The following is a 144179-nucleotide window of genomic DNA, read 5'->3' on the forward strand; positions in this document are numbered from 1 at the left end:
TAAAATTAGGTATGGGTTCTGCCAAACCGGTGCAAACCAGCTGAATCCCACCCTTGACTCTTACGCTTGTACTAGACTCTGTGCTAGGTACAGGAAGGGGAGTTGTTCAAAGACAAAACTGAAGTAGTGCCTTCCCTAAAGGAGTTTATATTTTCTTGCAGAAGATAGACAGGTAAGTGAATAAGTTCTTTCAAGAGAAAGAGATCGCCAAAAATTGGGGGGAATTAAAAAAGGTTTTATGTTGGAGTTCTGTAATTCGTTTGATCTTTGTGACTTAAAAGAAGCTAGGGACTCCAAGAAGCAAAGGTGAAGAAGCAGTTCCTTCCATTCATAGAGGGCCTCTGCAAAGTCGTGGAGGTGGGAAACAAAATATTATCTATAGGGAAACCCAGTAGAGCTGTTGGACAGTAATGATGAGTATGTGAAGGAGAGCAGTATGAAATGGAATGGAATAAGCATTTATTAAGCTACTAGTTTGTTGGGAAAGATAGATGGGCACCATGTTGTGATGGGCTTTAAATGCCAGAGTCAGAGTTTTGTATTTTATCCTAAAGGTAAAAGGAATGCCACAATCAGAGCTGTGTCTTAGGTTTATCAATTTGTATGAATAATCTTTTCATTTAATAGCAAAGTGCTAAAGTCTTTCCTTTAGCAACTTTGTATGAAGACTTCTCCTTAGGTAGGTATCTTATGACTGAGTGATGGGGCACAGCAATCCCCAAGTAAAGGGTCACCCAATGGCAGACTGACATTTAAAGGTTTCTACAATATAGCTTCAACTGCTTTGCCACTCCTATGTCATACACTTATTTTCTCCTTGAACACTGTGTTCCAGTAACAACAGACAACAAACAGCTTGATATTCATTAAATAAGTGTTTCATTCCACAAAGTATTTATTAATCTTAACTGTTCAACTGAAATTAAGTTTGGTGAGCACAAACCAGCTAGCCGTCTCTATCCCAGACCCCCCTGGGTATTTGTTTCTTTAAAATCCCCTATGCCTACACAGGATCAGACTTAAGCAAAATTTTGCAGTAAGTGAATTTTCATCTTAGGGTCCTCCCATCCCCTCAGTCCCTTAGCTTGTATGGCTTAAGTGCCCTTGCTCTCTTTAACACCCTTCTGTTAAAATTTGCAGTCGGGGGGCGGAGCCAAGATGGCAGCTGGTAAGCACGGACTAGAGTGAGCTCCGTACCCGAGTCCCTCCAAAAACATATAAAAATGGCTCTGAACCAATTCTAGAATGGCAGAACCCACAGAACAGCAGAGGGAAGCAGGGCTCCAGCCCAGGACAGCCTGGATGGTCTCTGGGTGAGCTCTATTCCACACGGAGCTGGGAGCTGGGAACGGAGTGGAGCAGAGCCCAGCCTGAGCGGCGTGGACGATCCAGACTAGAAGCCGGGTGCAGGGGGCCCTAGCGCCCTGAATATGTGAGCTGCGGCAGTTACCAGACCCCTCGACCCACAAACACCAAAGACTGCGGAGAAGGTTAGTGGGAAAAGCTGCGGGAGTGGAAGGAGCTCGCGGTTCTGCTTCTAGCCCCTGGGGCAGCGGAGGTGGGGCAGCTACAGCTGTTGTTACTTCCGGCTCCAGGCCCACCTGGTGGGAGGAATTAAGTGGCGGATCAGAGCAGGAGCGCAACAGCCTGCTGAAGATCTAAGCCCAGCCTAGACTGGGGGTCCTTGGGGAAGGAGGAGTGCGGCTCTGACAGAGCTGGCACCTCCTCCCCAAATGTAGAACATAGAACTCGTTAGTCTACAAGCAGTCATACCCCACTGAAAAACTCAACAGTCAAGTTAGTTGGTTGGGAATATGGCCAGGCAGCGAAAACGCGCCCAGATTCAGTCTCAGACTTTGGATTCTTTCTTTGGTGACAAAGAAGACCAAAACATACAGCCTAAAGAAGACAACAAAGTCATAGAGCCTACAACCAAAGCCTCCAAGAAAAACATGAACTGGCCCCAGGCCATAGAAGAACTCAAAAAGGATTTGGAAAAGCAAGTTAGAGAAGTAGAGGAAAAATTGGGAAGAGAAATGAGAAGGATGCGAGAAAACCATGAAAAACAAGTCAATGACTTGCTAAAGGAGACCCAAAAAAATACTGAAAAATACACTGAAGAAAACAACACCTTAAAAAACAGACTAACTCAAATGGCAAAAGAGCTCCAAAAAGCCAATGAGGAGAAGAATGCCTTGAAAGGCAGAATTAGCCAAATGGAAAAGGAGGTCCAAAAGTCCACTGAAGAAAATACTACTTTAAAAATGAGATTGGAGCAAGTGGAAGCTAGTGACTTTATGAGAAATCAGGATATTATAAAACAGAACCAGAGGAATGAAAAAATGGAAGACAATGTGAAATATCTCCTTGGAAAAACCACTGACCTGGAAAATAGATCCAGGAGAGATAATTTAAAAATTATTGGACTACCTGAAAGCCATGATCAAAAAAAGAGCCTAGATACCATCTTTCAGGAAATTATCAAGGAGAACTGCCCTGATATTCTAGAGCCACAGGGCAAAATAGAAATTGAAAGAATCCATCGATCGCCTCCGCAAATAGATCCCAAAAAGAAATCTCCTGGGAATATTGTTGCCAAATTCCAGAGCTCCCAGATGAAGGAGAAAATACTGCAAGCAGCCAGAAAGAAACAATTTGAGTATTGTGGAAACCCAATCAGAATAACCCAAGATCTGGCAGCGTCTACATTAAGAGATCGAAGGGCTTGGAATGCGATATTCCGGAGGTCAATGGAGCTAGGATTAAAACCTAGAATCACCTACCCAGCAAAACTGAGTATCATGTTCCAAGGCAAAATATGGAGTTTCAATAAAATAGAGGACTTTCAAGCTTTCTCAGTGAAAAGACCAGAACTGAATAGAAAATTTGACTTTCAAACACAAGAATCAAGAGAAGCATGAAAAGGTAATCAAGAAACGGAAATTGCAAGGGACTTACTAAAGTTGAACTGTTTTGTTTACATTCCTAAATGGAAAGATGATGAGTATGATTCATGAGACCTCAGTATTAGGGTAGTTGAAGGGAATATGCATGTATGTATATGTATATATATATATGTATATGTGTATGTATATATATGTTTATGTATATATATAAGTGAATGTGTTGTTATGTATATATCTATGTGTATATGTATGTATGTGTATATGTATATATACGTATATATGTGTTTTTATGTATGTATATATATATATGTGTATATATGTAAAAGAGAGAGAGCAGACACAGGGTGAGTTGAAGATGAAGGGAAGATATCTAAAAGAAATAAAATGAAATTAAGGGATGAGAGAGTAACATACTGAGAGAGGGAGATGGGAGAGATAGAATGGGGTGGATTATCTCGCATAAAGGTGGCAAGAGGAAGCAGTTCTATGGGAGGAGGGGAGAGGGCAGGTGAGGGGGGAATGAGTGAACCTTGCTCTCGTCAGATTTGGCCTGAGGGGGAATACCATACATACTCAGTTGGGTATCTTACCCCACAGGAAAGAAGAGGGAGGAAGATAAAAAAAAAAATAAAAGGCAGGGGGATGATGCAGGGGAGGGCAGATGGGGGTGGAGGTAATCAAAACAAACACTTTGGAAAGGGGACAGGGTCAAGGGAGAAAATTCAATAAAGCGGGATGGGTTGGGAAGGAGCAAAATGTAGTTAGCCTTTCACAACATGAGTATTGTGGAAGGGTTATACATAATAATACATGTGTGGCCTAGGTTGAATTGCTCAACTTCTTAGGGAGGGTGGGTGGGAAGGGAAGAGGGAAGAGAATTTGGAACTCAAAGTTTTAAAATCAGATGTTCAAAAACAAAAAAAGTTTTTGTATGCAACTAAAAATAAGATACACAGGCAATGGGGCGTAGAAATTTATCTTGCCCTACAAGAAAGGAAGGGAAAAGGGGATGAGAGGGGAGGGGGGTGATAGAGGGGAGGGCTGACTGGGGAACAGGGCAACCAGAATATAAGCCATCTTGGAGTGGGGGGGAGGGTAGAAATGGGGAGAAAATTTGTAATTCAAAGTGTTGTGAAAATCAATGCTGAAAACCAAATATGTTAAATAAATAAATTGCATTAAAAAAATTTTAAAAAAAATTAAAAAAAAAAATTTGCAGTCATCTAACTACCAGGTTACACATAATATATCAAACTTATTCACAATCATTATGTTAGTGTATACTAAGTTAATGTATTACCCCTTAAGAGGGTTACTCATTTTATCATGGGGCAGTGCCTAAGCAAAGAAATAGATCTGTAACAATGAAATTTCAGGCATCAACAATAGACCATGGAGGAGAGCTATCCTTGGGTAGGGGAGAGGCCTTCTCAGCACTCCCTGTAACCAAACCTCTTATTCTACTACTGGTCAGTTCTACCAGTAGGTAGAACCTGGGCCACTCAATATGTCTGGAAGTTTAATGGTTAATATTTATCCTGAGTCCAAAAAGAAGTAAGATAAGTTAAAAGTGATAGAGGAACTAACACAGAATGCTAATTTAAATAACAATTGTGTTTGAGATGCAGAATCCAATTATTGGAAGCTTTTTAAAGTTACTTATTAATTTTGAAAACTTCTAACCCAAAACAGAATTTGCCCTAATATGATTTCTTCAGAGCATCCTGTAAAGCAGCTGCTTTATTTTCTAGGGAATTAAATCAAAATGAGATAATTTGGAAGAGTGGATGAAGAGCTAGCCCTTGTGAGACTCCTCCAGACAGAGCCAGTGATTGTTATTGTAAGCGAATGGTAACATTGTGCAGTCATCTCCAGAGAGCAGCTAGGTCCCAAGAGCTTTGATTTTATCAAAAAGACCCTGGAAGGCTAGAAGGGAGCTTCAGGAAGGGAATGAGATCAATGCTTTATGGAACTAGAGCTGGAAAGGACTTCAGCAGCCATCTACTAGAACCCTCTCATTTTTACAGATAAGGAAACTGAGGTCCTGAGAAAGGGGATTTGCTTAAGATCATAAAATAGGAAGCATCAGAGTTAAGAATTGGACCCAGGCCTTCCAACTCTAGAACCAGTGCAAACTATAGTCTTGTTTTCGTGATTTCCCTGTCATCTGACTTGGTGGCTTCAGATCTCTATGCAGTTGACAAGGCTATTAAAACTTGAAACTGCACTAAGACTTTTGAGTCACTCTGTATATACAGCCAATATATCTCTCCTGTAAGATTCAGTCCTGCATTTCCAACTGCCAAAGTGAAACTCTAGTTGCCATGATGTCAAACTCTACATGTCAAAAATTTAACTCAGTTTTTCGCCCTTGAATCTTGACCACCCTCCACACTTCTGTGTTTCTATTAATGACAACACCATCTTTCCAGAAACCAGACTACAAATCTCAGGGTCATATTTTCCTCTTTCCTCTCCCTTATCTCTACATCCAGTCAGTTAACATGTCCTGTTGTTTCTCTCTCTGCAATATCTCTCATATTTATCCACTCCTTTCCACTTACATCATCACCCTGGCCCAGGCCCTCATCAACACTTAACCTGGATTGTTCTTATAGCTTACCAATTAATCCACCATTCAAATAGCTGGTAAAATGATTTTATTGAGATGCAGTAACCATGTCACGGACCTGATCAAAAATCTTCAGCAGCTTCCTATTGCCTCTAGAATAAAATACAAACTCTTTGGACTGCCAGCTAAAATTTTCCACAGTCTGTCTTCCACCTATTTTTCCTGCCAGCCAGCTTTTCCAGAGGTGTTTCAGTGTTAAAGGAGGACTAGCACCTCTGGTGTGAGGGCTTTCTGAGCCCAACATGGCTGTTTATCCACCTGTGGCTCCACGAAGCTGTATCATCTAGGCAGGTTGGGCTAAATCAGGTTGAGGGGAACTGACAGGCCACAAACCCATCAGTGAGTTAGGGAGATATCTATCCCACACACGTGAAGATTCCCCCCAGTGGAGTGGGCCAATGAGAAAAATTTGTTCCAATGGCTGTGGGGAGCCAGCCATATTCTGTTTAGGCCTCTTAGACCTCTACAAGGCAGGGTCCATTGAAAATGGGCCTATGCACAGCAAGGCCAGTTTTAGGATAAGAAGACTTGGCAAAGAAAACCTGCCTTTGTAGCTGATTACCCACATGGGAGATGACAGAAATGTTTCAGTCTGGTTATCTATATGCGAGAGAACATAAATGTTTCAATTTGGTTAGCCTTGAGTAAAAATAGTATCTCACTCCTAGGAACAAGGAGATAAAAAACTTAACCAATGCTTTATTGTACTCTTCTTTGAAGTCCAGATAACTCAGTAATTAACCTGTATAAAATACTGTCAGTAACTCCATTAAAATCAGTCTATAGCTTGACTATACGACTCACCTAGCCCCATGTCTTTGTCTTTTTGTGTCAATTACCTCATCACATATTCACGCCACTGCGGGCACAAACGGCCATGAAGGTGATGAAGCAAGCACTGTGGAATGATTAGAACTTGGTCAAACACAGAAGATGCCAAGGTCTTGCAAAGTCACTGCATCCCTAGCCATCACCAGTCATCCTGACTTTTGTCTTACTATTGGACCTGAATGACTCTGGAAGAGAGAGTGAGGCTGATGCCTTTGTGCAGCTCTGCCTCACTTAAATCTCTTTACAGATGAGTCAAGACATCACCTGGTGATATTATTGGTACTCTTCAAAAACAAAAGAAAAACAATAACGCCAGCCTTTTGTCACAGTATTTCTCTTCCTGAACTCTATGTTATAGTCAAACTTAACTTCTTTTTATCCGATCCTATACCCTCCTAATTCCATGCAATTGGCTGCACCAGACTGGTCCCCATGCCTAGAATGTTGTCTTTTCTTATCTCCAGCCTTAGAAAAAGAGCATAGTCTGGGGACAGGGGGTGGGGGAAGTACTAGATCTAGAACTGTACCCCATCTCTGATAATTACTAGCTGAGTCACCATGGACAAGTCATACAACCTCATTTGTAAAATGAAGATAATAGTAACGCCACACTATGACAATTGAAAGAGATAACAATGTATGTAAAAAGTATTTTGTAAACCTTAAAGTCCCATATTATGTTTTAAATATATTTTACTGCCTCCTCTTAAGTCTTCCCTCTTTCCCCTTCCTCTCTCATCCCTAGCTAAAAGTGATCATTCTCTCCTCCTACTTTCCTAGATCATTTCTCCAGGTCCCACATTGTCCTATGCTATCTCCTATCACTTATGTGCACTTGTCTACAGGGTTTGTCCCTTTGAAGAGACTGAACACTCCTTGAAAACAGGAAATGTGTCATTTTTCAACTTTGTATCCCCAGAACCTAGTCCAATACTTACTGAATAAGTATTTATTTAATTGAATTAACTTAACAGGAGTAGCTTGATTTTACAGGAGGTCGATTTTTTCCATTTCTATAGCATTCTGAACTTTTGAAAACAAATTTTGCATCTTCTGGCATTAGATCTTCATAGCGAGCCCAGAGAGTAGGTAAAACAAATATTATTGTCCATTTTAAAGATGTACACTCTAAAATCCAGTGAGGTAAGATGAGGAGTCTAGGGTGAGAGTACTGACCTATTCAACGCACCATAATCTACTTGCTTCAGGGGGCTATGGAGAGAATCAAATGAAACAAATAAACTGCATTGCCCTCCATAAATTTGTTATTGTTGCTATTCAGTCATTTTCAGTCATGTCTCACTCTTTGTGACCCCATTTGGAGTTTTCTTGGCAAAGATACTGGATGATTTGCCATTTCCTTCTCCAGCACATTTTACAGATGAGGAAACTGAGGCAAACAGGATTAAGTGACTTTCCCAGAGTCACACAGCTAATAAGTGTCTGAGGCCAGATTTGAACTCAGGAAGATGAGTCTTACTGACTTCAGGTCCAGCCCTCTATGTACTATGGCACCACCTAGCCACCTCAATAAATTTAGGGCATTATTATTGAGAGAAAGAGAATAAGCATTTATACAGTGCCCACTTTGTGCCAGGTATTGTGCTAAGAGCTTTTGACAAATATTATTTCATTTGATTCTAACAACAACCTTATAAGGTAGGAGCTATTATTTATCCCCATTTTACTATTGAGGAAACTGAGACCACCAGTGACTTGCCCAGGGTCACACAGTGCAGCGCCAATGCAATACCCACAGTGGCTACAGCTGCTATGAATATGCCGGCGTAGTTCTGAATTGCAAAATATAACAGACTTTCTTCATAGAAGACAAAACCAAAACATTTATTCAAACACCAGAAAACCAAATTCCAACACCAGAAAGTCAAATCCATCACAGCAACAAAGAAATCTATACACATTATCAATGCAGAGGGCACGGCCATCCTGCAGCCCTTAAGAAAAATCACTCCCTCTCTCACCCATGCTAGCTACTGCTGCCTACTCTCTCTCCCTCCCTCCCTCTCTCTCTCTCTCTCTTTCTCTCTCTCTCTCTCTCTACCCCTTCCTGCTCCACCCATTTGGCAATCTCCTCCCACCACAAGCTCCATGTGACTGAGACTCACGTGACTCAGGCTCATGTGATTCAGCCAGGTCACATGGACCTCTTAATGGATGGGAAAGATGTTCCCATTTTCATTAACATAACACACAGCTGGTGTCTAAAGCCAAATCTGAACTCAGGTCTTGCTGACTCTAGGCCCAGCTCTCTGTTCATTCTGCTACCAAGTTCCTCTGTTAAAATGTGCCTACTGCTAGAAAGGGGTCACGCGTTAAACAGTAGGAAAAGGAGGAGGGGGAAAGAGGAGAATGCAAGAAAGAAAGAGGAGGATGCTGAAAGGGGCATATTAGAAAACTAACGATAAAAACTTTACCTTCTTTCCCAGGTTGGCAATTTCTGGTCAGGCCCACCCCCACCCTGCCCCCCTGCCCTTCCCCCAATCTGACTGAGATGATATATAAGAAACCAAAGTCACTGAAACCATGTGTGGTAATGCAGAAAGAGCCCCAGCCTCAGAGTTGAGATAGAGCTGAAGACCAATTCCAGATCTAACATTCACTAGCTATGTTTACTACCTAGATGCATTGCATAGCTTCCCTGAGTTCCAGCAGACTCCTCTGTAGAATGAGTATCTTTATCCTATCTATCTCACAGTGGCATTATAAAGAATATACTTCGTAAGCCTCAAAGTGCTCTGTTAATGGCAACTATTATTATTATAATAGATGATTATATATTACAACATTGTTAACAGTTATCCCTTTCACATCCCAACTTCCCCCATCACAGTTTCAATATATAGCCAGTCGGCATAAGAAATTAAATGGCAATTCGGGGGGAGTTTTGCTGAAGGGGCAGATAACACTTGAAGGCCAGCAGACAACACAGAGCCTATGGCCAAATATTTAACCCAAATTTTACAATAAAGTATTGTAAACACCCCATAAAAGAAAGAAAAAATTCAGGTTTCTCTGGTACAAAGGAAGGGCCAAAAACTTTCACACAGATTTTCCAGATCAAGGGGGTGCAGAGCCCCTAACCCCTCCTCCCTCCAATGTGAAAGGGATAACTGTATATATTATTTCAAAGGAATATATAATATTATAATAAAATGATACATAAACATAAGTTGCTATTATGAGGATCCATCCCATGCCCCAGAATTACTGACTGGATTACATTGTAACCAGAAGATTCAGCCTACAAGAATATTTGCTGCAGGGTTCATTTAATTTGAGAACTACCTTAATGCATTTTCAGGAGACCCAGTTTCCAGTCCCCTGCTCTGTCACTCATTTGCTGCATGACCTTGGCCAAGTCACTCTCTAGGCTTCAGATTTCTCACTTGTAAAAGGAATCACCTCTCCAAGCTGCTCCAGACTTTCTATATAATACCCCAGAAACTCTTCATCCTTAAAGCACACCCCAGGTCCAGAATTCACACAGTGGAAGTACACTCTACTCCTGAGTCTTCTCCATATGATTGCACGGCTCCTCCCAGAACCCCCACTTAAAGAAAGTTGCCCAGGCCAGCCTAGTCTACACAACTGACTTTCTCTACAATACCTTTCCCCCATCCCCATCTTCAGCTCCCTTTATGTGTTGTCTTCTTCCAGTAGAATCTAAGCTTCTTGAAGGCAAAGACTAGCTTTCATTTGTATATTATTCCCAGAATTTAGCACAGTTTCTGGAGCATAGTTAGCACTTAATGAATGGTTTTTGGTGAATAGGTTGAGCTAAATTGTCCCTCTTCTAGACCCAAAATTCTTTGATTCTATGATTCTCTTAGGATAAAGTAGCCAATATAGTGTCAATTAAAGGACACCATAAATGATGGGGCTGATGGAGCAATGAGACCCCTAAAAACAGTCCTTGAACAGCAGCCTAGATCCCTGGCATTCCCCTGAGGAATCCACCCCATCTCAGTATAATCCCTTTAACTGCCCTTTTATTGTAGCCCTCATTGTCTGCACCTGGCTCAATGGCCCACCCCAGGCTACCTGCCACTCCTTAATCCCATCCACATCTTCCCACAGTCTTTTTGTATAAAATATCAATCTTATCCCCATTAAATTGCTCAAATTCTTAGAATCTGGCCAGCTGGTATTAGCCTCACAAATACAGCAGACTCACTAGGAATCTTGCCCACCCAACTGGCACCTTAATAAACTCTCTACTTGGACTGAAAGAAGACTTCAGTAGTCAAATTCTTTTGAGGCAGACCCCTGCTCTTTACCCTTGCATTTCCGGTTTCCTAGAACCCCTAGAACATGTCAATAAACACTATCCTTATGCCAAAATAACTCCACTCAGATTCTGGGCAGCCTAAAACTCCTTCATTAGTGACTTGTTCCTTTGGACTAAGGTTTGCCTTTTACAGGTATTTTCGTTTTTCAAAAATTCTGCCCACACCTCTGGAAAGATATTAGTACCTCAATATAAACTAGTTTCCTAAATGCTTTCCTCTCTTAAAAGAGCATGGTCAGAAATTAGCTGGGTATCAGAGAGAAAGCAAGAGAAAACCAAGGAAAAGGGCACAAGAAGGGGAAGGTAAGGATATAGAAAACAAACTCCAGCAGCTATTCAGTTTTGTGGAATGTCACCCCTGTGCTCCTGGGTGCCATCTTTGTAAGTTGGACAACTTTCAACCTTGCCAGGTAAATATGTTAGAAATTCTCTCTGTACTGTTGCACTGCAACAAACCATTATCTCTTATTGGTAATCTCTTAATTTTGCTATATGAATAGGCCACCTTTGATCTCTGCCTTTGTTTACAAAACCCCTCAGCAGAACCCTGATGTGATTTGTGCTATTCGCTAAAAGGGTAGCAAAGACCTGAATGCATAATAAGGAATGAATGAGCCCATCCTTTGTTCAATAATACAATATTTTTCTGAATAATGCATGAGTTGCTTTTCATTTAGGAAATGAGAGAGGATATAATCCCCACTGTGCATCGAGTGAGTATTTTTAAACATTTATAAGCAGGAACCAAAGACAGTGGTAAGAAGCTTAACGACAACAGAAATAAATGTACCTTGGGATCAGAACAGGTGATGGATGGATCTTCCATTGTGCTGATCTTTAAGTGGAGGTGGGAAGTTGGAGGTAGAAGTTGGATGCTATCCTAACATCCTTCAATAGACCTGTCTGGGTACTTGGACTACATCACACTTGTCATCTGTACTGAAGCTAAACTCATGGAATGGGTGATAATGTTATAAAATGTTAGAGTAGGAATAAACGTCAGAACCATCTGGTCCAAATGGGAGTCTTTGTTGGGAAATAGTTGGGAAATAAAGTTGTATAGGGAAGATATTTAGGGAAGGCTCAGATTTAATCTCCCAACCAAAATTTGGTATGGCTTTAAAGACTGTTCCCTGGGGTCATATTGGTGAAATTTTGAAACATTCAGAAACTCACTAAAAGTTCTTTCTAATGACAAAGGGAAAGTGAGAGTGGGTCCCTGGATTCTTGGTGCTTCCTCTAAGGCTTTAGATATTTTCTTATCAGGAAGGCAACATCTGGGTATGTTTTATGGAAATGTGTTGGCTTCTAGGATTTCCTCAAACTGTTTCTAGAAACTGATGGCCATGAAGGATTATTCCATTCTCTCATTTAAAAGCCTCTTCCTTCTGTCTAAGATTTTGTCTTTTCTAACAAACCATGGGATCTCATTACCACCTGTCTTCTAATTGCCATGCAAAATGCAGATTCTGATTTCCCTGGTAAGCAGCACTGCCATATCCTGTTCACTTACAACTCTTTCTAATATAAATAATAGAGAGTAGTTTGCATGAGGAGACTCCACCTCCAGAGCCCATGAATAGTTTGAATTGGCCCTGAATCAAGCAAATTGGTAAACTTGGGCATTCATAACATTTCTATTTTCACCCTTATAGTTTGCTTATTAAAGGAATCATGTTCACTGCTTCCTCAAGGGCCATTATTAAGACACTTTCATCATATTTGTTGAGTTAAAGAGAAAAATTATACTTGTGTTTACACTGGTTCATAAGGCTAATCATTGGGTTGCTTGTTTGTTTGTTTGTCTATTAAAATTCTCTGAGTGATCATTGAACATTTCAGCAGATTTGCAAATAGAAGAAATAATCTTTAAGACTTAGCCCTTTAATTGGAGACAAAGGAGGACCCACAATTGACCATAGCCTAGACTAATTGCTTTGTTTGTGAAAATGCAGTACTTCGATATAATTGCCAAAAGCTACTTTTTATTCAACACCTAAATGAAAAATGAAAACACAAATCCTGAGCCATTGGCCCAGCATACTAGTTGTCAGTACTAGACCTCTCTTTTTAAGCTGGCCAAGCCTAAGGGGACCAACCACTAGTGCCTGTTATTTCCGATTTTGTGTTCATTTTGTCTGCCTCATCCCTGCTGCCACTGGGCATCTTCTAAAATATATTTTAGCATTTTAATTAATGTTGTTTTATTGTACACACACCCTGCAGCAGGCTGTGGTTGTAGATATCCAAAAGACAAGTAGTGAAAAAAATAAAAAATCAACAGGAATGAATAATTTTCATTTTAAAGCCAAATCTCATTGCCTAGTCATACACTTCTGGCTTAGTTAACCTAAATGGAATACTGCAAGTGAAGAAAGAGCTCTCCTCCTCCCTTCCCAAAACAGAATGGCCTTTTCCAAGCTATTGTCCCAATGTCATCCTCCCTCTGTCTTTCTCTAAGAGAGCAACTTATAAATGCCACTTTCACAAGCTCTCCTGAGCTCACTGCTTTGGTGTATGGTTGCATAGTCTGGACAGCAGCTTTTGTATAGACACTACCTTTGGGAACTTTGTGTAAGGGAGTAAGGCTAACTCTGAATGAGCTTGTGAATTTGAGCAAACTTTTGTCCCTACCTCACTTCACTTCCTATGTTCTTCCCTCCCTTCACCTTCTGTTTAGCAGCTACTTTTGTCACTTTAGCGTCTAGCACCCTTCCTTATATGTACTCCTGTCTAGAGGAAAAAGGCATCTAATAACCTTATTTATTCTAAAATGTCAATTGAGTCCGTAGCCTGCTGGTGCCCTACCTCTCAAACATCCTTGAATTTAAGCATTTTATATTTATTTCTGTTTATTCTCTCCTTATTTGTTTTCCTTGTACTTATATATGTAAATTTTGTCCCCCATTAAAATATAAGCTCCTTGAGAGTAAATATAGTTGCATTCTTTCTATTTGTATCCCTAGTGCCTACTACAGTGCCTGGAACATTGTAGAAACTTAATAAATGCTTGTCCATTGACTGTTGGTTCAACGCATTTGTTGAGGGTTGAGGGAGATGAGGTCCAGGAACCACAATGCTGGAGTTCCCAGACGGGGTCATTGAAAGGGAGTGCCCCTCAAAGACCTGAGTACTGGAGAGGGTCAGGGCAGTCTGGAATGAATTCATGATCTCAAACATTCTTTAAATCAAGGTGGCAAAGATTTATTGTGCCTTCCAGCAGGCAAGAGTTCTTAGGGAACCTGCAACCTTACAGGGCTACAGGGAAAGTTTAAATACAAGATTTGGGGGTGAAACCTGTCAATTAGGTGTTTTGGGGTGGGACTTGGGAGTGATTAAGGGTGTCAGTTCTTTTCTCTATTTAGATTCTGAATCTCCGTAGCCATTTTGCCAATCTTATTCTTTAGGGACTTGATTTCATCAGTGGATTTTTTTTTCCATTTTTTCTTCTACTTCCCTAATTTGGTTTTTATAATCCTCCTTTAGCTCTTCCAGTAATGCTTTTTGGGCTAGAGACCAGTTCACATTACCTTTTGAGGTATCAGATGTGGCTATAGTGTCATTGCTATTCTCTTCCAACTTGGTATTTTGATCATGCCTGTCTCCATAAAAAGAATCAATGGTCCTCGATTTTTTTGTGTTCTTCTTCATGTTGGTTAGCCTTTTCCTGGCTTCACAATAAATTTCTGCTTTGGGGGCTCAGGGCTGTCTGTCCCAGCTTTCTTATTCTGGGGATTGCAAGTCTAGTTGTTGGCTTTGTGAATTATAGCCTTCAGTTTCCTGAGGTGTGGGGGAGGGGTCTGGCTTCCTGATATCTCTTTCCCTAGGGTTGCTCTCCAGCACTGTTGCTCTTCAGCAATGGTCTCAGCTCTTTGTTGTTTGAGCTGGTGTCTTGCACTTCCCCTGGGGGAGCAAGATTACATCTGGGCTCCTGGTGTTGACCCCTGCTGGCTCTGCCCCTCTGGGACTAATGAACTTCTACTATTTGACCACTGAAGCCCCACTTCTATCCCCTCTGTTCCAGCATTCTTTTTTTTCTGAGGAATTCTCTGAGTGAGGGGGGCAGGGATTAGAGCTGTTTACCTGGCCATTATGTCTCCTGGAAGTTCAAGAATCCAAGTTTCTGGGCTGCAAGCGTCAGGAGTTGGTTTTCCCTGGCTGGTGGTGCTGCGCTGCCTCTCCTCGCTTCCACAGACTGCCGTCCTGTGTTGGGAGGCCTGGGGATCTCCGATGGTTTTGGGCACCCAGCTTTCTCCCAGCCTGTCTCCCACGTGGGTTTCCTGGCCGGCTGCCAGGGTGGTCAGTTCTTAAAGGAACATGCACTTTTTGCATCTACTGTGCAGGTATCTTACCCAGAGTTCACTGGGAAATAGCCCAAGGAGGGGGGGGGCTACCTGGGGGTGTGGTTTTGACTGTGAAATGTCACTCGGTCAACCAAAGGTCAGGGCTGGCTGGAGATATCCAGGTTGCTTCCATCAAATGTCTTGTTAGACAAGATGAATGTAAGGGAGTATACATTTGACTATGTCTAGGATACATATCAGGAAGGTCAGTAAGTAGTAAATATTATGTTCCAGTGCACAGCCAATTAGCAATACACAGGGAGTCCAAACTAATAAATTCTATAGGTGCAGCTGGCTGCAGTATCAGGAAGAGAGATAAGTGTTTTGCCAAGGCATGCTGCTCTTGAACTGGAGAGAACTGCTAGGGCCAATGCTTTGAAGCTAGGAAAGAGATGTAATTTTACAACTGGGGTCCAGGCACAGACACCCAAGCAGAGGCTAAGGAGAAATGTGATGTTAGAATTAGGGTCCAAGCATAGGCACCCCATCACATTGATTCACATTTTTATCCTTCCCAATAGAATGAACTACTGTTTCTAATAGACAATGATGTTTTATTTCTTGGTGTGTTTTAATCCAAAGAACATGCTTCTTGCCTACCTTTTGATTTGTATAGTCAAGACAAGGAGAACCCTGACCAACCTCCTTATAACAACCAGAAAAAAATAGAGAGCCAAGAGCAAGAATACACAGGAAGATACATAGATTCACATTAATACACTCATAGTTGGCTCAACCTTTGAAAAAATAAGTGAATACTTGCATAGTTCAATTTAAGGGGTATTAAAAGTATCTAAATATCTCCCTCTCCTCTTCCCTAACCAGGATTATCATGATACCTGAAATTCCTACTATTAGTCACTGAAATTCTCACCATTGCTCACTACTAAAGTTAAGGAATTGTTTCTAAAAGGCATTGTTAAAATGTAAATGTTAATGTGGAAGGAAAATCGTTCTTCAAGGTAAGTAGGAAAAATCTTGACTGTTGCCTGTATTTTATCTGACTTTTTAAGAAAAGAACTGAAAAGGTAGCCTCGGAGGCCTATTGGCCTGGGGCAGCCTCACAAAAGAACAGTAATACCCTAAGGAAAAAGAAGCTTGACCAATAAACAAGCATTTTTTTAAAGTGTCTTTTTCACTCCAGCCTATTTGTTAGACCAGAAACAAATGATAGTACCAACATATGCCAGCAATGGGTTGGCAGAAAATCAGTAAATGGCAGCTTCTGAGGCACTAAGCAATATCAGGAGATATAGCTTCAACAGATGACAGATGTAGAGCTTAAGTGGAACAGATGGAGAAAGGGGAACTCTCTGTCCAGAGTAAGAGAATTGAGAGGTAGGGCCAAAAAGTAGGCCTACAAGGCACAGCCACTCTCCAGGGGATAGGGCCATGGAACCTGTTTGAACCACAATGCAAAACTAACTCACCTCAGAACATGTAATGTCCATGGAATGCTCCATTCTCAACTAGTATGGGAGACTGTGTTCTTTCATGGAGATTAGAGATTTGTTCTGTTGCTTAATTCTGTTATTTATTTCACTATTTTGTTCCAGTGAATGCTTTGCTATTGCAGTCAAAAAATACCCCTGAAGTGAGTAACAACTTCTCATCTTGATTTTTCACTTGAAGCATTGATCGGGCTAGCCTTGGGCAAAATTGTAAAGCAGCAAAATTGGTTTGCCATATCCTTCTACTTCCCTTTAAGTGCCCCCTATATATTTTAGGAGTGGTCCAAGAAACTTCCATTCAGGATCTCAAGTTCTCTGTCCCTTCTTGGCCCGTCAAAGCTTTTGTATTCTGTGATATATTCCCTTAGAAATCTCATTCCCTGATATGCCACTGGCCCATCTGAGAAAATAATTATGGGCAATGATGTCTTAATGTGTCATCCCTCCCAAGAACATATGTGCAGTTTAGCAGTATCTCTCAACTACCACAATAGAAAGGGGTGACTAATGGAGGAATTTGCTGGGGGGAGCAGAGATAGGGAGAAAGGGATACATCATTTTAGATTAAGGGAAGCTTTGGAGGGGGACCACAAATTATACCTCATATGTAAATACCTGGCACAGATACATACATACACATGCATGCATGTATTTTTACCAGGGTTAAAAGTTCAGGTGGTTTGTTGTTCTTCCGTTACCTCCTCTTTTCAGACCTGTTTCTCTTGCTGCTTCTCCAGGGAACTCAGTCCCTTGGGGGTAGATTCTCTTTAGACATCTTAGAAAACTATTGAACTAAATAAATAAAACTAAGAGCTGGTTTTATGAAAAACCCAATAAAATAGATAAACCTTTGGTTAATTTGATTAATATGCATTGTGTATACATGCATGTGCATATATCTATATACCTATAAACATCTGTAGATACAGATATTTCATATTTCACATGACTTCCTTCAGTCAAGTAATTGTTATTACTATGCTAGTATCTACTTACCACCTTCTCCCTGTGTATGTATATGTTTGTGTGTGTCTATAAATAAATAGATAGATAGATAGATAGACACATATACCAATGTGTGTGTATGTTTGTACAGGGTGTCCCAAAAGTTTTAATAGTTTCAAACTACACTAAGACTTTGGGGAGATACACATGCACACATGTATTTAAATCATAGACACACATATCCATATGTAGGTACATACATGTATTCATAGGTATATTGCATTTCTGTGTGTACATGCACATATACATATGTGTGTATCTCTACGTGTATATTTATATGTCCCAAAAGTCTTAGTGTAGTTTAATGCTATTAAAACTTTTGAATTACCTTTTATATTCACACACACATACACATACATATACACATACACATGCACACGTGCACACACACACACATGCACACACACATACACATAGATAGAGATGAGGAGAAAGGGTTAAGTAGACTGTAGCATAATAATAATGATTACTTGACCAAGAACAGTGATATGAAATATACCCTCAAGAGCAGGTATGATCTGGAAAGGAAGATGAGCTAGTCATGGAGCAAGAATGAGAGATAACCAACGACTAGCCTAAGCAGTCTACTGGGGCAATCGACATATTTAAAGAATCAAAGGAAAATCTCTCCTACTCTTTGCATTACAGTGTATTCTTTTCATAAAGTATTTATGGAAAAACGTGGGTGAGAAGCCATGAGTACTTTACCATATGATTGAGAATTTACAATCATTTATCATAAAATCAATTTTCAATCTGGAAGGGACCTTAAAGGTCATTTAGTCCAACCTCCTCATTTTACAGATGAGGAAATTGAGGCTCAGAAAGGTCCATTGACTCATACAAGGTCAAATAGGTCAGAAATAGAAGACTGAGGATCATATTCTTTCCACTGAACCAATTGCCTCATCGTGTTTAAATTCACCCATTTCACAGATGAGGAAACTGAGGTCCAGAGAGATGGTCACTGGCCTGAGTCCACAAAGCTAAGAAACAGCAGAGTCAGTGTCTCCTGTTTCCAAGTCTGGTGCTCTTTCCATTATATCTCAATGCAAAGATTATCATCTGCACCAATGCAGGAAGAACACACATGGATGAATTCATAGAGCTGGGGTGATTTCTACTGAAGCAGCTAATTGTGCGTGTGTGTGTGTGTCTGTGTGTCTGTGTGTGTATGTGTCTGTGTGTGTGTGTGTGTGTCTGTGTCTGTGCCTGTGTCCATGTCCATGTCTGTGTCTGTATGTATATGCCTGGTCACACCCCCTTCATGTGTTTAGAAATAGAACATAATATGATAGAGATTAGTGATAAAGATGTATGTTTTGTGAATTATTCCTTTTCCTGCATTAAAATCTAAAGGAGAAAATTGAATGCAAGTGTTCTGCAAAGCTCTCTGGCTTTGCTGTACAAACACACAACAGGGACCCCTGGTAGTTTGGCATTGTTCTCATAGATAGGATTTGTCTGCTGAGGGTTGGGGGGTGGGAAGCAGACTCGATGACTTATTAGTAACAATTGGCTGCAGTGCAGCCCAGCATTCCAGGAAGAGATTTTCAAACCTGAAGTCCAAACTGAGGCAATGCCTTCTTTGTATGAGACACTTGTACTTCAGGCATTAGCAGCAAGCTGATTTCTGTAGAGTTCAGGGTTTTGGTTTGTTTGGAATTTTTGGTGTTTTTTTTTTCTTTTTCCTTAACCTGCCCTCAGTTTTCTGCCCACAATTCTCAATGCCATTTGTCCTCGGATCAAGCTTAAAACTGCTTTTTTATTATTCCACTTATCGTTCCTAATTCTTCCTTCTGGTGCCAAGCAGAATATGAATGAATGAATGAATGAATGAAAAATCATTTTCTAAATGCTTCCTATAAACACTTAGGTTACAAACACAAAAACAAAATAGTCCCTGCCCTTAAGTACTTTTTATTCTAATAGAGGGAGATAACGCATATGGGGTGGGTGACAGGGAATGAGTTTGTTCCAGAAAGTTCCAAAGATCAAGAATAGCCACAATGAAGAGTTGCTACTTTTTCAGGAGCAATAGAAGTATTGATCTGATGGGGGCGGGGAGTGGGGAAGGGAGCAAGAGGACTGGAATAAAATATGAAGCATGACTGGGGCTAGCTAGTTATACAGTCACACACTCACCAGTTAGGGCAAAAGGGGTCCCTGGGCATGAATTCCAAAGCTGAATGCGCAGATTCAGTTCCTCATGGCATAGTCTCTGGAAGTTTGACAATCTAGAAGTTTTAGCAACAGGGTGGAGGACAAAAAGATGTCTGGGGTAGAATAGTCCTAATCTACCTGACAGTTCTTCAAATGTCTAAAGACATCTAACATCTCTTCCCTCATCTTCTCTTCTCTAAACTAGTCATCCCTACTTCCTTCACCTGGTCCTCCTGAGCTATGATCTTGGTCCTTCATTATCCTGTTTGCCCTCACCTGCTCCCAAATATATGAATTCCCTTCCAAATATACAACACACACAGAATTCCAGATGTGGTCTGACCCAGGTATAATATAGCAGGGCTATAATTTAGCTAATCCTGGATGGTTTAAGATGCCTTTTATCACTGTTCTGTCATACTGTTGGCTCATACTGAGCTTGCAATACATTAAAACCCTTAGATCTTTTTCAGAAGAATTTCACAGATCTTTGTACTAGCCAGTCCTTTGTTGGGAAGTTGCAGAAGAGTCAGGGTGAACTTTTCTCGGTCTGTGCATTTTCAAGTTGGTAAACTTGGACCTCTCAGTCTACAAACCATGCCTAGATGCACAGGGACACCCTATGTCAAAAGTGAAAGAGGCCAAGTGGACGTTCAGTGTTTAATATGCCGACCTTTAGGGTTATTTGCCTACTTTCTGGAACCCTGCCTACATATGTCTGTGATCTCATGCTGCCCCCAGGCTTTCTAAGGCCTCCTAGTCATTGAACCAAGAAGTATTTATAAAGTGTTTACTATGTGCCAGGAACTGGGTTAGGAGCCCCTCCAAGCTGGTCTTGCCTAAACAATGTTCCATGCATGTCCTGAAATTTTTTCTCCATTCTGCTGGAGCCAGCAAAATTTTCTCTTAACTAGAGATACAGTTGAAAATTATCTGATGCTCCATGTTAGAGAGGGAAGAGCATTGGGTAAGAAGCCAAAACATGTGGATTCTAACCTCTGTCACTTATTAATTGTGTGACTTGAGATAAGTCACAGTGGAAAATAAACTAGTTGTGGAGTCAGACGTCCTGGGTTTAGAGATTGCCTCTGATACTTCATATTCATGTGACCTTAAGCAAGTCACTTAACCTCTTTGGACCTCAGTTTCCCCATCTGTAAAATGAAGAGTTTGGACTGGCTGGCTTCTGAAGTCCCTTCCAGCTCTAAGTCTCTGATTCTATAATCTCTTGGTCTCAGTTTCCTTATCTGTAAAAGTTCATTCCACAGACATTTTATGAGTGCCTACAATGGACAAGGTCCTGTGCTAATACTAAGGGAAATAGAAAGATGAATAAGATATGAAGAGCTAGCAGTACATTGGGTGCTAAGACCATAGACAAATAATAATAAATAGAACTCAAAACAGAGTATTTTATAGGATTTTGGAGGAGGGAGGCAGGGATTAAAAAAGCTACACAAAAAGAAAGAATTTGAGTTGAACCTTGAGGGATGGGTGGGATTTCAACAGTTAGTCAACAAGCACTTGTAAAGCATATCAAGGGCCTGCTATTTGCCAGCCATCATGCTAAGTAGTTTTACAAATGTTATCTCATTTGTTCTTCTACATAACCCTGGGAAAGTGGAGGCTATTATTATATCTCATTTTGTAGCTGAAGAAACTGAGGTAGACAGAGAGTAAGTGACTTGCTCAAGGTCACAAAGCTAGTAAGTCTCTGAGGCTGGAATTGAATTCATATCTTGCTGACCTCAGGCCCAGTGCTTTATCCGCTGTACCACCTAGTGGTCAGAAGACTGGAAAGATACAAAGGAGCCAGATAGTGAAGAACATGAAATGCTAAACAGACAAATTTCTATTTGATCTTAGAGATAATAAGAAGCCAATATGTGCAGATGCTTAGAGGAGGCTGTTTCACACAGAGAGAATGGCATGAGCCTATTGTAGCAGTGGAAGGATATGTTCAAAAGATAGTGAGTATCGAGTTATTTTTTTAAGTAAATTTGATTGATATCTTTTGAAGTTGTTTTATTTTATAAGAATATAAGGTATATGAGGGGCAGAAATATGAACAAAGATTTTAAAAGTAGGTTAGAGCCAGATTACTTAGGACCTTGAATGGATCTATATTCCATGCTGCAAAATGCCAAGCTGGGAAATTTTGACTTCATTAGGTAGCAATAGGAACTCTTATTTTCAACTGAATTGAATTTGAGCAGGCAATAGTGCATTTAACCTAAAGGAATATATCTCTAAGGGCATTTTAGTTATCATTGACGGGCCAGCAGGGAAGATATTTGAGGCTAGAACCGGACGGCTCATAGTGTTTAGGCAGCTGCTGGCAGCACCCATTCTTTGAGACCAGCCTTCACAAAGCAGCCCTGGGAAGGTCCCATTCCTGGTTTGTAAATTTACCTACTTTGCCCTCGATGAACTTCTCTTTCAGACAAACATCACTGGCTTCAGCAGAAAGGATTCAGAATGTATGAGGACGGAGGCCTTGTCCTTAAGGGATCACCACCTCCTCTTATGCCTGAAGGATACAGACCATCAACTCCTGGTGGGGCAAACAATGAGGATATTTACATAATTCTGCAGTGTCCAGTATACAGTTATCCTTTCAACAGTATTACCCAGTATTTGTAAACAACCTTCTTTGTTTCAAAGCACTTTTGATTCATGGTTGAGGGGGAAGAGCACTGCCCTGGGACAGGAATAGACCTGGCCCTGCTACAAATTAGTTGTGCGATCTTGATCAAGTCAAATTAATAAGCCTTCATTAAGTGCCTACTATGTGCCAGGCACTGCGCCAAGAGTAAGGCAGTATAGTGTTAGACTTGGACTTAGGAAGACCTGTGTTTAAATACAGCCTCAGATACTTACTGGCTGTGTGACCTTGATTAAGTCACTTAACCTCGGTTTGCCTCAGTTTCTTCATCTGTCAAATGGAGATAATAATAGCACCTACCTTACAGGGTTTTTGTGAGTGTCAAATAAAACACCTAAAGTGCTTTTCAAATCTTAAAGTGCTTTATAAATGCTATTATTATTATTACAGAGTGAGGCACAGCACATGTACAAAAATATTTATAGCAGATCCTTTTGTGGTGGCAAAGAATTAGAAATTGAGAAGATGACCATCAGTTGGGGAATGGTTGAACAAGCTGCGGTATACGAATGTAATGGAATACTATTGTTTCATAAGAAATGATAAGCAGGTAGATTTCAGAAAAACCTGGAAAGACTTACATGAACTGATGCTGAGTAAAGCAAGCAGAACCAGGAGAACATGGTACACAGCGATGGCCAACCTTGATAGACTTAGCTCTTCTCAGCAATGCAATGATCTAAGACAACTCTAAAAGATTCATAGTAGAAAATAGTATCCATGTCCAGAGAAAGAACTATGGAGTCTGAATGCAGACTGAAGTGTACTATTTTCTCTTTTTTTGTTCTTTTCTTTCACGTGGTTTTCCCCTTTTGTTCTGATTCTGCTTTCACAACATGACTAATGTGGAAATATGTTTAATATGATTGTACATGACAGCCTATATCAGATAGGATGCCATGTTTGGGAGAGCGAAAATTTAGAATTCAAAATCTTACAAAAGTGAATGTTGAAAACTGAAACTAAATAAATATTTTTAGTCCCTACTTTTGAGGAGCTCACAATTCAGTGCTAGGAGACATCATGCAAATAACTATATACAAATAAGATATAAGCAGCGTAAACTGAAGATAATCTCAGATAGAAGGTACTAATATTAATGAACTCTGGGAAAGACTTCTTGCAGAAAGTTAGACTTTTGCTGAATCTTAAAAGGAAGCCAGGAGATAGAGACTGAGAGGGAGAACATTTGGGGCATGGGGTCAGCCAATGAAAATGATGCCACTTCTCTAAGCCTATGTCTTCATCTATAAAAGGGAGGGTTAGACTAGATCATTAGTCTCAAACTTAAGTTTAATTCTATTTGATTTTAGGATTGAGGTAAGAAAAAAAATCCTAACAATTAGAGCAGGGTAGAAATGAACTAGGCTGCCTCAGTGGTGGTGGATTCTATCTCATTAGAAATCTCCAAGCAAAGACTCAATGACCACCTGTCAGGGGTGTTGTAGGGGTGTGGATTCCTGATAGATCAGGCAGAGGTTGGTTTAGATGGCTTATTTGGTCCTGTCAATCAATCAGTAAACGATCAACCAATAAACATTTTATTAAGTGACTACTATGAGTCAGGCACTGTGCTAAATGCTGTGGATACAAAAGGAAGCAAAAACCAGTCCCTACTTTAAAGGAACTTACAGTCTAATGGAGGAGACAACATGCAAACAAATTCATACAAATCAAGTTATATACAGAACAAATAGGAAATAATTAACACAAGGAAGGCATTTCATCTATAAGAATCTGTGATTCTTGAGTGAGGGGAGCAGAACCAGGAGAATATCATACACGATTACACACACATGGTATCTGTGATGACTAACTTTTATAGACTTGGCTCTTCTCAGCAACACAAGGTTCAAAGACAGCTCCAAAACACTCATGATGGAAAAAGCTATCCATATCCAGAGAAAGAATTATGGAGTCTGAATTCAGATTAAGGCAAACTATTTGCTCTCTCATTTTTTCTTTGTTTTTTATTCTTTTTTGGTTTTGTTTCTTCTTTCTCATGGCTCATTCCATTGGTTGTAATTCTTCTTTACAACTTGACTATTGTGAAAATAAGTTTAATGTGAAGGTGTATGTAGAACTTATATTGGATTACATGCCATCCTGGGGGGAGAGAAAAAGGGAGAAAATTTGAGACTCAAAAACTTGTGGAACTGTTGTAAACTAAAAAATAAATAAATTTTAAAAATAAAATTAATTAATTAAAAAAAAAAGATTCTGTGTGATTCCCACAAGATCAGGAGACAGCTAGAGAAGGTAGTAGTACACTTGTTTTAAGATAAGAAATTGAGATGCCAGAAAAATGTGACTTTTCTAAGGTAAACACATGGTTGGGGTTGGAGAGCATGATTTCAATAGTGTTTCAACGCCTGGGGTTCTCTACTGAAAAGAAATCAATTGCGTGTAACAATCAATTAATTACATCACCCTTTAAAAAAATAAAACAAACTATGGTGCTTGGATGTAGATGGCAACCACAGATCTCCTTTAATACAGTCAGTGAACTGGGTAATTAAAATCGTGCCTCAATAATTTAGGACCTAATTGCAAAGAATGTTTAAGTATTGTGGCAATATGCAGAATGCTGTGTCATCACTTCTGGTTAGGAAACTGCTTTTTTTAAGAGTGTATAATAAATGCATCATGTGGGGGGAACAAAATAAATCTGCCAGGACCATGATGGGATGAAGACCCATGATGGGACCACTCCTGGGATGAAGTTCAAAGACTTAGAGCTAGAAAGGCCCTTAGTCATCATTGAGTCCCATTCCCTCATCATGCATTGCAAATAATAGGCCCAGAGAGGTGATATTGCCCAAGGTCACCCAAATAGTGGAAGAGCCAGAATTCAAATCAAGATCCGTTGACTACAGAACCAGGTATGGATTTTCAAATCACTGCAGTACGATTTAGATAATTTTCCACTTAAATAAAATACAACAACAAGACAGGGAAACACAAAAACATGTTTTATAGATGATCCTGTGTTTTGCTATAAGTTAAAAATTATAACCAAAGCATATTCAATAATGTAAACACTTCTAAGTTATAATAATCGCGATGACACACATCTAAATGGCATTTTTCCTACTATAAAATACTTGCACATATTTTATGTCACCCAGCCTCATCTCCTACCCAAATCAGGACACCCTTCTACAAAATCCCCAATGAAAGGTCAGGTCATCTCTGCCTTGACACTTCCAATGATGGGATATTCACTGTCTCACTAGGCAGCTTATTCCATTTTTGAAGTGACTTGGTAGAGTGGGGAAGGTACATTGATTTTAGAATGATTTTAAATCTGACTTTGCTACTTTACAGCTGTGCAACCACAGGCACCTTATTTAGCTTCTCTAAGTCTCAGTCTTCTAATCTGTAAAATGAGGGAAAGGTTTGCTAAAACTAACTACTTCAAAAGGTTGTTGCGAGGGCAAAGTGCTCTGTAAACTCTAAAGCTTTGAAATATGCATGGTTCATCATTGTATAGTTCAAATTGCATGAAAGTTGGTCCTTTATGGACAGCTAAGAGGATAGAGTACCAGGCTTGGAATCAGGAAGACTCTTCTTCTTGAGTTCAAATCTGGCCGAAGACACTTACTAGCTGTGTGACTCTGGGCAAGTCACTTAACCCTGTTTGCCTCAGTTTCATCATCTGTAAAATGAGCTGGAGGAGGAAATGGCAAATTACTCCAGCTTCTTTCCCAAGAGAACCCCAAATGGGATCATGAAGAGACTGAAACAACTGAACAACAGAAATGATTCTTTATATGGAACAGTTTTGTCACCTTGCAGTAAGTTCTATCCATGAGTTCCAGATTCTGTGGTCCAAAGATGTACAGAAATGCCTCTTCCATATGACACATCCTTAATTATTGGGCGTTGCCATCATGCCAGTCAAATAGACAATTATGAAGCACACACTATGTGCCTCCCAAGTAGATCTTGATTTTCAAGATACTTGAAAACTTTAGATTATGATCATCCATACAGATACAAATTGTGTACATAAGTTTGGAGGGCACTGGTGGCAAAAAAAGGAAGAAAGGTATTGGGACAGTGGACATAAGGAGAGTAATATTAGAACCAGGACCAAGAAATTGGTTTGGATGTCTTGGTCAATTATAAATGGAGGAAGCCTTAGGCGTCCTTGAAAAAGTTGCTTTCAATTATTTTCTCCACAGTTACTGAAGTCATAATTCTAGGAACTCTTCTCACCATTATCAAATAAGATGATCCCAGATTAGCCTAAGCCCTTTAATATTCCCTGGACACAACTGAGTGAACTAAACATACACAGGAAACCGTAACAGGATTTTTTCATTCAGAGCAGAATTTGTTTATGTTGAGCTCTGAAGTTTGCATTTCCTTTGAATTTATATTCAGAGCTTAAGCTACTCCTGAGGGCTGCATAGGATCATAGATCTAGAGAAAGAGGGGACCTCCCTTCTCACCTTACAATTGAGGAAAATTAGGTCCACAGAGGATGGGAAAACACCCGTTTGAAGTCAACCAGCCTGAATTCAAAACCTGACTTTGCTACTATACACTGTATACCTTTAAACTCATTACTTATCTTGTCTGGTCCTGAGATTCCTCATTTATAAAGGAAAGAGGTTGGATCAAATGACCTCAGTGAAAGAACAAGGCAAGTAGGGATCAGAAATATGAATTAATAAATGAATGAAAATTAAAAACAATCATTGTGTTAAATATATGTGAGGCACTATGCTTTCATGGCAGGGCAGATGGGAAGATGACCTGGGTAAATGATTCTACAAGATGTTAAGCATGGTCTCATACAAGTCTTGCTAGATACAGTGGGCTGGGTAAATTTACAATCATTCAGTCACCAATAAAGACAGTTAAGTCCCAGTTAAGGAGTTCAAAATTTCCAGTAGCAGGGAAAGAATGAACTGCTAAGTCCAAAAGTTTCTCTGGGAGGTTTCACATGGAGATCCATGCCCCTGGAGGTGAATCTTGTTTAAATAAAGGGTCAGTGGCAATGGGTCAGTGGTAATCCATAGAAAAAGCCCTGGCGTCCTGCAACCAAAGGATGAAAGAGAGGGACAATAGTGAGTGAATGGGTCGTAAAGACATTGTGCAATTGAGTTCATGATAATATAAGCTCCATAGCCCAGATGTGGTACAAAGGAGAGCGTCCTGGGTGTGTTACTGTGGGGCTGCTCTTGTCTCTCTGTGGCCTGGGAGAGAATTTAGGCAAAGCAGGATCCTAAAGAAAAGCAGTTATGAAAGAGATGAGTGCCCATAAGCCTAGGTAACTATTGTCTAACACTTTCTACCAAAATTGTTGCCCTCTCTCTACGGACATTTGGAATTGTTATTCAAGTGAACCCTAACTTGATCTAAAATGTCTTGTTGCCTTTTCTTTTGTTACCACATTTTAGTTTGCATCAAGAGCTGTAACTAAGATGATGTGGCTGGGGTTCTGCCCTAGGGTTCTGGAATTTAGAGAGGGCAGCACTTGTACCTCTTCATCCAGTAGAAATAGAAGAGATTAGTACCTAGTTAACAAGGATAATTAGTTTAAATATGTGATTAACAAATGGGTTTTCCACCATTCCTGTTCCTTATACTCTAAATGAATCCCAGACCAGCTCTTCCCTAGGCCTGCTTCACATGTACTTTCCTTCAGTGGTGGCCTCTGATTCACCTGACTATATCTTACTGTTTGTCTTGGGGAGTCATGTTTTGCTGTATTCTCTCTGATGCAAGAATTACTAGTTTCAATTGCAACTAAACCATCTTTTCTCCTTTCTTGATCAAGACTTCAAATTTTGTGTTGCTTTTTGTGTTGTTTTTGTTGTTGTTAAAAGTGATCTCATGCTAGTCATTCTCCTTCTCCCATCCTATGGCTATGAAGTTAAATGGCCTACCTAAGGATCACACAATGGATTCATCTTTCCTAAGCCTTGAAGCTGGAGGTCTAGGGCTCAGAGTTTAAGAAAGGGATGATGAGAGGGAGAAAGAAAAAAAAAGAAAGAAGGAAGGAAGGAAAGAAAGAAAGAAAGAAAGAAAGAAAGAAAGAAAGAAAGAAAGAAAGAAAGGGAAGGAGGGAGGAAGGAAGAAAGAAAGGGATAAAGAAAGGGAGAAAGAAGGAAGGAAGGAAAGAAAGAAAAGAAGAAAGAATTAGAAGCAGAGAGAGAGAAAAGGGCAGCTAGGTGGTTTAGTGGATAGAGCAATAGCCCTGCAGTCCTGGAGGCTCAGAAGGATCCGAGTTCAAATCTGGTCTCAGACATTACTAGCTGTATGACCCTAGGCAAGTCACTTAACCCTGACACTTAACCCTCTTAACTCTTAAAAAACAAACCAACTCTCATTAACCTATATCAGATTACATATGGTCTTGAGGGGGAGTGGGAGGGGAGTGGAGAGGGAGGAGGAGAAAATTTGGAACTCAAAAACTTGTGGAACTGAGTGTTGTAAACTAAAAAAAAAATTTAAAAAACTTCTTACCCCTTTAAGAAATAAAAGAAAGGGGGCAGAGCCAAGATGGCAGCTGGAAAGCAGGGACTTGCATGAGCTCACCACCAGGTCCCTCCAAAAACCTATAAAAAATGGCACTGAACAAATTCTAGAACTGCAGAACCCACAAAATAGCAGAGGGAAGCAGGGATCCAGTCCAGGACAGCCTGGATGGTCACTGGGTGAGGTCTATCGCGCACGGAGCAGAGAGGAACAGAGCTCAGAATGGGCGGTGGCAGGACCAACCAGACCAGGAGCCGGGCAGAACAGGCCCTAGTGCCCTGAGTCAGTGAACTGTGGCAGTTAGCAGACTTCTCAACCCACAAACACCAAAGACCACAGAGACAGTTAGTGGGAAAAACTGCGGGGGACAGAGTTTGTGGTTCAGTTACCGCCCCAGGGGTGGTGGGGGTGGTGCAGCTACAGAACTACAGCTGCAATTACTTCCAGTCCCAGGCCCAACTGGTGGGAGGAATTAAGTGGCAGATCAGAGCAGGAGTGCAGAGCCTGCTTAAGATTTGTGTCAGGTCAGGGTTGGCAGTTCTTGGGGAAGGAGGAGTGCTGGTGTGGCAGAGCTGGCTGTATAGAAATAGCTCTAAAATCAATGGCACATCCCCTCAAGCTTAGAACAAAGTACTCTTTGCTCTACAAGCAGTCATACCCCGACCAAAAACTCAAGGGTCAAGTAAGTTGGCTGGGAACATAGCCAGGCAGTGAAAACACACTCGGATTCAGTCTCAGACTTTGGAATCTTTCTTTGGTTACAAAGAAGACCAAAACACACAGCCACGATCGCAGAGCCTAGATATCATCTTTCAAGAAATTATCAAGGAGAATTTCCCTGATATTCTAGAGCCAGAGGGTAAAATAGAAATTGAAAGAATCCACAGATCGCCTCCTCAAAAAGATCCCAAAAAGAAAACTCCTAGGAATATTGTCACCAAATTCCAGAGCTATATGTGTGTATGCATACATATACATGTGTGTGTCTATGTATGTGTATATGTAGGTGTATGTGTGTGTATATATAGATAGATAGATATAGATATAGACAGAGGGCACAGGGTGAGTTGAATATGAAAGGATGATATCTAGAAAAATAAAATCAAATTAAGGGATAAGAGAGGAATATATTGAGAGAAGGAGAAAGGGAGAGATAGAATGGGGTAAATTATCTCGCATAAAAGTGGCAAGAAAAAGCTGTTCTCTAGGAGGGGAAGAGGGGGCAGGTGAGGAGGAATGAGTAAATCTTGCTCTCATCGGATTTGACCTGAGGAGGGAATACCATACACACTCAATTGGGTATCTTACCCCACAGGAAAGAAGGAGGAAGAAGATAAAAAAGGGGGGACGATAGAAAAGAGGGCAGACAGGGGGAGGAGGTAATCAAAAGCAAACACTTTTGAAAAGGGACAGGGTCAAGGGAGAAAATTCAATAAAGGGGGATAGGTTAGGAAAGAGCAAAACATAGTTAATCTTTCACAACATGAGTATTGTGGAAGGGTTTTACATAATGATGCGCGTGTGGCCTATGTTGAATTGCTTGCCTTCTTAGAGAGGGTGGGCAGCGAGGGAAGAAGGGAGAGAATTTGGAACTCAAAGTTTTAAAAACAGACATTCAGAAACAACAAAAAAGTTTTTGCATATAACTAGGAAATAAGATGGACAGGCAATGGGGCATAGAAACTTATCTTGCCCTACAAGAGCAGAAGGGAAAGGGGGATGGGAGGGGAGTGGGGTGACAGATGGGAGGGCTGACTGGGGAACGGGGCAACCAGAATATATGCCATCTTGTAGTGGGTGGGAGGGTAGAAATGGGGAGAAAATTTGTAATTCAAACTCTTGTGAAAATCAGTGCTGAAAATTAAATATATTAAATAAATTAAATATAAAAAAAGAAAAAAAAAGAAAAGAAAGGTCATCTTGACTATTTTTTTCTCCTCCAGCTCTCACCTTTGTTTGGTTTATGTGAAAGAAACTTATCATTAACCTTGATCTATTTTCACTTCCGGTAAATGCACCTCTTGTGTTAAGTTACTCCTGTTTTTCCCAGGTATTGGGTACAACGTTTCTGAGCCAAGATACAAGTCACCACAACAGTCAAAAAAACTGCCAGCTGTGGCTTGCTTTTGGGCTCTGTCTAAAAAACTTGTTAGTACCCTTTCCACCACAGTACAACATCCTGATATTCATATGAAACCATGGATGGATGGCTAGATAGTATAGTATATAACAAAGTGCTAAACTTGGTAGGATTAAGAATTACAGAACAAAGCAGGATACAATAAGGTGCATTACTGTTCAGTATAGACAAGCAGTTGAAAAGGAATTAAAAGACGAAGAAAAAAATAGAATGAGCTGCAGCCCTCCTGGAGAGCTTCTCAAATGGAGTTAAGAAACAGTCTCATTTTCTTTCTATTCCTGCCATCAGGCAGAAATCTCAGATGCATGTTTACCAACGTTGCTGCAGTTGAGGGAAATTGTACAAGGTCAAAATCATTGACTATCAGATTTGGAAAAGACCTTGAAAGCCGTCTAGCCTAACCTTTACATGAACAAGAAGGCCCTCTATCTATAATATCCCCAGGGTTAAATCTGAGTTGTATTTCAGTGGCAATTGGTTCCCATATTGGGCTGTATTACTGGGGGGCTGTATCCAGGAGTGTGGTAGAATAGCTGGAAAGCAGATTGTTAAACTTTCAGTGGAAGCATTTGCGCCTCAAAAATCAGCAATTGCTATAAAATCAGGCCTTGATTCATTGTTTTGCTTCTTGTCTAGATAAAGAAAGTGATAGAGAAAATGGTAATAATGAAGATTAAACTTAAAAGTGTGGTATACGTATTTTTTTTTTTGAGAACCAGCTATTAAGCACTTGCCAGCATGCCACTGGTTGTTATCTATAGATGAGCAAAAAGAGTGCAAAGGGGGATGGGATACACAGAAAATTAGAGGTAAAGGTAGATGCAGCTAGGTGTACCAGTGGATAGAATGTGCTGCTGGATCTGAAGTCAGGAAGATTTCAGTTCAAATTCGTCCTCAGCCACTGACTAGCTGTATGATCCAGGAAAAGTCACATAACTTCTGTCTACCTTACTCTCCTCCTCTGAAAAATTAGAGTAATAAAAACAGCTCCTTCCCAGGATTGTCAGGTGTAACAACGCTACTTGCAGCTACTGTGGGGGTGTAAGACCAATAACACCAGCGCACAGAAAGGCTGCTAGCACAGGTTCTTTGATCTGCTTTTCTTAAGGAAAGCAACTTCAAAGGGGTCAACAATCTTACTTTAATCAAACATATGTATGCATACATCATTCACTTAGTTAAGGGGAGAAGTCAGCACCCTGAACTTCAGAGAAAATACAAACAGAAATTACAAGGAGAAATTATATAAACAGAACAAATACAAACAGCAAAGACCAATAGACAGGGCTTCCAAGTGTCTGACCAAAAACAATATATACATAGTTACCAGAGAAAGAAGCACCAATATCTGCATTTTTCAAAGCTGGGAGGCTCCTTAACAGCTACCCAGAGTCCCCTCTGGCTAAATCACACAAACACTCTTTCAATGAGTGAATCCCAAAGCAAAATGCTGACCTCAGAGCATATATACCCTTCTTCAGGGCCAGAGGGTGACTCAGGCTTCCATATGACTCAGGTTCAAAGCAAGTCACATAGGACTATTAAGGGACAGGGAGGACCTTCAAATTGTATTAACATTACGTAGGGATAAAATGAGGTAATATTTGTAAAGCATTTTGCAAACCTCAAAGTGCTAGATAAAGTTAGCTTTTATTAATAATATTAAAACTTGTGCCACATTGGAGAAAACCAAGAAATCCCCATCGCATAAAGAAGATGAAGACGTAACTCAGAAGTAGAAATGTGGAGTGTCTCTGGTTTCTTTCCATGGCGCCATGGAAAGAGTATTGGATTGGGAATCAAGAACTGAATTTGAATCTCCGCTCTCTCTCTTACCAGCAGTGTGACCTTGGGCAGATCACTTCACTTCCCTTGGCCTCAGTTTCTGCATCATTTCATGGTAGGGTTAGTTGGACTAGATGGGAAGGGAAGAAATAAACATTGATTTAACACCTACTATGCATCACAAAGCACTGTGCTAAGCACTTTACAATCCTGCAAGATGGAGGCTGCTATTATCCGCATCATTTGACAGTTGAGGAAACTAAGGCACACAGAGGTTAAGTGGCTTGCCCAGGGTTACACCGTTAGTAAGTGTCAGGCCAGATTTGAACTGTGATCTTATTTACTCTAGATCCTGCACTCCATCCACTGTCCTCTTTCAGCTCTAAATCTATAGCCCGGTCCTCCCACACTATTTCCCTAGTCCCTTCATTGCACTGTGAGGCCTGTTTGTTTCAGCCCCTAGAGCAAAGATCCAGCCTACAGACTTAAGGGCCACATTGAGAGAGGCAATGTGTAGGGAAGAATGTTTAAAAGCAAAGTGCCAAACAGCAGGACTTTTTAGCATATAACCTATGTCTCTGAGCTTCTACCCTGGCTTATTCTCCCACTGTATCCAAGTATATTTGTGGAATCCCTGACTATAGTGATCTCTTCCACATCTCTGGGAGTTAGGGACATAGAGCTCCTGTGATCTGGAAAATCCACGTAAATTTTTTTGACCCTCGCTTTATACTGGAGAAGAAGTCTGATTTTTTTTTTCTTTTTTCCTTTATGGGGTGTTTACAGTAACTTATTGTGAAATTTTTGCTAAGTATTTCCTGGGCTCTGTATCATTGGCTGGCCTTCAGTTGTCATCTGCGGCTTCCACAAAACTTCCAAAAAATTCCCATTTAATTTCTTATGCCAACCCACAATATAATGAAACCACAATAGGGAAAGTCAGGATGTGGAAGGGATAACTGTAGTTTTGTTTCAGTAATGTGTCAGGAAGAAGCCTAGCAGAGTGAGAGAAGAGCTAATCTTGGAGTCAAAGGACCTGAGCTCAAATCCCAGACCTGACTCTTTTTATCTATGTGACTTTGAGAAAGTCGCTTAACCTCTCTGTGAACCTCTAATTCCTCATCTGTAAAATGAGAGGTTTGGATTGGATAGCCTCTGATGTCCCTTTGCTGGATCTACAATGCTATAATGCTTTCTAGCTCCAAATTTATGATTGATCATCCCACGGTTACTTAGGCTGAAAGCACCGATTAAAAACCTTAGTTTGCTACTGCCTGCCTGTAGAGCTAAGCTTAGATAAGCCTGCTCAGGGACACAGCCCCCGGGTTCTAAAGACTGGGCTCCAGAGATTAGGATACTAGATCATCTGCCTGTGCTCACAGAATCCATAGCCAGAGAAGCCATTTTAGCCCCATGGTATCCCTTTTTCCCCATGGAGAACTACAGTCAGAGCACTAGGGAAAAAGCTTTGGCTTTGGAGTTAGGGAATTTGGCTCCAAATGTTGACTTTGTCATTGCTGCCTTATGAGCCTTTGGGCAAGTACCAACAGACTACAGACCTGGGGACTCTAAAATGAGAAAGTAGAACTAGATGAGCAGTATGGTCTCTTCTTGTTCTATATCTATGATCCTCCGGACATCCAACAATCAAGCTAGGAAAGTGCCTGTCACCTAAACTGGCATCCAGATGTGGCAGTGACAGGCAGCTCAGAGGAAACAATTTTTCAAGGTCAATGCCTGGGAATAGAGGGAGGAGAAGAACTTGCATTTCATTAATGACATTTTATGAATGTAGCACCAGCCCAGAAGGGAATGGGCAGGCCTTGATATCAACTGCTATGGAAAATCTCATTGCTTTAAATCACCAAGTCAGCTACTGAATTGTCGTGGATAGACACACACACAACAATCTGAATTTGATGAAAAACCTAGAATAATATCTAAAGATTCCCAAAGCTCGCATTTTCCATCCTTGTAAGATTCAATTAGGAATCCCAAAATGTGTAAATCTTGGCATTCTTATTGCTCCATAAAAAAAAAACAAAGTATTAAACACTGACAGATCTCCCCAAATGATCTAGGCTGTGTTTCACTTGGCAATGGAGATGACACATATTTTACTATCAAACAACTGTTTAAAGTAATTTCAGTGGAGACTATTCTGTTGGGTGCAGCGCTATAGAACAAAGGTTGTACACGTGGTCCAAAGGTCCCATGACTATCTCCTGGAGACAGACAATTGAAAACAACTATAGTACTCTAGCTAACTTCCTCTCTTCTTGTTTTTTTCCCTATTCCTACCTATCCTACATAATGCTATATCAAATTATATATCCAAAGGAGGGTAGCCAGGACAATGAAGCAACTGAACATGATGTCCCATGAGGATCACTTTAAGACACTGGGGATGCTTAGCCCAGGGGATAAAAGACTTAGGGAGAACATGACAAATGTCTGTACAAAATGGAAGAGTCACCATGTGGAAAAGGAGTAGATTGGTTCTGTTTGGTCCCAGAAGACAATTGGAGAAGAGATAAAATCATTGAGGAATTACTTCTAGGAGTCAAGACAGCACAGTAAGCAGTAAAGTGCTGTAATTCTCCCACATTCACCTCCAAACAACTATAAAATATCACCTCAAAACAAATCCTAGAACAGCAGAACCAGCAAAAATATGGGGTGAAACAATCTTATAGCCCAAGAAACTTGGAAGATCAACCATCTCACTCGAGTAAAAAGGAAGTGCAGTCCAGGACAGGAAGCATCACAGCAAGCCTTGCTTCACCAAACCAGTGGGAGATTCTGAGCCCCAGTGTAGTGGAGCAGGCAAACCACAATGCCAAGACCCCCACAAACCTGAATATAGCCAAAACAGACTCCAGTACCAAGAACCTGCACTTGTTTTAGCATAGCCCTGGGCAAACAGGCATCCTCCAGCAGCCAGATTTTCACATGCTTCAGCACAGCCCCAGGCAAACAGGTAGACACCAACTCTACAGCTGTCTAAGCCAGTGATGGCCACTTCAGTGTAGCCCCAGGCAAACAGGCAACCTCCAGAGGCCAGACCTCCACGTGCTTCAGTGTAGCCCCAGGGAAGCATATAAATACCCAACCAACCTCAACACATGCCAAACACTACAACCAGGATCCCAGCTTAGCCAGGTAAGCTGCCAGACCCCTGTGGACTCCAGTGGTAGCAGCTACCACACACCCCTAGCCCCTCACCTCAGCACCAGACATGAGGGTCCCCCTTGGGCCTCAGAACAACATCACCATAGTACCAGGTAAACATTCAGGACCTACAGCCACTGGCACAAGAAGCCTGAGACAGTGCCCCTTCTGCCCTGGGAGCAGAGCTCAAATTTAAAGGAAAGAAAATATTTTTTTTAAATGAGCAAAAAACAACAAAAAAAATCTGACCTTATAAAGTTATTATGATGACAGAGAAGACCAAGACATTAAATCAGAGGAGGACAACGATGTCAAAACACCTATGGTAAAACCCCAAAGAAAAATGGGAAGTGGTCTCAAGTTCAGAAAGAACTCATGGAAAAGCTTGAAAAGGAGCTTGAAAATTATGTAGGAGAGGTAGAAGGAAAATTGGAGAAAGAAATGAGAGTGATATAAGAGAATTAAAAAAAAATTCAATAGCTTAGAAAAAGAAAATAGCTCCTTAAAAAGTAGAATCGGCCAAATGGAAAAGGAGATACAAAAATCCACTGGAAAAAAAAACTCCCTAAAAAGTACAATTGACCAAATGGAAAAGGAAGTACAAAAGCTAACTGGGGAAAACAAATCCTTAAAAGTTACAATTGGGCAAAGAGAAGCTAATGTCTCTATAAGACATCAAGAATCAATCCAACAAATTCAAAAGAATGAAAAAATAGAAGAAAATGTAAAATACTTCACTGGAAAAACAACTAACCTGGCAAATAGATCCAGGAGAGATAATCTCAGAATAATTGGATCACCTGAAAGCCATAATCAAAAGGAGGACTTGGATAACATCTCTGAAGAAATTATCAAGGAAAACTACCCTGATATCCTGGAATCAGAGAGTAAAATAGGTATTGAAAGAATCCACCAATCACCACAGGAAAATGATCCCAAAATAAAAACTCCAAGAAACATTATAGCCAAATTACAGAACTATCAGGTCAAGCTAAAAATACTGCAACTGACCAGAAAGAAACAATTCAAATATCAGGGAGTCACAATCAGGATTACACAGAACTTAGCAGCTGCAACATTAAAGGATCTCAGGTCGTGGAACATGATATTCTGAAAGGCAAAGAAGCCAGGTCTACAACCAAGAATCCCCTACCCAATGAAATTAAGCATAAAACTTGAAGGAAAACAATGAAATAGAAGGATTTCAAGTTTTCATGAAAAAAAGAATTGATCTCCAATATCAAGACCCAAGAGAAGCATAAAAAGGAAAAAGAAAACATAAGAGACTCAGTGGAGCTGAACTGTCTACACCTCTCCAGGGGAAGGTGGTACTTGTAATTCTTAAAGATTATACCACTAATTGTACAGCTAGATGGAATATACATAGATAGAGGGTATGAGTGTAAGGTGAATTTGAGGGAATGTCATAAAAAATAATTAAGGGATGAGAAAGAGGAGTACACTGGGTGCAGAAGGAAGGTATGATAGACACTGAAGTGATATCAATACTAAATGTACATGTACCAAGGAGAAGTTAAGTGAATTCCAGGTTCATGACCAAATAAGAGATAGAAAGCATTATGAAAGGTAAAATAGATAATTTTTATTAAAATAAATTTAAAAGCTTTCCCACAAACAATACCAATGCAACCAAGATTAGAAGGAAAGCAGAAAGCTAGGGAAACAATCTTTGGAGCAGGTGTCTCAGATGAAGGTCTTATTTCTCAAATATATGGAAAACTGAGTCAAATTTATAAGAATGCAAGCCATTCTCCAATTGATAAGTGGTGAAAGAATACGAACAGGGAGTTTTCAGATGAAGAAATCAAAGCTATCTATAGGCATATGAAGAAATGCTCCAAATCACTTTTGATTAGAGAAATACAAATTAAAAACAACTCTGAGGTGCCACCTAACACTTATTAGATTGGCTAATATGACAAAAAAGGAAAATAATAAAGGCTGGAGAAGATGTGGGAAAATTGGAACGCTAATGCACTATACGTGGAGTTATGAACTGATGATCCAACCATTCTGGAGAGCAATTCGGAACTATGCCCAAAGGGTAACCAAACTGTGCATAACCCCTTGATCCAGCAATACCACTACCAGGTCTGTATGCAAAAAAGAGGAGGACCTACATGTGAAAAAATACTAGTAGCAGCCCTTTTCATGGTGGCAAAATATCAGAAATTGACGGGATGCCCATCAATTGGGGAATGGCTGAACAAGCTGTGGTATATGAATGTAATGGAATACTATTGTGCTGTAAGAAAGGATGAGCAGGTAGATTTCAGAAAAACCTGGAAAGACCTGTACAGTTTGATGCAAAATGAAATGAGCAGAACCCGGAAAACATTGTACAGAGGATCAGCAACAATATATGATGATCAGCTATGAATGACTCAGATCCTCTCAGCAACACAATGGTCCAAGACAAGTACAAAAGACTTATGAAGGAAAATACTATCCATATCCAGAGAAGGAACTGATGGACTCTGAATGCAGATCAAAGAATACATTTTTCATTTACAGAATTCTTTTTTGTGCTTTTTTTTCCTTTTGATCTGTTTCTTCTTTCACAACTATGAAAAATATGGAAATATGTTTTACATGATAGCACACATATCAAATTGCCTGCCATTTTAGGAAGAGAGGAGGAGAGTGAGGGAGAAAAATTTGGAACTCAAAATCTTTTAAAAATGAATGCTAAAAATTATCTTGACATGATTTGAAAAAAATAAAATACTATTAAAATTTTTAAGAAAGAAAAAGAAGATAGAATCACTGAGGCTCTAAGTCACCAGGGAACTCAGAAGCTATTGAATCCAAAGCAAACCTGAAAGGAAAGAAATCCCCTCAACCACATCCCTCACAAGTGGTCACTCAGCCTCTACTTGAAGACCTCCTAAAACAGCACTTTTGGAGAGACTTAAATGTTTAAAAAAAGTTTTGCTTGCATCAAGCTGAGATCTGCTTTATTCAACCTCCACCTATTGTTCCTAGTTCTGCTCTTTAGAACCAAGCAGAGCACATCTAATCCTGTTTCCACAATGACAAAAATTTGAAGACAGTTATCATAGCCTTAGTTAAATCTTCTCTCCACTAGAATAAATATCCTGGATTCCTTCAAAAGATCCAATATGGCATGGTTCTCAGTCCTTTCATTCTACTGGTCACTCTTTGAGTACAGTGGTTTGGCAGTGCATTCTCCAAAACCTGGCATTCAGAATTGAACACAATAATGTAGATTTTGTTTCAGAGGGAATTATCATATCCTTTTTCTGGACACTGACTTTATTAATACAGGTAATAGCATTTCCACAGTGTTTTAGGGTTTGCAGAGTGTATTGCAAATATTATTTTATTTTATCATCACAACAACCCAGAGATGTAGATTCTATTACTGCTGCTATTTCACTGCTAAAGAAAACTCAGGCAGATAGAGATTAAGTCACTTGCCTAGAGTCACAAAGCTTTTAAGTGTCTGAGGCTGGATTTGAACTCAGAACTTCCTGACTACAGGTCTCTCACTCTATCCACTATACCATCTGGATGCTGACAGATACAAATGGAATCGAGACAGAGTGTCACAGTGGCTAAAGAGCTGGCTTTAAAATCAAACCTAGGTTCTAATCCCTCCTATAAAACATAGTAACTTTGTGACTATGGGTAAATAATGTCACTTTGCAGTGCCACAGACGATCCTTTAACAGTATGAGATAGAGACAATTTTTCCACCACCAGTGGAAGAAATTCTTTAATAAAAAGCAGTTTTAAAAAATTAAATCAGGATTTTGACTACTATAACAACATATTGACTTGCCCTGAGCTTGCAGCCAGCTAAAATTTTCAGACCTTTTTTTCACATAAGCTGCTGTCTCACTATATCTTCTTTGACCTATACTTACACAGTTGATTTTTTAAACCTAATTTGTAGGACTATGCGACAGCTATCTGGATGTAGTCAAGCCATCAACACGTCAGAGGTAAAATTCTAGAATTTTTTTTAAAAAAAGAAAGAATATTAATGAGGAAATATATGGTATGCAACTAAAAAGACTTATTCCTGAATTATTTAAACAAGGAATTGAAATTTAAAATGGGAAATAGACAACAGAAATAATATCAATACTCCTATAACAATTTCATCCAGAAATTTAACTAGCATAAATTAATTGCCACAATGAGAGAATTTAAAAAGCTCAGAAAATCTATTAGTGTGTATCTTACTTTTTTGCCAGAAAGAAATGACTGCCAAAAACAACATCAGATTAAAATACGAACTTTCCTGTAAAATCTTACAAAGAAAGATGATGGCAAATGATGAGAAGCATAATTTCATGAGAAGGGGGGGGGCAGGCACAGGGGGTGGGTGGGAAGAGAGGAAGATGAAACTAGTTTCAAGTAAGCTTGGCAAAATGTCCAAGTAAGCAAGATCATCCCAAGGCATTTGAGGATGAGAACGGAAATGCAAATATAAGAAAAAGATTTGCGAAAAACATTTGAACAAAATTTTCTCATGAAAGTGATGATGGACGATTATGAGTAACCGCATCTCCAAACAGAGAGAATCTATGGAGGGTTAAACCAGCTTGAAGAAAGCTTAGCAAGCTATCCAGATAAGTAGAGTTGTCCCAAGGGCATTCAAGAACACAAATGGAAAGAAGACTACAAACAGAAGCAAAATGGAAGTGATTTGTGAAAAGCATTAAGCAAAAGTCACTCCATCAAGACAGTGGAAGTATCTGGTTTGAATGCTAACATCACAGTCCCAGATGTGCATCTAAAGAAGGTAGATATGGCAGCAAAAAGAACAAAGACAGGAAAAAGAGCCTGAAATGGATTGAGAATATAGAGACATTGAGAGATCGAAATAATGGTAGAAATAGAAAGATACATGCAGATATATATGTATATGTATATATATATATATATAACAAATATATATATACATACTATGTATACATTAAGTATACAGATATATATCACGTGTGTGTATGCATGTAAAGAGAGAAAGAATAAGGAGGCAGAAAGACAAACTAACAGACAGACAGTGTAAGAGGTAGGTAGGGAGATCCATGCCAGAAGTGATATAATTGTGAACGTATTGAAGAACCAAAATTTCTGAATGAAGAAAATATATCAAAGGGGTGTGTGGCGGGGGGGGGGGGATCTTAGACTATGGTAATCAATCAATCAACAAGTATTTAATTGCTTATTGTATCTGGGGATACAAAGCAAAAGTAATATATTTTTAAAAATTTAAAAGACAGTCCCTGCCCTCCAGGGAGCTTGCATTCTAAATGGGGAAAAAACATAGAAAGTAGAACCAATAAGACAAATACATAGCAGATGGAAAGTAAACTTGCAAGGAATGGCACCAGTAGTTAGGGGGACAAGAAAAGGCATCCTGGATGAAGTGGCATTTGAGCTTAATCTTAAGGAAAGCCAAATATTTGAAGAGTCAGAAAATGGGAAAGAGAGCATTCCATGTATGGGGAACAGTCAGTGGAAAGACACATAAACAGGAGATGGAATGTCATGCTTATGGAGCAAAAAGGAAAATGGGTAGTGTAGTTCAATCTGCAAGTGTACTGTTAATGGGAATGGGAAGATCTTTCCCATCCATTAAAAGGCCCATGTGACCTGCTTCAAGCCTGGGTCACATGGAAGCCTAAGTCACACAAGCTTGAGTCACCTGGAGCCTGTGGTGGAGGAGCTTGCCAAACGGGTGCAGCAGGAAGGGTTGGAGCAGGAAGTGTGAGCTGGGAGAGAGAGAGGCCGACCCAGGCAGAGCAGGTAGCTTGAGTGAGAGGAGTGATTTTGCCTAAGGGAGTTTGTTTGTGGGGAGGACTGATGGAGGGAAGGCTTGGGGATGATGGTCCTCCCTATATTGGTAATGTGCATTAACTTCTTTGTCACTATGGTGGATTTGGCTTTTTGGTGTTTGAATAAATATCTTGGTTTCATTTTTGAGCAAGAGTCTGCTGTATTTTGCCACTCAAGCCTGGAAATACACCAGCATAGTCATAGCAGCTGCTGTGGGTATCACACTGGCGATATAGCAAGGAGCAGAGTAGAATGCAAGAAGATGGAAGAGATGGGAAGGGGGAAGATCGCTAAGAGCCAAAGAACTTTATGTTTGATCCTGGAGATAATAGAGAGCCATTAGAGTTTATTGAGCAGGGAAATAATATAACCAGACCTACGAGTTAAGGAAATCACTTTAGCAGCTAAGTGGAAGTTGGGTTGAAGTGGGGAGAGACTTTGACAAAGGAAGACCAATTAGAAGGCTAAACAATAGTCCAGCAAACAGGTGAGGAGGGACTGAAATTGGATGCTGGTTATGTGAATAGAGAGAAGAGGGCATATGTGAGAGATGTTCTATAAAAAGAAATTATAAGATTTAGTAACCGAGTATGTATGTGAAGTAAGCAAGAGAGGAATCAAGGATGATACCAAGGTTGCAAACCTGGATGACTGAAAGAACGGTATTCCCATCAATTGTAACAGAAAAGTTCAGAAGGGAGGAGGATTTATGGGGAAAGACAAATTCTGTTTTGAACATCCCTGTGGATCTGAGAAACCTATTGGGCAGTTCTTTGGACATAGTTCCAAATTGCTCTCCAGAATGGTGGGACCAATTCATAACTCCACCAACAGTTTAACCTTGTACCTATTTTTCCACATCCCCTCCAGCATTTGTCATTTTCCTTTTCTCAGTGTTTTTTCTTAATACTGGCTCTTCTTATCTCTATAAGTCTTAAAATTCAGAGGCTATTTATGGATACTTTGATCTGCTGCTTTCCAATCTGGGCTGGTTGATCCCTCCTTAGGCAACCTGAAGGCCCCCATTTCCAGGGTTCACCATATTAATGCTGTATTTAGTGAAGTACAGCATCTTAGCCCACTGCAGTTCACAGTTCCAGAGTTCTAGAGATCTGCAAGAGACATCTTCCCAGGCAGCAAGCATTACATGTGTATGCCACCACATTTCTGGCCATTTCTAGATTTAATTTCATATGGGTCTTCTTCTTACACTTTACTGACCTACTTGCTCTTCTTCAAACCTAACATTCAATTTCCCACTTCTATGCTTATACACAGTTTGTACCTTCCAACATTAAAGTACTTCCTTCTTACCTCTATCTCCTAAACTCCTTACCTTCCTTCAGTAAGCAACTCAGTTACCAGCTAATACAGGTGCCCCTAGATGTCAGTGTTCTTGCTCTTCTCAAATCTCTTTGCATATATTCCTTGTGTCCCTAAAATGTAAGCTTCAGGGGAGCAGAGATTATATTTCATTTGGTCTTTATGTCCTCGGGACCTAGTACAGTGCCTTGGATATAAACAGTACGTGATAAACATTTGTTTATTGAATGTGTGAATGGATTCCTCCCAGTTTTCTGACATCTGTAAATTTGATAAAACCAATAGTATATTGCTCAGTGGTTATCTTTGTTGTTTTCCCATGGTTAATCTTGCCCTCTTAACCAAGTATAGAAAGCTAGAGAATCATAACGATGCCCTATGATTCTGTAATATCCCACAATGCACCCAGAACAGTGCCAGGCACATAGGAAGCATTAAACAAATATTCAATGATTAGTTGAATACTGTCGTATGATTTTCCACAAGAGAGCTGAATTCTTGATGCTACTAAGACGATGTAAGATGTCTAATTAATCTCCATAGGTAAGGGGCCACCCTCTTCTGGCAAGCAATCAACATTCATTTCATATCCTGCCTGCAAAGCAAATTAGTCAACCAGTGCAGATAAGGTCAGTAAAGATTTACTCGAGGTGTTTATCAGCAGGAAATGATCATACAAACACAGCAAGTTCCTCTGCGTTCCCACTTGGCAGGTTTACATTTCCTGTAATGAGGGAGCCAACAAAGTAAAACATCCTGAATCCAGAAGCAACAAGGTAGGAAAAGAGGCACATTATTTGAATACTTCAGTGACTGTCCTCATCTGTGCCCTGATGACATCAGGAATATAGACAATAATAATGATGCTACACATTTCCACAGTACCTAGACCTTTCCTGAAGCATTTTCACATAGGTGCTTTCATTTTATTCAGTCATTCATCAAAATTTTAGGACATTCATTTATGAAGCACTATACTAGGTACAGTAGAGAATAATCTACAAGGCACCGTTCCTGCTCTCATGTTCCATATTATGGGAGTTAGAAGTGCGCACCCCTGCAACCTGGAAAATCTGTGTAAAATTTTTGGGCCTTCCCTTCATACCAGAGAAGTCTGAATTGTTATGGTATTCAAAGATAAGTTATGTTAATATTATACAATACTATACATGTATTTTATGCATTTCTGAGTTTCTAAACTTTTTCTGTGTCATCTGCTAACCTTCATGTGCTGTCTGTAGATTCTGCAAAACTCCCAAAAAAGAAGTTTATGATTTCCTCAGTCGGTGACGCCAAAGGTCAACGTACCATTCATAGGGGAAACTCGGGGCCTAGGACAGGAGTGGGGAACCTGCGGCCTCAAGGCCACATGTGGTCCTCTAGGTCCTCAAGTGCAGCCCTTTGACTTAATATGCTGGTATTCCTACCCCTACCCCTGCCCTAGGGAATTGATTCTTCTTCTGACTATTTTTCCTCATTCTATCAATGACTAGGAACTCTAATTCTGCCCTATGATGGATTTCTACCCCGTGTATTCATCAGCCTGGCAATCTACAACTCCACTTTCTCCACATTGTTTTCTCCACTCATAAAGCAGTACGGAAAAAATGAAGGACAGAGACCAGCATGAAGAAAGATTTCTCTGGCAGCCATTTGCCTTATCCTTGAACCACTACTCCTTCACTGTTCACCTAGCCTCATTCTATATCTTTTCCAAGGCATTTGGCACATTCATTTCCTAGGCAACCAAAGCTTGATTAGCCCACTGCCCTTCAACACCAGATAGTAGTGGTTAGATGGAACAGTGGATAGAGCATTAAGCCTGAAGTCAAGAAGATCTGAGTTCAAATTCAGCCTCGTGGGTGTGACCCTGGATAACAACCTTAACCTCTGTTTGCCTCATTTTCCTCATCTGTAAAATGAGGATAATAATGGCACCTTACTTGCCAGGATTGTTGCAAGGATCAAATGAGATATTTGTAAGACATTTAGCACAGCCTGGCACATGGTAAGCACCATACAAATGTTAGCTTTTATCATCATTATTTTATTATTATTAAGAGATTTAAAGAAAGAACAAGGCTAGGCTGTGCTGAGGGGTGTTCTTACCATATATATCTAACCTTATTTTCCACATAAAACATTTACCTAAACCAGAATGGTCTACTCACTGTCCCTGAAAACATACTTTGCGCATTCCCCATCCATACCTTTGTTCATACCATCATCTCCCTCTACCTTCACCTATAATATATTCTCCCCACTTATCTGAATCCTGCCTTTCCTCCAAAGTCCAGGTTAGACCCCCACCTCTTTTGTGAAGTTTTACCTGAATTATACACATACCCATACACACACACACACACACACACACACACACACACACACACACATCCTAGCCCACACAGATCTCTTCCTCCTTCCGGCTCATACTTCCTTGGGTTATCTTTCCCATATGTCGGTTTTGAGGGATGAGGAGGTTCTTTGATTTTGCTTTGTTTTGTTCTGGCAGGAAGATCCAGGAAGGCCCTTGAACCATTAAGTTAATTTCTATCCTCTCTGGAACCACACAGAACAAATTGATTCTCTTCCTCATGACAACCCTTCAAATATCTGAAAACAGTTATCATTTCCCCAAGTATCTACAAACATTTTTGATAGCAATTGAAGGATTGTTTATCTGTGATTCATCTACAATTCTACTGATAGGCAAGGTTTTGAAGTTCAATGTTATTGACTGTCTTTTTCTGGAGTTATTCCAAGGTCCTTGATCAAAGGACCATTCCAAGTTCCAAGGTCCTCAATCAAAATTAAATACTAGTGAGATCCAAGAGTTTCTTCCCCTTTTTGATTTCTTTGACATTTGGTCCAACACCATTCTAGCTCAGAACCATGCCACTCTTCATTGTTTCATCATGATTCAGACTAACTTGAATTCTGGAGTCAAGAGTTCTGAACACACAGGAAGAAAAGGAGAAAACTTCTCTCTGACCATCACCACCAAAATTATTTAGTACATACATGGAATTGCAGAACCAAAGAACCGTAGAAACTAAAAGCTAAAAAATAGGGATTTTAGAGATTTTATCCAACTGCCTCATTTTAAAAATTAGGAAACGAGTGTCTAAAGAGGTAATGTGACTTGCCCTAGGTTGCACCTTTTTTTGCTAGAGAAAAATAATTTTGATCCCTTTAAAATAATCAGGGAGTTGATTGAAATGTGATTATTTGGACATAAAACAATGTTGCAGCAAACCCAGTTTATAAGAAATTCCAGTTAGTTATTTATAGCTTGGTACTTTAATTTGTTCATCTTTATAAGGAAGGTTTTGGAATCTTTAGAAAAATGTGAAGCCATCAAGGCTATATACAAAAACAATTCCTTGATTAAAATCTGACAGTTTAATTAATTAGTACTTAATCACTCAACCTTAATTACAATCTACATGGTGATTTGATAATATTCCTAGATTTTCCACTTTGTTGTACACACATGTGTTTTATCAGCTGATTACAAAGAGATGAACTTGACCTCAATACAATATAAAATGCCAAGACATGAAAAACTTAATTAACACCCAATTTCTCCCCTGCTGGGTTTTTCTCATACTTAATAATTTTGTGACTTAAAAGTTCTTTGAGATCCTCAAGTGAAAAAGGCTATTCATCACCTCCCACCTCAGTGATTTTGGCAACTTTCTAAAGTGTTAAATTAATAGTCCTGTAATTTACTGGCTCATTAAAGAGCTCAAGCTTTGACTTGGTATTTTCAAGATTTCTTTTATTGGAATGTTAGGAGTGAGAGAAAAGGGAGAAGTTTCCAGAATTACATACATTATTACTAGATTCCAGGAATGACATTGAAGAACATGAGGAATAGGACTGAAGAACTCCAAAGGCAGAAAGGAAAGAGTCTTAGGATTCTAAGATTAGAAATGGACTCAATATCACTATGCTTATCTCTTTACCTTCAAGATGGGCCTTCCATCTAATCCTTGCAAAATAGACCAGAGGTTGACTTCAATACAATTCAATTCAACATTATTCATTAAATATCTCCTCTGTGCAAGGCACTGTGGTAGTCAAAAATTAAACAATGCTTGCCCTCAACGAGCTTATGTTCTACTGGGTGGTAGCATGGAATATAACATGTACACAAATAAGTAAATACAAATATTTACAAAATTATATTAAATAATTTCAAGAGAGGTGATCCTCACATCAAAACCCTGCTCAAAAACTTTCAAGGCTCCGTTTTGTGTAGAAATTCAAAACCAAATTGCTAAGCCAGATGTTCAAAGCCTTCAATCGGCTATGACCTATAACACATTGTTCTGAGCTGGGCCTGACTCAGGCTAGTCCTCTAGTATGTTAGGCTGAATATTAGAACAAAATGAGACAGTCTTATATCATTTATCAGTTAGCAAAACAAGATTTACTTAGCCATAATAGGAGAGGGATATTTAACAAGGATAGGCAATGAGAATCCCTTGAATTGATTTAACTCAGCAATGTTCCCATAGAGATTCACCAGCAAAACATCTGAGAGCCTCTAGGTCCTTGAGAGTGCTTTGTACTTAGGAGATGAAGAAGTGATGTCAACAGTCTAAACCCTTAGTCCCTTGAACCACTCACATCTTGAAGAATGTCTTTATATCTTCCAAGGAAAAATTAGCCTAACTTGTATGGTGAGGGGTGGGGTGAAGGGAGAAGAGTTTGAGATCCTACCATAACCTAACCTTACCTACTACATAAAACATCTACCTCAACATGGCTGATGCCTTTTCACAGTCCCTGAAACATACTTCACACCTCTTACTTCATGCTAAACCATGTGACAATTCTCTGAATAAAGAAGTGAAGAGACTACTGATGGTGTTAACTCTCCATTTAAGCATGATACTCTAATTGCCATTTTTATGCCTTTTCTTTGACTGTTCCCCAAGCCTGTGATGCTCTCCTCCTCACCTCTGCTTAATAGTTCCCCTGGATTCCTTCAAAACAAAATTCAAATACCTCCTTCTACAGGAGGTCTTTCCTGATCTCTTTAGCGGCTAATGTTTTCTATGTATATGTGTGTATATATATATATATATATATAGCACCTATATATATAGCACCTATATATACATATATAGCACATAGACCTGTATATATAGCACACACACGTGCACACACATATATATATAAACATACAGTCAACATATTATAGATAGATAGATAGATAGATAGATAGATAGATAGATAGATAGATAGACTGATTGACTAAGAGGCTGGATTCCATGATGATGCTACCCAGAAATTCCCTTCTTTATCCAGGATGCTGGGGCTCAAGAGAACTCCCACCACTCACATCACATGGTTCCACTCTGCATAGCTGCTGAATGGTTCAGAGTTTACACCACTGCTTCTCCAAGACTGGGGTCAAGAATTCCGGACCCAGAAACTCTCCTTTCCCCAATAAAGAATTCATGTGACTCACTCCCAAGGTAGCCATTAATGGCTCAGACTCAATGATTCTATATTACTTCAATTATAAGCACCCCTAAATGGCCTTTCAAAAGGTTCTATAATTTGAAAATGTCCCATTTAGTAAGCACTGGCCAAGATTTAGCCAAGTGACAGTCACCACTAAAATTTCATTTTTTATAAAACACAGTAATTGCCCTTCTCAAAGAGTTTATATTCATATCTTGTTGACATAATATACCAGGAATCCTCAAATGTCTTTATTGTAAACAGATAATTTAATTTAATTTATCTGCTGCTCACTGATATGCACTGTGGGCTGCTTCAGAGATTGTAGAAGACATTAATCTGAGAGGTAATAAGGACTATATGAAAGTCACTCTATAAAAGTGAACATTTTGTGTGAAGGAAAGAGTCATCAGTTTAGAACAGATGATGGAAAGAAAGGAAGGAAGGAAGGAAGGAAAGAAAGAAGGAAGGAAAGAAGGAAGGAAGAAGGAAGGAAGGAAGAAGGAAGGAAGGAAGGAAGGAAGGAAGGAAGGAAGGAAGGAAGGAAGGAAGGATGGAAGGAAGAAGGAAGGAAGAAGGAAGGAAGAAGGAAGGAAAGAAGGAAGGAAGGAAGGAAGGAAGGAAGGAAAAGAAGAAGGAAGGAAGGAAGAAGGAAGGGAGGGAGGAATGGAAGAAAGGAAGGAAGGAAAGAAGGAAGGAAGGAAGGAAAGAAGGAAGGAAGAAAGAAGGAAGGAAGGAAGGAAGAAGGAAGGAAGGAAGGAAAGAAGGAAGGAAGGAAGAAGGAAGGAAGGAAGGAAAGAAGGAAGGAAAGAAGGAAGGAAGGAAAGAGAAGGAAGGAAAGAAGGAAGGAAGGAAGGAAGGAAGAAGGAAGGAAGAAGGAAGGAAGAGGAAGGAAGAAGGAAGGAAGGAAGGAAGGAAGGAAGGAAGGAAGGAAAGAAGGAAGGAAGGAAGGAAGGAAGGAAGGAAGGAAGGAAGGAAGGAAGGAAGGAAGGAAGGAAGGAAAGAAGGAAGGAAGGAAGGAAGGAAGGAAGGAAGGAAGGAAGGAAGGAAGGAAGGAAGGAAGGAGGAAGGAAGGAAGGAAGGGGAGAGAGAGAGAATGATGATAGATTGACAGAATTTATTAAATACTTTCTATATGTTGGGCACTAGATGAAACACTGGAAACACAAAAGAAAAAAAAAACAGTCCCTATCTTCAAGGATCTTACATTCAAATGGTTGCTGCTGCTGAGGGGGGAGACTACACATAAGAGAGAACTGGAAAGACATTAATCTGAGTGGTAATAAGGACTATATGAAAGTCACTCTCTAAAAGTCAACATTTTGTGAAGGAAAGAGACATCAGTTTAGAACAGATGGTAGGAAGGAAGGAAGGGAGGAAGGAAGGGAAGGAGGAAGGGAGGGAGGGAGGGAGGAAGTTAGGAGTGATATAGTCTCCAAAAGTCTTGCTGCTTTTAAAATCAAAGCTTTTTGGAGAAACTAATGTCATCCATCCAATTCTCTGGTTCCACACTTTCCAAAGGAAGGAGCAGCTGGCAACAAAAGGAATTCCTAGATGAGGCAAAGTGCCTCATGACCAGTCCTCTTCCTTTCATTCCTCCACTTGACTCATATCCATAACCAACCATTTCAGGCTATGCCAACACATTGACAAAGCACTTAGAAAACAAGTACTCCAGCCAGTCCTCCAAATTTGGGGTCTCCTGGATATATTTCTAACTCACCAAATATTTGCTATCCTGCAGATGCAGTGTCTAGATAACTGACTGAGCTTTCACTTTGAATGTAAATACTTAGGTTCGCAATATGGGACTTCTGTCTCTGTCCTCTCAACCTCACTGGAACTTTTCCACTTTATCCAAGTCTATCAGGAAAAAAAAAACAGCATCTTATTCATATGAGTCCTGCTCAGGCTTCCCATTGAGCGTAAATACAGATCTTAGTACCAGAAGAATATTTCTTTCCAGATTCTAATTGGCACAAAAGACAGGTTGAGCCCTTACTGACCATTTATGAAATGAAAGAATTGAACCAGATCAGGCTTGCACAACCTGCGGCCCACAGGCCGCTTGCAGCACACCAAAGGATTTCAAGCGGCCAGCGAAAAAAGCATTTTTCATGGGCCACTTGAAATCCTTTAGCATGATGCAAGCAGCCCATGGGCCTGAACTAGGTGACATCTAAATTCCATTTTGGTTCTAAACATATTATCCCATAACCCTATAATTTAGCATTGCTAGCATCTGTGGTTAATTTGACCATTTTAAAACCTAGGCAAATCAAATCACCACCTAAGTAATCTATGTTCTCTTCCCTTCAATTCATGAAGAGAGTCTAGTCATGTCTTAAAGGCACGGTGTTCTGTGCCAAAGATATCAAATAGGTGAGCATGTGGACCGCGAGTGCAACCCAAACCAGATTAAAATGTAATTGGGAAATATGTGACAAAATAAATAAAACACAAAAAAGAGAGACAATGTTCACTCATGGTTTTCTAAGTCAATATGTTCCCCAGAAGGCTCTATAGATACTGTTTAGCAACCCCATTCCTATTTGACACCACTGTTCTATGCCTGCTATAGCAAGCAATCTGTAAATGCATATATTCCATATACATTCACATGGGCCTGGAGTCAGGAAGACCAGAGTTTGAATGTGACCTCAGACATTTAATAGCTGTGTGACCCTTCCTTGACAAGTCTGCCTCAGTTTTCTCAACTGTGAAGTGAGCATATTAACAGCACCCACCTCTCGATGTTGTGAAGATCACATGAGATAATGCACTGGTAAAACATTTAGTACAGTGCCTGGAACATAGTAGGCAGTTAATAAATATTTGTTTCCTTGTTTCCTTCCTTCTTTCTCTTCTTCCTTCCTTCCTTTCATATGGGTTTACCTGTACTTTTGCTTCACACTAAACCATGTGACTAAATTCCCTGAATAAAGAAGTAAATAGACTACTGATTGTGTTAACTCTCCATTTTACTATCAAAACCAAGTCATTTTAATTACCCAAATTATGGAAATCAGACAAATACAATGGACGCTTACAGTAGAAGGAATCTGAGCATTTCTTTACTGGGAAACTTCTTTCCAATATTATTTTCCATTAATTTTGCGATGTATCTTTACAGGATTTTCATTATTTTCCCAGCATGGATCTAATAGGAAGCAAGAAATATTTTTTTAAAACCCTATTAACATTATCTAATAGAAATTCTCCCAATATCACAATTGCTATAAGTTTTTATTCTAAAGTTAACCTTTGGGAGCATTTAGATACTCTTTGGGACATATCCAGAAGACTAAGGAAATCTTTCATTTCCACTTCATCAGAGAGCTTTACACACTTGACTGGACTTAGAACTGCTTATTCCTAATTTGTTTCTCTGCTTGGATATTGATTTGACTTTCATCATATATCACAAATGCACATTAATATCAAGCTGTGGAAACATGGGGAGAATTTAGTTTAATAGTTACTTTTTAGCTCCTGAAGTCCATATACTTTTTTCCTTTGGCCACCCAACTTGTTGCTGCTGTTCATATTTGAATTTTGTGATTCATACAGAAAGAAATTGCTAAACAATATGAACAGGGAGTTTTTTTTGTATATAATTTAGTATGCCATTTTCCCCAATTACATGTAAAAACAAATTTCAACATTTATTTTTAAAATTGAGTTCCAAATTCTCTTCCTCCTTCCCAACCCTCTCATTGAACAGATAATTTTCAGAAGAAAAAACACAGTTTGCTAGTAATAATCATTTGAAAAATGTGGTCAAGTTCACCAGTAATCAAAGACAAGCAAACTAAAATAATTTTTAGGTACCACCTTGTATTTGTCAGTTAGAAGAATTAAAATTAAATGCTGGCTATTCTGTGGAAAACAGATATACTTATTCATTGCTAATGGAATTACAAATTGATAGAAACTTTTGGGAAAATCATATGGAAATATTTAGCAAAAAGGACAAAGATAAGCATATCCTTTGAATAAAAAAAAATCCACACACTTATTTCACCCATTCTAGGATTCCCACAGGTTATAGGGGTCAGTGGAGGGACAATATATGGTTCAAGCCCCTACCTAGTCCCTATTCTATTAGTTGATCAGAAAGGTGCCATAGAACAAATACCAAGGTATTTCATTTAGACAGAATAGAAAAGTAAATAGAGAGGGGTGATCAAGCAGTAAAACCACTGTCCCCCTCTCCTCCAGAGAAAATTGACTGCAGACTTATGTGCCAGTAGGAAGGATATGTAACCTCTTTCCTGAGGAAATCCCTGGAAAAGCTCACATGTTAAGATGAAAGAGTTTAGACATCTCTGTCTACCATTAGAAGACTTCTGTCTGAGTCCCACTTGCTTATTGGTATGATCCAAGAAAACTTTCACTTCTCACCACATCCTCTCCCTTGGAGACTTGAAAGATTGCCACTCTCACCACATCCTCTCCCTTGGAGACTTGAAAGATTGCCATTCTGATGCCCCTCTCTTTAATTCTGTAGATACTATTTGGTTCCAGTAGAATATCCTGGTGCTTTCCTTCAAGGGTGCTGCAACCCTCTGCTTTTTTAGGAAATTATTTAGTATAAAACAAATACTTGGGTTAGTTTGATCACTTTTAAGGCTAAGATTTATCAACCTATGTAAGCAATATTCATTTCCCCTTAAATCGTGATGATGATTACATTTGAAAGAAATGAGGTTTGATCCAAACCCTTACAGAACTAGTTAACGGATTTTTACCTATGTTAACTAGTCTTACAACCACATGAGTTGACAAGCAAAAGAACTTCTTGGGCCACTGGAGGACTTCAATGTCTTACCCTTCTCAACAGAATTGTTACTCCTAGCTAAGTTAAGGCAAATGAATCTCATTTACTTCTTTCCTTCCACAGCATTATACAGTGTACCTCCCACATAGCCAGCACCTCCCACTCATCTTTTTTTGAGTCTGAGGAGACACACTCACACCTCCTTCCATTTGCTTTTCAAATTCCTATTATATCTCTCACCCCAAATTTGTTTACCCTGAAGCTTTGATAAGCCCCAAAAAGACAGGAAAAGAATTGATTCAGTGACAAAGCTAGTAGCTTCTGCCAGTGTTCCTGTCTTCAGGGCCAACCCCATGTGATATCTATTCAAAAATATTTATAGTAGCACTATTTCTAAGTGTCAAAAATGGACCAAACAACTAAAAAAAGACCCCTTAAAGTCTAAATCTAAATATCCAACACTAGGACAGTCAAATAAAGTTTGGTATATTAATTAATGGAGTAGTATACTACAATTAAGTTGAAAAGTACGATGAATATAAAGAAATCTGAAAAGACCTTTATGAAATAATGCAATAGAAAATTAAAAAGCAGAACCAGAAGATGTATGTATACTCTAATCATGAAAGTAAAAGAGAACGGGATTGAAGAGTCAAACAACAAATACTTGTGAAAATTCAGAAGGATTGACTAAAAGGTTAAGACCTGTAAGCCAATGATCTAAAAGCATATCATTGCAAAGAAAGTTTAATTGCTAATCTTGATATACAATTCTAAATTTACAATGAAACATTTTTAAATGAAAAATTGTTGAAAATAGAGATTCTGATCTAAGTCTTCAAATAAACCTCTAAAATTAAAATTCCTTCATCTGTTTTAGATGCAGGAAAGGCCAGAAATTGACATTATCCAAAAGTACAGAGGCCTGGAGGAAAAAAAAGCAGAGAAGAGTAGGAAAGTTGAGTAGGCTTAGGAAAAAACCGAAGGAACTATTCCTATATGGAAAGGAGATAGAAAATAATTTTGAGAAGTATGCATAACAGAGAAGATTCTGACTCTAGCCTCTCTTGTAGCTTAATAAATAGGAAGTCCAAGTCCCCTATGGTTGATTATAAATTATGTAAATCCAAAATGAACTAATTGTTTGGTTCACCAGCTAGAGGGAGGATATGGAAGAGAGAGGAAAAAAAGAAAAATAGAAGACCCAGGCCCAGCAAAGCTATGATGCCTTCTCCTAAGTTATGACTTCTGGAATATGATTTAGTATAGGATCATAGATATAGAACAATAGACATCATCTACTCTACCCCCTTGTCTTACTGATGAGAAAACTGAGATTCGTAGAGATTGTGTGACTTTTCCAATTGGGATTTGAACTATGAATTCAAGTTCAATACTTCTTTTCCAGTATACCACACTGCTTTCTTAAAGGCTCTGTAAAAGGCCCTGAGCTCATACCACTACCACCACCCCCCAAAAAATTATCTCCCACTACCACTCTCAAGTTTCCGCCTAAAATTCCTTTTAGAACTTCACCCCCTTCATCACTATGCAAAAGATAATTCCCCTAGAAAGTGTAATATTATCAGCCATTCCCAATGTGAATGACGGTCCTGAGATTAGATTTTATGTTCAGGGGTTAAGAGAATATCTAGCCAGGTAATGAGACAAGAAACACTGAAGTGGGAAAAGGGTTTAAGGCAATGATGCTGAGAAATTTCAAAATAAATTTCATCTACCACACAATTTTTCTGGAGGCAGGATTTATTTCTTTCCTCTCTTTCTCCCTCCTCTCCACTTTCTTTCCCATTCTTTCCTCCTTAGCATTCCTTAGCTAACCAAGATCATCCAGATCTACCTTTCTCCTGGGATTACCTTGTTCCCCAACCTCCCCCAGGTCCCATAAAAACTAACCTGAGCTAAGGCTCATTCATACAGGACAGTACTGGGCAAGAAAAAAATACAATATATTAATTCAAGAAAACCTATTAATGACTAATGATGTTTTTGGTGACTTGTATCTCCTAAATTTATACATATATTAACAGAAAACTACTAAAAATACGATGAAATAATCTAAAAGATTGAAGACTAGGGAATCTCTCTTTCTTTCTTAATCCCTCCACTACTTTTTTTTGGATTGTTGTGAGAATAAAATGAGACAATATTTGTAAAAAAAAAAGTGCTTAGCACAATGCCTAGCATATAGTAGGAGCTATATGAATGTATATCCCTTTCCTTTGCCCTTCTCTTCTCTACTCCTCTCCTCTCCTGTAGCTACCGTCCTACTTTTTAGGCCATTACCTCTCCACCTGGATTTTTGCAATAGCAATCTAAGCAGCCTTCCAATTGGAGGCCCTCCCTAACCAACCAATCTTAAACACTGTTGCTCCAAACACATAGCTCTAATCCTTCTGCTCCCCATTTGACTAAAGAATGAATTCCAAATTCTTTAGTCTGGTGTTCTAAGTCTTCCACAATCTGCTTCAGTTTATTATTTTCTGCCTTATCTCACACTACTCCTCTTCACACTCCCTAAATTCCAAGCAGGCTGGATTATGTTCACTATTCCCACAGAACACTCAGCAGCTTCCTTTACCCACAATATTCCCCCCAGACCCTTTATTTCTGTCTCAGGAAAACCCATACTCACAAGGAATTCCCTCTACCACTCCAGATCCTTACCTTCTCTGCTAAGCAAGTTTTCATTTTAGAGAGTTACCTAGGATGCTCTTGAGTGGTTAAGTGACTTCCCAGGGTCCCACAGCCACTAGGTATCAGAGGTAGGGCTCATCCGAAAATCCTTACACTGATTAAATAGGCCTTGTTTACCAAAAAAAATGAATAATACACTCACACACATATACATAATTATATACTTATGCATATATGTATGTGTATACACAATGGTATATACATTATGTATGGAGAGAAAGAGACAGAGAGAGACAAAGACAAAGAGAGACAGAGAGAGACAGCGAGACAGCGAGACAGCGAGACAGAGACAGAGAGACAGAGAGAGAGAGAGAGAGAGTCAGAAACCAAAGACTGATGGGAGACTAATTTGGAAGTAAGGTGTGGTTCCTCCACCATACCCCTTAAATCACAGTTATAGGTATGAGACCACCCCACATATACAATTTGAATTCAGGAGCAGCTGAGTGGGTGTTTTTTTTTTTCATTTTTGTGAATAACTTGATTAAATGGTGAACCCTGAGCTGAACTCATGAGACATCCAGCATTCAGTTACCTTACCAAGCTTGGACTTGTTAAAGCATCTTTTAGTTAATATTATGGAGAATGAAGCTATATACTCTGCCAGGAAATTATCAGTCCTGGAAGAATGTAGAAGAATGTTAAGTCTCATAAAAGGAGGAAACAGTATTGAAAACAAAGCAAAATGTGGGAATAAGCAAAGCTGGAGTTGCTGAAAGAGAGATTCACGGAAGATAAACAAAGCATATTTGATAAAATGGAAAATGAAATTGCAGGAGCCTGGTGGAGTGGTACCAATAATAGGTAAATAGACTCTCCCTCAAAGGCTGCTAAATTGCTTGGCAGAGTTTCAAGAACCTCTGAATGTGCATTTTCCATTGTATTCAGTTACTCTATATACAAATAATTGGGTAGGTAAGGGAGTTAAATCTTCTCATTGGAAATGTGGCATTTTCTTTAAAATAAATCTCTAAAACCCTAGCCTTTCACACTCTAGCTAAAAAAAAAAGACTTCTTAGAGGTGCTGAGATTGCTCTTTAGCCAGGAACCCGACTTCGGGCTTGGGAGTGGGTGGGAAGGGAGATGGGCTGGACCAACATCTATAGGACATAGATTTAGTGCATTATCCCCTGTAGTGGCAGATAGGGCTGCCCTCACGTGCATCCTCAGCCGCCTGCATTTTCAGGTTGCTATGCATTTACAACCATGAGAAATGAGCAAGATAACTAAGGGCTATCTAAGATGAGAATTCTTAACCTTTTTAATATCATGAGCCATTTTGGCCGTCTTCTCAGAATAATATGCTTAAATTATTGAAGGAAATATTAAAATTTGGGTTAAGAGGTTAGTGAAAATAAAGATGCAACTTTTCCACATCCAAATTAATGGAACTCCTAAAATCTATCCATGAATCCCAAGTTAAGAACCACTGATACAATGAAATACCTTAATTTACAAATGAAGATACTGAGAGACTGAGTCAAGTATCTCATGGAAAGTCTCACTTATTAGTGTCAGAGACAGGATTTGAACGCAGTTCTTTATGCCACACTCAATAGGACAGTGCCACTTTGCTTTGGTAATCTACTCAGTCAATTCAATAAGCAGATAGACAGTTAGACATGGGCACTGCCCTCAAAGAACTGAAAGTCTCTTAGGCAAGGTAAGATGTATGAGTACCCACATAATTCTAATGCGAAGTAGAAGATGAATGTACAAAATAAAAGAACTTACAAGAACTCAAAATTGGGTCCTAATCCCCTGTGGATGGCAGGATCAAGGAAGTCTACAAGAAGGTGTCACATGAGCTCCATCTCAAAGGATGGTTATAGTTTCAAATGGCAGAGATAGAACAAAGTGTATTATGCATAGGGTAAAATAGGAATTAAGACAAGGAGGTAGGAAAACACTGTGTATATTGGGGGATGACCAGTATTCCAATTTGAATGAAGCCTAAGGTACATGTGACCTATGTTGTCTCTCTGTCGCTATTGGCTCTCTTTAAGAAATCAGTGCCAGAGGTCCGGTATCTCCAGGGGAGTTCATGTGAGGCACTTAGAAAGCAGCAAGTACTTCAGAGCAGAGAGCAGGTCAAGCAAGCAGGTTTATTCTGCACACACAATCAAAAGCAGCTTGCATGGAGAAAGGTACCCCACTGGAATGGATCTCCCTAAAGGGGAAAGTGCCACCAGAGACTGGGCCATATAGAGGACTTAAATAGGAGATAGAACAGGGTCTAAATGCTTGCCTCTAACTCTTTTTTTAATTTTGTCATTTTTATTTAATATTTTAGTTTTCAACATTGATTTCCACAAGATTTTGAGTTACAAAGTTTCTCCCCATTTCTACCCTCCCCCCCATTTCAAGATGGCATGTATTCAGACTGCCTCGTTCCCAGTCAGCCCTCCATTCTGTCACCCCACTCCCCCCCATCCTCTTTCCTCTTACTTTCTTGCAGGGCAGAATAGATTTCTATGCCCCATTACCTATACACCCTGTTTCCCAGCTGCATGCAAAAACAACTTTTTTTGAAAATCTGCCTTTAAAATTTGGGGTCCAAATTCTCTCCCCCCATTCCCTTCCCACCACCCTCCCTAGGAAGGCAAGCGATTCAACATAGGTTGCACCTGCATCATTATGTAAAACACTTCCACAATGCTCATGTTGTGAAAGGCTAACTATATTTCCTTCCATTCTATCCTGTCCCCCTTTATTCAATTCTCTTCCTTTACCCTGTCCCTTTTCAAAAGTGTTTGTTTTTCATTACCTCCTCCTCCTATCTGCCCTCCCTTCTATCATCCGCCCTTTTTTATCCCCTTCCCCTTACTTTCCTGTGGAGAAAGATACCCAATTGAGTGTGTATGTTATTCCCTCCTCAAGTCAAATCTGATGAGAGCAAGATTCCCCCTCATCTGTCCCCTCTTACCTTCCAATGAACTGCTTTTTCTTGTGAGATAATTTACCCCATTCTATCTCTCCCTTTCTCCCTCTCTCAATATATTCCTCTCTCATTCCTTAATTGGATTTTATTTTTTTAGATATCATCCCTTCATATTCAACTCACCTTGTGCCCTCTGTCTATTATCTTTCCATGTAGGAATGTAAACAAAACAGTTAAACTTTAGTAAGTCCCTTATGATTGCTCTTTCTTGTTTACCTTTTCATGCTTCTCTTGATTCTTAGGTTTGAAAGTCAAATTTTCTATCCAGCTGTGGTCTTTTCACTGAGAAAGCTTGAAAGTCTTCTATTTGATTGAAAATCCATATTTTGCCTTGGAGCATGATACTCAGTTTTGCTGGGTAGGTGATTCTTGGTTTTAATCCTAGCTCCTTTGACCCCCAGAATATCATAATCCAAGACCTTCAATCACTTAATGTAGAAGCTGCTAGATCTTGTGTTGTCCTGATTATGTTTCCACAATACTCAAATTGTTAATTTCTGGCTGCTTGAAGTATTTTCTTCTTGATCTGGGAGCTCTGGAATTTGACAACAATATTCCTAGGAGTTTTCTTTTTGGGATCTTTTTCAGGAGGCAATCAGTGGATTCTTTCAACTTCTATTTTACCCTCTGGTTCTAGAATATGAGGGCAGGTCTCCTTGATAATGTCTTGAAAGATGATATCCAAGCTCTATTTTTACCATGGCTTTCAGGAAGTCCAATAATTTTTAAATTATCTCTCCTGGATCTATTTTCCAGGTCAGTGGCTTTTTCAGTGAGATATTTCACATTGTCTTCCATTTTTTCATTCCTTTGGTTCTGTTTTATAATATCTTGATTTCTCATAAAGTCACTAGCTTCCATTTGCTCCAGTCTAATTTTTAAGGTAGTATTTTCTTCAGTGGTCTTTTGGACCTCCTTTTCCATTTGGCTAATTCTGCCTTTCAAGGCATTCTTCTCCTCATTGGTTTTTTTGGAGATCTTTCTACATTTGGGTTAGTCTGTTCTTTAAGGTGTTATTTTCTTCAGTATTTTTTGGGTCTCCTTTAGCAAGTCATTGACTTGTTTTTCATAGTTTTCTCGCATCACTCTCATTTCTCTTCCCAATTTTTCCCCTACTACTCTTACCTGCTTTTCCAAATCCTTTTTGAGATCTGCCATGGCTTGAGACCAATTCATAATTTTCTTGGAGGCTTTTGATGCAGGCTCTTTGACTTTGTTGACTTCTTCTGGCCGTATGTTTTGGTCTTCTTTGTCACCAAAAAAAAAAAAGATTCCAAAGTCTGAGTCTGAATCTGAGACTGTTTTCATTGCCTGTTCATATTCCCAGCCAACTACTTGAGCTTTTTGTTGGGGTGCAACTGCTTGTAGAGAGTACTTTGTCCAAGTTTGAGGGGCTGTGCTGCTGTTTTCAGAGCTACTTCTATACAGCAAGCTCTGCCACACCAGCGCTCCTTCTCCCCCAAGAACTGCCAACCAAGATTGTGGTCTGGATCCAGGCATGGCAAAGCAGGCTTTGCACTCTTGCTCTAATCTGCTGCTTAATTGTTCCCACCAGGTGGGCCTGGGGCCAGAATCCACTACAGCTGTAGCTCTGGAATCATCCTCAGGGCTGCACCACCTCTGCCACCCCTGGGGTGGTGGCCAACCATGCACTCTTTCACTCTGTCCCAGAAGCTTTTCCCACTAACCTTCTCTGTTGTCTTTGATGCTTGTGGGTTGAGAAGTCTAGTAACTGCCACAGCTCAATGATTCAGGGCCCTATGGCCTGTCTTGCCCAGCTCCCAGTCTGGTTGGTCCTGGGGCAGCCCACGCTGGGCTCTGCTCTGCTCCCGGCTCTGTGCGATAGACCCTTCCCAGTGACCATCCAGGCTGTCCTAGGCCGGAGCCCTGCTTCCCTCTGTTATTTTGTGGGTTCTGCAGCTCTAGAATTTGTTCATAAGCATTTTTATATGTGTTTGGAGGGACCTGGGGGAGAGCTTAAGCAAGTCCCTGCTTTCTAGCTGCCATCTTGGCTCCCTAGGTGGTATTTTCTTCAGTGGCCTTTTGGACCTCCTTTTTCATTTTTGCTAATTCTGCCTTTCAAGGCATTCTTCTCCTCATTGGTTTTTTGGAGATCTTTCTACATTTGGGTTAGTCTGTTCTTTAAGGTGTTATTTTCTTCAGTATTTTTTGGGTCTCCTTTAGCAAGTTGTTGACTTGTTTTTCATGTTTTTCTCGCATCATTCTCATTTCTCTTCCCAATTTTTCCTCTACTTCTCTTACTTGCTTTTCCAAATCCTTTTTGAGCTCTTCCATGTCTTGAGACCAATTCATGTTTTTCTTGGAGGCTTTTGATGTAAGCTCTTTGACTTTGTTGACTTCTCCTGGGTGTGTATTGATGTTCTTTGTCACCAAAAAAGGAATGTAGTGTTTGAGTCTGAGTCTAAGTCTGAGACCGTTTTCACTGCCTGTTCATGTTCCCAGCCAACTACTTGACCCTGGAGCTTTTTGTCAGTGTATGACTGCTTGTAGAGAGTACTTTGTCCCAAACTTTAGGGTCCAAGCACTGCTGTTTTCGGAGCTACTTCTACTCACCCATCACCCCAGGCTCTGTCACAGCAGCACTCCTCCTCTTCCAAGCTCTGCCAACCAGGACTGCTGTCCAGATCCAAACAGGGCACAGCAAGAGAACCTGCCTTTGTGCCCACAAAGTAATCCTTGCACTCCTACTCTGATCTGCTGCTTGATTCCTCCCACCATGTGACCAAGGAACTCAAAAGTAGCTGCCACTGGAGCTCTGGAAGCAGCCTCAGGAGCTTCCTGCTGCTGCCACTGCCACTGCCTCACCACCTCCGCCACCCCTAGGGCTGGTGGCCAGACCTGTCTCAACTCCATCCCACAGTTTCCCGCTAACCTGCTCTTTGGCGTTTGTAGGTTGAGAAGTCTGGTAACTGCCACAGCTCAATGATTCATGGCCCTACAGCTTGTTCTTCTGACTGACTCCTGGTCTAGTCTGTCCTGGTGCAGCCCCCAATGGGCTGCACTCCACTCCCAGCACCATGCGATAGATCCTTCGTGGCGACCATCCAGGCTCTTCTGGGCTGGAGACTTGTTTCCTTCTGCTATTTTGTGGGTTCTGCAGCTCTAGAATTTGTTCAGAGGCATTTTCTACAGGTGTTCGAAGGGATTTGGGGGAAAGCCTAAGCAAGTCCCTCCTTTCTAGCTGCCATCATGGCTCTGCCCTCTTTCCCCAACTCTTAATCAAAGGGGTTAGACATGGCCAAAGTCTAATGCCAAATTAGCCCCACAGAGCAAAGGCAGCCCCACAGACATATGTAGGAACAAGTTCTAAGAGCTTGTGTTTAAACTTCAGAAATTAACAAATGCTACAAATTGGGCTTTGATGTATTGTTTTAGTGATTGTCTAAACTTAAGAAAGTAATGAAGAAAATGTTAATAATACAAATTAAACTTAAAAGTTTGTTGCAGGTATATTTTTTCCAGAGAGCTCATTGATAAATATTTACCATAATACCAGTGAAAGGATAGTTTATGAGCCTAGGGTTCTGATATGCTAACTAGGCAACCCTAAGGTAGCCAAGAGAGATCCAATTAGTAACAGAGATGGACCCTGATGACTACCCTTACAAATTTGGATGCAGGGAGCCCTAGAGTAGATGCACCAAAGGTTTCTACATATAAGACCATGACAAAGACTATGTCTTCTCAATTTGACTTGCCTTCAAAACCCTGTATTTTGTCACTGAGCCTAGCTCAGCATTCAGAGAAGTTCAGCAATTCTTTTCATTTGAAATGACCACTACTGAAGGTTTTGAACTTTTGAAGGTCTTGATGAGATAGAGAACAGGAAGGAGGGATGTAGCTACTGACCTCCCACACTGATGAATAACACCCAAAGGAGAAACTAAGAATTCTAGTGGTTAGGATAAACTTAGGGAAAGTGGTGGTGCAGAAAACAGTCCTATCACCAAACACCCTTTCCTCCTCCTTTTTCCCTGCCCCAGGGAAGGTTGACAGGGATGGTATACAAAGGAAAGTCCTTTCTAATCTTGCAGACTCATCAAACAAAACCAAGGAGAAATTGGTGATGGCAGGGTAGGGGTAGGGGAAAGAAGATAATTGCAAAAGACAAATGTAGAAAACAATTTGCTCCAGTGGGAGTGGGCAGTTCCCTGGGCAGGTCAACCCCCAGGAGGAGAATGAAACTTGAAAGGAATAGATAGTAATTTAATAAAAGAGAGATAAGACTCTCCTGGAATAATCACTAGACAAAAAGTGATAGAAGATGGGTAGATCCTTGTATTGTATTTGTGATTGACATTTTCCCCATAATCCTTAGGGGAGGGGAAGGGTGTGGATGAGAGATACAGCCCCATAGGGAGCTACTGAGATGAGATAAGAGGAAGGAAGGTGAGAAGTAGGGATGGAAAGGTACAGAGGACTGTCCTTTCTAGTCTACTACAGTAACATTGGGAAACACTGGGAGAAGGTGGAAATGAAGATGATGGAAGCAGAGGTCTGTGACCTCAAAAGAAAGTTGAGATACAACCTCCTGATACAACTGGCCAACTCCAGGATGAGAGAGAAAGGAAAGAAAAAAGGGGAGGGGTGATGAAGAAGTGATCCACAGAAAACATTAGACATCCCCTATAGGAGATGGCGGGAAGGGTATGAAAATAGAGTATGAGAGGAACGGGTCCCTCAGCAGTAGAAGAATAGGTACAGGAGAGGGGTGAAAATTTCCTCCTGCTTCCTAATTCAAGGTCAGCAAAGGATCAAACTCAATGAGTTGGGGGTGGAGGATGAGGGAGTCTGGAATGTAGGAGCAAAGCTCCAGTTGCCCAGTCCTAGTTGTAGGCCTGATACCTTCCATGTGCCAGCTGAATAAATCATAAGTTGGTCCTAAAAGGTATTTGTTTTACTCAGGCAAGTTTTATATTGGCTCTAGTCCTGTTACTGCATTTCAGACTTTCTCAGCTCTCATTTGTACCTCATTCCCAGGAGACCTTCTCTCTGTCTGTTTCTCTCTCTCCCCTCCTGTCTCTCTTTCTCTCCCTTTCTCCTCCTTCCCTCCCTCCCTACTTCCATAAGATTGTAAATTATAGAGAGCTGCCTATCTGTATCTACTGAAGAAGTTTCCACACCAGAATTTCTCCATACAGATGAAATCACAAGTCCAGACCAAATAAATTTTACTACGATAGCTCACTTTGATATGGAGGTGACCCTGAACTCTTAAAGGCATTCTTATAGGTTGAAAAGGCAATAGCTGTTTTGTAAGGAACAACTAATCACTAGTTGACTAACCACCAGGTGAGAAATTCTTTGGCCATGTCCTAGCTATTAATCAAAGCAAAATTCAAAATAACTATTATTTCTGCACAGACCTCTCCTGATTTCATGGTGACAGTGTTAAAGTGGTGACAAAGGAAACAAAGAGTGCTAAAAAAAAGTTTTTAAACTGTCTATAAACATTAACAGTTATGTTAAATGTAAGATTTTTGTCCTTTAACTAACAAATCAGCATACTACTAAAGGAACTGAACTCTACCAATTGTAACATTCTCACTTGAAATTAAACCAGAAAATATAAGAGGAGAAATCACCATGGAGAGGGAGCCTACCTTCCTCATCACCACCAGCAATTGTTGACCAACGCCCAATGGCCAATGGACGCAAGAACCTTGAAAGTAGTACCACCTCCCACATCCTCAGTTCTGTTTCACAGCCATCATCCGTGGCAACTCCTGTGGAGAAGGGAACAGCTATCCCCATCAAGTACCAATCAACTGCTATACAAAGGGAAGGTGAGCCAATCTACCTGAAACAGCAAGGTACCTTGGGAGAGAGACAGGAGGCAGCAACCGTGACTAGTCAAATCAAACCACAACCACTACCTTAACCACCATCTCCCCTCATATCTCAATGAAAACAGCCCAGGACCGTGAATTCCCAGGCCTTAGCAATAGCAACATTTCTAAAGCTTTCATCCTAGAAACAACTCTTATGGAGATGCAATCTGGAAACTGCTCCTCCAGGGGCTAGTCAGGTATTGCAGGCGCAGAAAGGAAACCTCTTGCTGCAGAAGTCTTTGGCATTGCCAACTGGTTCAACCTCAGAAGAGGATTTGATTGTATTAGTGGAAATGATATTGAATAAGAAGCCTTAACAGTTGCGTTGTTGTTTCGCCTTGAGGACCATAGGGCCTTTCCAGCTGACTTGCAGCTGAAACCTTCCATATGTGTTATTTTCCTAATTAGAATGTAAGCTCCCTGAGAAAAAGAACAGCCTTACTTTTTCTACCTATAACCTCCAGCATTCAGCATAGTACTTTGCATAAAATAAGAGCTGAATGAATGCATTATTCATTCATTCATTCATAAGGAAATTGTGGTTAATGAAAAGATAGCACACAGCTTCTCTTACAAGACACAAATAAAGAAATTGGCAGAGGTGGTTTGATCTTGGGCCCAAAGGCAACCAGAATTATGGCAAATGTAAACAAAAAAACCTCCATGAAGATAATTTAAGACTAGGTATAAAATTATATTGTAGCAATTGAGGAAGTAGAGAATTTCTGCAAAGACCTCAATAAAAACCCTTCAAACTCACTTAGTATATTCCTTAATACTCAGTGACTTTAATGAAAAGATGGGTATGGGAAAGGACTGCTGAAATGTCAGAAAATATGGTTCATAACGAAGAAGCAAAAGATTATCACCTAATAAGAAAAGTTAGCACCTAATAAGAAAAGTGGTGGAGGAAAAAAAAAAGTATGTTTTCAGAAAGCTTAACATGAAACACAATTAAACCAGATCATCCCAAAATCATTTGAAGGTGAAAATAGAAAGACAACAGAGAGGAAAATAGAACAGACTTGTCAACATTCCTATAACAAAATAACACCTTGAGAAAATCACTTACCCTCCCTGGCCCTCAGTTTCTTTCTCTGTAAAATGAAGCTGTTGACTAGATGGTCTCCAAGGTCTCTTCCAACTTTAGATCTGTGATTCCATGATCTTCAGTGATGACCTTGAGACTACAATGTTCTGGACTGATGCCTTAGTCACCAATGTGCTAAATGAGGAAGGGGAAATGGCACTGAAGGTTGAGAAAATAGCTGGATCAGAACAGGCATACACGGAGGAGATTTCATCCATGCTAGTGGGATCATAGATTTGGGGGCTTTGAGGGTTTGGGTCCCAAGACATCTTAAAGAGCAGAGGAGAGCAGATGATTAGGGGGAAAACCATTCCAGATGTTATTACTGCTTGGAAAAGCAAATGCAATTGAGAATACCTCAAATAACTATCAACACACATGCCTGGTTTCTAATCTCTACAAAGTCTTTATGAGAATGATCTATATTTGTGTACATATCTATACATATACATCTATGTGTGTGTATATGTGCATCTCAAGAGTATCCCTGTTTAAAAAAAATGGGATAATGAAACAGGCAGTTTGGTTTTGTTGGGGGTTTTAATGGTTTTCTAAAGCAGAACACATCTTTACACTTAGTTAAATGGTCGACTAAAAGGTACTGAAAATTCAAGGTCCCAGTTTGTTAATTGTTGATTATAATAAAGCATTTAATTCTGTAAAACAAAATGCAGCCTTAAAGGCTTTCAGCCCCCATTCTGCCTTGTTATCTATGTTAAGTTCATATAAGATTTCTTAGAAGATACAGTAAGACAAGGGATCAGGTTAGGGACTGGAACTAGGATTTCATTGGTCTCAGGAACTGCTACTTGAGCTTATATTTTAATTGGGAAAATAACACATATGGAAGGTTTCAGCTGCAAGTCAGATGGAAAGGCCCTATGGTTTAAGGAACTGCTAATTGACCAGTGGAGGTCAATACCTTCTCCAGAAATTAGTCTCAGAGAATTGCCTAGAATACTGAGAGGTTAAATAACTGCTCGAGGTCACACAATCAGTATGTGAACTTGAACCAGAAAGAACTTGAACCCAATTCTTTCTGACCCTGAATCCACCTTTCTACCCACTATCCCATTCTGCTTCTCAGTATAATAATAATAATATATCCTAATTATAATGTATAGAAATTATATAACATTTTATGCCTATTAACTTATTTGATAAATAGAGATAATGTTTTACTATCTTTTGATAATAATGACTTTTAAGCAAGACATGCAATAAAGAGATGTTTATGGCTGCAACATGTTTTCTATTATCATGAAGGAGACACCACAGATTCTACATGAAAGAGGGATTCCCTATTAGAGGTGAGATTATTTTGTGGGTGACATTATGCCAATTGCTTCAAGGTGGAGAATTCTATAGAGTCTCCTAAGTGACATCTATAGTCATTCAAATGAGTTCAGCCTAATAACACAGAGAAGGGGAAAAAAATGGTTTTACCAAGCTTTTCTCATTCTCATTCTAAGGCTTCTGTAGAAGATGGGTCTATTGTTTGTTTTTCCATAAAAGTATCGTTTTCCAGAGTTTATGAAATGGAGAACTATCCAATAATTGGCATCCAAGCTTTATAGAAGGTCAGAGCCCTTTGACTCAGTAGTCCAATAAACATAAGTCCACATTATGTCAGTTTGGGCTGTACTCATCTGCTCAGTTCCTAGTGCTTTTGAAACACTATGCCTGCTGTGTTTCTGTATCTTTCGTTTCTCTTTTCCTTTGTGTTGGCTGCCCCTTAAGCATGGCATGGTCTTCTTCATCTCTGCTTCTTGGAATCACTAAATTCCTTCAAGTCTCAGTTTAAATGCTTCCCTCTAGATGATTTTTTCCTCCTCTCTCCAGCTAGTAGTATCTTCCTCCCAAAGTGACCTTATATCTATTTTGTATGTAGTTTTATGTAATCACGTGCCTCATTTGAATTTCAACAGTTTCTAGGCTGTAAGAGCAAAGAATTGAGACAAAGAAACATAAGGATAAGATGTTTCACATATTATTGAATCATTCTATATCCTATAGGAGATCTGAGGCAACTGGTAGTAGATTTCCATATGAAAAAAGCCAGCAAGGCAATGCCTCCATATCATTTCCCCAACCACTCATTTTTATTAACTAACAAAAGAACATTAGAGCTTTAAGAAACAGAGGGACTCTTAATTCCAGACATGTTTAACCATAATTGGACAGATGGCCTAGCTTGCAGAGATGAAAATTTGGATAAGGTACTTTGTGATTATGGTAAATTAGAATCAGGTCTGTCACTGTCTGTCTGTCTCTAAACCAGGAAGGAGAACTATACCTTGCTTCTACTATTACTTTCCTTGAGGGTGACAGACTTGAGAGTCAAGGTCCTGAGAAAGAACAATCAGAGAAATGGAGAGGCATTGGCTGAACCCAGGGAAAGGAGCTCCACTCTTTCTGAAAGAGTACAACAGTACCCCAGCTAAGGGTTACAGATAAGCCTGAAGCTTGAAGCGGTGAAGATTATAGCTGCCGACCAAGGAGCAGGCTTCGGGAGTAAAATGAATCAAAACATCCACCAAAAATGCCAATCCAGCTTTGACCCAGCAATACCACTTCTAGGGCTGTATCCCAAAGAGAGCATAAAAATGGGAAAAGGACCCACATGTACAAAAATATTATAGCAGCTTTTTTTGTGGTGGCCAAGAACTGGAAATTGAGGGGTTGCCCATCAATCGGGGAATGGCTAAACAAGTTGTAGTATATGAATGTAATGGAATACTATTGTGCTATAAGAAATGATGAGCAGGCAGACATCACAAAAACCTGGAAAGACTTATATGAACTGCTGCTGAGTGAAGTGAGCAGAACCAGGAGAGCATTGTACACAGCAACAGCCACATTGTGCAATCACTGACTTTGATAGACTTAGCTCTTCTCCGCAATGCAACTAAACTCCAAAAGACTCACAATGGAAAATTCCATCCACATCCAGCGAAAGAAATATGGAATCTGAATGCATATCAAAGCATACTATATTTGTTCCCTTTTTTGTTTTGTTTTTTCTTTCTCATGGTTCCTCCCATTCATTCTAATTCTTCTATACAACATGGCTAATGTGAAAATATGTTTAATAAGAATGTATATGTAGAGCCTATATCAGGTTGCATGCCATGTTGTGGAGGGGGGAATGGAGGAAGGTGGAGAAAATTTAAAATTTAATGGAAGTAAATGTTGAAAACTAAAAATAAACTAACTTTAAAAAGAAAGAAATGCCAATCTAGCACAGAAAGAACCCCAGCCACATGTTCCTGAGCCATGTATCTTACTACCATTGTACTTTAAATTTGTTCTCGTTCTCACCTCTCCACCCCCCCCCACTACATCCTTCCAACAGACTGTTATTGTTGTCACTGTTTGTCCTTCATTTTCTAAAAGGACCAATGACATCAAGGAGTGACGTCTTGACTTGCTCATGAATTGGATTTAAGTGAGGCAGAGCTGCACAAAGTCATCAGTTTCACCGTCTCTTCCAGAGTCGTCAAAGTCCAGTGGGAAGACAAAAGTCAGGGTGACTGGCAAATAGACTGTGTGTATTTGTAGGAGAAGGTGTCCCAGGTTTTTGGAGTAAATGTTTTCTACTGACTATTCTTGTTTTAGTAACTGCCTCTGATAAGTGATAATTGAGTCTACAGGTCGATCGTTAATGGGGAATACTTTGCTGGTAAAGTAATTTGCTGGGAGCTCTTGCTGGTAAAGCAAGAGCTACGATAGTAGGAGCAGTCACCCATAACCCTGAAAGTAATAGTCAGATATCATTTAGGAAATTGAACTCTTAGTAAAGAACCTGGGAGGAGGGGAAGAGATATACACATGCATGCCCATTTTGTCTTCTCTGGTGAGTTTGTAAACTCCTTGAGGGCAAGTGCCATTTCCCTTTGGCCTTTTCATTACTAGGTCCTAGAACAGTGCCTAAAAATAGCAAGTGCTTATCAATTGCTTCGTTCCTTAAGTCTGCACATTTCTAAAAAGATGGCAATTCCTACTCCTGGAAACAGGAATTGAATCACGAGAGGGAATTTTATTCATCAATCTGCCATAGAATACTCACAGAGGACAGAAGTAGGGATTTTTTTTTCAGGTTAGCTTGCTAAAATCATCTATTTTTGTCTTGGGATGTATTTTATAGCTTTTCAGATATTATGACAGATATAAGAGCTAAAAGTAAGGCAGACTGTGGTCAGTGCCTAGAGAACTGTATTCGCAGTCAGAAGACTTGAGTTCTAATTCTACCTTGGAAGTGTTTTCACTGGGTGGCCCTGGACTAGTTACTTCCCCTCTCAGTCTAAGTTTCTACATTTGTAAAATGAAGAAAATATGCTCGTATCATCTATCATATGGAGTTGTTAAAGGGAAAATACTTTGCAATCTTTAAAGTACTATATAAATATGTAATCATTATCCATAATTTACAACCCTGTTTTATATACTGTTACCAACATTTCACCAATTTTCCATTTTTTTCTTTAAACATACACATTTAAAAGATTTTTGCTACATTTACAAATGTTTTATGTTAATATTTTTTAGAGAAAAATATATCCAATTATTAAATGAAAGGCATTGGTTGGTGGGGGGAGAAATTTATGTACCAAAATTTACAGGCAACTTTTCGATAATGTGCTTCTCCTCTGAAGTAACATAAATCTGTATTTCATGGTCCAGGACTTCACATTCAAGAAGACCATGCATTTGAGGGCACAGAAAATGCTCCATTAGATGGTACATCTTTCCATGAAGAAGTTGCCAAATAAATGTGTATTTTTACTTTGTGTGATACTTGAACAGTGACAGGATATGAGATTTTATTCCCAATGATGGCAGCATTCAGAACAAACTCTCCAATTGAATCAAGACTGGGGGAGAAGAAAGAGAAGGAGACAGTAACACTTTTCCAATTGAGAAGTTTCTCTACAAAAGCAGAAAGGACAATGACCTAAGCACAAAATATACATGGCTTTGCATATAATACTTTCTAGAATGGAAGCAATTGGCAAAGAATTGGAAACTGAGGGGATACCTAGCAATTGAAGAATGTTGCATAAGTTATAGTATACGATATATAGTATACAATTTGATGTAATGCTATTGCTCTCTAAAAAATTATGAAGTAGATGGTTTTGGAAAAAACCTGGGAAGACTTAGATGAACTGATACAAAATGAAGTGAACAGAACCAGTGGAACAATGTACACAGTAATAACAGTATTGTAAAGCTAATCAATTGTAAAAGGTTTAGCAACTCTATCAATACAATGTTTCAACATGACCTCTAAGGGCTCATGATAAAAAAATGCTATCCACCTCCAGATAGAGAACTGATGAATTCTGAGTGCAGATTGAAGCAGAATTTTTTCTCTTTATTTTTCTTGCTTCTTTTTTTCACAACATGGTTAATATGGAAACGTCTGGAGTGACTTCACATTTTATAATGGGTAATGTATTTCTTGCCTTCCCAATGAGTGGGGGAGGGAGTTGGTAAAAGGCGAGCACTTGGAATTAAAATAAAAATTAAAAAGAAAATGTTAAATGAATGAATGAAAGAGTAAAAATAAACTGGTACCAGTGACTTTAAACAACAAAGAGTTAAGACCAAAAAGATTTGCTGGTTCAAGGAAGGAAGGCACAAACGAGACTCTTATTTGCTCTTCTACTCTTACCTGTAATCATACTTGTTTGAATTGAGGTCTCCTAAGTTTATTATAGTCATTAGTGCTTGTTAATAAGAGGTACTTATTATATTTCACAAGTAGGTGTGAATGAAAGTATGAATAATGAGGGTCCTATTTACACTCATCGCCTGTAATCACAGCTAATATTTCTAGCAGGGGGCAGACTCCGTCAATATTTTCCCCAAAATTACATTACTAAGTAAAGTCCTGGGCTTAATAGAAGCTAAGAAATGGCTATAATACCTGATAGAAGAAGTATTAATGGGATTTCATGATGAGGATTAAGTTAAGTAATTATTTCTGTGGTATTATTTGAGGAGTGTTAGAAAGACAACTTGTCCCAAAATATCTGCCCCCTCCCATGGTGCCTGAAATTGTATTCAACATATAAAGTTGCTATTCCTAACCCAAGATCTGGGGATGAATTTCAGAGAGTCCATGAACATGGCTGGCAAAAAAAAAAAACATGTCTTTATCCTCACTAATCTCTAACTGAAATTTAGCATTTCTTTCAATTATTTAAAAACATTATTCTGAGAAGGGATCTGTGGGTTTCATCAAACTCCAAAAGGGATCTGTGACACCAGAAAATTAAGAATTCCTAGTATAAAGGTTATGCCTAGGAGTATCCTGGTAAGGCTCTTCTGAATATCTCTTGTATGGCCTAAACCCAGTCAGTGTGAGATTCCCTCATCAAAGTTAACTCCTCAGTAACATGCATGAATTAGGCCTTTGTTCTGTCTTTGAAAGCTCCTTGACAAGGTATGAATTCTGGGAATTATTGAAATAATAACACCTTGATAATTAATTTCATGGCCTGTTAATACCGCACTGCTTATGAATTTCATACTTGAGCTATATCCTTAGACCTGACCTTTAAAAAAGAAAGAGCTAGAGAGCTGGAAATAGTCAATGAGAACGAGAGTTGCAAATGGAAACAGGAAAACCTATCAGATGCGTATAGATTCTGGCTCCTCGGAGAGAAGTCTACACAACCACATAGCCCTTTGGCCACCATGGAATAATATACATCAGTGTTTTTGGTACCCCAGAATATGGTCCCAGAGAGGCTAATGCATGTAACCAACAGTTGAATAATGAGGAATTCATTGACTACCCTGGAAACTACAGAAATACAAAGTAGAAAAAATGGAATCCCAATGTCAGAGTGACAAAGAAGATCCTGGTTAAGCAGATGAATTCCTGAACTAAGTCTCCTAGTTAGGAAATAGTTCCTAAAACATTTCCATGTTCCTGGACCAAGTGGAATCAATTATAGGATTTTAGTTTTAGAAATAGAGGTGACCTCAGAGGTCATCCAGTCCAATTCCCTGATTGTACAGATGAGGAAAGTGAGGCCACAGGAGGGTAAGTGAATTGCCCAAGGTCATAGAGATAATAGGCATCAGAGGTATGATTTGAACCCAGGCCCTCTGACTCCAGAGACAATGCTCTTTCTACTGTACCATTCTGCCAAGCAGGAGCAATAAAGAACAGAGTACAGTGTAGACAAGCAAATTCAAACCTTGCCTTTCACTGGTGCTGGGAGTGGTATGGATCATTCTGGTCCTGGGAAATGAGGTGTGCGTTATCGCCAACCTGGGTGTCTTACCTTTGTTGGGGGTAGATGAGGCTCAATTCTAAGGTAATTCCATAAGTATCAATGACTAAATGGGTATCAGGAAGAAGTAGGGTTCACTAGAAGAGTGAGCTTCTTGACTCTAGCAACTAGGAGCATCTTCTGCTTGTGGAGAAGCATGGATTGGGTGATGGAGTAGAAAGAGAGCAACCAGACTTCCAGCTAAAATGCCCAACCAAACAGAGGCAGACAGCATAGCTCCCACATACTCTGTCTAGCAAAAACCTGAAATTCAGACAATAATAAGGATCCAGAAATCCAATAAAAAAACTACAGCAAGTGACCTCTTCCACGCAAGAACTGCACAGAAAGTCAGTCAGAAGACTCTGGGGAACAGGAAAAGAGAGCAACTAGAAGGGCTGGTGCCAGTACAGGCAACCAAGCCTTCAACCTCTCACCAGAGGTGTCTCAAAGGTTTAACGACTCAAGTTATATTTTATACAAGGTTTTGTGACTGGAAACAGCAAGGTGTAATATGGGCTTCTGCCAAGCTGGGTCAGAAAGCCCCAGGGGTGGTCAGAAAGCCTCAGGATGGGAAACTTGGAAGTCCCAGAAGAGATAATTATGAATGCAATATAACAATGCTCAGACCAGGATATCCCAGTTCCCAGAGCTCTGTCCTGAGATGTTAAAAAGGGCCCAGAAGATATGGTACTCCGAACCTCAAAGATACAGAGAAAGTAACTCCGGGAGAGAGAAGTTAGTAAATGAACCCAGGTGAGCAACGCCAAACAGGGCCTACCATCCCACCCAAAAATTACAGCAGAAAGAGCAACACAAAGACCCAATTCAGAAACAAAAGTAAAGAAATAAGGAAATTGAAGACATTAACCAGTATAACAAATTGTTGCAGACCTAGAGATTCCCAAAATAAGGAGAGAAGCCTCTGAAATGATTGTAAGCAAAGGCTCAAAGTGGAAAAATTATTTTTCCTTAAGGATTACATGAACGCCTACAAGAAGTAAAGCAAGAGGTTTAAAAAAATTAAAAGCTATGACAAAAGGAATTAGGAGAATAAATAAGAGGACAGAAAATGATGAAACTTACCCAAGAAAAACAAACTCCCTGAAAACAAGAATATCCCCAGAAGAAACCATTTACTCCATGAAATCACCAAAAATGGAAAAAAACTAAAATAAAAAATAGAAGAAAATATTAAATATCTGATATATAAAACAACTGACTTAGAAAACATCTCAAGGAGAGATAATTTAAGAATCACCAAACTCACTAAAAAAGATGATTTAAAAGATAAGCCCAGATACTATATTTTAAGAAATCATAAAAGAAAAACTGCCAAGGTATACTAGAATCAGAGAGTAAAATGAAGATAGAAAAAATCTACTATCTTCTGAAAGAAACACCAAAAGGAAAAATTCCAGGGATGTCATAGCCTAAATTCTGAGCTCCCATAGCTCGAGGAAAATAACTCCCAGCCTCTAGAAAGAAGTAGTTCAAGTACCAAGTAAACACATTATGATTTCCCAAGTCGTAACAGCTTCTACTATAGAAGAGATCTTTGAATGCGATATTCCAAAAGATAAAAGACATAGGCTTCATATTAAGAATAGCTTTTTTTTTTAAAGTTAAGTATAATCTGGAGGGGGGAGATTAACCTTTAATAGAATGAAGGATTTTCAAACATTTTTAGCTAAAAAAAGTGAGTAGGAACTTTGAAATGCAAATACAAGTAAGGAGAAACCTGGAAAGATAAATTTATTTGAGCAACTGAAAGGAGCTGTATGGTGAAGTAGTGCTAACATTCAAACAGAAGGAGAAAAATAATTATCAGTATAAAACAGCTTAGAACCTTTTCCTAGAACCTTTTCTGTCCTGGACCCCCTTCAGCAGTCTGTTGAAACCTATGGATCCCTTCTTAGAATGGTGTTTTAAACACATAAAATTAAATACATAGAATTGCAAAGGAAACCAGTTACACTGACATACAACTATTGAATATTTTTAAGTTTATGGACCCACATTAAGACCATATGCTTTAGAAACCTAATGTCATCCAAGGATATTAAAGGAGTTAAATCATAAAAACAGAGGTTCTGAGGTTGGATTGGTTCAGTTCTAAAGGTGTGTAGAGGGGGAACGGAAGGGAGGATAAAAAGAATATGCCCATATAGAAAGTGGGAAATACAGGTTTAGCTATTTTTCTTAATTGAGATGTGTGAGAAGAGTCTACCAACATTGAAGAAAGGATGGGAGAAATGGACATCAGATGAAACACACTCATATGAAAAGAACCAAAAGAACATATACCACCATCAAAATCAACAGGCCCCTCAAGAAGAGGAAAGAAGAGGAAAGGAAAGGGAAGGGAAGGGAAGGGAAGGGAAGGGAAGGGAAGGGAAGGGAAGGGAAGGGAAGGGAAGGGAAGGGAAGGGAAGGGAAGGGAAGGGAAGGGAAGGGAAGGGAAGGGAAGGGAAGGGAAGGGAAGGGAAGGGAAGGGAAGGGAAGGGAAGGGAAGGGAAAGGAAGGGAAGGGAAGGGAAGGGAAGGGAAGGAAAGGAAAGGAAAGGAAAGGAAAGGAAAGGAAAGGAAAGGAAAGGAAAGGAAGGAAAGGAAAGGAAAGGAAAGGAAAGGAAAGGAAAGGAAAGGAACATATTGGGGGCAGCTAGGTGGTGCAGTAAGTAGAACACCAGCCCTGGAGTCAGGAGGACCTGAGTTCAAATCCAACCTCAGATACTTGACACACTTACTAGCTGTGTGACCTTGGGCAAGTCACTTAACCTAATTGCCCTGCTTTACCCTCCTCAAAAAAATCAACAGGAAAACAATCAGGGATTGGTTGGGGTGGGAGACAGAGGATATTAAGATGGAGGACAATATGAAGGAGTGAATAGTCACATACAAAACAAACTTTTTGATGCTCAAGAGGAGATTAAAAGGAGGAAGGAGAAGAAAAGAACTAGAATCTAAGTGGGGTTCTCATCAGCTAGGGAATGTCCAAACAAATTGTGCTGCATGCATGTAATGGAGTTTTATTGTGCCAAAAGAAATGGTAAAACAGATCATTTCAGATAACTCTGGAAAGCATAAAATGATGTAGAGTGTAGTGGGTAGAACCAGAAGAACAGTTTGTGCAAGGACAATGCTGTAAAGAAAAATAACTCTGACTGATCAGTTCAATGGCCAACCATGTATATAAGGGACTTATGATGAAATACATTACCTACCTCGTGACAGAGAAGTGATAGACTCAAAGCACAGAAAGACAAACACGTTTTGGATGTGGATACTATATGGATTCTTAGTTTAAAATAGTGATTAAAAAAGAAAGTCAAGAGCAACCAAACTGTGCATACCCTTTGATCCAGCAATACCACTACTAGGTCTGTATCCCAACAAGATCATTAAAAAGGGGAAAGGACCTGCATATATATAAATATTTTAGCAGCTCTTTTCACAGTGGCAAAACATTGGAAATAGAGGGGATGACCATCAATTGGGGAATAGCTGAAGAAGTTGTGGTGTATGAATGCAATAGATTATTATTGTGCAAAAAGAAATGATAAGCAGGTAGATTTCAGAAAAACTTGGATGAATTGATGCAAAGTGAAAGGAGCAGAACCAGGAAATACTGACACAGTATCAGCAATTGCAGGATGATCAACTATGAATGACTTAGCTTTTCTCAGCAACACAATAATCCAAGACATGGACAAAGAACCCATGATGGAAAATGCTATCCACATCCAGATAAAGAACTGATGGATTCTGAATGCAGATCAAAGCATACTTTTTTCACTTAATTTTTTGTCTTTTTTTCCCTTTTGATCTGTTTCTTCTTTCACAAGGGTGACTAATATGGAAATATCTTTTACATAATTGTACATATATAACCTATATCAAATTGCCTACCATTTTAGGAAGAGGGGAGGGGAGGGAGGGAGAAAAATCTGGAACTCAAAATCTTGTAAAATATGAATGCTAAAAATTGTCTTAAGATGCAATTGGGAAAAAATAAAATACTATTTAAAAAGCAGAAAAAAGAGAGAGACATTGGGAGGGGGAAACTAAACACACAGAAAAGAACAGAAGGAAAGTCAGAAGGAAGCACAGATAAGCAGGGTAGTTGTGAAAGTAATATACTGGGGGAGGGGGGACTCTATGAGAGAAGCAAAGGTACGTAGGGAGTGCATTGCTCAGAGCCAAGCTGCCTGTCATGCCTTGGACATCTTCAAGCAGAGCTCTGGATTCAGTAACCCCTGCTTATTCAGTTTGCCTAGGATGTAGGTATTATCATTACCTCCATTTTGTAGATGGGGTACAGGGTCCCTGGTTACAGTTCCAAGGTGGAGAAGAACGCTTGTCGTCACTCATAGACCAGAGCACAGGTGAGGAGGGTTGTGACCACCCTTCTCCTTGGATCATGCCACTTTAGAAGAACTGAGAGCTTGCAGATTCCAAGAACTACCTCTGAAAAAGGCACCTGGTGGGAATAAAAGTCTCTCTTGGAGAAGTAAGGGGGTAGAAGAGACTAGAGGTGTCTGTTCTGCCTTCCTTGCAACCACACACAACTATAGCCCCTCTTGCCACATGTGGTCCCTCTCTCCACCTGGGGTGCCATAATGCTGAGAAAATTACTTCCTCTCTCTGGGCCTCAATTTCCTCATCTGTAAGTTAAAATAATTGGATTAGATGAACTTTAAGATCCTTTCTAGTTTGGATCTATGAACAATTCCCATGACAGTTTCATAAGTCTGGAAGATTGTATATATCCGTGGGAAAGATGGAACTTTTTACAGGGCTGGGTTCAGTGTCTCTTAGACTGAACTTCTAAGGTCACTTCTAACTCTAAAACTCTGCACTAAGTGCTTTCCCCCTGCCAGGATGGGGATGGACCAATCCCATAGGAATGCTCTACATCTTGAGGACTTTATGAGTCCCTGTCAAAGGGGGGAGAAAAATTGTATAGAGAAAGCAAGTCATCTTAATTATTTTTGTGAGACATTTTCTTTTTTTGCCAGGTCATTCAATCTGTCTGTCATCAAGCCTTTGTTAAGTGCCAATTATGTGTATGGCACTAAGGATGCAAAGAAAAGTAAAAAATAAACAGTGTCTCAAGGAGTTCACGGTCTAATGGAGGAAACAACATAAAGCACATCCTACATTCAATGAACTGTTAGTGTAAGTACCTGTATGGAACCTGAAGATTCTTTTTCCTAGGTTGTGTCCCCTAGGATGTGTAAAGATAAGCCAACTCTAATGCTTTCAGGGGAAACTGAGCGGAGCCTTAACAAACCAAATTCTGGCATTTCCTAAAGGAAATGCTGAGGGAATGAATCAAAGAGTATGATTAGAGAAAGACACCCCTCCCCAACACTGAACCCAATTTGAGCAAAACCCGAGCTTCAGTTTCTGGACATAAGTTAAGATTTTTGACTGTTTATTTTGGGTTAAGCATTCCAACTCCACTTTCTACTTTTTTAAAATATAAATCCTAAAGAAAGAGTAATACATTAGTAATACTAGTTCTTATTTGACTGGCATGGAAATTTAGAGTTTTCAAAACATTTTCACTTATACATTTTCATTTGATCATCAAAATAGCAGCATAAGGGAGACAGGTCAGATAATATGTGAACTTAACAAATGAAACTGAAAATCAGAGAAGTTAAGTGACCTATTCAAGGTCAAATAGCTAAAAATTGAAAAGGGTGGAGGAGGGGGTAGGTTTGATTTCAAGTGTTTTTTCCACTACTGAGTCACAAATGCCTTAGTGTGAATTAGCACCTAGTTCGGCTGTTATATATGTAATAGCTAGCATTCAAGATACAGTTATTTGACCATTTCTCTCTATGAGAAAATACAGGGTGAGGGGGAACTGGAGAAGACATGAAAGAGTGAGGAAATGGAATGAGGCAGGAGTAAAGAAAGTGCAGAAAAGAGAAAGCAAGCCAAAGATAAACTTTCCATGCATGAAGATTTTGAGAAGGGACAATCTTTCAGGAAGCTATAATCAATGACTACAAAGTTCCCATGACCTCTGACCCAAGCACAGCTAAGAAAGAAGGGAAAGGTTTAGAATATATTAGAAAGGATAAAGCTGTGATCTTGTGGTCCAGAGCCATGACTGCCCAGCCCTCTGATACCTAAAATGTTCTGCCTTCTCCTACCATTGATTCCAGTGGCTTCCTGTAGGTCCCAACTAAAATTTTGCCTCCTACACAAAGCCTTCTCCAACCACTCACAATTGCAATGCCTTCCTTCTGTTAATCATTTCCTATTTATCCTGTATATAGTTTGCTTGGTATATATTTGTCTGCATCTTGTCTCCCCCATTAGATTATAAGCTCCTTGAGGTCAGAGACTGTCTTTTGCCTCTTTTTCAATTTCTACCAATTAGCACAGTGCCTGGCATATAGTAGGCACTTAATAAATGTTTATTGAATTTATGTAGCCTATGCCTAAAATTTCAAGCAGCTTATCGTACAGCCTAGTGCACAAGGGACACACACAACAGAAAATACAATATACAACAGGGAAGCCATCTCGTTTAACAAGACTCCTCAGATCCATACCGTTCTAAGATACTCTCATCTGATTCTCTTGCTTTCCCTCCTATCAACGAACTCAGTTCTATAATCACAGTATGATGTCAGTTTTGGAAACACCAGCCTCGAGTCATGGGCTATCTCTGCTCATAGTGAACTTTTAAGTGAGAGAGAGACTGATGCTCTTATTAAGGCTATTGGCAGCAGATGTTACCTTCCTGCTCTCATAACTCAATAGAAATGCCTTTCGGCTTGTGGCAAGATGGTCCTACTGACTAATGAATTTGCCAATAACTGTTCCAAAATTCCCAAGTTTTTTAACTGTGACAGATATATGGTTGATCTTTACATATTGGTGCAGCATAGGACACACATACACAGCTCATTTTTCTCTTCCTTAGGGCCCCTTCTCTGCCTTACTTCTGGCCCTAAGAAAATTGTAGATCGTCTTTTTCTGCTCCAATGGCCCTATAACTTTAGGGTATAGAACTGCCTTGAACTAGTCAGGTTATTGAATCGAGGGAATTTAGACTTAAGAAAGCCTCTCTGATCACCATCCTCTTTCCCAAGTTCCCAGACCAAAGACAAACTCCCTTATTTTAGTAAAAGCAAAAGCAGCCACACAGCAGGAATTGATTTACTGTGTGATATTAATAACATCATGTAGCAGCTCTTCTTTTGCAGTGTTTAGCATATGGATTATCTGTAGGCTCCCTCCTACCAACTATTAATTCTTACATGTTTTCTTTCAGTTACATAATGAAAAAGTTCATTTTTGCAAGTGATTGCATTACTAAGGCCAAACAAAAACAACTTTGGCATTTTCATTTAATTTCACATCTGTCAGTTAAGGCAAAATTTACAAAGGGCAAAAGAGGTGAGAGAATTACCATAGCTAGGAAAATGCTCATCCAAATAAGCATAATCCTGAATTAGCAGGATTTTTAAAACTACAGTCCGCTGTTTGGATTGGAAAATGTCAACGAAACAAGCTCACAAGAGTGATTAGGATGGATGGATGGATGCACGGAGAGGTAGAAGGGTGGCATTATGGGAATTTCCCTAGGGTAGATGCCAATTAAGCCCAACCTCCTACACTTTCTATATCTCTATCCATAGACTGGAAAAATAAGAATGGATGTCACAAATATTGATATACAGACCTTAAAATATTGTTAATCAAACTTTTTTAATAGATGGAATTACATTCACCATATATACTTACTAAATTAAGAATGGAAGCACTTTCATGGTAGAAAAACTTTCAACATCATATAAGCACCAAATTTTAAAGTTGGAAGTGACTTCAGTGGCCATCTGGCCCAAAACATTCAAAAAGAAGAATCCCAATTACAAAATGTGTGATAAGTGGTCATCCATCCTCTGATAAGAAGGAAACCACTTAAGGAAGTAAGGGAAATAGCTTCTGAGAGCTAGGGCTCCTTAGTGGCTCCTCCTCTGAGGAACTTCAGAACGTCAATGATTCAGCCAAGAACAAGAAAACACCTTCAAAAACATCCCAGAGAGGTACTGATTCAGCTTTTGCTTGAAGTCCTCGAGTGAGAAGGAACCAACAGTCAGACTGTAATGAGTATGTGTTTGAATATTGCAGAATTCCTTTAGTATGAATTCTAAAATGATACCAGCTAGCATTTAATGCAAGCAAAAATTCAATTAATGTGACACGTGGGAGCTAGCCAATGTAACTAAATGCCACTAAATCATTAGTCTGTCCTTGTCTGTCATTGAGTGTAGATGTGATGTGCCATTGCCTACCATATTATCAATAGTTTTGTTAATTTTTCAAAAAAGAACCCTTAATAGAATGGACAAAAGGAAGAATACTTCAGATGGCAACACTGCCAACAAAACAAAAGAAGAAGAGACTTGTTAAGAAGGAAACCCCTCTTTCCTGGGATAGCCCAGTTCACATTTCTCTTAGGATAGTTCTAACTATTAGAAAGCTTTTCTTGACTTCAAGCCAAAATTTGCCTATTTGTAATTCCCACCCGTTACTCCTAGTTTTTGCCTTTGGAGGCCAAGCAGAAGACTCAAATCCCAAATGCACATGACAGGCCTTGAAAGACTCAAAGATAGTTACCATGTTCTTTTTGCATTTCCCTTTTTCAGACTAAACAATAATAAAGGTTGGATGAAAAAACACCAGTCCTCAAATACCCAAGAAATTCCATAAATCAGAACCTTTCATTTCTCAGTCATGCTAGTTAGCTCATATTTATATAATACTTAAAAATACATTCATTTATTCATTGCTTCTTTCAACAAACAATAAGTGCCCACCATGTGCAGATCACTATGCTGGGGGAGATGCGAAATTTAGATAAAACATGACCCCTGCCTTTATGGAGCATGCAGTCTATTAGGGAAATAGGAATCAGATACTAGCAGTATATAACATTATGTGATAAACATAGTAGCAAGTTACACAACAAAAAACTTTATGAGATCCAAGATAATTTCTTAAAGCACAGATCTGATGTCAGCACCATGCTCAATAAATTCTAGGGCTCCCTGTTACCTCTAGGATAAAATGTAAAGCTCATCTGTTTTACATTCAGAGCTTTTAAAAACCTGTTATCTTTCTACATCTCTAGGTTTTTTTACACTTTATTCTTGTCTTTGTATTCTATGGCCCAGCTACCCTGACCTGCATACATGATACTCTGCCTCCCTCTTTGTGCTTTTGCATTGGTTCTGTCTCATGCCTAAAACATTTTTCTCTCTCATCTCTGCCTCTTAGAATCCTGGGCTTCCCTTGAAATCTAAGCTCAACCAGAGCTTTCCTGGGGTTCAGGCCCACCTAGTAGTGCCCTCCCCTTGGACTTTACCTTGTATGTACTCTATCTGTACCTATGTAATATATATATATATATGTATATACATATATATACACACACACACCTATCTTTACCCATGTGTTTTATATATATATACATATATATGTATATATACACATATATGTATATATGTATGTATATATATGTGTGTGTGTGTGTATGTATGTATATGTGTGTGTGTATTCCCCATTAGAATGCAAACTACTTGAAGGCAAAAATGGGGGGTGTTTTTGCATTTTATTTATATCCCCAGTGTACTGCCATAGTACCTGGCTCACAGTAAGTGCTTAATAAATGTTTGCTGATTGAATGATTCAGTCTACCCTCTACCAGAGCTTCTGCTACTACCCATTTCTCTTTTTTTGTTTGGTTTTTCTTTTACAATGAACAAAAATGTTTTATTGGAACATATACACACGGTGAAGGAAAGAGGTATCTGCGTCATCAAATATGGGATGTTTAAGAAATGGGTAAAATAAATAAAGACTCCAATGTTTGTGAGCTCCAGTGGTCCCTCCCCTATACTCCCTGGGGCTCCTCCCCAACCCAGAGCAGCCAATATTCTGGAATACAAAGAGTGGCAACAGTGCTCTCTGCAAACAGGTATGCGTTCAAATGGTTTATTCCCCACTCTCATCACTTATTTCTGTAATAATATCTTTTAAGCTTTGAAGTCCAAAAATGTAGCCTGTGTCCTGGCCTTCATGCACAATGCTGTTCTCTCCATAGTGCCTGCAGGTAGTATGGGCAAAGTCTATCATGTGGATATCCATCGTGCTGATGACTGGTTTGTAGGCATAGGCTCCTGCCGATTCATCTGATGATTCCTCAGACAGATCCTCCAGGATCTCAGTGTCCGAGTCCACAGTCACCTCTGGCAGCTCCTTGCCATCACAGATGATAATCAGTGAGCTGGAGTAGAATCGGTAGGATTCCTGGATTTCTAATACTGATTTCAGCACCGTCGGTTTCTTTATGACAGGCTCAAAGAGTTCGCAGCGTAGGTACCTGCCATTATGAAAACACTGGTAGAGGGCTTCCTTGAACCCCTGGACAGAGAGCTTTCTCCCGTGGTATTTGTTCATGAACATGAGCTGGCCACTCGCTGTCTGGTAGACCTGCATCCCACATTCGCAGACCTCGATGACTGTAGACATGCTCTGCTGGCATTTCCAGATCTGGTTAGCTTTCTTCTCCTCTGATGCATCATTTCAGTGTTGCCGGGTTCTCATCTTCGGGTCCAGGACACAGGGTACTTGGTAGCGAGAGGTTAAATTTTCCAGTAAGATAAATTTGTGTTGATTCCCCGATGTTAGGCATTTTCTTTCATGCTCTGTAGCTGGTGCTGGTGACATTTCATACTCCAAGGGTTATGGTGTTTCATCTGTGAGCTCACATTCCCCTTTTTCTCTAAACTATAGTATAAGACTTCTGAGCTTTTTAACCACTCAAATTCTTCTTCTAACTTATGACTTTTAATTTTTTCCTCTTTTCTGTGCCGTGGGACCGACTCCTTGGTGATCTCTGTTTCTAGTAAATGAGTCTTTTTGTTAACCCACCTTAAGAGCTTATTTTGGGGTTCGCAGTCTGAGTTATCTATAATACTGTCTAAATTACCATGGTCCCCTTTTAATGGATATGCTATTAAACATAAGTTTCCATCCTTATTCTCTTCAAAGCTTACTGATACAACACCTTTATACTGGGGAGTAAATCTACGCATCTCTGTCGGGAGGGTTTCATAGAATTGGTGTTCCCTCTGGACGAGGAGCTTACAGATGGTTAATTCATTAAACCAGAGGACACAGGAATGACCTCCCACCTGGTGAACAAAAGGTGCCAGCAAAACTCCCTTGGCATAGTGCTCCACTTCCATAGCTCAGAGTGCTGGGCTCATCCTTGTAACACATTAGACAGAACAATGCGGCAGTGTGAAGGCAGCTCAAAGGCAGACGGATCCCCAGTTCTGTGCGTCCAATGCTACTGATTGCAGTCAAGAAGTTATGCAGCTCAGGCCCATGCGGTCCCGGCTCTGGCACATGAGGGCCTGGCTCTATTGTTTCTCGGGCGCCAAGATGGCGGCCACCGCTGCCGAGGGCTCCCCACACCGCCTACTACCCATCTCTATTCTCTACCATTTTCTTCTTCCCACACTTGTTTTATTTTTTTTTTAACCTTCTTCTGCCTTGTTGCCTCTCTAGGCTTCTCAACTCATGCGCCAAATGGCTCTGTGGACATCCGCAGCCAATCGGAGCATTCCTTTCCTACTGCTTGATGAACCAGTCCATCACAGAGCATCTTGTCTGTTCTTTAGGTGTTCTGTTCTCCTCAGTGTTTTTGCAGTGACTAAGGACCTAGAGACTATAAATTCACTCTTAAAGACTTTTCTTCCTCTCCCCCGCCCCATACCTTCTCCCCACTTTTAGGTTTGAGACTGTTCTAGACAGAAGGAAACCAAACTAGGTTCCAGATAATTGGGTTTTACTGATGTTTTTATACAAAAATTCAAAGGACAAAGGAAATGTGCTGTGAGAAGTTTCTCTGACTTGATGGAGGCTGATAAAGTCAAAATATTTGACAGCCAAGTTAGCTTTTTAATTAGGATGCAGGTAAGAAAGCTCAAAAGTCAATCAGCCAGCCCTGAAGAAAGTGAGCCTGTCTTCCAATCAGTGGCTGCTCAAACCTCTTTGATTAAAGGCTGAATCTGTCATTTTCTATTGTCTGAAGTTAATGAGTCAATTCGACTTAGGCCCTCCATAGACGCTTTTGACTTTCTGGGAAGGAAGGCTGTAGGGAGTTTAAACAATAGATCATCTTCCTCGCAGATAGGGTCTTTAAATGTGCTTCCCCAGTGTAGCATTTATAAAGCCCTACATTAACTCCCCACACACACACTACCCTCTGGTAGTAGAGCCCTGTGTCTTTTTTCTCTTTCAAACAATCAATATTTACTTAGCATCATAACCAAGGCAAAGCACTGGTCTTATTTGGAGAGAAGGGGCAGGGAAAGAAAATACAAAGATGCATAAGACAGTTACAGAGCTCTCTCAGAGCTTCCCGTATGGTTGGGAGACAAGATATCCATTAAAAGTTAACCAACAATAAATACAATTTGTTATGTAAATAACTCCTCTCTCCCCCTACTCCCCTCCCCCCATCAAAACCAAAAATGATAGAAGTTGTAAGGACTGGATGAGTTCTCTAGATGGGAATAATTTCATTTCTGACCTCGTCAGGGAGGGCTTCTCAGAACAAGCCATCAAGGGAAATGGAGGTCCTGAGCTGTGAAATGACTTGACTGTGACTAAATTGTTTATGTTTGTGTGCTTGGCTAATGTGGCAGGATAGGTACAAAATGACTCATAAACCTCTAAGCTCCTTTGCTAAGGGAAGCTAGGAAATCCTTGTAGCTTGGTGCTCATGACATACTTAACAGGACTTTATTAGACTGGGTTCAGTAGCCTGATCTTAGAATGATCTCTGAGAGTAATTCTGTTGCTACAAATACTCCAAATGAATAATTCCTCCTTGACAAGTTTAGGGGGTTAGAGCCTCAGGTTAGGGAAGCCAAGGATAGATGTTCAATTCCCAGAATGAGCTAGTTAGCCTCTGTTTCTTCCATGTGTAACTGTTTTTTTCAATGATTCTTTTGTAAAATTAAAGGCCTAGTTATGCTTTCTAATTTTTCTAATTCATTGCCTTCTCCTAGATAACATGGTAATTTATTATCTGAGGTCATGAAATATGTTGTCACTAACTCTCCTTGTAGGCATACAGTTCACAAGGCTCAAAGAATTGATGTTTACCTAACAGATTTGTTACTTACTGTGTATTATCTTAGGTAATTTGGAAAAGGAGCACATAGAGTTGCTTCTCCACAATCACATTCCCCTTCAATGTACTCTCAGGCTGTCTCTCATGCCTGAATTGCACACTCCCCCCTCACTCCGGCCCCTCAAAACCCTGAGCTTCCTTCAAGGCTCAGCTAAAGAGCTATCTCCTAAGTGAAGCCCTTCTTGGCCTCCTCAATTGTTAGTGTTCCCAACTGCTCCCTAAATAAAAAGAAAAAACCTTTACCTAAGATACTCTCCCTTTATTATATGAATGTTTTATTTACTGAGAAAGGCACAAAAAAAGAACATTGTGTGTGAAACGAAAGCAGCTTAAAGAGAAACAAACAGTTCTGAGAGAAAATCCATTCCTCAAATGACATTGCTTGAGGAGAAATATATAAAGTTCTGAAAGGACTGAGTGAAAGTTTAACCCTCAGAGGCAAAATACTAAATAATCGTAGTTGTAATGAATTTTTTTCCAATTTATGCAATGCTCTTTATAAGACTTAGAAGTTTATTGCTTGGAAATTCTTAATCAAAAAACTGTTTAGGGACTAAGGGTCTACTGTATGTACTAATAGTTAAAAATAATAGTAATTATACCATGTTTTAAGGTTTGCAAAGTGCTTTAAAATATTATTTTATCTCATTTTAAAAATTTATCATTTTATTGTATCAGTTTATTATCTCATTTTAATAGTTTATTAAATATATGGATCACACCAGGTAGAAATATGGATTTGAGCTGTTTACATCCAAAACAAGAGGTAAGAAATCTCTCATAAGAACGCCTTCATTTGAGGTAGTAAAAGCCAAATGAGACATTACAAAAGAAGCTGCTTATATAAGACCAAAACTTCAGAAGTCAGAATAAAGAACCCAACAAAGCTAAGAAGACAATAGAAATGAAAACTGACAGGAACTGAGAAAAGCTGAAATCATCTGACTATAGACAGGCTCTGCAGTTGATGGGAGCTGATTGAAGGAGAGTTTTGAGGCTGAGAACTGATTGGAGAAAACAGCTCCCATTCTGTGTGAAGAGCTGGGTGGGGAATGGATTCTTTGCTCTCTAGCACCATCCGCAGCCTGAGAGAACAAACCTGTCAGAGGCTTCTTCAAACCTATCCATCACCTTTTACTGTTCTCTATGATTTGAGAAGGGAAAACCTCTCCATGAATTGCTTTTTCATGCAAGTAGAAAATTATTTTATTGAGCTCCAATCCAGATGAAACTTTTTCAGAAATACACTTACTGGTTATTCTTCTTTTTTTGCTTTAAATAGTATTTTATTTTTTCCCAATTACATATGAAGAAAAATTTTAGCATTCATTTTTACAAGATTTTGAGATCCAAATTTTTCTCCCTCCCTCCCCTCTTTTGAAAAATGGCAGTTTGATATAGTTTATACATGTGCTATCATGTAAAACATATTTGCATATTTGTCATAGTTGTGGAAGAAGAAACAGATCAAAAGGAAAAAAACTTGAAAAAGAATAAAGTAAGTGAAAAATATGCTTCAGTCTGCATTGAGTTCATCAGTTTTTTCTATCTGGATATGGATAGCATTTTCCTTTGTGAGTCCTTTGTACTTGCCTTGCATCACTGTATTTCTGAGAAGAGCTGAGTCATTCACAATTGATCATCACACAATATTTTGGTTACTGTGTATAATATTTTCCTGGTTTTGCTCATTTCACTTTGCATCAGTTTGTACAAGTCTTTCCAAGTTTTTCTGAAATTGCTCTGTTCATCATTTCTTATTGCACAATGTTATTCCATTACATTTATATACCACAGCTTGTTCAGCCATTCCCCAATTGATGGGCATCCCTACAATTTCCAATATTTTGCCACCACAAATAGGGCTGCCACATTTGTGCCTGTAGGTCTTTTTCCCTTTTTGGAGCTCTTTCTACATTTGGGTTAGTCTATTCTTTAAGGTGTTATTTTCTTCAGTATTTTTTGGGTCTCCTTTAGCAATTTGTTGACTTGTTTTTCATGGTTTTCTTGCATCTCTCTCATTTCTCTTCCTTTTTTTATGATATCTTTGGGATACAGACCTAGTGGTGATGTTGCTCGATCAAAGGGTGTGCAGAGTTTGATTGCCCTTTGGGCATAGTTCCAAATTGCTCTCCAGAATGGTTGGATCAGTTCAACACTCCACCAACAATGCATTAGTGTTATAATCTTCCCACATCTTCTCCAACATTTATCATTGTCCTTTTCTGTCATATCAACCAACCTGATAGGTGTGGGGTTCATAATCATGGTCCAAGGGGTTCATAATAAAAAGTCTTTAATGGTGCCTTAAGCAGTAAATAGTTGTAAATAATACTATGAGTATTGTATTCAATTACCTTGGGAGTTTATAGAACATTCTTTTTTGCTGAAAGGGATTTCTAAAAAAAAATTGGGAACCACTAGTGTAGAGAACTGCCTTTCTACCAATGTAATTCAGTGCCTTCTCTTAAATATATGGTCTTAGAGATCCTGCCCAGGCACTGAGAAGTGATTCATTTAATGTTAGACAACCAATTAATGTCAAAAGCAGGACTGTAACCCAGATCTTCCTGACTTTGAGGACATCTGTCTATCTACTATAATACACTACCAATATTGGTTGGTTATTGTCCTTTGTTCTCGAAGAGGACCCAAATAACATCACTCTTTGTTAAAGTCAAGTTATAGTATGTCTGACTGTGGCTGATAAGACCAATATGAGCTCAAGATGCCCTACTACAGATGAGGCACAAATGGACCATGTGGACATTTGGGGTGGAGTCTCTAAATTGGCACATCTCGCATTTCTTTTGAGCTCCTTCAATTCTGCATGCCATGCTGGGCTGTCTTGTACCACTATCTCCCACATCACACAATCAATTCCAAAGTTCTTCAGAGAGATCTTAAAAATGTCCTTGTGTCTCTTCTTCTGATTACCATGTGAACTCTTGCCTTGCATGAGTTCTCCATAAAATAGTCTTTTAGGCAAGTGTATGTTTGGCATTAGAACAAAGTGGCCAGCCCATCAGAGTTGCACACTCTGCAGTAGAGTTTGAATGATTGGCAGTTCAGCTGGAGAAAGGACCTCAGTGTCCAGTACCTTATTCTGCCAAGTGATCTTCAGAATCTTCCTAAGACAATTCAAATGAAAGTGATTCAGTTTCCTGACATGGTGCTGGCATACTGTCCAGGTTTCGCAGGCATACAACGATGAGGTCGACACAACAGCTCTATAGACCTTCAGTTTGGTAGTCAGTCTAATATCTCCACTCTCCTATGCTTTCTTTTGGAGTCTCCCAATACTGAGCTAGCTCTGGTCTAGCCAAATTTCCAGCTGAAGAAGCAGTTTTGAATGCCATTAGGCTCCTCTCCTGTGGCAAAGTACCTGGTACTGATTCTATTCCAGCTTAGATTTACAAGATGGAGGGTCCGTTGCTCATACAAGAACTGACTGAAATTTTCCAGGTTATATAAAAGAAGAGATTATCCCCCAGGAGTTCAAGGATGCCTCCATTGTCCATCTCTATAAACACTACCAATATGGGACACAATTCAAAGAGCTATCAAAAAGCACTATAGGATAGGGATCACATGAGAACCATAAACAATATACTATGCAGGTAGAAGAGTGAGAAATCACTATATTCTAAAATGGTAAGTTAGACTTCATGGAGGAAGAGATATTTGAGCTAGGCCTTGAAGGATGAATGGAATTTAGAGAGAGTCTCCTGTCTAATACACATGCCTGCTCACTTTAAATCTCCCATAATATCTTTAAACAAAAAAGTCTCATCAAAACAAGGTGGACAGGACTAAAAGTCTCAAAATAGAGCCTCAGTGTGGTGAATATAAAGCTTGTAAGATGGGCATTGTGATAAGGGGGTATGAAAATATGAGAAAGCTATGTTAGTTATTATACTGGGCTTCTACTTCGGAAAATGATGGCTATCTCCATCACTTATCTCGAGCCTTCTGACCTTGCAGTACAATCACAGCTTAGTTGGCATGTAAGCCAGCTTTCCAAGCAGCTTTGCACCTAGAAATCATACCCTGAAATAGTCGGTAAAGTACTGCTTAAGTATACTCTGTTATTCTAAGAAAATAGAAAGCTCTCTCTATAAAAAGAGCGAAGTGTTTGATGCTTCTGAGGGGAAAATGCTCTAACAGACTAGTTAAGAGTGAAATATGACAGTATTCGGTGGGGTAACCACAAAAACATAATAGTAGCTAGCCATTTGTATAGCATTTTTAAGCAAGTGGATCCTCACAGTAACTCTCACAGGTAGGTGGTATTATTATCACCATTTTACCCATGAGGAAACTGAGGCAGAGAGAGGTTAAGTTACTTGCCCAGAATTACATAGCTAGTAACGGTTGGAAGCTAGATTTGAACTCAGGTCTTCCCGACTCCAGGTCCAATGCTTTATCCACTGTGACACTAACTGTAGCAACTCATTATGAGTGGAATAGTGGACTGTATATGGGGATGATCTTTTCTTGGGCACTCAGGCCTCTGATGATTGTCAACTGGGTTTCCAGTAAAGGTGAGGGGAAGGAGGAGAAGGAAGGAGGAAAGAGATTTTGACCTAGAGGGAAAAACAGGGAACATAAAAAGAAATCATATTCTCACCATAAATTTCACTCAGTTGGAGTGAAAGCATTATACTAAGTACTGAGTATCCTTTTTCAGGAAGGACTTTTGGCATGCAAAAATGTGTCCAAATAAGGATGATCAAGAGGGTAAAGGACTGCAAAACTTTGTCATACAGAGGATCAATTGAAAGAAGTATGGGTGTTTAGCTAAGGGAAGAGAAGACATAAGTGAAATATGATAACTCTCTTTACTTTTTTAAGGATTGTCACATGAATGAAGGATTAGACTGTTTTGCTTGGTCTCAAAAGACAAAACTAAGAATAAGGGATGAAAGTGGCAAAGAGGCAGACTTCATTTCAATAGAAGGAAAAATTTCCTAACTGAGTTACCCCTGAAAAATGGAATGGGCTCCTCTAGGAAGTGATATTTTGTTAATCAGTGGAGGTGTTCAAAGAAATGCTGGGTGATTATTTTTTAGAGAGATTTTAGATTGGACTAAAGCAAGGTTTCTCAAACTTTTTATCTTAGGAAACTTCACATTCTTAAAAAGTTATTGAAAACTTCAAAAGAGCTTTTGTTTATAATTGGTTGTATCTATCAATGTTTATCTGATTAGTAATTAGAGTTAATGTACTTTTAAATATTTTTATTGATCCATTTAAATAACAATAAGCCCATTGCGTGTTAATACAAATAAAATACATATTCTTCAAAAACTATGTTTTCCAAAACAAAACATTTTAGTGAGAAGATTCTTTTAGATTCTTTGGTAAATTTCTTTAATCTCTGGTTTAATAGAAGACAGATGGATTCTCATATCTGCTTGTACATTCAATCTGTTGAGATACTGTTTTGGTTAAAGGATGTAAAGAAAATCTGGCCTCACATAGATATGTAGCTGGAAAAGGGAGGATGGGCAAATTTTGTTTAATAGGCAGATAAAGTCTTAGTGTTATTTGAAAATACTTCTGAATTTATGAACCCCCTGAAAGGGTATCAAGGACCTCTAGAAGTCAATGGATCATACTGAGAAGTGCTAGACTAGAATGTCCCTTGCATATCTGAGATTCCATAATTCTATAAATATTACTACATCCATGGGGATAGAGAGTTGGGCCTGGATTCAGGAAGATTCATCTTCCTGAGTTCAAATTCAGCCTCAGATGCTTATTAGCTGTGTGACCCAGGGCAAGTCACTTAACCATGTTTGCCTTACTTGTAAAATGAGCTGGAGAAGAAAATGGCAAACCACCTCAGAATCTTTGCCCTGAAAATCCAAATGGAGTTATGAAGAGTCAGACATGACCTAAAAATTACTAAACGACAACAACCATGGATTTAGTGAAAGCTGGATACTTTAGAGGTGAAACAAATCAGTGGTTCTCAGATTATTTCAGCTGACCTACTACTTTGGCAGTGTCAAAGACCAACACCAACGACTGACTGACAAATCCATTATCTGCTACTTTGTCCAAAATATGTCCCTCCAAAGTGTTTCAGTGAAATGTATATTGTTTGAATACTGACTCTAAACTTGCAAATGTAGATAGAAATGTAATGATTTATAACATTATAATGGAAGCTGTAGTTGGTGTTAGTAACAGCTCATAGAGTCATATATCTAGAGGTAGACAGGAACTGCAACTCCTGCATTCTGTTTATAAGGAAACAGAGGTCAAAGACTATTAAGCGACCTCCCCAAGGTCATGTAGATAGTGTCAAAGGCACTAGACCAGAACCAATGCTCTCTCCATTGTACCATGCTCCCTAGCTGTGTCATCCTATAAATATATCATACGGTCACACTAAAAAAGCCAAACTTCAAAGTGTAGAATGGCATCTGATATTCCAGTGTTACTAAGAAACTGCCAGGTGACAGAGTAGAACAAAAGCATGACTTGTAGCCAGGAAGAATAGGTTGAAATCCTAACTCAGATTCTTATTCTCTGTGTGACCCTGAGCAAATTACTTAACCTCTATGTAATTCCTCTATGTGTTTCCTCATCTGTAAAATGGTGATAATATCTCCTACTTCACAGGGCTGTGTGATGATCAAATATGTAAAGTGTTTCTCAACCTTTAAAGAGCTATACAGGCTGACCCAAAAGTCTTAGTTCACTTTTAACCTATTAGAGATTAAGTTATAAAACCAAACTAAGAATTTAGGGACATGTTATGTAACTGCTAGCTATTATTACTATTATCATAATGATTGTTTTGGGCTTTGTTGTTGTCGTTATATTACTGAGGTACAAATATATTTAAACATCAGCCTCTAAGAAGCACCTTAGTAGGGTGGAAAGAGAAATGTTTTTGGAGACAGACGTCCTGAGTGCCAATCCTTGGTTTGCCACTTATTACCTATATTACCAAGTTACCTGACTTCTTGGGCCTTAGCTTCCTCATTTGTAAGATGAGAGTTTGGGACTAAACTATCTCTAAGGTCCTTTCCAGCTCTAGAGCCCATGATCCTCTTTTACACATGAAGATTAAGTAACTTACTTAAAGCCATACAACCAGTAAGTATCAGAATTGAGACTTCAGCTCAGTTCTTCTGACTCTCACGTCTACACTATCCATAAGCTGACCTCTTATCACATGGCAATGGGAGAAGATACATGCTTTTTATTTGTGGTTTGGTGGCACAGTGGATAAAACTCTAGACCTAGAGTCAGGAAGACCTGACTTGAAATGCAGCCTCAGACACTTACTAGCTGTGTGACCCTGGGCAAGTCACTTAACTTCTGTTTGCCTTTATCTACTGGAGAAGAAAATAGCAAACCACTTTGCCAAGAGAACCACATGGACAGTAGGGTCCACAGGGTCATGAAGTATCAGAAATAACTGAATAATTATAACAACAACTACTAGAGACAGTGATCCCCCTCTGTTATTAAATCCAGCAGTGAATCTCATGGCACAAATCTTAGGAGAGGGCACGATTGTGACCCTCTAAATGCTAACTGCTAGGACTATCTCCATAGATAATCACTAAATCATGTCATGTGTCAGTATAAAAATTGGTGTCTTTGTCGTTCAGTCAGTTTTTAGTTATGTCTTACTCTTGTGATCCTATTTGGGGTATTTTTGGCAAAGATACTGGAATGGTTTGGCATTTCCTTCTCTAGTTCATTTTACAAATGAAGAAACTGAGGCAAGGAGGTATAATGGCAATGCTACTTGTAGCTGCTGTAGAGGTATAAGACCAATAACACCAACCTACCAGAGGGCTGCTAACACAAGTTGTTTGATCTACTTTTCTAAAGGAAAGCAACTTTAAAGGGGTCAACAATCTTACTTTAAATATATATGTACATATATATACACATATATTACATATATATATGTGTGTGTGTATATATATGTGTGTGTGTATACACACACACACACACACACACACACACATATATAATTCACTTAGTTCAGGGGAAAAGGTCAGCACCCTGAAGGCAGATACAAGCAGAGAAATTAGAAACAGAGAAAATAGCACAGACCAACAGACAAGGCTTCTAACTGTCTGACCACAGCAGTACATATATAGTTACCAGAGAGAGAAGCACCAACATCTAGGTTTTTTCAAAGCTGGGCATGGGGTGGGGGGGGGGGGGCGGCTCCTTAATGTCTACCCAGAGTCTCATCTGGCCAGATCTCAGGAACACTCTTCCAATGAGTGAGCCCCAAAGCAAAATGCTAACCTCAGAGTATATATAGACTTCTCATAGCCAGAGGGCATCACAACCCTTGCGACCCAGTGCCTAATTAGAAATTAGCAAAAGGTATGAGTCTTCCTACAAACAATCCTCCCCTAATAAAGCTTCCCTTAATGGGCTCCATGTGAGGCCTATTACTGGCAGAGAAGATCTTCTATTCCATTAACATTACACAAGGTTAAGTGACTTACCAAGGGTCACACAGCTAGTAAGTGTCTGAGGCCAAATTTGAATGCAGGGAGATGACTTTTCCTAACTCCAGGCCAGACACCCTATCTACTGCGCCACCTAGATGCCCTATAGGTGTCTTTAGGTCATGGATATCCATTGATTCTTCTTTAGAAATATTGCCTTTTCTTTGTTGGCTTCTTCCCTTCAGTTCACCCTTCCCCAATTAAGAACAGATCTGTCACTTCTCACTGTTCCTTGGATAGCAGATTGGGAGAACTGATTTTGAATGCTAATTCTAGCACTGATTGCATGGCCACAAGCAAGTCATTTATCTGAGCCTCAGTTTCCTAACCTGTAAGATGAGGATGATTATATTTCCACTCTCTACCTCACAGAGTTGTTGTGAGGAAAGCAATGTGTGAATCTTGAAGTGCCATAGAAATGAATTGTTGTTGTGACTATTTTATTATTATTAATGTTATTATCTCTACACGCCTTTGAAAGGTCAAAATTTTCCCCAAAATAGATGTCGTCTCTGTGGTTCCTAATCCAGATTCATTTGGTATTCCAGTGACTAAAGCTTCTAGATTTAAGACTGTCCTGAAAAAAATCAATGGGAAAGAGAAAACCTCCATTCCCAAAAGAGCAGTGCTCTGTTTGAATAGGAAAGGTTGATTCATCCACTCGTTCATCCATTCAACAGTTATGCACGGAGCATAGGTCTTCCTTATCAAAGAGATTAGGGACTCAAGTACTGAATAAGACAATAAAAACGAAAGTTGAGGCTGGAGAAAAACACCATCAGTGTTACAGAAAGAGGAAGCAATTCGATATATGATTCTTGCTCTTAAGGAGTGTATTACAGCTAAGCTGGGGAGATAAAACAAAGTGAACATTATACCAAGTCTGACCAAGTAGTACAGATAAGTGCTAAAGGACGGTAGATTTAGAGCTATTCAGTTGTTTCAGACGTGCCTGACTCTTTATGACCCCATTTGGGGTTTTCTTGGCAAATATACTAGGATGGTTTGTCCTGTCCTTCTCTAGCTCATTTTACAGATGAGAAAACTGAAGCAAACAGGATTAAGTGAGCTGCCCAGGGTCACACAGCTAGTTAAGTGTCTGAGGCAGAATTTGAACTTAGGTCTTCCTGACTCCAGGCTCAGCTCTCTATCCACTGCACCACTAGCTGCCCTTTAGAACTCTAAGTACAGATAATGTACTATAGGATGATGGGTTTATATCTAAAAGGGACCTCAGAGGTCATCTATTTTTACAGATGATTTTACAGAGGAGGAAACTGAGGCACAAAGACTTTCCTAGAGCCACACAGCTAGCAAATCTATGGTAGAATTTGAACCCAGCTTTTCCTGAGTCTAATATTTTAGTCTAATTAGTCTAATTAAGTCTAATATTTTAACCACTGGACCAGGGCTGTCCAAAGTGCTGCCCACGGGCCACATGGGGCCCGCAGTGCAATTTTATGCAACCCGCTTGTGTTTACTACGGGCATGGAAATTGACTATTTCTGTGCTTATGGTGGACACAGGTGGGCCGCATGGGGGTGCACAGCCTGTGTTTTGGACAGCCCTGCACTAGACTATACTATCTCTCACAAAGGATTTTAGGTGAAGGAGAGATCACTTCTGGTTAGGTTGATGAGAAAAGGCTTCATTGAGGAGGTGCATTTAAACTGGGTCTTATAGGATGGATATGATTTCAAAAGGGAGGCTGAGACAGCAGAGGAGAAATGTCAGATGGAGAGAATGGCAGGATCAAAGGTGTCGAGATGGAAGAACACAAGGTACATCTGGGGAATTGGCTAGAGCTTAGGTTTTATGTAGGGAAGTAGCAAAAGAGAAAGCTGGTCAAGGCTGAAGCCAGAAGATAAGAGAAGTTTGACTGCTAAGCACAGGAGTATAGGTTGTATCAATGAAGTTTTGCAACTAAGGCAGTGAGTGATGTGACCAAACCTGGGCATTAGGAAGATTCATCTGACAGTGAAAGATAGTGTGGAACAGCGGGTTGGAGAGTAGGCCTTAGAGTCAGTAAATCCTAGATTCCAATCTCATTTCAGATTGTGTCCCATCATGCTGGCCTGTGTGATTCTGGGCTCTTCACTTAAACTCTAAGTGCTTCAGACAACTAAGTGTGTTGAATTGCAGAATACTTGGTAGAGAATGGTTCTTCATCAGGATTTTCATGTACCAATGAAATGGTCTCTTCCCTCCAAAACAAAATTATCAGCAATGTTGAGAATGTTTGAAGGGAGGCAAAAATAAAAGCAGAGAACCTAGTTAGGTGGCTATTGCAAGGGTCTAGACTTGCAGGGGTGAGGAACCTGTGGCCTTGGGCCACAATCTAGACCTTGGGTACAACAATGGCCCAGCCTATGGTCACGGTAGCATGAGGGGAGAAGAGGAAGTAGATATAAAACCTCTTATAAAAGGTGATTTTGAGAATTGATATAGGGAGAAGTCAGCTTAACAGTGAGGGAGAAGAAGGGGTCCAGGATGGCTGTGGGGTTTTTCACCTGGGTGACTAAGAGGCTGGTAGTGCCAGTAACAGAAAGAGGAAAGTCTAGGGGAGGAGCTGGTTTCAGGCAGAGGGATGATGAGCTCCATTTCCAAAGAAGCTCCAGCTGCTTTCTTTTCTTCTTGCTTGTCTGTTCCAAATTGTTACCCTAAAGATTCCTTCCTTTTCCCTTTTGAGAACAGAATTTGGTTCCAGTGGTGTATGGGGATAATAAATAGCAGACTCCATGCTATAATTGATTGAGACACACCATAAAAAGCATGGTAATTTCAATCAGTGGAAACACCTATTATAACCCAGAGAATATTGCAAGACTAGGGGCCAGATTTCCGCCATCGGGGATTAAAAGACTAGCCCATGAAGAATATAGTTTTATGTTTTACTATCCTAAGCCACCAGAACTCAATTTCTTCCCTTTCTTCACCCCCCTCATTGTTCTCCCAACTCCTTTATAAGCCCTCTTTTCCCTCGCCTTCCCCCTTACTTCTTCCTTTTCTTCTTCCCTCCCTACTTTCTTACTTCTTCCTCCATTTTCTTGTTTAACCCATCAGGGGGCACTCTGCCTAGTTTCCTGACACTGTAGTGATGAGGGCCCACATACTTTCAATCCCAAGCTCACTTTGGCAATTGCATGTCCCCCTCAATACCTGAGAGAACAACAATCTCTGATTATCAGGGAACCGCTGTCTCTATCTCCAGGGCTGCCCTTTGTGGGGGGGTAATTACTGACTATGTTAGTCTATAGGGCATGTGGTCATTATGGACCTACTTCCTCTCTAGTCAATTATATTTCAATGACCCCAATCAGATAATTATTATATAGTTATGTTATATTGTATATGCATATATATATAACATAACTATGTAATAGTTACATTACACTGTATATATAACACATATGGTATGTATGTATATAATGCATACATGTAATATATGTATACATATATTATATATGTAATGTATATAATTTTATATATGTTATATAATGGCGTTGAACACAACTTGGCTTGATTTTACTTGGCTTGTTCTAATTCATCACCAAGAAGTTAAAAAAAATTAAAATATATTAAAACAACCACTATAAGGACCACGTCCTTGCAATCTCCCTTAGACCAATTTCCCCCAACTAGTCTAGACACATTTACCAAACCCAAAAGTTCCGAGACACAATGCAGGCACTTATACTCAGCTTCACCTATTGCCAATGGCCCAAATAGTGGACTTAACAAGATCCCCAAAGCCTTCCCACTTACAGCCTGTGTGTTCCTGCATCAGACTTCCCTCTAGGAGGTTTCCATCAAGTGAAATTGGGGAACCCAGAAGCTAGATCTTGACTGCAGTGATTTTCTCTTCAGAGTTCTCTTGTTGGCAGCCACCTCCAACCCTACTTTGACTTCTTCATCAATAGCGGAACAGGATGACATGGTCAAGAGCAGGTCAGATGTAGAGAAAAATTCCTCCAGTTACCACTGTGTCTTTTTGACATGGTACCAATACTCCTCAAAAAGAAAAATCTACTCTGCCAACATCTTAGCTATTTCTAGATCCAAGCCAATCTTTTTATCTTGTCTCAGCTTTGTGTGTGAGGATGATCCTAGATACCACATCACCCTCCTACTCAATAAATTCCCTATTACTCCCTTTTACCTCCAGGACCCATTTGGCATTAAAAATTCCTTCATAATCTTGCCCTTCCTATATTTCCAGTCTTCTTACACTTTACTCCCCCCATCCACTCACTCTATAATATGGCTACACTGACCTATTAGCTGTTCCTTGCACGCCAGCATCTACCTCCGGCCTCCAACTAGGTGGCCTTTCCAACCTGCTTCATATTACCTTCCAATTACTCTGTATATATTATATCACTTAATTATTTATTTGCTGTCTCTTCCATCAGAATTTAAGCTCCTTGAACACAAGAACTGTTTTTTTTTCCTTTGCTTTGCTTAATACAGTGGCTGCCACATACTAAGCACCGAATAAATGCTTTGTTGATTGACTCATGTATTGAGACAGGGAACAGTATATATTTACTCTATTTTCCTTTCCCTCCTTCATCTTTCTCCTTTGCCTCTAAATTTATGAATGCAATGGGAGGTGAACAAAGAAAATAGAACCTTGATATAGGTGGGAGATCTGAGCTAAGCATATAGCAAACTATGTTTTAATCAATATTTCATTTTATCCCCAGATTAATATTGGATTTGGCCAGCAAGGAGTTAATCCAAAGCGTGACTTTAGGCTTGGTCATAGGAGATTCAGGGTGGGGAACCTGTGGCTCTCTAGGTCCTCAAGTGCAGCACTGTGGATTCAGTCAAAGGGCCACACACTTCAGGACCTAGAGGGCCATATGTGGCCTCAAGGCCACAGGTTCCCCACCCCTGGCTGGGCATTTTCAGACTAAGGGGCCTATGATGGACAGTGGTAATACTGCCATCTCTTAGAAAGGGTATAACTGGCATGGATCAGAGAAAATAACTACAAGGCCTATGCCTTTGGCTCAAGTAGCATGTCTAGAGGTGAGCAATGCAGCTATAAACATTGCCTCACTGGATAATTAATACAGACACAATGCCTTCCTTCAGGCTCATGGAGGGCAGCACTGAAGACATACAACCAAATAGCCCCATGTGGGCATCAAGGCCACAATATAATTCCCCTTTTACCTGCCCTTCTTTTTTGCTTTTCTATCTTCCTCCTCCTCCTCTTCCTTTCTCTCTCTCCCACCTATTATTTTCTCTTCTCTTAGGTAGCAGTTTGAACTGGTTGACCTTCAAGGTGCCCTCCAACTCAGATTCTTTGATTCTTCCTGAATCTGTTCCTCCTTTTGTTTGACTTATTACTTCCTTCTCTCCACCCACCATGACACCATAATGAAATCTAATTGGTTGGGGTTTTTTTTTAACTTTTTTGCTGAATTTCTTCACATGAGCTGTAACACTTTGGGAGAAGCAGAAGATAAAACCACTTGTTTGCAGTTTTCTACTAGATTATAAATTTCATGCTCAAAGCCTTCTCTAGGTGAATACACTGAAGTAAGTAAAAAGGGAAATATTTCACTTTGTGGAGAAGTAGGTTCCTTTATGTTGTGATTATTCTTTTGTTTTCCTAATTAGTTTTCATGGCTGAAATCATTTGCATTTCCACAGTTACTTAGATTTCCCTCCCTTCCCTGGAAACGTCCACTAATATTTGTTTCAAATTTTCAGGCCACTTAAATTTAGCTTTCAGGAAAATGGTAACAAGACACATTGGTTCTTTCACACACTATAAAATGTAAATGTGGCAGCATAGTAAAGTGGAAAGAGCCCTGGATTTAGACACATAGAAGCCCACGATCTGTAATCTCAACTCTGTCAATGACTAGTTTTGTGACTATGGCATGTGATATAACCTAAGCCTCAGTTTCTTCTTCATGGAAGGATGACAATCAGAGTACTTAACCTCACATGATTTTTGTGAGGACCACCTCAATTCAACAATAAGAATTTATTAAGCACCCAATATATGCCAACAACTGGGGATAGAAAGAAAAGCCCTCAAGGAGCTTGTGAATGTATGGGTACTGTTTTACCAGTGTAGAAAGCCCCTATAGATTAGTAAATACAAAATGTACATAAATACAAATGTGCAAGATAAATCCAAAGTAATTTGGGAGAAACATGAAGAATGTCAATAAAGGCCTGTTCTAAGAGGTAGAACTTAAACTGAGCCTTGAAGATTTGTTTTTTAACTTTACCACACATTTATTAAGCACCTGCTATGTGTCATAAGATATCTTGCAAGGTGGCAGCATTCAAAATGGGCAACACAGCATTCTCCTTTCGCTTTCTTTCTTCCTTTCTTCCTTCTTTCCTTCCTTTTTTCTGTCTTTCTCTCCTTCTTTGTTTCCTTCTTTCCTTCTTTTTTTCCTTCTTTCTTTCTTTCTCTCTCTCTTTATTTCTTTCCATCTTTCCTTTCTTTCTTTCTTTCTTTCTCTCTTTCTTTCTTTCTTTCTTTCTTTTTTTCCTTCATTACTTCCTTCCTTCCCTCTGTCCACTTAAGCTATCATACCCTTACCTGCAGGAAATGATAAATATAAGGAATTCAGAGAACTTAAAGAGATTTACATCAGCAGATACAGAGTGAAGACAGCAGAATCAGTAGGGCAATATACACTATGGCTACAATAATACGAAAAACACAATCCATTAAAATTCAGAGAAAATGTAATTGCCAATCTCAATTCCGAGGAACTGATAATGAAACATACTCCTTGCCTATCTCTCAGTAAAGAAATTATGGATCATCTGAATAGAATGTGGTTTACACTGTCAGACCTATCCACTATACCAATGGTTTTGCTTACTAAATTTTTCTTTTTTTTAATTTATTTTTTATTTTTAGTTTACAGCACTCAGTTCCACAAGTTTTTGAGTTCCAAATTTTCTCCCCCTCACTCTCCTCCCCACTGCCCCCACCAGATGGCATGTAATCTGATAGAGGTTCTACATATACCTTCACATTAAATTTATTTTTACAATAGTCCAGTTGTAAAGAAGAATTATAACCAATGGAATGAACCATGAGAAAGAAGAAACAAAAATGAGAGACAGAGAGCAAATAGTTTGCTACAGTCTGCCTTCAGACTCCATACTTCTTTCTCTGCATGTGGATAGCTTTTTCCATTACGAGTCTTTTGGAGCTGTCTTAGAATCTTACATTGCTGAGAAGAGCTAAGTCTATCAAAGTTAATCATCACAGATACTGTGTGTCTGTAACCATGTATAATGTTCTCCTGGTTCTGCCCCACTCACTGAACATCAGATCATATAAGTCTTTCCAGGTTATTATGAAGTCTTTCTGCTCCACATTTCTTATACCACAATAATATTCCATTGTGTTCATATACCACAATTTGTTTAGCCATTCCCCAATTGATGGGCAACCTCTTGATTTCCAATTCTTTAGCACCACAAAAAGAGCTGCAATAAATATTTTTGTACATATGGGTCCTTTTCCCACTTGTATGATCTCTTTAGGATGCAGCACTAGAAGTGGTATTGCTGGGTCAAAGGGCATGCACATTTTTATTGCCCTTTGGACATACCTTCAAATTGCTTTCCAGAATGATTGCATCTGTTCTCAATTCCACCAATGATAAAATAGTGTTCCAGTTTTCGAAGGGCAGAACCAAGATGGCAGCTAGAAAACAGGGACTCACTTAGGCTCTCCCCCAAATCCCTCCAAACACCTGTAAAATATGACTGAACAAATTCTAGAGCTATAGAACCCACAAAATAACAGAGTGAAGCAGGTCTCCAGCCTAGGATGGCCTGGATGGCTACTAGGAAGCATCTATCACACTGTACTGGGAGTGGAGAGCAACCCAGCATGGGCTGAGAGTCAGCAGAGTAGGCCTCAGGGCCATGAATCACTGAGCTGTAGCAGTTACCAGACTTCGCAACCCACAAATGCCAAAGAACATGGAGTAGGTCAGTGGGAAAACTGCTGGATCTAGATGAGAGAATTGCACAGTCCAACCCCAGCCTTGGGGCAGTGGAGGTGGCATAGCGGCAGCAGCAGGAAGCTCCAATGGCTGCTTCCAGAGCTCTAGCATCAGCTACTTCCAGAGATCCTGACCCACACAGTGGGAGGAATCAAGCAGTAGGTCAGAGCAAGAGTGCAGGGGGCACTTTGCTGGTGCAGAGAGAGGGTTCTCTTGCTTTGCCCTGTTTGGATCTGGGTTGCAGTCCTGGTTTGCAGTTCTTGGGGGAGGAGGAGAGCTGGTATGGCAAAGCTTGCTGTGACAGTGGAGAGGGAGTCCTCCTGGTAGCTGCATGGCAGAAAGGAGTGCTTGCACTCACAGACCAGAGCACAGGCCAGGAGAGGAGTATCATACCACTTCAGAATAGAAGTAGCTCTGAAAACAGCAGCACAAAACACCTTAATATTGGGACAAAGCACTCTACACTCTGAAAGCAGTCATACCCTGACAAAAAGCTCAAGGATCAAGTAGTTGGCTGGGAACATGGCCAGGCAGCAAAAACAAACTCAGACTATAGAATATTTTTTGGTGACAAAGAAGATCAAAACATACAGCCAGAAGAAGTCAACAAAGTCAAAGACGCTACATCAAAAGCTTCCAAGAAAAACATGAACTGGTCTCAGGCCATGGATGAGCTCAAAAAGGATTTGGAAAATCAAGGAAGAGAAATAGAGGAAAATTTGGGAAGAGAAATGACAGTGATGCAAGAAAATCATGAAAAACAAGTCAATGACTTGCTAAAGGAGACCCAAAAAATACTGAAGAAAATAACACCTTAAAAAATAGACAAACCCAAATGCTAAAAGAGCTCCAAAAAGCCAATGAGGAGAAAATGTCTTAAAAGGCAGAATTAGCCAAATGCAAAAGGAGGTCCAAAAGAAAATACTACCTTAAAAATTAGAATGGAGCAAGTGGAAGCTGGTGACTTTATGAGAAATCAAGAAATTATAAAACAGAACCAAAAGAATGAAAAAAAATGGAAGATAATGTGAAATATCTCTTTGGAAAAAACCAATGACCTGGAGAATTGATCCAGGAGAGATAATTGAAAAATTATTGTGCTACCTGAAAGCCATGATCAAAAAAACAGCCTAGACATCATCTTTCAAGAAATTATCAAGGAGAACTGCCCTGATATTCTTGAACCAGAGGGTAAAATAGAAATTGAAAGAATCCACCTCTTGAAAAAGATCCCAAGAAGAAAACTCCTAGGAATATTGTTGCCAAATTCCAGAATTCCCAGGTCAAGGAGAAAATATTGCAAGCAGTCAGAAAGAAACAATTTGAGTATTGTGGAAACACAATCAGGATAGCACAAGATCTAGCACCTTCTACATTAAGGGATTGAAGGGATTGGAATATGATATTCCAGAGGTCAAAGGAGCTAGGATTAAAACCAAGAATCACCTGCCCAGCAAAACTGAGTATAAGACTGCAGGGCAAAATATGGATTGTCAATAAAATAGAGGACTTTCAAGCTTTCTCAATGAAAAGACCAGAGCTGAATAGGAAATTTGACTTTCAAATACAGAAATCAAGAGAAGCATGAAAAGGTAAACAGGAAAGACAAATCATAAGGGACTTACTAAATTTGAACTATTTTGTTTACATTCCTGCATGGAAAGAAAAAATTAAATTAAGGGGTGAGAGAGGAATATAGTGGGAGAAGGAGAAAGGGAGAGATAGAATGAGGTAAATTATCTTACATAAAAGTGGCAAGAAAAAGCAGTTCTATTGGAAGGGAAGAGGGGGCAGGTGAAAGGAAATGAGTGAATCTTGCTCTCATTGGATTTGACTTGAGGAGGGAATAACATACACACTCAATTGGGTATCTTAAACTACAGGAAAGTAAGAAGGAAGGGGATAAGAGAGGGGGGATGATAGAAGGGAAGGCAGATTGGAGGAGGAGGTAATCAAAGCAAACACTTTTGAAAAGGGACAGAGTCAAGGGAGAAAATTGAATAAAGGGAGACAGGATAGGATGGAGGGAAATATAGCAATCTTTCACAACATGACTATTATGGAAATATTTCCATAATAGTCATGTTGTGAAAGATTGCTATATTTGTAAAAAAAATTTAGCAATTATATAGCAATATAATCTATATTGCTATATATAGCAATATAGAAATATAGCAATTTAATTATTTTTTACAAACAGTGTCTCTGATAAAGGCCTCTTCTCTAAAATATACAGGGAACTGAGTCAAATTTATAAGAATACAAGTCATTCCCCAATTGAGAAATGGTCAAAGGATATGAACAGGGAGTTTTCAGAGGAAGAAATTAAAGATGTCTATGGTCATATAAAAAAATGCTCTAAATCACCATTGATTAGGGAAATACAAATCAAAACAAATTTTAGGTACCACATTTCTCCAGTCAGATTGGCTAACATAACAAAACAGGAAAATTATAAATGCTGGAGAAGATGTGGGAGAATTGGAACACTATTTTTAAAATTTATTTTTTAATATTTTTTTAATATTTTTAATTTTCAACATTGATTTCCACAAGATTTTGAGTTACAAATTTTCTCCCCATATCTACCCTCCCCCACCCCAAGATGGCATATGTTCAGATTGCCCCTTTCCCTAGTCTGCCCTCTCTTCTGTCACCCCACTCCCTCCCTTCCCATTTCCCCTTTCTTTTAGGGCAAGATAAATTTCTATACCCCATTTCCTGTATATCTTATTTCCCAGTTGCATGTAAAAACAACTTTTGAGCATTTGTTTTTAGAACTTTGAGTTCCAAATTCTCTCCCTTCTTCCCTCCCCACCCACCCTCCTTGAGAATGCAAACAATTCAACATAGGCCACATGTATATCAAAGAGTAGATTACTATAGTCATTGACTACTGCATCTTGTGTATCTAACCTATTCCACTGATCCACCACACTATTTCTTAGGCTGTACTAAGTAGTTTTGATGATTGCTGCTGCATAGTACAGTTTAATATCTGGTATGGCTAGGCTACTTTCTCTAGCATTTCTTTTCATTATTTCCCTTGATATTCTGGGCCTTTTGTTCTTTCACATGAATTTTGTTATTAGTCTATCTAGCTCTATGAAATGATGTTTTGCTAGTTTGATTGGTATGACACTAAATAAGTAAGTTAATTTAGGTAAGATTGTCATTTTTATTATATTAGCTCAGCCTAATCATGAGCAACTGCTTTTTCCATTTATGTAGATATAACTTTATTTGTGTGAAAAGTGTTTTGTAAATGTGTTCATATAGGTCCTGGTTTTGTCTTGGCAGGTAGACTCCCAAATCTTTTATAGTGCCTACAGTAACTCTAAATGGAATTTCTCTTTCTATCTCTTGCTGTTGGGCTTTGTTAGTAATAAATAGGAATGGCGAGGATTTATGCGGGTTTATTTTCTATCCTGCAACTTTGCTAAAATTATCTATTATTTCAAGTAGTTTTTTACCTGATCCTCTAAGTAAAACATCATATCATCTGCAAAGAGTGATAACTTAGTTTCTTCTTTGCCAATTCTAATTTCTTCAATTTCTATTTCTTTGCTTATTGCTAGAGCTAACATTTCTAGTACCAAATTGAGTAATGGGGTGATAATGACATCCTTGTTTCACCCCCAATCTTATTAGAAATGCATCTAGCTTATCCCCATCACATATAATGCTTGCAGATGGTTTTAGGTAGATGCTACTTATCATTTTAAGGAAGACTGTTTATTCCTATGCTTTCTAGTGTTGTTAATAGGAATGGATGTTGTATTTTCTCAAAATCTTTTTCTGCATCTGTTGAGATAATCATATGGTTTCTGCTAGTTTTGTTGTTGATGTGATCAATTATGCTTATAGTTTTCTTAACATTGAACCAGCCTTGCATTCCTGGGATAAATCCTACCTGGTCATAGTGTATTATTCTTATGATAAGTTACCGTAATCTTTTTGTTAATATTTTATTTTAAAAAATTGCATTTATATTCATTAGGGAAATTTGTTTATAATTTTCTTTCTCTGTTTTGCCTCTTCCTGGTTTAGGTATTAGTACCATATTTGTGTCATAAAAAGAATTTGGTAGGGCTCCTTGTTCACCTATTTTCCCAAATAGTCTATAAAGTATTGGAATTAATTTTTCTTTAAATGTGTAATAGAATTTGCTTGCAAATCCATCTGGCCCTGGAGATTTTTTCCTAGGGAATTCATTGATGGCTTATTCAATTTCTTTTTATGAGATGCAGTTATTTAAGTATTGTAGTTCCTCTTCTGTTAATCTGGGCAATTTATATTTTTGTAAATATTCATCCATTTCCCTAAGATCATCAAATTTATGGGCATACAGTTGGGCAAATAATTCCTAATTATTGTTTTGATTTCCTATTCATTGGAGGTGAATTCACCCTTTTCATTTTTGATACTGGTAATTTGGTTTTTTTCTTTCTTTTTTTAAACATATTGACCAAAGCTTTATCAATTTTATTGGTATTTTTATAACACCAGCTCTTAGTTTTAGTTATTAGTTCAATAATTTTCTTGATTTCAATTTTATTAATCTCCCCCTCTTTATGCTTTTATTTCTCCTTTCTCCCTTCCCTTCCTCAAAAGAGTTCTACTTTTGATCACCTCCTCCCTCGATTTTCCCTCCCTATCAGCCCCCTCCCTTATCTTACCCTTTTCCCTTATTTCTCCCCTCCCTTCTAACCACCACCCCCCCCATTTTCTTTCCCCTTTCTCCTCCTACTGCCTGTAGGGCAAGTTTCATTTCTATATTTAACAGAGTACTTTCTTCTTGAATCAAATCTGATGAGAGTAAAGCTCAAACACAGCTCTTCTCCCTCCCTTCTTTCCCTCTACTATAATATTTTTGCCTCTTTATGTGATGTAAATTACCTTTTTCTGCCTTCTCCTTGCCTCTTCTCCCATTACAATACCTTTGCACCCCTTAATTTTCCAGGTGAGTTGTTTTACCAATCAGATATTTCACATTTTCTTCTATTTTTTCATTCTTTAGATTTTGTTTGACTGATGCTTGATGCCTCATGCAGTCATTAGCTTCTACTTGCCTAATTCTAATTTTTAACAAATTGTTTTCTTCAGTTAGCTTCTGTACCTCTTTTTCCACTAGGCCAATTTTACTTTTCAGGGAATTATTTTCTCGTGTTAGGCTCTGTACCTCTTTATCCATTTTACCTTTTAATGATTTGTACTCATTAGTGATTTTTTTTTCCATTTAGACCATTGTATTTTTAAAAGAATTGATCAATTTTTCTTTTACCTCTCTAGTTTGGCTTTTAAAATCCTCCTTGAGCTCTTCCAGGAATGCTTTTTGGGCTTGAGACCAGTTCATATTTCCTCTTGAGGTTTCAGATGTGGGCATATTGTCAATGCTGTCCTCTTCTGTATTTGTATTTTGATCTCTCTCCCCACAGTAAGATTCTATGGTCTTTTCTTTTCTGGTTTACTTTTTCATGATGATTGGCTTTTTCCTGGTCTTTAAAATGTATCTCTGCTTCTGGGTCACAGGAGGCTTTGTCCCAAGTTTCTTGTGCTAGGAACTTGGGGCCTGGTTATTGGTTTTGTGTGCTGTGGCCTCTGGTTTTGTCACCTAGAAGCTAAAAAATGCTGGAGCTCACCTAGTGCTGAGCTGGAGCTGGCTGATTTGTGCCAAGGATCAAGGCCTGGTGAAGTCTTTCTGAGTTTACCCAGAGTTCCACTGAAGCTCACAATGTGAAGTGTGGGGAAGGGGTGGTCTGGCTGCTGGAAGTGTCCTCTTCCCCTAGGGCTGTGCTATAGCATAGGTGGCCTCAGCCATCATCTTCAGTGGTGTTTGCCAATTCCCCTGGCCATGCAAAGGCACACCTGGCGTCCTGGTGTTGGTGTTCACTGGCTCCACCCCTCTGGGGCTCAGGAACTCCCACTGGTCTGCTGAGGTGGGACTTGCCTCCCTTCCTGCACTGGTCCCCTTCAGCCACCACAAGATGGGCCAGTCTCCCTAGCTTCCTGAGCTAAGGCTGCAGTGCCCCTACTTCTCACTCCACTAGTCCAGGGTTTTTCCTAGGGCAGCATTCTCTGGGTTATTCAAAGTCAGCATGGGAAGGATGAGAGCACTTACAGTTTACTCCATCATCATGGCTCCTATAAGTTCAAGAAGGTGACTTTCAAACATTTAGTCAGTGGGCTGGCAGCCCTAGGAGTAGCTGCTGCCAGAGCCACAGGCCTTGTTCTTCTGCCTCACCTATCTCTGACAGACTCCTGCCCTATGCTGAGAGGCTTGGTATTTGCCACTGCTGTCCAAGATTCAAAATGCCAGGCCTGCTCCTGCTCCAGTATGGTCTGGTATAGATCCATGTGCCCTGAGTTTCTCAGCCTGGTGCAACAGATCCTTCCTGTCGACCTTCTCAACTTTCCTGGGCTAGAAATCTGCCACACTCTGTCTCCTAGTTGATTCTATCTCTCTCAAACTTGTTTAGATTCACTTTTTTAGAGGTATCTGAAAGAATTTGTGGGAGAGCTTGGGTATCTCCCTGCTTTCACTCTGCCATCTTGGCTCCACCCCTTAACTATTTTTCTTATTTCATGGGAAAGTACTATGTTGTGGAGGATGAGCTACCAGAAAGTGACAGTGGTACATGGAACTGGACTTCCAACCAAGCCTGAAAATTTTGAGCTCTGTGGTGATTGCTGAGGAAACCATAATTCCTAACTGGTAGAGAGAATGCTGACCTGCTGCTTCTGACTTGCATAAGGAATAGAATTATTAGGAAAGATCCTCAGAGCACAAAATTTGTCAAGACCATAGTGTTATATTAGCCTTCTCTCTACTTACAAGGTATGCTTCTTTCTCATGCAGTTCAGGGGTGCATGGACCCCAAAATATCTAGTACAGAGCAGAATTCACAGACTCAAGCAGTCTTTAAGTCAAGTGGCAAAGCTTTATTGTGATACTATAAGAATGGGCAAAATTCTTTAGGGAATTTGCCACCTAATGGGGGTGAATCTAAAACTTTTATAGGAAAAAACTTAATATATTATGTACCAGCTATGCTAATTAGGTGGTCCATGGAGGGATTAGGAAGTGGTCAGTTCTTAAAGTAACATGCAATTTTTGTATCTACTGTTCGGGTGTTTTACCCAGAATTCACTATGAAAAAGGAGGTGGTACTGAGGGGTGTGTTTTTAGGCCTGCAACATAATTAAGTCAACCAACGGTCATGGTCATCCTGTCTTTTACCAATCAATGCCTTGTTGAGCAAGATGGATTGAGGAGTAGACATATATCTTGACTTCTGGAATGTATACAGTAACTGAGGGAGTCAGTGTGTTATGATTCAGTTGGTACAAGATAATCCTGTTTATTCCAGGGAAATTCTTACAGAGGCTACTGTAACAGGGAGAGATTGTTTGCTTCTCTGGGGCTCACTCATGAGTTATTGCCAGATCTTTGGGCTGGGAAGAGATATGGTCCTAGGGCTAGGGTCCAAGTACCCCATCACTTCCACGTGTACAGCAATGCTCAAAAGTCCCAGGCTTAAAATTGAAGTTATATTCCACAAACAAAAAAAGTTATTAATGCACTAAAAAATAAATTAACTCAGAGGCACCTCTGGAAATCACTTTATTAATATAAGCAGTATGTAGGATGAATGCTCTGAAAGTTTGGTTAAAGTAGACAAACAAGCTAGGTGATATGTAAATTCACGTTGTTTATTCCCTTAAAGCTAGCAGATACATACATGTATGGAGCCAGACAAAGTCTGACTGCCTGAACAAAGAAATGAGAAGGTTTAAATACATTGTTTTAGTACCAACTCAGCATGCCTGTGTTACTCAATTTTTATGATCCGCATGTATGTTTACAAGAAAAGCACTTTTCTTGAATAGGTTGTAAATACAATAAGATAAGAGAATTTACAGTGTCAATTGAAATTGCAACCCAGGCTCTCTGTGTTTAATTTACCATTAACATTCCATAACATAGTATATGCCCATAAAATATTAAGCAAGATAGTTTCTCGGGTTAAGGGTCTTATCCTTAGTGGCTAATAGAGGAAAGAATGTTCTTAAGTCAGCCTGATCTGGCCTTGTTGACATAGGAAGAGGCATTCTCTGAGTTTACTCAGAGAACAAAGAAGCTTAGGTAAAGGCTTTTCTTCTGGTTAATCAGTTCAGGGCTCTTCCTCTGGTTAATCAGTTCAGGCTCTGACCCTTATTGAAATTACAAAAATGATATTAAATGAATATCGGCTAACATTCTGTTCTCGTATGCCCTGAGAAGAACATTTTAAACCTATTCTGTCTAGTGTTTAGCCAATCTCCTAGCCATGTTGATTTTCTTTTTTTATCTAACTTTGTTCCATTTCTATACAATTCTCTATCATTTTGTTTTGAGTAAATGAATAGTTTTTCTTTGCCATCTGAACATTATGGCTTCATATACTTAGCAACTGTTATTTTAGAACAACCCAAAGAAAAGCACCCACACATACCTCATAGTAATCTCTTCCCCAGGTTAAATCATTCTACATCCTTGAGTATATTTTTTCAGGCCCCTCTTTTTTGACCCTTCCATTGGTGCCATTACTCTGTTCTGAATACCATCCCAATGCTCCATATCTTTCTGAGTCAGTATCTTCTAGTAATCAAAAGTGCAAGGGGGACTGAATTATCAGGAAAAGAACAGATGGCAGTTGTCTTTTTCTACTCAGGAATGGAGAGACCACCGGATCATCTACAATGAGACTAATGAAAGCAGATGGTTCTTTCAGTGACTTGTGCGACAGATCTTGATAAGGTAGAGGGGCCTAGAGCTCTGACTGTCTAATGTGGGAAGGTGGAGCTTTCCCTGGGGTTTCTTTTATTACCTTAGAAAATATCATTGTTTTCCTATTCTCTAAGCAGCAGCATTCATCCTATTGCTACTTCTATAGGCCTTCTGTTTCTTTTTCTTTCCCTAAGTTCCTGGACACAGTCACCCCTTTCTTTCTCCTACCCTGATATCATGGATAGGGCATTAGCCTTGACATCAAGAAAACCTGGGTTCAAATTCAGCAACAGGTATTTTTACTAATTGTGTGGCCATTGACAAGCCACTTACCCTCTCTCAGTCTCAATGTTTTCAGTTATAAAAAATGGAGGAGGAAATAATAGTACCTACCTTCCAAATAGTTGTTATAGGGATCAAAAATATAATATGAAAGAAATTACTTTGATAACCTTAAAGCACCATACGAATATGAGTTATAGTTAATATATAGTCTTTCAAGTTTAGAATTGCATAGACATCCAATCTCCAAAGGTTCAACCCATAAACAAGTATTTATTGAGTACGCCCTATGTACCAATCATTGTGCTAAGTATTAGGGATGTAAATAGAAAGTAAAACAAACCCTACTTAAAAGTAGTTTACATTTCTTAAGAACGGGAATTATTTTGTTTTGACATTATATCCTCAATACCTTACATAGTGTTTTGTACACGGTAGTACTTAACAAATACTTACTGAATTGAATTGTGCAGTAAACAGAAATAAAGAAGTCAGGGGGAAGGAACTGCTGTGGAGGTTCTTTAATGAGTTCATTATTTAAAATGTTGATTTTTGAGGGGTTGACAGGTATAATTGAACTTTACATATGCCCATATCACCTAAAATCAAGGTACCCATCTGGGAAACAGCAGGGACCTGATTCTGGGAAAATATATTCTACATTCCCCTACCATGTGGGTGGGAACAGCTTCTTTCCATTGACTATGTAGTCAGAAGTGACTACATCTTTAAATCTTCCTGAGTTCTTCCTGAATTCTCTCACTATTGCGGCACCAAGGGGTAAAGGGCTTGTCACCCAAAACATGGGCACCATGGACTAAATTGGGTTTGGAGAAGAGTTACCTTCTCCCTCTCTCTTTAGGTCCTATAACCCCAAGAAATGGATTTGAGGTTTTGATGTATTCTAGGCAAAAGTGATGAAGTCCCTGAATGCAGGAGCTCAAGACATGGTGATCTTGGAGGCAGGATTCCATCTGGGTCATTTTTTGCCACCATCCTATAAGGAAATCCTGAGAAGCCAAGAGGACTTTGGAATTGGAACTTGGTAAGACTTGTGCTATATAGGAATTGAGCTAAACTATGAGCCTAATCCCCCTCCCTTCCTGGAGATCAAGTATGCATGAGGAAGATTATTCATAGGTATTAGGAAAATGTGTGTGTGTGTATATTTGTTCCTGCTATAGCTTTTAAGTAAATATTCTTTTGTTAAAACTAATCTGATGAGCAGGCAGACTTCAGAAAAAACCTGGAAAGACTTAGATGAACTAATGCTGAGCAAACCAAGCAGAACCAGGAGAACATTTTACACAGTAACAGCCACATTGTGCAGTGATTGACTTTAAAAGACTTAGCTCTTCTCAACAATGCAAGGACCTAAAACAGCTCCAAAAGAGTCATGATGGAAAATGCCATCCACATCCAGAGAAAGAACTATGGAGTCTGAATACATATCAAAGCATATTATTTGCTCTCTATTTTTGTTTTGTTTTGCTTTGTTTATTCTTTCTCGTGGTCCCTCCCATTCGTTCTAATTCTTCTATAAAACATGACTAACATGAAAATATGTTTAATAAGAATGCATGTGTAGAGCCTACATCAGATTTCACACTGTCTCGGGGAGGGAGGTGGAGAAAATTTAAAACTCAAAAGCTTATGGAAGTGAATGTTGAAAACTAAAAATAAATTTTTAAAAATAATCTGAGCTCAATGATTTTAGAAAAAACTGGAAGGAATTGCACAAATGGAGAGCAAAATGAGCAGAACCAAGAGAACATTGTATACAGTATTATTTTAAGAACAACTTTGACTGAGTGACTTATTTTGAATATTATAAATACCCAAATTAACTATAAAGAATATATGAAGAAAGATGCTACCAGCTGCCAGAGAAAGAATTGATAAGTAAAAGTATGTATAGAATAATTTTACATATGTGTGTGTGTGTGTAGTAGTATAGTAGTAGTAGCAGTAGTAGTAGTAGTAGTAGTAGTACTGTGTAGCAAGTGTATACACTTATTTGGGTCTAATAGTAGCCATCTCTAGGGGTGGGAGGAAAGAAAAAAAAGAAATTTATGTGATAATTTTATTGTATATTTCAAAGGAATAGCAAGTTGTGTATAGTAAATTTTTACTTTCTTGTACAATCATCTTTTTTTATTGTACTATGTTATGGGAATGCTTGTTTTAGTCCACGAATTGAAAATAAACATTTTTGAAAATTTTAAAAATTTTCTGACTGATTAAAAAATAGTTAATTGGATTGTTAAGTGGTTAAATGGAACTGGAGGGGAAGCATGGACTCCCAAAGCTGATGGAGAAAGAAATTGGTGGGGGCTTGAGCCATTGATAGAGATTAAACACCACTCCCCATTCCATTAAGGATACCTAGGGGAAGGGCTAAATGCAACTGATCTGGCCTCTAGGCTGTGGGAGGCAGCTCTTGACAAGTAATGGAAAATACGTGATTAGAGCTCTACTGAAAAGTTTGAGGTGAAGATATGGATTCCAGAGTAATCACCATAAGTGCAATAATTAAAGCCACTGAAGCAATGAAGTCACCAAGAGTGAAAGAAGGGAGGGAACTGATAATACAGGTGGGCAAGTGAACTTTAGCCAAGAGGATGCCGCTTCATTCTCTGAGCCTGCAAAGAAGGAAGGGAGAATAAGGGAGGACCTTAAGTTAAGAGCAGGGGTGGAATGAATCAGGAGTTCACATTGATCAATGTTGATTTTTTTTTTCAAAAAGTAGGACACGAGGTTATTTGCTAAGGGTAAGGGATGGGGTGGGATTTGAAGGTTTCAGCCTTCCTTCAACTTACTAGGTGTCTTAGAGAAGTCATCTCACTTCTCTGTCAAGGCACAGTCACCTCACCTGGAAAATAAGGGGAGCTGGACAAGATGCCCTCTAAGGTCATTTACACCTCTCTGATACTATAAGATACAGTTGTGAAATACTGCTACTACCACTACCACCACCACCACCATCACCACCACCACCACCACTACTACTACTACTACTACTGCCACCATCACTACTACTACTATTACTACTGCTGTCACTACTACTATCACTACTACTACTACCACCACCATCACCACCATCATCACTGCTACTACTATTATTACTACTACTACTACCACTACTACTACTACTACTACTACTACTACTACTACTACTACCACTACTACTACTACTAGCTACTTACACTTTTAAAACTTAAAACTGCACTGAGACTTTTGGGATATCCTATATAGTAGTTTGAAGTTTACAGAGTAATGTGTGTGTGTGTGTGTGTGTGTGTGTGTGTTACTCTATAAACCTCAAACTAATATATATATATATATATGGTTTTATATATGTTTGTGTGTGTATCACCTCATTTGAGCCCCATAAAACCCCATGAGATAGGAAGTACAGGTACAGTTATCCTCAGTTTACATATGATGAAATTGAGACCCAAAGAAGATATGTGACTGTCTTGGAGTCACACATTCAGTAAACATCAGGGGTAGCATTTGAAACCAGGTCTTCCTGACTCCTGGGGATTTATCAATCTACCGCATGGGAATGATGGATGACATTCATGAAGAGGTCAGGTAAAACAAAAAAAAACAGATGCAATGTATGAGATCAAATGTCTTTTAGCTAGAGCTCATTTGGAATTCATTTAGGTTAATCAGAGTTTTGATTATGGTGCTGTACCACATTTGCTTTTATGAGCAATTTTAATTGTGCATTCTATGGGCATTAGTTAATGGAGATTTCAAAGAGATTGTCACCAAATCAGGACAAAGAGTAGCTATTTTTCCCCCTTTGCTTATTTTAGCTTCAATTAAGAGTGACCCAGATTGATCTAGTGGTGCTTACGAGCTAAGATTGCTTCCCCTTCAGGATACTAAAAATCGCTGATTTCACTCTGAAATCACAGGGACTGATCCAGATCTGTCTGCCAAAGTCTAAAGGGAATTCATTCTATTTGACCTGGAATGGTGCATCTTGTTCAGACCAAAACAAACTCCAAGACCAATTGTCCCTCCCCATTGACCCAGGCAATAGATATTACTTCAGTGTTTCCAAATCTATTACAGCTAGGATGTTCCAGTGAATTAGCAAGGAAAATCAGATTGTTTTGTTGGAGATCAAATGAAATAATATATAAAGTATGTTGTGTCAACTCCAGAGTTTGGTCTAAGAAAGAGAAACGGAATTAGGTTATGTGTGTGTTTATTTTCTCACAAAGTGGCAGCAAGTATGCATGCATGCACGCGGAGCTGCAGTCAGAACTGAGCTCATTTTGGGGTTAGGCGTCAAAGATTAGAAAGACAAAGAGAAATCACAAAGCTGTGCAGGAATGATGGCACTGTGGCCCAATTAGGTACTGCCACAGTTTCTTGGGTTCACTTTCCATTTCCCAGGGAGGGGCCATTGCACAGAGATCATGAGATCCCTACATGGAACAAGGACGGGGGTCAGGCTGAAAAGTCCCCAAGGTCCTAGAAATAGGGTGCTTGTACTAGTTCTGTCCATTAAAACTGGTATGAACCAGCTTAAGTCAGTTCTATGGTCACCAGCACAGCAAATGGATTTCTGGATTCAGCAAGTGAACTCTGCAAAGAATCTCTGGTATGTCAAACTTAAGGAATATTCATTCTGCCTCCTGATTGGCTGATTCTGATTCCCAGGTCAGTCTGGCCTCCTTTGGATAATAAGGAAAATCAAGGTGGTTAGTAAAGTCATTTCTCATATTTGTGAACCTCAAAGGGCCATATAAATGTTACATTGTGATGATTATTATTCATAGAAGTAGCAGTAATAATAGTAAATGTTATCATCATTATTGTCATCACCATCCATGATGTCTCAGTTTCCTCAACTGTAAAACAGGGGTAGTAAAAACACCTACCTAGCAAGTTTTTGTGAGCATTAAATGAGAAAATATTTATTTTTAAAAAGCCTTTAGCACAGTGCCTGGATCATAGTAGGTACTCTACTAATGCCTATTCCCTTCCCACTTCCCTTCCTTTCACTCTCTCCTTAATCTTCACTCTTTTCCTGTTTCCTGGCTATTTTTCTACTACATGGCAATGTCTCCTGATCTCAAAAAACCCTCACTTGATCCATCCATTCCCACGAGCTGTGTGTGTGTGTACACATATATACATATGTTTGTATATGTACATATGTATGTGTACATATGTATATACCACAAACACATATACATGTATGTACATATGTATATATGTATATGTATGTATATATTATATATCTAATATATATATGTATGTACACCTTCCTTTTGTGTCTAAACTCCTTGAGAAGGCTTGAGTAGGCCTCTACTTCCTTTCCCTTCATTCTTTTCTTAACACTCTACAGTCTGGCTTCCAACATCATCATTCAACCGAAACTACAAAGTTATCAATTATCTCTTAACCACTGAATCTAATGGCCTTTTTTGCTTCTCATCCTTTGTGACTTCTCGACACCCTTTGGCATTGCCTGATCATCCTTTCCTGCTTCATACTCTCTTCTCTATAGTTGTCATGACATTGCCCTCTCTTGGCTCTCCTCCTACTTGTCTGACCACTTTTCAGTATCGTTTTGGGGATCTTCATCTGAGTCATACCCACTAACTCTAGGTGCCCCCCAAGGATCTGCCCTGAATCCTCTTCTCTTCTTCCCTATATTATTTTGTTTTGTAAACCACTTAGCATAGTTCCCGGCACATAATAAGCACTATATAAATGTTGTTGTTGTGTCATTTTCCAGTCATGTACAACTCTTCATGACCTTGTTTTGGGGGTGTTCTCAGAAAAGCACTAGAGTACTTTGCCATTTCCTTCCCCAGCTCAGGAAACTGAGGCCAACAGGATTAATGTAATGTTACCCAGGGTCACACAGTTAGTAAATGTCTGAGGCCAGATTTGAACCCAGAGAGATGTCTTCCTGATTTCAGGCCCAGTACTCTATTCACTGTACCACTTAGCTGTCCAAATATAAATGTTAGCTATTATTATTATTATTATTATTATTATTATTAATCCCATCAGTTCCCATGGATTCAATTATCAGGTCTCTGCAGATGATTCTCAAATCTTTTCATCTATCTCTAATCTTTATGCTCCAGTCTCCCGCCTCCAACCACCTATTAAACTTCTTGAACTTGTTGTCCCTTAGATATCTTAAATTCAATGTGTCCAAGAAAGAATTCATTATCTACCACCACCACCTCGCAAGCTCTTCCCTCTTTCTAACTTTTCTGTTTACTGCCAAGGGTACCACAATCCTTCCAGTTACCCAGGCTCACAAATTGAATATCATCCTTGACTTCTCTCTCTCCCTTTCTTTTCTTTCTTTTTCTTTCTCTCTCTTTTTCTTTATTTTATTTCTCTGTCTCTATGCCTCTATCTCTATCTCTGCTCTCTCTGTCTCTGTCTGTCTGTCTGACTTCCCCCCCCTGCCTCTCTCTATATATGCATATATATATATGTGTGTGTGTGTGCGTGTGTGTGTGTGTGTGTGTGTGTGTATGTATGTGTGTATATATATATATCCAAATCCAATCTGTTGGCAAATCTTGTATCTTTCTACCACCTCTCGTATACACTTCCTTCTCTCTTCTCCCACCACCATCCCAGTCCTTGTCTTCCTCACCTGATGCCTAGAATTTGCAATGGCCCACTAGGTTTCCCTGCCTCAAGTGTTTCTCCACTCCGGTCCATCCTCAATGCAACTAACATGTAGTTCTATCTCATCCTCCAATTCAATAAACTCCAAAGGCTTCCCCCTAGGAGCAGCTAAGTAACTCAGTGGATACAGCACTGGACTTGTTGTCAGTAAGACCAGATCTCAAATCCAGTCTCAGATGATTATCAGCTATGTGACCCTGAGCAAGTCACTTACCATCTGTTTGTCTCAGTTTCCTCAACTGTAAAATAGAGATAATAATAAAACCTGCCTTCCAGGGGTTTTGGAGGCTCAAAAGAGATAATATTTGTAAAGTGCTTTGCATATAGTAAGCATATAATAAATGTTTATTTCTTTCCCTCTTTCGTCTCTCCCTTCCTTCCTTTCTCCCCATCACCTCCAGAATAAAATATGAAATCCTCTATTTGGCATCTAATACCCTTTATAACCTAGCTCCACTTTCCAATCTTCTTATGTTTTGCTCCCCCACTCATACTCTACCGCCCAGGAACACCAACCTTGCTGTTCCTCACAAAAGATACCCCATCTCCAGATTCTGGGCATTTTCACTGTCTGTGTGTCCCATATCTAGAATTCTCTCCCTCTTCTCTCCATTTCCTGGCTTCTCTGGCTTTGTTCAAATGTCAGCTAAAATTCCACCTTCTATAAGATGCCTTTCCAGATCCCCCTTAGTTTTAGTGACTTGCTTCTGTGATTGTCTCTAATTTATTCTGTACATACCTTGTTTTTATGTAATCGTTTGCACGTTGTCTCTGTTAGACTGTGAACTCCTTGAGAATAGGCACTGTTTTTGCTTTGGGGTGGGGGGAGGAGTAGACGTTGCCTTTAATTTGTATCCTCAGTGCTTAGTACAGTGCCTTGCATATAGTAGGCACTTAATAAATGCTTGGTGGCTAGTTATATAATAGAAAAATACATGGACAATTACAGAAGCAACATAGAATAGTAGAGCATTTGACAGTAACAAAAAACTGGATTTAAATCAGGCTCCTGATATTTACAAATTGTATGACCATAGGCAAGTCATTTAAATTCTCTACCTCTCTGAACCATGAGCAAATCTCTAAGGCTATAAATCATACACCTATTTGCCACCTCAAACCACCCCCCCACCGCCCTCCATTACAACGGTGTTATGGCATTGTGATCCAAGCCATTGGCTATATACTGTGTCTGAGATGGAGATATTGACATTCTTTCTTTTCCTTTTGAATAACAAAAGAACAGCTAACACTTAAACAACGAAGCCTAATCATGTTTACTAATTAATAATTCTTTGCTTTTATGTGATACTTTATAAATGTCTAGGAAAATGTTTTTTAAACAAAACAAATATTCAGGTACTATTCTCATTAATTCTTTTTCACTAATTCTTAACTACAATTAATTTCTATTTATCTAGCCCTGGTTTATGCCTTGGTGTGCTTTATTTACCATGCCAAGCATTCTTACCTTTGAGGTAGACCTTTTCTAGGCTGCCTTTAGGATTTCAAATCAATTCAATTCGACAATCAATTAAATGCCTACTATGTGCAGATCTGTAGGAGAAAAAGGAAGCCATGACAAGCCTACAGACAGATGTTGGAGATGCGTGACTGAGCCATCACCAGTAATGCTGTTTCCAGCCACAGCTACTCATCCCAGGATCTTTTCCCGTGGTTAGCAAACTCCCACCCTCTCTTACTCACTGGTCCAAATGATGCTAAATCTCTAACTGCCTCAGAGCAAACTACTCATTCCCCTCCTCCGTCTCTACTGCCCATTCTTCTGTCCCCAACCACCTCAACCCCTCCAATGTTCGTCTCTAGCTTTGCCTGACCTTTCTACTGTTCCTTCAAACTGCCCCCTCTCATATTTTACAAATGTTTGTTCATTTTGAAAGTCATATTGGAAAAGTAGATGGAGAACTAGCATCAGAATCAGAAAAACCTCAGTTCAAATTTCACTGCTGGCATAAACTGGCTGTGTGACCATGGCCAAACCACGTTTCAAACAATATTTCAGAAATGAGGCCAACTTGCATTCTTGGAGGAAGTTCCTCACCCATTCAATCACAGGTCTAGTCCCTCTTCCTAGATTCTATAACTCTTACTCTAATTTTTTTTTTCCATCATCTGGCACTAACATAGGAGAGAATGGGTTATGATACTGAGAAGTCCTAAGGGAGCTCCTGCCAGATGGCTTCTATCTTCTCTTACAATGGGGGAGCTAAATCATCTATTACAAGCATGGGGTTTGGAAGGCAGGGGTGGTTAAAAGCTTGGGTACAGAGGGGAAAAATGTTTGTGTTAAGACTGAGGATCCTAGGAGAAGGCAGACAGTTATACAAGGGAGTGGCTGTGTTAAGGCAGCTGTCATCTATTGCTAAGTACCACTTAGATTTTAAAGGAACCTTCAAGACCTGGCCTATTTGGCCTATCAGATGGGGAATCTGACCCCTAGTCATGTTTGTGGCATACCACAGGATGACGGTTGCTGAATGCATGAAGTATATATCAGGGTGATAGAGAGGAGGGAGAATGGAATATGTGCATCAGACTAACATAAGTTTTGAATATGGAAGGAAGAAAGGAAGGAAAGAAGGATAGAAGGAGGGAGGAAGGGGGAGGGAGGAAGGAAGGAAAAAAAGAAGAAGAAAGGAAGAAAAAGGAAGGAAAGAAGGAAGGAAGGAAGGAAGGAAGGAAGGAAGGAAGGAAGGAAGGCAGGAAGGAAAGAAGGAAGGAAGGAAGGAAAGGAAGGAAGGAAGAGAAGGAAGGAAAGAAGGAAGGAAGGAAATCCATAGAGAATAGAATCTAGACCTAGGCCAAGGCTGCCTGTGGAGCTGGTCAGAGAGAGTGCCCTATCAAGCAGTGTTTCCAGTAGACTGAGCAGTCACTCATCAGATTTGTTCTTGTACCATGTATCTGAACCAACATCACTTCTGAGTCTCTGTAGTCTCCATAAAACAACAATGTGCTTGGGGAGAAGAGAGCAGCCCCAGATCTTGGAGGGTGTTGGGGATCAATGTGTGTCGTATCTGTGTTCTAATAACTAGGAACTGTTGCTATGAGAAATCAGATAGGGATTCAACGAGAGTAGAATGAATCAAGGTCTAGATGGTTACACACCAAAATTCAGTGAGCTTGACATAAGCCAGTTGTACATAATCTTCCTCTGACAATTTGTCCTCAGCCTTCAAATCTAGCCTCCGTCTTGGCCAGGGGCAGACTATTTTCCTTCTAGGCTAATAGAGCTAATTAAAAAGACAACCTTAGTAATTTTTTCTACTATCTTTATTGAGAACAATGTGGTAACAATGAAAAGAACAGAGTCAATACTTCTTGGTCAGTTACTACCTGTAGGATTTTAGACAAATCATTTAACCTATATGGACCTCAATTTCTTCATCTGAAAAAAAGAGGTCAAATTAAATTGCCTGTATGGTCCCTTCTACCTCAAAATTTATGATTCTGTGATCCTATCAGCTGGAAAGGTCTACCATTCGCTCTCTTCTTTCTCTCCACACAGTTAAAATAGGTAATTATAGTTGTATAGAGTATTTATTCTGCTGACAGAGTGAACCCCATAATTTTTTTTCCTGGTCAGAGAGTAGTAATTTTCCACTCCACTGAAAAATGGAAGAAACCTTCTCCCTTTCTTCTGATCAATTTTTAAAGCAGAAAGGGCTGTTTACTAATTAAGCAGTATTGCAACTCTACTAAAATATTTTAAAATTTTAAAAAAGACCACATCCCCTTTCACAGAATATTCCTTTTTAAAATTAGTTTTTAGTGATGCCTTTTATTTTTTATATCATATTCATTCCCAAGATATCCTCTCTACTCTGAAAGTTTACCCATGTAACAATGATTTTTTAAAAAAGTATCAATTCAGCAAAACCAACCGACATATCCACCCTGCCTAATGATATATGCAAAATTCCATACTCATAGTTTCCCACCTCTGCAATGAAGAGGGGAGAGGGTGCCTTCTCATAGTTGAGGTCAAACTTGATCATTATAACTTCATAGCATTTAGTTTTCATCGTGTGTTTTTCTTATTCTTACCATTTATAATGTTATACTCATTGCGTATATTCTTTTTCTGGTTCTACTTACTTCACTTTGAATCAATTCATATAAGTCTTCCTGTACAAGGACATTGCCGTTAAAAGCAACCTAAGTCAGCATTTACATGCTTTTGAAATACACATTTGCTGTGATTTTGTTACAATGTGTAAACCCCAAACAAATACCTAGTTTCACAGAATGAGGAAATTCAACTATATGAAAGGGGTAACATATGAGTAAAGATTAAAGGAGGGAGAAACAGATTGTTTAATGGTAGAACTATATTATGCTATGAGAACTGGTAGAACTGGATGAGAAATTCCTGGCATCAATATAAAGCCATTTTCAGAGGTGGGATACAGTTGCCAATCAATCAATCAATCAATCAAGGTCTATTAATCATCTATTAAGTGCCAGGCGCTGTGTTAGGTGCTGGGTATACAAAGACAAAAATGAGAAATTCTCTGCCTTAAAGAAGTTTATGTTCTATCAGTAGACAACATATATGGATATAAGTGTAGTACATATTCTGGATAAGTGATGGAGGAGCCCTCTTCCTGTCCCCTACCATTTCAGGTCAGGTATAGATTTCCTCTGACAGGCCTCAAACCCATCAGTGAGTTAAGTGGATGTCTACCCCAAGCATGTGAAGACTTCTCCCAGTGGAATGGACAGATGAGAACAATTTGTCCCAATAACCCAGAAGGGGGCTGAAGGAGGTGCTATGGAGTGCTTAGAGCCTAGTCAGACATCAAAGACACCAAGGTCATCCACTGCATCCTGGGCCATCCATCACCAGTCATCCTGACTTTTGTCTTACCACTGGACTTTGATGACTCAGGAAGAGATAGTGAAGCTGATGACTTTGTGCAGTTCTGCCTCAGTTAAATACAATTCATGTGTAAGTCAAGACATCATCCCATGACTCCTGTCATTGATCTTCTTTGAAACAAAGGGAAAACAATAAGTTGAGTACTAAGACATATATCTGTAGATATATCAGAAGTTTAAAAAAAAAAAACCTTACACAGGACAGTTAGGTAGCACAATGGATAGAGCATTGGTCCTGTACTCAAGAGGACCTGAGTTCAAATTCAACCTCAGATACTTACTAACTGTGTAACCCTGAGGAAGTCATTTAACCCCAATTGCCTCAAAAAAGTAATACTAGAGATAATCCCTGACCTTCAGGCCTCTTCCTTCTGCTTCCCTCAAAATGTAATGATGACTCTCCAGGCTAAATGCCAATGTGAACGGGATGCCTTTTTCCACCCCAAGACCAGCAAATGTGAGCTCGTGGTCACAGTACTACCCGTTTCTTGGATGAGACTAACTGTTCTGTGTGTTTTTTCTTTTGTTACAGAGCATTGTGAGACCTTCAAAGGCAGCTGGCATTTCCTTCCCCTTCCCCAAGACACCCCTACATTAGGGTATCAGTTACTGGAGCAGTTGTGGAAGAAACAATAGCAGAATCAGACTAGTCAAAAGAGAAAGAGTCAGAAAGAGTCACCCACAGAAAAGAGACAATGAGGAAAAAGAGAACACCTCTTCGATTGATCAGGCTGAACTCAGTGGAGAAGAAAGGCAAAATAACTAATGAGCAGCCCTATTGCAAATGTCCTAACATTGCAATCATTCTATGATTTTTAGTGCTTACCCTTCCCTTTATGTGTGGGAATAAAATTTCTTGTTACATACCTGATTCATTGTTGTTGTTCCCCCACCACCCTTTGGGCACCTTTTGAACTTCGTCTACCCCTGCTTGGGAGAACCTCTTAGACTAGAGTCAAAAATAAGAGTATTTCTCAGAAATATGAGGTGGAGGTTAAAGTGAAGCACTGGAGGCAAGTTGTACTCTTGGGGAGGGAGGTGAGTCTAGATCAATGAACCAAGAGCAAATCATCAAGGCAGGTAAAGAAAAGGAAGGGTAATGGTGACTAGTCCCTGTGGCCTCACCCTGTGTGGTTAGCCAAGTGCTATATAAGAATATGCAGAATAAATAAAATATAAATGCAACATTCTTTAAGACAATTGGACAACAGAACCTGGAAGAAATGGGGTCAGTTCCTAGAGATCAGAAAAATCTTCATTCTGAAGATGGCATTTAAACTGAGGCTTGAAGAAAGTTAAAGATTCTAATAGGTAGAGGTTAAGAAGGAGTAGCTTCCAGTTATGGAGAACAGAGGACTCAAAAGCATAGTTAATGGAACTAGAATAACCATCAAGGAAGCCAGCTTGTTTTACTGTGGAATATGGGAAGGAGTAATATATAGCGAGACTAAGAAGGTAGGTTGGGGGGGGCGGCAAAGTTGTGAAGGGCTTTGAAAAATAAACAAAAGATTTATCTTTGATACTAGAGGCAATAGAGAACCACTGGGATTTATTGAGTAGTAGAGTTCAAAGAGAAATAGGCAGCATTACAATAATCCCAGTGAGAAGTGGTGAGAGCCTAAACTAAGATGGTAACTAAGTAATGAGAAAGAGGTAAATTAAAAAGATGTTGTAGAGAAAGATACAGCAAGATTTTGGAATTGATTGGATATGTGAGGTAAGGGAGAGTAAGGTGCCGAGGATGACATGGAGATGGCAGACCTGGCAGACTGAAAGAATGGTGGTGCCCTCAAATAGGGAATTTAGAAAATAGGAAAGCTCTGCTGAGGACTAAGTATGGGGAGAAAGATAGTTCTGTCACAGGGAATTTTTATTACCTAGACATTTGTTGTTATTCAACAATTGTTTCAGTCATATTGGGTGACTCTTTGTGACCCCATTTGGGGTTTTCTTGGCAAAGATACTGGAGTGGTTTGCCATTTCCTTCTCCAGGTCATTTTACAGATAAGGAAACAGAGGCAAACAGGATTAAGTGACTTGTCTACAGCTACATAGCTAATAAGTGCCACCACCATTGCTTGAGATGAGTCTTCCTGACTCCAGGCCTGGCACTCTATGCACTGTTCCACCTAGCTAGCCTCAACATCTATCCATCTATCCATCTATCCTCAATGGAAGTCTCTGTCAAAAACAGAGCAGTTAATAAATTTTTAATCTGCCTTGTCATTAATAGTGAATAGATGAATTAATTAGTTAAAAATCATTTACTGTGAGTTTATCATATGCCCAGTGATGGGAATAAACAGAAAAAAATGAGACAATGCCTTCTCTCAAGTAGCCCACATATATTAGGGGGAGATAAAATATATCAAAGAATTCAGATGCCCAACAGATGGTAAAGCCTAGAGGTCCTTATCATCATCGTTAGCATCAGTAGGTCAGATGATAGTGTCTGGGCATCTGGAGGGCATGGCAGTGGGGAAAATGGCAATGCTACCAGGAAGACTTTAGGATGTGGTGACAGAGCAAATGGTATGATGTAGTATTCTATTATCTTACTCTAAGGCTTAGATTTGGTGACTCCCAGCTCATCCAAATGATATAAATAGCCATGACATCAAGAAAGGCTCATTGTGGGACAAGGAGGAAAGGGGAAGACAATATATAGCACTCTTCTATCTAAGTGCTTTACAAATATTATCTCATTTGATAATCTACCAAGAAAGGGTAGGGAAAAGTGTACCCCAACTGGTGGTTCTTCCTGCTAAACTACAGATACAACAAGGTATGCTACTGTTTCTAAAACTTATTCTAACAAATAATAATAAGGAACTTACTGAAATGGGGAGCATAGGGCCTTCGTAATAACCTGGAAAGACCTACATGATATGATGCTGAGTGAGAGGAGAAGAACCAGGAGAACATTTTACACAACCACAGACATATTGCTTTTGTGATGACTAACTTTGATAGACTTGGCTCTTCTCAGCAATACATGGTTCACAAACAGGTCCAAAGGACTCAGGATGGAGAGAGCTATCTACATCCAGAGAAAGAATTATGGAGTCTGAATGCAGATTGAGGCAAACTGCTCTTTCTTCTTTTTTCTATTCTTTTTTGGTTTTGTTTCTTCTTTCTCATGGTTCATTCCATTGGTTGTAATTCTTCTTCACAACTTGACTCTTGTGTAAATAAGTTTAATGCAAAGGTATACATAGAACATGTATTGGATTCATCTTTGCTGTTCTCCCTGCTTTGGGCACCTTATGATCTTCCTTCTCCCCCTGCTTTGGAGAGCCTCTTAGACTAGAGTCAAAAATAAGAGAAGAGGAAAGGAGAAGAAAATTTGGAACTCAAAAACTTGTGGAACTGAGTGTTGTAAACTAAAAATAAAAAATCTAAAAAACTTTTTAAAAGTGAGGAACATATTAATGGAGTAACATATAAACAGACAAACAAACCACCTCCACTCCTCCCTGCCCCACTCCCCATAAATACTACTGCAAAAAACATTTCTAAAACAAATGAATCTGAGTTTTAATTAGCTAACTCTCTTGGCATAAAAAAGAAACATTTTCTAAGGAATGTTGTATTGTGTCTAACCACAGCAGATTAAAAAAAATGAAAATAAGACCTGGACCATACTGTGTTTCCCCATGTATAAGAAGCACCCTTTTTTGAAAAATTTGGGGTTTAAAAACTGGGTGTATCTTGTACAGTAGTTGTAGATTTTTTTACTTTCATTTCCCACTTTTTTGCACTTGTCATCTTCACACTCATTGTTTCGCATTTGTTACCAGTATATTAGGTTATGTTTTGCCACATTCTGCCCCAAAATGGCTCAGAAAAGATTTTCATAGAGTGCTGAATTCAAGTTAAAAGTGATCCAGTTTGCAAAAGTGAATGGAAATCATGCTGCTGAACATAAGTTTGGTCCTCCTCCAACTGAGAAAATGATCCAAGACTGGCTAGGGGAAGAAGAAACCCTACTGAAAACACCACGGCAGAAAAAGGCCATGAGAGGCAAGTCAGCAAAATGGCCTGATTTAGAGAGGGAATCGAAGATATAGATTGAAGAGCAAAGGACAATTAGAATTCCTGTGTCCGCAAAGATGGTTCAGCATGAGGCAAGAAGAATTGCTGATGAAAAAGAAGTTACTGATTTCAAAGGAGGACACAATTGGTGCTTCAGGTTCATGAAACAGAATGGACTAAGCATGCATACATGTACCAGACTTGCCCAAAAGATGCCTGAAAGCTATGAGCAGATGAATGAAACTTGAGTTCAATAACATTATGTAATACATTTTTTTTTCAAAATTCGGGCCCCAAAATTAAGGTGCGTCTTATACATGGGGAAATACAGTAATATCTATTTTCCTTCAGTAAAGAAGGAATAACGAGTAAGCTTTAATAGGCAGGGCATTGTATTGAAATGTCAAATAGTTACTGACTTAGGTAATTCATCACAGAATTGAAAACATTACATATGGTAAGAGCTAGAATCTAATTTCAGCTTCTTTCAATGGAATTGATCTTTAGGGTTCATTACATGAAGTAATCTTTACTAACATAACTTTGAACATGTTCTAGAATGAGGATTAGAATCTCAAGCAATGGTGATGGCTGATAAAAAGATATTTGTATGTAGATAATCTGCTAGTTGCAGATTCCTGATTTTAAATTTAAGAAAGCTATGTTGAAAGTAAGCTTAATATTTAAAATGAGAATAAAATGAGTATTAGGAAAACAGGAAATATACACTTTGGGTAGGGCCAGCCTTATGGTTGTCTTGGGTAGACTGGCACCCAGGCAAAGTAAGTATTTTTTGCTTTTAAAATAGATTATTTGAGGGCAACTGCCACCCATTTTGTCAGAGCCTTCTGCCAGAATTGATTTGGAGAAATAAAAGAAAGAGACATGGCCTGAGGAATATCAAGAGGAAGAGCTACAGAACAAGAACCAGAGAGTGCCATGGAATACATGGCCTTGGGTCAGATTGGTAAACTGTAGCCTTCAATTTGAGACACAGGCAATGAAAACCTGAGGCATTTGTGTAGAAATCCAGGAGACTAGCTAAACAGGCAAATCCATATCTTCAAATTTTCCTTCCAATTGTAGAACCTGTGAAGAACCTGCGACCATTATAATCCTCAGAGAAAGGAAGGCAAAGAGCCCTCCTACACCCAGACAAGACTAACCATACTAATAATATTTCATGTTTATAAGGAGCTTTATGGTTTACAAAGCACTTTCCTCATTACAACTCTATGAAATAGTGTATTTTTATTCCAGTTTTTAAAATGTAGAAACTGAAGCTCAAAAAGAGAAAATGACTCACTCAAAGCCACATGGCTACAAAATGTCAAATCCAGAACCTAAACCCAGGCACTATTACTTTTTATCCAGTGTTTACTCTCTTGCTCATGATGGAAACCAGTCTAGGCTCCTTATCAGGTCCCAAACTCACCTCACCTCACCTAAGAGAGTACTGAAAGGACAGCTCCCAGAGTAAAGAGAATCTTGATAACAATGGGTCAGGGATGGGCTGACTTCAGCTTGTTTTCTTTTTGATTGATTTTTTTCTCCTTTTTTTTTTAAGTTGTATAGTCAATTTAATGGAGGTTCAGGTGTTATCGTACTGTTTTACAGTGATCAGCATATCAGACTTTTTGTTTCAGGCCAATAGTTCTATACCTCAGTACTCCAATGCACCTAAGATCTCAGTGATGTAGAATCCAACAACACATATTAAAATGTATCCACATTTACCCAACCTAGGCATCTCTTGTTTATGTCCTCCCATAAGTTTGCCACATAAAGAAGGTCCACCCAAACTGCTGAGGGTCTTCTCATTCTTTAACCACCTTAAGTTCACTAATGAAGCATGTAGGCTATTTATTGATTGGCTGTTGCTCTCAAATTATTATTTGTCCATCTTCTGTTTGATATACTTGCTTTTGACAACATTCCTTCCACCACTTAACTCATGTGATTCATTTTTTGTAATGGGTTGGAAGCTGTTCATGACCACTGTGTCCTGACTGTTTTTACTTCATGAGAAACTACAGTGTTTGGTGACTTAAAGTCATATAACATCTCCCAGTGAAAATTGTTGTAAAAAAGAACTTAGTTTTCCAGAAGCAATCTAGCCTCCTCTTATCCTTCTGTTCAATTCTGGGTTCAGATCATTGTCCATTTACAATATCTTTCGATGACATATACATTGACGATGAGTACAATAGGCTGCCCATACAATTACAAATCATGAGGGTAGTTAAGGTTTCACCAATGTGTGTGTGTGTGTATATATATATATTATATACATATATATATATATATATATATATGTATATATATATATATATATATATATCTCCATAACTTGAATTTCCTATTCTTCTCATTTTCCTTTTAAAGAGAAAGGCCTAAGCTTTCAATCATAGCCTCATGGCTTTTGAAAGAAGTAAATAAACATTGGTTACCCCCAGTTAAAAAATATCTGGACAAGTGGCATTCTTCATCCACTTAATTTTCCCTGGATGGATGGTTAGATCAAACTCTTTTCAATAATTACAATCTCATTTCATTATCTCTTCAATATTCTGGAACTTGACATAATCACCGCAGTGTTATCCATGAACAGAAGCATCTGGAAGATCCTAACATCCATGTGTAATTCCTCTTCAGCTTGGGCTCTTTGCTGTATTTCCTCCACGACAATGAACACATATCACCCCATTTTATGCCTTGCTCTATATTAACGATCAGAGGCTCATCAAACAAGGTTATTTCTATTGCCATATCTCTTAAATAATCTTTTATCGTTTTGTATATTCATTGGAGATACCTTGTTGGACAAGAGCTTTTAAGGCAACAGATTGCTCTATTAAGTTAAATGTTCTTAAACAGTCAATGAACTATAAACATGGTGGAATGATTTTCTCTCTATGTCTTGTAGTCAAATATATAATGGTAAAAATGTAATCTGAGAAATATTGCTTATGTATGCTAATCCAATTCATAACAACCAGCTGTATTGATTTTTATCCTCTTTTATTGATGAGATATCTTGGTATCTGTCTCATGTTACTAAAAACCAGATAAAATCTATAGCAAGAATAATTAGTAAAATTGTGAATTAGGGTTTTGATTCTACTTTCATTGTGAAAGATGAACCATATTACCTTTAGTAGTGTGTGAGGTAAATAAAATGTGAAGACTTCACAGGGAAGATACGTGTATACATATATATATATATATATATATATATATATATATATATATATATTTAAAAATCAAGAAATAGGGAAATGGAAAAATTCTGATGCCATGAGAGTCTGATGGCTCAGCCTCTGGGAAAGTTTACCCTGAAACTTTTTGTTCAGTAAGGATAGGATCACTGTGACCTGCTTTCCTTTACTGTAAAAGTACTGTAGAAGAATGGAGAGGGTTTCCCCCTCCCCTTATCCTATTCTCCTTTTTTAGATTTATGGATGTCACCTCAGTTGTAATCATTAACTAAGGGAATGGGAATTGGAATTTCTGTGTCTCGATTTCCTGGTTCTTTGTCTAGATTTCGTGCTCAGATTGTAAGCCCACCTCCCAGCCAATGGTGAGAAGGGTCAGAGGTAGGCGGGAATTTTCTTGTGTTAGGTATAATTATGGGTGCTTTGCCTCTTGTAAAGCACCTCCTTTGCTGGTTCTGCTCTGTGCTAGCAGAGGATGCCCAATTCTCGAGAACTTAATAAAATTTATTTCTGTTCCCACCCTGAGATGGCTCCTTATTAACTTTAAATTGGTGAAGGTCTTTCATTCCACACAGTAGGATCCTATGCATTGATTGAAGTATTAGTACAGAAATAAAAGGTACTGACTACTCCTCAATTCATGCTATGAAACATATGATTCAATTTCATTGAGGAGTAAATGCAAACACATTATCATATACTCAGAAGCACTAATGAAATTAACAAAGACAAAACAATTTCTCTAAAATAAGGAGACAACCTTTTTGATGAAGTGTGAGCTGGAGCCGCGCTAACAAGCTGACCATTATTTTTCCCTCTTGGTTCATCTTTGATATGAATAAAATTCCTCTACTACTCTCAGAATTCCAAAGAAACAGGAAAGGCTTTCCAGGCACTTAATGTGTGACATCCTAAATCTTACATTCATTGACTAAAGAACAACCAAGACACTAAAGGTCTCCATTAGCATAGAATCTACTCTTCTTTTCCAAATTATTCACCAAGCTCTGCTATAGAGATCAGTCTACAGATAACATTGGCTAATTTTCATATTTCCACATTGGGAGAGGAAAGAAAGAAGAGAAGAATTCCTTTCCACAAAAGGAAGCTGAGAATATAATTTTCCCTGGAGTCTGTTTCCACTTCATTCCTATTCCTTAATGGCTGGTTGGGGAAAAGATAGAGATAGAATGAGACAGAGACAGAGACAAACAGAGAGACAGAGCAGAAAGTTAAAGAGAGAGAAAGACAGAGAGGAAGACAAAGACAGAGAGAAACAGAAACAGACTGGCAGATAGACAGAGATGACTGACACTATTAATAACACTTTCAACTTTTCAAAGCACTTTGATGCTTGGTATTTTATTTGAACCTAAAGGACGCCATGCGTTAGGTAGGGCAGATATTATTATCCCCATTTTATTGAAGCTCTAATCAACCACCTATAAAACTTACATCACTTACTTCTGTGACACTAGACCAAACTGATCCAGGGAGAGCACTTCTTACTTATTTGAGAAATTGGGCATGAAATCCTGGCTCAATGCCCACCAACTATTTCACTTCAACAACAAGAGACTCGGGTACCAAATGAATAATGGAATGAAAGAAAGAATGAAGCATTTATTAAGTGCTTACTATATGCTAAGCACTGAGAAAAAAAATACAAAAGCAAAACAGTCTCTGAGCTCAGGGAGGTTTTACTACAATAGAGGAAATCAACACTATGAGGGAATGATGGCCAGGGAAAGGAGATTGCATCTGGAGAGTCATAGGAGTGGTGAGTTGATCCATAAAGCATCTCATTGACATGGTCATTCTAGAAACAATGGTAGAAATGAAAGCATAAGGCAGGAGGGGCTCAGGCAGTGCAGCAGAGCAGAATTCAAGGTGAATGAATGAATGAAATAAATATCATAATTCATATCAAGTCTTGACAGCAAGCTAAATGTCATCTTGAAAATTTAAATCATAATTATCAGTAAGATTAAAGTTAAAATACAAACTTACTTAAAATTAGCATCTCTGAGGTTAAAAAGGCAAGTACTATATCACAGACTCTAGCTTGCTTATATGTCCAAATAATGTTCAACTTAATTCATGCTCCATTAATTATTCTGATTTAAATACTGAAAATGAAAGCATTTACACTTAGAAATTAAACTTGCTGTGAGCTGCCAATGTGTACTATGAACTAAGAACACTAGGGATAATATTCTAATCATGGACTATGGGAAAAAATCACTTTGTTTCTGGTCCTGCCTTCCTTTTTTCTAATCACCCTCAACTGTATCCTTCTACAGAACGTATCCTTTGAAAGCTTTAATCTACTTTGATCGACTTGTCTCCTTGAGTAAGTTCTTTTTTTTTTTCATTTTCCTTTGGAATGGGCCTCCTAATTTTTCTGCCTGTGGATCCTCAACAGTGGTTATTGTAAGAAATGGGAGGAGGAGTTTTGTTTCCACAGAACTAAAGGTGTGCTTCCCCACCCTTCCCCACCCCAGCTTTAGCAGAGACCAGGCCTCAATGTAGGTCAGGTGAGAGGTCAGAGGCTTGTACTCATGTGCATGTTTTTTGAGAAGGCAGTCTAGGGAATTAGAGAGGCCAAACCCACTTGAACCTGTTCAAGCTTATCTAGGGTCTGGTCTTGGTCAAGAATCCAGGACTACTGATTTGCATCATTTGCATATGTTAAAGAGGGAAAGTAGGGGAAGTAAAAGAATATAGTTTAATCCTAAACTAAGACAAGGAAAATCTAATTAACTTCACTTTTGCTTCTGTATCTTATTATCCTATTTATATAAACTGTATAACCTAGGAAAACTATGTAAAAAAACAAAGACTGTAAACTAACCATGACTCTAGCAGGAGTGGAGGGAATGGTTGCCCCTGCTCCTGCAGCTGTATCAGTGTGAGTGTTCCCGTGAGCACTACACCCGCTCTCTTGGGGAGTGTAATAAAATGCCTTCCTCTGTCCACTCTGGTCCTGAGTTCTTTGGGTGTGAATGGGCAAATCACATGGATTTTCCTAGGGTCAAGTGAAGGGAAGCAACAGACAGCAGAAGCTCGCCAAGCTTACTCCTGGATCTTGTCTTGGGGTGTCCTGTGATCCCCACTGCGGTGTTAAGAGGGCTACCACTCTGGATTCCCTTGGGGAACCATGTGGTCTGCACAGCCTTCTTAAGGGGACATCACATGGGACTTTGGCCCTGTCTCAGGAGCCTTGTGATCTTAATGCCATCCTAAGGGGCCATCACTTGGGTCCTCCGTAGGGTCTGACCCCTAGGAGGCCCTGTGATCCCCACGGATTAAGGGATGGCTACCACTTGGTCTTCCTCTGGGAGTCCTGTGGTCTGTACAGCCTTCCCTAGGGATTATCACAGGGTTCTTCCTCAGGACTTTGGCCCTGCCTAGGAAGTCCAGTCCCAAAACCACGTTTCTCACAGTTATGAAGTCTGTCCAGGAACATATACCACACCATTGATGAATTTCTTCTTCAGGAAAAGCAGAGGTGAGCTCTCTAGAAACTCTCAGGAAGTATCACCTAAAAATATTTTTTGGGTATTTAATGCAAAAACCAAGGGAGAAAGCAGCTGCTCCTTTTATACCAGGACTCTTAGTGTGTGGGGGCGGGGGGGCAGGGAGACAGATTGAAGATAAAGAAGTGAAAAGGCAAATAAAGAGAGAGGAGAAAAGCAAATATGTCTTGATCAGTGGTCATGAGGTTCCTGTAGCTTTGCAGACCCCTGGAGCAGAGAAGAGAAAATATTTCAAAAAGCATCCATTAATTTTACTAGCATTTATTAATTACCTACTATGTGCCAGGTACTGTGCCAGTAAGGATAAAGAGTCAAAAAATGAAATCTATCCTAGTCCTCAAAGAGGAGGGCTTGTTTTCTACAGAGTGAAAATAACACCAGAAATAGAATACTAAATACCTAAAAAGTAGATACAAAATAATTTCTGGTGGAAGGATACTAACACTTTGAGGAAAAAAAGAAAGAGGTTCTATGAGGCACCAGTGAGAAGGTATAGAGGATCATGGCCTCTGCAAACTCATAGACTCAGGGTTGTCATCATTCCCATCACTTATGGGGCTGAAATGTCATGCACAAGGAGAGCAAATAGATCAGTTTGACTAAAACATAAAGTGCATGAGAGTTATGTGCCATAAACTTGGAAGGATAAACTTGATCCAGATTATAGAGGGCTTTAAAAAGCCACCCAGAGGAGTTCGTATCTTATTCTAATGGCAAAAGAGAGCCATTATAGCTTCCTGAGGAGAGAAATGACATGGTCAGACCTGTGTTATAGAGATATCCATGTGGCAACTGGGGCAGCTAAGTGGTGCAGTAGATAAAGCACCGGGCTTGGAATCAGGAATCAGGAACTCATCTTCATAAGTTCAAAGCAAGTCACTTAACCCTGTTCCTTATCTGTGAAATGAGACAGAAAAGAACATGGACAAATCACTCCACTATCTTTGCCAAAAAAAGCCCAAATGGGGTCACAGAGAGTCTGACATGACTAAAAACAACTCAACAACAACAACATTTGCATCTGGCTATGTGGAAGGTCAGTGAGAGAAAAGAAAGAATAGATTCATGGAGACCAATTGGGAAGCTAATGCAATAGTCTAGTCCAAAAGTGCTGTATGAGTGAAGAGAAGGGGACTGGTAGAAAAAGATATACTAGATAGATAGGTAAGTAGATAGATAGACAGACAGATAGATAAGAGAAAAAGGATGATAGATAGACAGGCAGATAGCAAAGATAGATGAGAGAAAAGAGATAGATAGATAGATAGATAGATAGATAGATAGATAGATAGATAGATGAGATAGAATGAATAAGATTTGGAAATGGAATGGATTTGAGGAGTGAAGGAGAGGGGAAAATCAAGGCTGACTCGTGGGTTGCAAATCTGTATGATTGAAATTATGGTCAATGGGAAGTATGGAAGAGGGGTGGTCTGGAGGGAGAAGATACTGAATTGTCTTGTCAAGTCAATCTGTCTTTTTTGAGGTTTGTGGTGTAGCATGCGGAAACGAAATAGGCAATTAAAGACCTGGGGAACACTGAGAGCCTCAAATGCATTAACCTACTCCGCCTTCCCATTTTTTTGGTCTGCTGATCCTCTGGGAAAGGCACTAAGGAGCTTGTCTAACTTATCTGTATGAGTTCCTCCTATCTGCACAAGAGTCAACAGTTGGAACCTATATTATTCCAGAGCCTGGCCCAGTCAGCCAGGAGCTGAATGATGCTAAGGTGTCAGAGAGATTGAAGAAAAGAAAGTGTGTGTGTGTGTGTGTGTGTGTGTGTGTGTGTGTGTGTGTACGCACGTAGCAAGAGAAAATGGGGGCCTTTAGTGTACCATAGCCTATCAAACAGCTTATTCCACTGCAGCCATGACTGGCACACCCCCTATCATAACCATCAGAAACAATAGCAAGGTTTGGATCATGCAAGAGAAATTGCTTCTGGGCTACTTTTCCAAATGATAACCACAGATCATAAACATACAAAACAGCAAAGTGATGCAGATGGAGCTGCTGGTACTATGTAATGCAAAGTCCTGTCAACATCTTCATTTGTGATCCTCTAATGAAAGGAATGGGTGGTCATGCTAAGCCAGCAGCAAAGACAATGGTTGGGTCAAAGAGAAAAGGAACTGATTTATGCATCACCAGTATATCTGCAGAGGCTAAGGAGTAAGCCAGCAGGACAGCTGGAGAACTGTGAAATATAGCATCACCACAAAGATTTCTTTTTTATTACAACAACCCTACTTTAAATGTGATTATAGGGCCTTGACTATTATGGCCTGGAACAAATTTAAAATAGATGCTTACATATCGGTACTGGAATGCAAATAAATGCTGCAAATAAAATGGAAATAATTTGGTAACAAATTTTATGGCATGTGATTTCTTTCTTTCTCTTAAATTTGAAAGAGTAGCACATTCTTGTTTCTGTAATAGTTTAGAGGAGTGGAACCCAATGGGTGTTGTTATACTGACACCTAGTGGTCAGGTGGACAAGCCACAGTACAATTTCAACATCCTCACTTAAAAAAAAAAAATCCCTTCCTCTTCCCATTGAAGCTGGGTGGTGGCTGTTTTTAGATGGGGCTCTCTTTTTATGTCACTTTCGTAATGGAAACTTCTTTCTGTTCAAAAAAAGCCATGGAAAGCTGTTCAGATAAACCCATTTTAGCTGTTTCCTGGATCCTTGTCTTTGCGGGGGCTTGTGTAAACCACCAGGATGATCCAGAAAAAGGAGACCTCCTCCCTCATGTGACGCTCCAACCTGGAACAGCATTGATTCATAACTTCCTTAAATCCTCATCTTTTGGACCAATTTCTTTTAATTGGTACAATGTAATCAGCAAGTCAAGGTTTCAAACTATCCTAGAATTTTCCTTCTGATGCATTCAGGGACCACCAAGAATGTGACCACCTACCTACAAACATAATAGGAATCAAGAACTAAAGTCCTCTCCTGCCCAGCAATAGCTTCCTCACAGGCTTCCCCACGGTGCCTGAAACTTCACTATATATTTATGTCTTTGGACTCATATCCTAAGGAGGAAGCCAAAGGACGATAGCTAGAGAATCAATGGTAAGTTAGGGAGATTTGTGTTCAAACCCCACCTCTGGCACGAATACTGGATGACCCTAAATAATTCACTTAATCTCTCAGCATTTTAGGTAAATCTGTAAGATTAGAATTTGTAGAACAGATACCAATTGGTAGTAAGAATTCCCTTTACCAATGAATTCAGTTTCAGGGTTGTTGTTTTTCCAAAGCATCAAAAAATGCAAAGATGACAGGGATTTTGGAGATCATTTCATCTAACTTGTTCATTTTATATCTAAAGAAATAGAAGTCCAGAGAAGGAAGTGAAGTACTCATATTCACAGAGCCAATAAGAGTCAGGCTCATCTTTCTACCTTTTATGGAACACTTCTTGGGGGAAGAAATGTGTATAGGAAAACCAATTAAACTCAATCAATACATTTTATGCCCTACTATGTACAACATACTCTATGCTGAGGATAGCAGATAGAGTTCAACCTAATTGAAGAGAAGAGACTTTGCTATTACTATCTCAATGAATCTTTACTGTCATCTATATGGATGGGTTCATCCTCCAACTATGCCTATTGCAGACCATCCATGCCCTTTAACTTTGGGTAACTGTCATAAATCTTTTACAAGGGTTTGTCCAATGTACTAGGAGCCATCCTTCTATTTCCTTGACATTGGTTGGCTATCAGTGGAAAACAAAGCTGTCCATTTTTTATTCCTCACCCTTGGCACAGGATTGACTTTCCTTTTATTCTAGGCACACATCTCTGTGACCATAAACATGATGCCAATTCTCTTTTACAATTCTTGGACAGTAATGAAGCAAGTACACAAATAACTGTAATACAAGTTAGATAATATTTAAGTGCACAGAAATCATATAATATTAGCCAGATCCCCTGTTTCCAGTCCAAAAGTCTTTCCATTACCCAAACATATGACATGAGAAACATCAACACCATCATCATCACCAACATTTACATAGAACTTTAAAGTTTACAGATGGATTTATATTTGGTCCTCAAACACCAACCCTCTAAGGTAGGTACTATTTATTATCCCCTTATTATTATTAACCTCTTATTAGCCTCCTATTTGGTCTCCCTGACTCAACTGTCTCCTTACTATACCATATCCTTCAAAGAATCACCAAAGTGATTTTCTGAGTCTGACTGTATCACCTTCCTATTCAATAAACTACACTAGTTCTCTATTATCGTTAAGATCAAATATGCCTAGCACTTAAAGAACTTCACCACTTGACCCCTTCCTGCTTTTCCAGTCTTAAATACTCCCCTCTGCACAATCTATGGTGTATCCATACTGGTCTGCTTGCTGTTCCTTAGACAATTCATCTCCTAGCTCTTTGCATTTGCACAGGCTGACCTCCATGCCTAGAATATTTTGTTTTCTTGCATCCATACCCTGGAATCTTTGGTTTCTTTTTATTGGGAATAACTTGTCTTTGGCCTATTAATTCCTCACCTTGCCGCCCCACCCCCTCCAACTAACCCCTGCACCTTTAAAAAAAACTCAGCTCATGTCACCTTCTACAGAAAGTCTTTCCTGATTCCTACAGTCCCTTCCCTTCCCCAAATTACATAGCATTGTTTGATATATGTAGTCTGACTCCTACTTCAGGCAGCTTTGGCAGTCCCCTGAATAACAGTTTGTGATACTACTTGTTACATGAGCAGAGCTGTGACTGCTGATTGGGTAAGAGACTTCAAAGACAAAGAAGCAGAATTTGAGAAAGATGAGAGGGGCAAGAAAGAAGGTATGGACTTTGAAGAGCATTCATGGGGAAAATCAGCACTGACACATTTCCCTTAATACATACCACCTAAACTCTCAGAGATTATGAAGAGTGGACTTCTTGGGTGAGATCATTTTCTCCTTGGTTGAACTGAGTTTTTATTTTGCTCCAGAGTTGCAAGAGCATTTTTTGTATTGTGTATTCTATCACAAATCTAATCTGATCTGTATAACTTCCCCAATTACTGTTGCTGTTTGCTTTGATAAATATACTTGCTCACTATCTGTGATGGTCTTTTGTATAACTAGCATTTAGTGGGAGGGGAGCTAAGCTGACCATGGTTAAACTGTTACCCTTCCAGTCTAGAGCAGGACTATTTTTCATCCAGAGAGACTAGGTAAAGTGGGTTTTACCTTGACCCCAAAAGGGAATTGTAATTCTAAATTACAATTATCTAATGTGTAATGGGCAATAGATACATAATGTGTAATTGTATCTCAATACTCCTCTTGAAAATAGGAGAGCAAAGTAGTCATGCCCAGTCATGCATATCCTTCTACTTTCTACAAAAGAAGAAACTACAGTATCCCAGAAGTTAATGTAAGAAATGGGAGGAGGAGTTTTGTTTCCACAGAACTAAAGGTGTGCTTCCCCGCCCTCCCCCACCCCAGCTTTAGCAGAGACCAGGCCTCAAGGTCGGTCAGGTGAGAGGTTAGAGGCTTGTATTCATGTGCATACTTTTTGAGAAGGCAGTCTAGGGAATTAGAGAGGTCAAACCCACTTGAACCAGTTCAAGCTTATCTAAGGTCTGATCTTGGTCAAGAATCCAGGCCTACTGACTTGTATAATTTGCATTTGTTAAAAAGGGAAAGTAGGGGAAGTAAAAGATTATAGTTTAATCCTAAACTAAGACAAGGAAAATCTAATTAACTTCACTTTTGCTTCCTTATCCTTGTTATCCTATTTATATAGACTGTATAACCTAGGAAAACTATGTAAAAAGGCAAGGATTGTAAACTGACCATGACTCTAGCAGGAGTGGAGGGAATGGTTACCCCTGCTCCTGCAGCTGTATCAGTGTGAGTGTTCCCATGAGCACTATACCCACTCTCTCGGGGAGTGTAATAAAATGCCTTCCTCTGTCCACTCTGGTCCTGAGTTCTTTGGGTGTGAATGGGCAAATCACATGGATTTTCCTAAGGTCAAGTGAAGGGAAGCAGCAGGCAGTGGAAGCTCGCCGGGCTTACTACTGGATCTTGTCTTGGGGTGTCCTGTGATCCCCACTGCGGTGTTAAGAGGGCTACCACTCTGGATTCCCTTGGGGAACCCTGTGGTCTGCACGGCCTTCTTAAGAGGACATCACTTGGGACTTCTGGCCCTGTCTCGGGAGCTTTGTGATCTTACTGCCATCCTAAGGGGCCATCGCTTGGGTCTTCCTTAGGGTCTGACCCCTAGGTGGCCCTGTGATCCCCATGGATTAAGGGATGGCTACCACTTGGTCTTCCTTTGGGAGTCCTGTGGTCTGTTCAGCCTTCCCTAAGGATTATCATAGGGTTCTTCCTCAGGACTCTGGCCCTGCCTAGGAAGTCCAGTGATCTCCAAAACCACGTTTCTCACATTAAGAAGCAGGGCCATGCAGATCACATCTATCTAAATATATATCATTGCAACATAGGCCAACTCAAGTCCCTGTTCTCTGATAAAATTTACTACAAGTATATATTTTGTATATACTGACATATACATAGGATATAAGCTCTTTGAAGACAGCAACAGACTCACTCTTATCTTTCCTGTCACTTAACACAGTTCCTGGCATATGATAGTTGCTTAATAAATGTTTGTTGATTGATTTTTGAAGATGATAAAGCTGAGGCTCTGAGAGGGTAAGTAACTTGAACAAACCAGATAGTGTTAAGCAGGAAAGAAGTCTTCTTGACTCTTAGTCTAGCATTTTATCCAACACACCCTTTTTAGAGAGTGTTAGAGGATATTGGAGAAAATCATTAGGTGGGTGATCACTTAATCATCACACTCAAAAATCAATTTTGCAGATAGGTGACTGTTTCTAGTACTTCTGGGTGGATCTGATCAGGTAAGAATTGGGGCATTTACTTCCAAGTAGCTAACAGAATGGGAATACCATTATGTTAATTAAGTTCTCCCTTCCTAGGAATTGAAAAACAGAAAGGAGCAAACCCAGGGGCTGAAAATCCAGGAAACCCAATTAGCATCACAAATTACACTGGTATTAGGAGGGGAAAACAGAAGTGAACACAGAAAGGCAAATGGCCTTCTCATAGTTGTCTCATATCTGCAGGGGATGAGTTTTTGTTGGGCCAAACTCAAATCCATTCCAGAACTAGAGCTCACTTTTCTTATCATTTCTAAGTCAGCCTAGCTTCTTCAAAGCTCGGAAAGACACCCCACCTAGAAGGGACCTCAACAACTAGTGCTGAAGCCTCACCCATAACAGCCCTTCTGGGTAGTGAGGGGAGGTAACCACTTAAATGTAAGGCTTAAAACATGTCCCCCAATCTTTCTATCATAGTGCCTTAGATTCCACTATTAGTGTTATCTCAGAGAGTTTTTTATGTTTAGGTAATATGAGATGATAGAAGGAACCTTAGAAATCATCTAATCAACTCCTCTCCCTCCCCTCCCCCAATCTTGCAGATGAGGAAATTGAGAAGGGAAAAATCATAGTTCTAGAGCTAGAAGGCACCTCAAAGGAGGCCTATTCCAACCCCTCCTCCCCACCACCATTTTACACATGAGGAAACATAGACCCAGAGAGGTTAAGAAATGTGTCCAGGTCATAAATAATTGCAGAGGTGAGATCCAAATTCAGGTTCTACGACTCCAAGCTTAGCGTCTCCAATAATAGAATTTGGACTAGAGCTCAGTCCTCCCAACATCAATGGTCTTTTCACTAGAGCAACTTTTACCCTCTGTTATTTGGGAGGGGTAACATATTAGCTAGCTAATGTATCAGTAAGGATTAGTTTATTTAATCAATCCATTACCATCTTGGGAGAGCAATACCATGAAATAATGGAACAGAGGATGTTAACTTTGGTAGGTTACATGAGGACATAAGGAACATACGATACTGCCTAGAAAGGATCAGTGGGAGTGTTAGCAATGGGGATAGTGGAGAATATTGCATAGAAATAGGAGGCACAGAAAAATACCAAGGCCAAACATGGTTTATGAGTTTTAGTCCCATCTATTGAGAAAATATCCAGCCCAGTGACTGTATAAAACTTATATGGAACACTAATAATAGAATCTGAGGTAGGTTCGTTTCCTAAACTCAATCATCTATCTACTACCTCCATGCATTTACACAAGGTTCCCTTCTATCTTATGCCTGAAATGCATTCTTTCCTTCCCTCTATTTATCATAATTTTTATATTCTTACAAGGCTCAGGTTCCACCTGCCCCATAAAGATTTACCTAAACCTAACATTTGCTAATGTTTTCTCTGTCCTCAAATTATTATATCATACTATTAGATCATACATTACATACGTAATATCAAATTATCATATCATAGTTAACTACGTACATATTGTATCCTCCCTACACCTTGCCCAGAAGAATTTCTGCTTCTTGAGGGCAGTGTTTATTTCATTTTTTTCTTTATATCTCTATTGTCTAGAATAGTATCTTACATATAGAAAAAGCTTAACAAGTATTTGTTGAATTTCATTTAAAATTGAATTGATGTCTAGCCTCATAACTACCTTGTTTATACTTTGTAAAGCTATTTGCCAGCATAAAGAACAGTGGTTTAGTTCATCTGAATGGTGCCAAGGCTACCGGTTCAATATTTTTTTTGATTGAGTTTGCTCTGCTTTCTGATTAAGACTCAGAAGGAGTTGAAGGTTCTTTTAAATACTGAACACTGCATCTTTATAGGGACAAGTTACTCCCCTTAAGTAATAAAAATAGATGTGTTTAATCACATCAAATGGGTTAAGAAGAGAGTATTCCTCATGCAAAAGAAGCAGGAGCAGTCACCCTGTGTAAACATGGCTAAATCATTCCTTTCTTTGGGTTTCAGTGTCTTCATCTATAAAATTAACGAGTTGAACTAGATGATCTTTGAGTTCTTTTCCAATTTTAAGGGTCTTTGATCTCAGTTCAGTCATTCTGAATCAATCCATACTTGAGGTAGTCATTATAATGGGTAGGACATAGGACTTGAAGTTGGGAAAACCTGGTTTTTGATCCCACCTCAGACACTTACCAGCTTCATGATTTTGGCTAAATCATTTGATCTCTCTAGATCTCAGGTGATCTTGGACAAAAGGCTAAGAAGTGATGATTCTCTGCTGATTATCAAACAGGATTTGATATAACTCATCTACGATCATTGAGTTGAAAGAGACCTTTGATGATGATGATGACGGTGACAATGATGACAGCCACAGTGATGATGATAACATTTATATAGCACCTTACAGTCTGAAGTGTTTTATCTATTATTTCAGTTGATCCTCACAACAATCCTAGAGGTCATCTACCCCAACCCTGTTATTTTACAGCTGAAGAAACTGAGGCTAAGATTAAGTGATTTGCCCAAGATCACACAACAATTAAGTGACAACTGGTACTTATACCCAAATTTTTCCACAAACCAACATTCATTCTTTGGAAAACAATGTGGCCAAACTTTTGGTAACTGGCTGAGTCAACCGTAGTAGCCAGTTATCTCTTAGTGATGTTGTGATCATTATTTTGAGGGAGAGGAAAATGGTATTTTTTTAAAGTTTTGATTTTGATAATTCTATTTTGGGGTTGAAGGTTGGGGATTAGAGTAAGGTAAATGACATATAGAATGGCATATGGGAGGGAACCTATTGGACCTATTGAACTGTGAGATTAGTGGCTTCTGTACTAGCTGTTAACTCACCTGAAAGGTACTCTCTGATGAGTTTGTCATGGACTAGAAGTATTTTCAAAGAAAAGTCTCCTGATATCCCCACATCTTGCCAAGAATTCTAG

General features: G+C 39.4%; 1 pseudogene; it reads right to left on the reverse strand.

Annotated features, from left to right (window-relative positions):
* Window positions 1-83186: 83186 nt before the first annotated feature.
* Window positions 83187-84492, reverse strand: LOC118831788 (annotated as a pseudogene).
* Between the last annotated feature and the right edge of the window lie 59687 nt (window positions 84493-144179).

The sequence above is a fragment of the Trichosurus vulpecula genome, chromosome 9, assembly GCF_011100635.1.
Source record: "Trichosurus vulpecula isolate mTriVul1 chromosome 9, mTriVul1.pri, whole genome shotgun sequence".
Classification (NCBI taxonomy): domain Eukaryota; kingdom Metazoa; phylum Chordata; class Mammalia; order Diprotodontia; family Phalangeridae; genus Trichosurus; species Trichosurus vulpecula.